At 44.0% G+C, this 144,179-nt stretch overlaps 1 protein-coding gene, 1 non-coding gene and 1 pseudogene across 2 annotated transcripts; 2 read left to right on the top strand and 1 right to left on the bottom strand.

The window, feature by feature from the left end:
* Window positions 1–15,263: 15,263 nt before the first annotated feature.
* LOC126005393 (uncharacterized) lies at window positions 15,264–15,382 on the bottom strand (annotated as a pseudogene).
* Window positions 15,383–27,759: 12,377 nt separating this feature from the next.
* Window positions 27,760–27,892, top strand: LOC126005141 (small nucleolar RNA SNORA51). Its single transcript, XR_007494315.1, has one exon. It is a non-coding gene; the product is annotated as a small nucleolar RNA SNORA51 (small nucleolar RNA).
* Window positions 27,893–77,875: 49,983 nt separating this feature from the next.
* On the top strand, window positions 77,876–139,596 carry SMAD1 (SMAD family member 1). Its single transcript, XM_049770082.1, has 7 exons — window positions 77,876–77,957; window positions 110,957–111,475; window positions 117,041–117,298; window positions 120,152–120,268; window positions 124,715–124,936; window positions 131,570–131,826; window positions 138,170–139,596. The coding sequence occupies exons 2-7, from the start codon at window positions 111,076–111,078 to the stop codon at window positions 138,311–138,313; spliced, it is 1,398 nt and encodes a 465-aa protein (XP_049626039.1). The 5' UTR covers window positions 77,876–77,957; window positions 110,957–111,075; the 3' UTR covers window positions 138,314–139,596.
* Window positions 139,597–144,179: the final 4,583 nt, after the last annotated feature.

Below are 144,179 nucleotides of genomic sequence, written 5' to 3'. Positions count from 1 at the left end.
AATTAAAAAAAAAAACCTGTTGTATATCTCACAATGAAATACAATGCAGCCTTTAGGAAAAAATGAGGTTATGAAATTTGCCTATACATGGATGGACATAGAAACTAATATACTGAATGAAATGAATGTAAAGGAGATAGCCATAAAATAGTCTCACTCATCTGTGAGATATAAGAAAAATACAAGATAGTATGGTAATAATATCAAGAGAACCAGCCAATGATATGAAGCTTATTATCCCAAAGAGCTATGAGTTAACTGCACTGACAACAACCAGGATTAATGTAGTGCGAGAGAAAAGCAGAATGCCTGTCTCAGAGACAGGCAGAAGAAAATGGAGGACATTGGTGGTGGTTAAGTTGCACTGGTGAAGGGTTGTGTACAGTTGATGACTGAAACCCAACTACAAACATTTCTATAACCATGGTGCTTAACTAAAGAAGTTACTTAAAAATAGATTTTAAAAAATAAAGGAATAGAAGTCGAGGAAAGAAAAACAAAGATGTCAGTACTTTTAGACTTATATGAGGAAGTTAATAGAAGAGCATTTCTGATTAATTTTTTTGCCTAGGTATTATCTGGAAAGATTTCTTTAGAGCACATGTGACTCAAATGTAATTCTCTATAACAAGAAATCAATAAAGAGGAATAAATTGAGTCGCCTTATTGCTCTTTATGAAATAAAAGAATTTGGCTTCAATTATTCCTCATCAAAACTAAGATCTTGAAAAACTAGGTTTATTTAACATTTTGTTTGTTGTTGTTTTTGTTTTGGGTCCATACCTAGTGATGCTCAGGGGCTACTCCTGACTTTGCGCTCAGAAATCGCTCCTGACTCGGGGACCATATGGGATGCCAGGGATCGAACCTAAGTTCATCCTGGGCAGCTGTGTGCAAGGCAAATGCCTTACAACTGTGCTATTGCTCCGGCCCCTATTTATTATTGGGGGGGGGGTTGGGCCACACCCAGCAGTGCTCAGGAGCTACTCCTGCCTCTATGCTCAGAAATAATCCCTGGCACGCTCGGGAGACCATATGGAATGCCGGGATTCAAACCACTGTCCTTCTGTATGTAAGGCAAACATCCTGCCACTGTGCTATCTTTCCGGCCCCTATTTAACATTTTTTAATATGAGACTTGTCATGAAAAGAAAAAAAAAAGTGCACAGAACTAGGCATTCTATTCAGTCCCATTCACAAGAAGTGTGTTACACTCTCAGAAATTCTTTGCTTTCCAGGTTGTCAATGCTGTATCATTAAATCACAGATGTGAAATTTTTAGATGGGATTCTAGGAATAAAAACAGCTAGAATAAAGTCAATGCTCCCCCAAATGAGTCCGGGGTAGAAGAGAATCAACTCTATAAGCTTAAGGACTGGGGAGCTTTTGTGAAAGAATTGTCTCTGCCAGCTATACCATCCATGACATTCATTTTGAGCAAGCAAGGAAAACTCGAACAGAACATTCTTGACTTTGATGAAAGGTGATGGGACACAGGGCATTTTTAGGCCACACAGCTGTTCTGGATGGCATATGTTCAGGGAACAGGGAGAGCATGACTATGCTAAATCATTTAAAGTTTTGTTCTTTCCAATGCCAAGAAAGAGTCAGATGTTTTGGGCCCCTTCCAGCCCCTTTTGGTCAGCCCTTTCTCTGGTGGTTGAACTTTCAGCAGTGATGCAAAAAACAAACAAACAAACAAAACAATTGGATGAAGAGTCCTCCAGAAAGGGAGGGGAGTGAGCATACCAGAAGTTCCTCTTTTAGGTGTGGAGGCAAGTGCTGAGTCTCCAAATCAAAACTGAAAGATCCAGAACACGAACAACAACATTGGATCAACTTTCCCCAGCCTTTGCAGATAGCTCATATCTAATTCAGCATCCTTGTATTGCTTCTTCTTAGACTAAATGAAAATTTGTCTTATTCTTCTTGTTTGTTTTAGAGCCACACCAGCCGGTGCTCAGAGCTTACTTGTGGCTCTGTGTTCAGGGATCACTCTTGGCAGGGCTAAGCAGAAATAAACAATGTCAGGGATTGAACTGGGATTAGTTGTGTGCAAGGCAGGTACCTGATCCCTTGTTCTATATCTCAGACTCCTTAATCTTGCATGTGTGTGTTTGGGGAGGCTGGGAGAAGTGTAATGCGCTTAAAGGGGAATTAAACAGGTCTCACAGATGCAAGGCAGGTGCTTTGCTGTTGAGCTACATTGCTGGTTTCAAAATTCTCTTCACTTTTATGTAATTCTTCAAGAGGGGGTTCAAGTTCTAGCTTTCAGATTAATGAAGAAAATAATTTTCTTCCGCTTCCAAACTGTACATATTAAATTTGGGCCTTTAAAGAGCCCAATGAATTAATGTGTAATGCTTCAATCATCAGAACAGTTATGTCACCCTTATTTTTAGTAGTATAGCCTTATTTTGCATACAGACTTTCACAAATCAACAGTGATAAGCTACTGGAAATGTATCTTCATTCTTTCCTAATAGTTTATACAAAGTATAGTTTAAAACAGTGAGCAGAACAATTTTCCTAAACTATACAATGTCTTCTAAATATTTTATTATAAAGGGGCTGAAGTGATAGTACAAGTAGGGCCCTTGCCTTGCAGGTGACTGACTGGGTTCAATCCCCAGCATCCCGCATGGTCCTTCATCCACTGCCAGTAGTAATTCCTCAATGCAGAGCCAGAAGTAAACAAACCAGAAGTAAACAAAGTAAACAAACAAACCCTGAGCATTACCCAGTGTGGCCAAATAAATAAATAAATAAAAATAATATTCTATAAAAATAGTAGAGATCCAACAGGCCTTAGGGCAATACTAACTTCACCTCAGGAGATAGAAGAGATTCAACAGAATCAGAGAATGTAGTGGGGAAGTGTAAGGCTCTTTCGTCTGTGATGCTCAATCTGGGGGACTGTCTCCCCCCCTCCCCCAGATTGCAGGATACCTGGATACTACCTATGCTCATTCTGTTGTTTTCAGTAAGATCGATAATTGTGGAGGCCGGAGATAGCCTGGAGGTAAGGCGTTTGCCTAGAAGGTCATTGGTTCGAATTCCGGCATCCCACATGGTCCCCCCAGCCTGCCAGGAGTGATTTCTGATCGTGGAGTCAGGAGTAACCCCTGAGCGCTGCCGGATGTGACCCAAAAAAAAAAAAAGCCAAACAAACAAACAAAAAAATAATTGTGCAAGTATTTTCAGCTGGAAACGTAATCCGTTGATTTACTAATTCTACCCTTGGCAAGAATAACATAAGCATTGTGTGACATCTTAGTCAAATAGCTCAAAGGAAAAGCAGCATTTTTATTTGTTGTTTGTTTTCTTTGATTTAAGTACCATGATTTGCAAAGTTGTTGACCATAGAGTTTCAGGAATGCAATGTTCCAAATTCAGTCCCAGCATCAATGTCCACATTCTGTTACCAGCATCCCAAGTTCTCTCCCACATCCTAACCTGTCCCCTTGACAGAGACATTTTTTAAATTTGAATGATTGTATTTGGGCCCATGCTGAGAGTAGCATTGTCTCTCATTTTTTAACTATACAGATACTTGGCCTCTAAACCTCAAGTGAGTCCAAGGCCCTGAGTATGCATGTGTTACATTTAGCTGTGACCTCTTTGACCTCTTTTTACTCTCTACCTCCATTTCTCTCCTTCCCTGGCATTTCTGTTTCTGTTATCTATGGTTAAGGGTTTGACCACCTTTTGTTTGTTTGTTTGTTTGTTTGGAGGCATATTTGGACATGCTCAGGAGTTACCGTATTTTTCATACTACAAAACACACTCTTCCCCCCCCCAAAAAAAAAGGTGGGGGGAAATGTTTGTGCATCTTATGGAGCGAATGCCACCTGGAGCTGAAGCCTGAGTGCAGGGGAAAAGAGCATATACTAACCATTTGACTTCCACAGTGTCATGCCCCTTTATTGCGCAGACATGCCATATAATACAAGCAATCAGGTTAACACACTTTCACCATCACATATAAAGCTTTTGTTTAAGACTATTTGATCACTGCTGCGGCTTTTTTATTTTTTTAATATTATTAACAAAAAAGTATTTAACATTTTTTTTATATTTGATGTAAAAAAAAAGTTAGGTAAATGTGTTTAACCAGCTGTGGACCAGCGTATTGTAAATATATTTTGGCCTTGCAGGCTGGTTGTTCTCCTGACAGCATCCTGCTCTGCACCATTTGCTTGCTTTGTTTTGTTTTCCTCATTTAAAAACTATGTGCATACCTATATTCATTGCAGCGCTACTTACAATAGCCAGAATCTGGAAACAACTCAGATGCCTAACAACAAATGAGTAGCTAAACAAACTGTGATACATTTACATAATGGAATACTATGCAGCCATTAGAAAAATGAAGTCATGAAATTTTCCTATACGTGGATGAACATGGAAACTATTATCCTGAGTGAAATAAGTCAGAGGAAAAGAGATAGACACAGAATAGTCTCACTCATCTGTGGCATTTAAGAAAAATGAAAGATATTGTTTTAATAACACCCAGATACAATAGAGATGAGGGCTGGAAGGACGATATGAAGCTTACCACAGAGTGGTGATGGGGCCAAAGAGATAGCATGGAGGTAGGGTGTTTGCCTTGCATACAGAAGGACTGTGGTGCGAATCCTGGCATCCCATATGGTCTTCCGAGCCTGCCAGGAGTGATTTCTGAGCGTAGAGCCAAGAGTAACCCTTGTGCGCTGCCAGGTGTGACCTAAAAACCACAGAGTGGTGAGACCAATTAGAGAAATAACTACACTTACAAGTATTATGACAATGATAGTGAGTAAGAGAAATAGAATGCCTATCTCGAATACAGGCAAAGGGTGGGAGAGAAGGGAATTGGGGGGCATTGATGGTGGGAATGTTGCATTGGTGAAGGAGGGGTGTTCTTTTTTGTAATTAAAATCCAACCACAAACATGGGGCCAGGTATGCCCCCCCCCCAAGGAATTAGAGTACAGGGCTAGAGAGAGGCTAGCAATAGGACACTTGCCTTGCACATGGTCAATCAGGTTCTACCCCTGACTGACCATTTGGTCCCCTGAGCACCACCAGAAGATATTGCTAAGGGCAGAGTCAGGAGTAACCACTGAGTCTGACTGGATCAGCCACAAAACAAAACAAGAGAAAATTAGAGTATAATAAATGTAATCATTTTTCTTAAAAGCAAACTACTTGGGCAGGGGGAAGATATTGGATCTTCAAATGAGAGCATTGTGAGTTCCATATTTTGGTCAAAGAAATTCAGAGGCAATGCTTAAAGACAATGTTGCCAGTGGTAAGATGTGTGTGTGTGGGGCCGGGCGGTGGTGCTAGAGGTAAGGTGCCTGCCTTGCCTGCGCTAGCCTTGGATGGACCGCAGTTCGATCCCCCGGTGTCCCATATGGTCCCCCAAGCCAGAAGCGACTTCTGAGCGCATAGCCAGGAGTAACCCCTGAGCATCACCGGGTGTGGCTCAAAAAAAAACCAAAAAAACAAAACAAAACAAAAAAAAAAGATGTGTGTGTGTGTGTGTGTGTGTGTGTGTGTGTGTGTGTGTGTGTCTCTGGAACTAGAGTTCAAATTCACTCCTCACTAATGATGAGGTGTGTGACCTTGGGTAATACTCTGCATCACTCTGAGGCAGGTGCTCTCCTGTACAGTGAGAGTCATATCTCATCCTTCTGTTTATTAGAGGAGTTTAATGAGATGATAGACACAAAGTGCTTTGGACACCTGAAAAATTGGAAGGACTCAAAAGTGGCTGTTTGATTGCCCTATCATCCTGCTCATTCTTGGGCTTTTAAAAGCTTCCTTTTCAAAGTACCTTTAACTCAAGTCCATCACAGTTCCACAGAAGTGACCCTGAGGACCATAGACTTTTAGTTTCACATGTTACAGTAAGCAGAAGCTCCAGGCAAAGGAGATGTGACTTCCAAAGAAACTCCTGATTATCTCTCTGAAAAAATTCAGTCAGGGATATTCTCTAAGTTGATGCATTTTAGATTGGTTTGTTCTGTTCAGAAGAACACCCACATAATCTCCCTCCTCTGCTGCCCAAATTCCAGGGACGCTTCCTGATGGTTCTTCGCCCATTTGACCCATCCATGGCAGCCAATTGACCTTGTAACTATGTGACACATTCCTTCATTTGTGGGTCATCCGCCTCTTTTGGGAAGACATTTGAGATGAACTCTCCTGCCTCTTTATCTAGTTACACTGCACCCACTGCCAGCATTACCTAATCTGGAGAAGGGTCAGAAGGAGACATTCCTGAAACCAAGCTCTCTGATGCCAAAATGACCGGCACTGACTCTCGAGAGCTGAACCCCAACAGCATCAGCCTGTGAAATCGTTTCCAACCTTTTCACATCTGCACACTATGCAGTTTGACTGGCAGACAGACAGGTTTAATACATGGGGTTCAGTTAGCCAATAGCAGAAATCAGCTAAACAAAACTGTTCAGCATTATTCACAAAGCCCATTAGTGTTTTCCAAATAGAGCTTCAAGAATAAAGACATCAAGCTTTTTGTTTGTTTGTTTTAGTTTGGTGGTCACATCTAGTGCTGATCAAGGCTTACTGGCTTTGCATTCAAAGATCACTTGACATGGTTTAGAAAACCATGTGGGGTGCCATAGATTGATCTCATGTTGACTGCATGCAAGATAAGTGTCCTTCCTACCTGCTGTACTATCCATTTGATCCTCAAGACATCATTCTTAAGAGTTTCATATTAAAGTCCAGTGCCATCCTGGATTTTGACCAGCAGAATATTGTCTCTTAATACAAATTGGTGGGAAGTTCTGATGGGAAGAACTGGTGGCCAAGTAATAGTACAACAAGAAGGGCATTTGCTTTGCATGAGGCCAAACTAGGTTCAATCCTTGGCATCCCATATGGTCCAGAGCCTGCCAGGAGTGATCTATGAGTTCAGAGCCAGAAGTAACCCTTAAATAATGCCAGATGTAGCCTCCAAAAAAAGAATATGAACTGGGGAACCCCAGCTTTTAAGAGGTAGGTTGTACCTCAGTACACTGCCCCCTCCTGCTTGAGAGGTTTCACGCAGAATTTGAGCCAGTTGCACATTTACCTTATGATTTATAGGCATGTTGAGGAGGCGAGGAGACACATCACCAAAACATAACCTTATAATTCAACTGGCAAGAGGCAGAGGAGCATCCAAATGATGTTCCAGTAATGTTTCGAGACCAATGCAAGAGCAGTGGGCATATGTTTGGCTGCACTTTCATCTGCAATATCAAGTGGCCCCTAACCTTCCTTCCTTTCTCCCTCCCTCCTTCCCTCCCTTCCCTTTTTCCTTTCTTCTTTTCTTCCTTATTTCCTTCCTTCTTCCTCTCTCCAATCTATCCTTCTTTTCTCTTTCCTTTCTCCCTTCTACCCTCTCTTTTTTCCTTTTTTCCATTATCCTCCTTCCTCCCTCCTCTTCTTCTTTTCTACCGTTTTTCTTTCTTCATTCCTTCTTCCTCCCTTCTTTCCTTCCTCCCTCCCTTCTTTCTTTCATTTCTTCCTTCCATCCATCCTTCCTTTTCTTCCTCCCTTCCTCCCTTCTTTCTTTCCTTGCTTCATTCCTTCATTTTTTCTTTCTTTCTTCTTTTTTATTTTTTGTGTGTGTTAGTTTTATTTATAAATTTTTATTTAAACAACTTTATTACATACATGATTGTGTTTGGGTTTCAGTCATGTAAAGAACACCACCCATCACCAGTGCAACATTCCCAACACCAATGTCCCAAATCTCCTTCCTCCTCACCCAACCCCCGCCTTTACTCTAGACAGGCTTTCTATTTCTATTTCCTTCGTACATTCGTAGTTCAAAACGTAGTTATTTCTCTAACTAAACTCATCTCTGTTTGTGGTGAGCTTCATGAGATGAGCTGTAACTTTCAGCTCTTTTCTTTATTGTGTCTGAAAGTTATTATTGCAAGAATGCCTTTCAGTTTTCTTAAAACCCATAGATGAGTGAGACCATTCTGCGTCTTTCTCTGTTCTCTGACTTATTTCACTCAGGATAATAGATTCCATGTACATCCATGTATAGGAAAATTTCATGACTTTATCTCTCCTGACAGCTGCATAATACTCCATTGTGTATATGTACTACAGTTTCTTAAACCATTCATCTGTTGAAGGGTATCTTGGCTGTTTCCAGAGTCTTGCTATGGTAAATAGTGCTGCAATGAATATAGGTGTAAGGAAGGGATTTTTGTATTGTATTTTTGTGTTCCTAGGGTATATTACTAGGAGTGGTATATCTGGATCGTATGGGAGCTCGATTTCCAATTTTTGGAGGAATCTCCATATTGCTTTCCATAAAGGTTGAACTAGACGGCATTCCCACCAGCAGTGGATAAGAGTTCCTTTCTCTCCACATCCCTGCCAACACTGCTTGTTCTCATTATTTGTGATGTGTGCCAATCTCTGAGGTGTGAGGTGGTACCTCATAGTTGTTTTGATTTGCATCTTCCTGATGATTAGTGATGTGGAGCATTTTTTCATGTGTCTTTTGGCCATTTGTATTTCTTCTTTGTCAAAGTGTCTGTCCATTTCTTCTCCCCATTTTTTGATGGGACTAGATGTTTTTTTCCTTGTAAATTTCTGTCAGTGCCATGTATATTTTGGAGATTAGCCCCTTGTCTGATGGGTATTGGGTGAATAGTTTCTCCCACTCGGGGGGGGGGGCTCTTGTATCCTGGGCGCTATTTCTTTTGAGGTGCAGAAGCTCTCAGTTGAATATAATCCCTCTGTTAATCTCTGCTTTCACTTGCTTGGAGAGTGCAGTTTCCTCCTTGAAGATGTCTTTAATCACAATGTCCTGGAGTGTTTTACCTACGTGTTGTTCTATATATCTTATGGTTTTGGGTCTGATATCGAGGTCTTTCATCCATTTGGATTTAACCTTCATACATAATGTTAGCTGGAGGTCTAAGTTCAATGTTTTGCAAGTGGCTAGCCAGTTGTGTCAACACCACTTGTTGAAGAGGCTTTCTTTGCTCCATTTAGGATTTCTTGCTTCTTTATCAAAAATTAGGTGATTGTATGTCTGGGGAACATTCTCTGAGTATTCAAGCCTATTCCACTGATCTGAGGTCCTGTCTTTATTCCAATACCATGCTGTTTTGATAACTATTGCTTTGTAGTAAAGTTTAAAGTTGGGGAAAGTAATTCCTCCCATATTCTTTTCCCAATGATTGCTTTAGCTATTCCAGGGTGTTTATTGTTCCAAATGAATTTCAAAAGTGCCTGATCCACTTTTTTGAAGAATGTCATGGGTATCTTTAGAGGGATCGCATTAAATCTGTACAATGCTTTGGGGAGTATTGCCATTTTAATGATGTTAATCCTGCCAATCCATGAGCAGGGTATGTGCTTCCATTTCCACATGTCCTCTCTTATTTCTTGGAGCAGAGTTTTATAGTTTTCTTTGTATAGGTCCTTCACATTTTTAGTCAAGTTGATTCCAAGATATTTGAATTTGTGTGGCACTATTGTGAATTGGGTTGTTTTCTTAATGTCCATTTCTTCCTTATTACTATTGGTGTATAGAAAGACCATTGATTTTTGTGTGTTAATTTTGTAGCCTGCCACCTTGCTATATGAGTTTATTGTTTCTAGAAGCTTTTTCGTAGAGACTTTAGGGTTTTCTAAGGAGTATCATGTCATCTGCAAACAGTGAGAGCTTGACTTCTTCCTTTTCTATCTGGATTCCCTTGATATCTTTTTCTTGCCTAATCGCTATAGCAAGTACTTCCAGTGCTATGTTGAATAGGAGTGGTGAGAGAAGACATCCTTGTCTTGTGCCAGAATCTAGAGGAAAGGCCTTCAGTTTTTCTCCATTGAGGACAATATTTGCCTCTGGCTTGTGGTAGATGGCCTTAACTATATTGAGAAAGGTTCCTTCCATTCCCATCTTGCTGAGAGTTTTGATCAATAATGGGTGTTGGACCTTATCAAATGCTTTCTCTGCGTCTATTGATATGATCATGGGATTTCTATTTTTTCTTGTTGTTGATGTTGTGTATTATGTTGATAGATTTACATATGTTAAACCATCCTTGCATTCCTGGGATGAAACCTACTTGATCGTAGTGGATGATCTTCTTAATGAGGCATTGAATCCTATTTGCCAGGATTTTGTTGAGGATCTTTACATCTGCATTCATCAGATATTGGTCTGTAATTTTCTTTTTTCGCAGCATCTCTGTCTGGTTTAGGTAGCAAGGTGATGTTGGCTTCATAGAAGTATTTGGAAATGTTCCTGTTTTTTCGATTTCATGAAAGAGTCTTGCCAGGATTGGTAGAAGTTCCTCTTGAAAGGTTTGAAAGAATTCATTAGTAAATCCATCTGGGCCTGGACTTTTGGTTTTGGGCAGACATTTGATTACTGTCTTAATTTTCTCAATAGTGATGGGGGTGTTTAGATATGCTACATCGTCTTCATTTAACTGTGGAAGATTATAAGAGTCCAAAAATTTATCCATTTCTTCCAGGTTTTCATTTTTAGTGGCATAGAGTTTCTCAAAGTAGTTTCTGATTACCCTTTGGATCTCTACCACATCAGTAGTGATCTCTCCTTTTTCATTTCTAATATGAGTTATCAAGTTTCTCTCTCTCTCTCTCTTTCTTTGTTAGTTTTGCCAGTGGTCTATCAATCTTGTTTATTTTTTCAAAGAACCAACTTCTGTTTTCGTTGATCTTTTGGATTGTTTTTCGGGTTTCCACTTCATTGATTTCTGCTCTCAGCTTTGTTATTTCCTTCTGTCTCCCTATTTTTGGGTCCTTTTGTTGAGTACTTTCTAATTCTATGAGCTGCATCATTAAGCTATTCAGTTATGCCCCTTCTTCTTTCCTGATGTGTGCTTGCAAAGCTATAAATTTTCCTCTCAGTGCCACTTTTGCTGTGTCCCATAGGTTCTGATAGTTTGTGTCTCCATTGTCATTTGTTTTTAGGAAGGTTTTGATTTCCTCTTTGATTTCATCTCGGACCCACTGATTATTCAGTATTAGGCTGTTTAACTTCCAGGTATTAAAATTTTTCTTCTGTGTCCCTTTGTAGTTCACATATAATTTCAGGGCCTTGTGGTCAGCGAAGGTAGCCTGCAAAATTTCTATCCTCTTGATATTATGGAGGTATTTTTTATGTGCTAGCATGTAGTCTATCCTGGAGAATGTCCCATGTACATTAGAGAAGAATATGTATCCAGGCTTCTGGGGGTGGAGTGTCCTGTATATATCTACTAGGCCTCTTTCTTCCATTTCTCTTTTCAGGCCTAGTATATTCTTGTTGGGTTTCAGCCTGGTTGACCCATCAAGTGTTGACAATGCGTGTTGAGGTCTCCCACAATTATTGTGTTGTTATTGATATTATATTTCAGATTTGTCAACAATTGTATTAAATATTTTGCTGGCCCCTCATTCGGTGCATATATGTTTAGGAGAGTGATTTCTTCCTGCTATACATATCCCTTGATTAATACAAAATGTCCATCTTTGTCCCTTACAACTTTCCTAAGTATAAAGTTTGCATCATCTGATATTAGTATGGCCACTTCCACTTTTTTGTGGGTGTTGTTTGCTTGGATGATTTTCCTCCAACCTTTTATTTTGAGTCTATGTTTGTTCTGATTATTTAGGTGTGTTTCTTGTAGGCAGCAGAAGGTTGGATTGAGTTTTTTGATCCATTTAGCCACTCTGTGTCTCTTATCTGGTGCATTTAGTCCATTGACATTGAGAAAAAGAATTGTCCTGGGATTTAGTGCCATCTTTATATCGAAGTTTGGTGTGTCTGTTGGTCAGTCTTCTCTTAAAATAGGCTATTCAGTTTTTCTTTTAAGAATGGTTTTGAGTCTGTAAAGTTTCTGAGCTGTTGTTTGTCTGTGAAACCATGTATTGTTCCTTCAAACCTGAAAGTGAGTTTTGCTGGGTGCAGTATTCTAGGTGAAGCATTTATTTCATTGAGTTTTGTCACTGTGTCCCACCACTGCCTTCTAGCCTTGAGTGTTTCCGGTGACAGGTCTGCGGTAAATCTCAAGGATGTTCCCTTGAATGAAATTTCTCTTTTCGATCTTGCTGCTTTCAGAATTCTGTCTCTATCTGTGGGATTCGTCATTGTGACTAGGATGTCTCTTGGGGTGTTTTTCTGGGGTCTCTTTTAGTTGGTACTCTTCAGGTATGCAGGATTTGATCGCATATATTTATTAGCTCTGGTAGTTTCTCTTTAATGATGTTCTTGACCATTGATTCTTCCTGGAGATTTTCTTCCTGGGTCTCTGGGACTCAATGATTCTTAAGTTGTTTCTGTTGAGCTTATCATAGACTTCTATTTTCATCTGTTCTCCTTCTTTGAGTAATTTTTCCATTGTTTGATCATTTGCTTTAAGGCTTTTTTCCAATTTCTTCTGCTGTATGGAATTCTTATTCATCTCATCTTCCACTGTACTAATTCTATCCTCAGCTGCTGTTAACCCCTGGGAAAGTTCAACCATGTTTTTTTTCAATTCATCTACTGAGTTTTTCAGACCTGTCATTTGACCTGAAATTTCAGTTTGGAGTTTTCTGATTTCTATCTTCATATTCTCCTGATTCTTATTAGTGTTCTCTTCTATACTTTCTTTGAGTTCTTTGAACATGTTCCATATTGCAACTCTAAACTTCTTATCTGAGAGACTGACTAGTTGGTTGGTCATGTTCAAGTCATCAGTGTTGCCGTCTTCATTCTCTATGGCGCTGGCCTGTGTTGTTTTCCCATTGTCACACTTGTATTGTGGGTTTTTCTATGTGTTGTGGTTGTATTCATTGGCTAAATGATGTGCACGGCCAGGAAGTGAAGCGGAGTAGCCGTGCTCCTCTAGCTCCATCCTTTCTAGGCTTGTAAACTCATCTCCTGGGAAGGCTCCAGGGAAGGCGAGCGGTCCGCAGATGGGCTACATACAGGATGAAATCAGGCCGAAAATGCAGCACAGCACAGAAGACAGGCAGATAGGGGTGCTGACATCTGAGTTCCAGCAGAGTTCTTGGTTATGATATTTTAAAGAAGCATCGAATCACTGCTAACCGTAGGGTTGGCATCACTCATGAACAACCAAAATGGTTTTTCCATAATTAAATCAAAATTAATTTATTGCAAATAGTAACTGTGGTACTAGCCTGATAGAGCCTAGTGCTTCTGAAGTAGTATCTCCGTCGGAGGAGCACGCTGTGCCGGCCCAATTGGGACCTTTCCTGCCTGCCCGCCACTCTCTTGCTCGCTGGGCCACGTCCGGAGTGGCTCGGCCATCCTGGCCTCTGCCTCTTTCTTTCTTCTTTTCTTCCCTTCTTCCTTCTTTCCTTCCATTCTTTCTTTTTCATCCTTCCTTTCTTTTTTCTTTTTCTCCTTCCTTTTATCCTTCCCTCCTTCATTCCATTCCTCCTTCCTTCTTCCTTCTTTTCTTCTGTTCTTTCTTCCCTTCCTTCTTCCTTCTCTCCTTCCTTCCCTTCTTTCTTCCTTTTATTTTTCCTTCCTTTCTTCCTTTCTTTTTTTTCTTTTTTTTTTTTTTTGTTTTTTGGGCCACATCCGGCGGTGCTCAGGGGTGACTCCTGGCTGTCTGCTCAGAAATAGCTCCTGGCAGGCATGGGGGACCATATGGGACACCGGGATTCGAACCAACCACCTTTGGTCCTGGATCAGCTGCTTGCAAGGCAAACACCGCTGTGCTATCTCTCCGGGCACCCCTTTCTTTTATCTTTCCTTCCCTCCTTCCTTTTCTTTCTTCCTCCTTCCTTCTTCCTTCTCTCCCTCCCTTATTCCTTCCTTCCATTCATCCTTCCTTCCCTCCTTCCTTTCTTCTCTTCTTCCTTCCTTCTTTCCTTCCTTCATTCCTTATTTTCTTCCTTCTTTCCTTCCTTCCTTTCTTTCTTCCTTGTTTCCTTCCTTCCTTTCTTTCTCCCTTCCGTTCTTTCTTTCCTCCTTCCTTCCTTTTCTTAGGGAGGCAAGACGACTACATCACGCTGTGCCTCCTGCCTCAGCTGCTGAACTTTGGGGAAGGTTCTGGAGGCCTCAGGAGGATGGCATCCAAAGCATCTCAGATGGGCTTATTTATGCTCCTCTATCTACTCTGCTTAATGAGATATTCTCTACATCTAAGTGTTTTTCAGGCTCAGCCTCTCAGCACAGTGAAGGTCTTCTCTATCCTTGCCTCAATATCTGTTTATCAATGTTCTCAAAAAAAAAAGGTGGTGGCTTTCATGTTGGTCAGCAGAGCCACTCGCCTTCCATCCTAGCTTTATCAGATGGTTGGAATCATCCAACTGTCATGGCAGACATAGGTTGGCTATTCAGTGTGGGGCCTGGAGTCTGGGTCATGCCTCTATTTCCTCAACTGAGAAGTGAGGAGCAATTGGAATGTTTTCTAGGGAGTGGTTCAGACTTGCAGGGATGACTGGAGGCAAATATTACCCTGATGCTGCTGTTCCACCAGGAGATGTGAAAGATTTTATCTGAGCAGGCTCCATTGAGCCCTTGTGGTGAGCCTTCCACTTTGATCCAAAAAAAAAAAATTTTTTTTTGGGAGAGCAAAGGAAAGGAAAGAGTCTTCAAGTTGATAGGTGGGAAATCAGGGACAGGGCTTCCACCTGGGTTCCTTGCAATTGCAGGACTTGGGATGTTTTTGAAGCTATGACTGTTGCCAAAAGAGAGAACATGGTCTTTTTTATTATCTTGCCTAAATATGACAAAAGGGAAAGGTGAAACTTATAAGCTATGAGCAATAACACATCAAAAGAAACCAAATATGCTTAATTTTAGAGTATGAGAGTCAATAAATGATGTCTATTGCAGTATTTCTTTCTAGCTAGTCCCTAATATTATTTTTTTTTCTTTTTTGGGTCAAACCCAGAAGTGCTCAGGGGTTACTTCTGGCTCTATACTCAGAAATTGCTCCTGGCAGGCTCTGGGGACCATATGGGATGCCAGAATTTGAATCACTGTCCTTCTGCATGCAAGGCAAACACCTTACCTCCATGCTATCTCTCCGGCCCTAGTCCCTAATATTCTTATCACTTGCTACTCTAGCAATTTACATCAATAGTGAGATGAATCATGTAAATACACCATATACACTGGCTTTCTGATAAAAGTATTGGTCATTCTACAGATTTTGGGATTGGTAACATTTATTGACAACTAAGGCATCACTCTTAGTTTGTTCATATTGTTTCCAAAAAACAATATCAGTGTCTTTTTCTTTTTCTTCTTTTCTTTTTTTTTTAAGCTTACAGCACCCGGTATTCCCAGATGGTCTCCCATTTAAGTACTAACCAGGCCTGACCCTGCTTAGCTTCTGAGATCAGACTAGATCGGGCACATTCAGGGTGGTATAGCCGTAGATGATATCAGTGTCTTTAATAGCAAAAACACTTTAATAGCAATGAGAAATGACTTTAGAGTCATAGATAAAGTCTCTCTGTCTCCCAAGCCTTTTAAGCATCTTTGAGTTAATGTTCACCTCTTATTCTATGTTTCTTTCTGTATGTAGAGAGATAGTAGGGGAATTAAGGAGCATGCTTGTCCTGCATGTGAAAGACTCCAGGTTGAGACCAGAATAATAGTATAGCAGGAAGGCTGCTTGTCTTGTATGTGGCTGACCAGGATTTAATCCCCAGCATCCATTATGGTCCCTTGACCTCCCCAGGAGTGATTCCTGAGTGCAGAGTCAGGAGTAACCCCTGAGAAACACCAGGTGAAACCCCTGAAAAAAGAAAGTAAGTTAGAAAAATGTTACACTGTATTAAAGACAAAATTTGTAATCCTTAATAAGAAATCAATTACCAGTGTTTACATAAAGATAATTTAATAATAAAAGAAAAAAGAAATCAATTATATTTTCACCTTCACATTTGCACAGTCCAGCACTACCACTGAACTGGCACAGAACCACATGTAAACCCTGAGCGCAGCCAGGTGTGGTGCCTCAACAAACAAAAAGCATTAGATACACAATCACTAATTGTGGTATTAGTCTCAGCACCTTCCAATCATTTTGTACATTGTTTTCATTGCCTTTGATATAATTTATAATATGGAATAAGAAGGTAAGTAATAGATCTGGTAGTACTTGCTTTAAGTTTTAGAATTTTCAATCAAAAAACTATAATAAGTCAAAAGTCAAGAAGAGGTTTTTTTTTTTTTTTTGGAGGGGCCACACACGGTGGACTCAGGGATTACATCTTGGTTCTGAACTCAGGAATCACTCCTAGTGAGTTTGGGAGACCATATGGGATGCCGGGGACCAAACTTGGGTCAGCCACATGCAAGGCAGTGTGCTATCGCTCTGACTCCCAAGAAGAGTTTTAATATGATTTGTGTGTGTTTTCATGCAGTATGACTCACCTATAATGAGATTTAGGTCAGTGTTCTATATACAATGTGGTGAATTTTGACAAAGTATTTCTGTCACTCTCAAAGTTTCCTGATGACCTTTGGCTGTCTTCTGTTCTCCACCTGGAACCAGTAGGAGTAGCCACGGATATCCTATTTATCTCTGAGACTTTTATTCTTTCCTAGAGTTTCAAGAAATGGAATAATCCAGCCTATGGTTATTTGGTTTGGATCCCTTAGAATTTGTTTTCTGTATCTGCCCTAACAACTGATTCCAAGAGCAGCTGAAACAGAACAAAACAAAACACAACAAAAAAGATAACAAACACACCTTGAGGAGCTGGAGCAATGGTGCAGAGGTAAGGCATTTTCTCACTGCTTCTCTGCAGATCAGGCGTCTGAACTCCTCTGGACCATTCTCCAGTTCATCAAACTCTTCATACAGTCGGAATCTTTTGAAACTTCTTCTGATACTACATCTCTGTGAAGGTAACCCAAGAAAGTTTGATGCTTCAAAGAGCAATTAAATATTTAGGATGGTCCCCAGCTCCGTGGCATGGGGATGCAAACATGTGTTACTGTATTGAAGACAAAAATTAGGAATCTCTAACAAATAGTCATTTTGACTTTCTGTTTACACCTTTTATCTTAGCATTTGCAAAATGCAGCATAGCCATTAAATTCCTGCCAAGCCTCATGAAGTTTTCTATACTTGTTCTTCGACTGGGAGATGTTTTCATGGGAGCTGCTATGCTTTCCCTGCAAATGCTTCCCATTGTTTCCCTCCTGAAGCCTCAGGTAGTTCCTGTCTTCAATAAATGTGAAAGACCTGCATGACATCCTTAACTAGATCAGGAAAAGACCCTGGAGAGACAGTGCAGCAGATTAGGCTCTTGACTTGTACCTAGACAACCCCAGTTCCATCTTCTGCATTACATGTGGTGCCCTTAGCACAGCCAAGAGTGATCCCTGAACACAGTTGGGGCTGGTCAGAACAACAACAAAATTTCTCCCTTTGCCTAAAGCTCTAGTTTTGTTTTGTTTTGTAGACAATAGTACTTGCTTATGATTGGTTGTGTGGCGTAACTGGAGCCACAAAGATCAAATATTAAAAACTGTGAAAATTGGAAATCAATGACTAGACTGCTGCTCAGACTCAAAGAAGACCAGAAGTGTTTGAGACATTTATCAACACCTCTCAGGTATATACAACTGTTAATCACTGTATTTTCATCAGAGTATCAAAAAACTTTAAGGCAGTATGTGCTATGCCATGTTTCTTATTTCTTATTTCAAGTCCATGGCGTGTTTTTTGTTTGTTTGTTTTTTTTTGTTTGTTTTTTGTTAGTTTTTTTGTGGTGCTTATAGATATAGCTGGAGTCCTCACTGGATATTTGACACTTCTTTTGGTACTGGTAGAGTGTTTCACCTTCTCTTTCTCCTTCATCTCCCAAATCGATGATGAGAGCCTCTAGAAGGATTCCGCCCATTTTCGGGGTATTAGACTCTTACCCCAGTTTATTACTTTTCTCTTTTTCAGGCAAAACCACGCAACTTGAAATAGCTAGTACTGCCTCCAGTTAGAGGGGGAAATAAGGGAGACATCAAGACCAAACAGGCCCAAGACTACTAAGTAGTAGGTTAGATACAGAGGGGACCATATACTCTAGCCACCCTGGGGGTGAGGGAAGAAGAAACGGGAGGGAAAACAAAAGCGGAGGAATAGGGAGGACAATTTGGTGATGGGAATCCCCCTGATTTTATGTAAATATGTACCTAAAATATTATTGTCAACAATATGTAAGCCATTATGATCAAAATAAAAATTATATTTAAAAAAATTCAAAATACAACCCAGGATATTGGTTTTAACTTATAATACTTGGTCAGGGGGTCAGGGGTCAGGGTTTGTAGTGGCTTATAAAAACCCAGATACAAAACTTAAAAAAAAAAAAAAAAAGACATTGTTGCTGATAGTACAAATCTGAATTCTCAGGTGTGAATGTTCTCTTTAATGAGGAAAATGGGGGCCTGGAGAGATAGCACAGCGGCGTTTGCCTTGCAAGCAGCCGATCCAGGACCAAAGGTGGTTGGTTTGAATCCCGGTGTCCCATATGGTCCCCCATGCCTGCCAGGAGCTATTTCTGAGCAGACAGCCAGGAGTAACCCCTGAGCACTGCCGGGTGTGGCCCAAAAACAACAACAAAAAAAAAAAAAAAAAAAAAGAGGAAAATGGATTCTGGTGACTTGTATGTTTATAAGTTTTAGTGCATCTTAATTTGAATTACACTCCAGAACTGATATCGCTTATACATTTGGTTCTGTAGCTCACAAAAACATTTTCAGAAGGAGAAGGAGCAAGCATGATAGCAAAATCATAAACTGTTTGCTGAACTTTGCTTGTCAGTGGCTGCTCTTTGCTGTGTCTTGTATTCTTTCAAACAAGCCCAAATTTGAAAGAAAATGCAGACGTTCACTTAACTATTGTTCCATGCGTGAATGCATTCATGTGCCTGAGGAATGCCTACCTTTCAAAGACATCAAACATAGACATTTCTTCTTACTGATGGTTGTCGCGTATGGCTTAGGACTAACAGATTGGCAAAAATAAAATAGATTCTACCTGAAGCATTTGGGGAACAAGGAAAAAATCCCAGTCCCGCTGATCATCAGGATCTAGCCCATACTTGACACTGTGCTTTGAATGTCATCAGACTTGAATTGATGTTCTGGATGATTTGGGATCAGGCTAATAGGACTTTCACTTTTGAAAACTTGGTTCCCCTGTATTCCCAAGGGTATAATTACAAAACAATGATAATTTCGGCATTTGACTTATTGCAAAATTTTTATCCATGTATAACAATTTTTATATAAAACTTCATATTTAATAAAGTTGTCTATTTTATTTAGGGTAGATAGTTTATTTTCCTCTTTAGGGTAAATGAAGTTATCTATACAAATCTTTTTATACTCCTTTTGATGATGACTTTTGATTAAGGACAAAATTTCAACTAGATTTTTGTCTCTTTATTTTAGATACTAGGTAAAAGAAAAGCTTTAACATGAAACAACACATTTCATTACTTTCTCAAAGACTCTATGAAAATAGAATTTAAGGCTTAAAAAGGCAGTTAAACCCAGCATCTTATCAACAGGCTTTAAAATGTCAACATCAACAAATCATATGATACAGGCATTCATTTTTGTTAAAGGAAGAGCAGAAGAAATTAGAAAGGTCCCTGATCATAAATACCATGATTGTAATGATACTGTAAATGGCAATAAAACCAGGCATGCTGTCAACCAGGCCTATGAGCAATAAATCTGTAAACCATCATAAAATAAGTTTTCTTTATTAGCCCAGAATCTACAGTTAAATTGATGAGAATAATCATGTAGCAAGTCATTTTTATTTTCAACTTGAGTTGCATTATAAAAAATGCTCTAGTCAAGCAAGCATAACACCTAGATAACAGATTTTCTTCCTGGGTCTCTGGGACGCCAATGATTCTTATGTTGTTTCTGTTGAATTTGTCAAAGACTTCTATCTTCATCTGTTCACATTCTTTGGGTATTTTCCCAGTGTTTGATCATTTGCTTTAAGGTTCTTTCCCAATTTCTTCTGCTGTATTCAATTGTTCTGCATCTCATCTTCCAGCTCGCTGGTTCTGTCCTCAGTGGCTGTTACTCTGTTTGAGAGGCTTTGCATTGAGTTGTTTGTTTGTTTGTTTTTGGGGGGCTTTTGGGTCACACCCGGCAGCGCTCAGGGGTTACTCCTGGCTCCACGCTCAGAAATCGCTCCTGGCAGGCACAGGGGATCATATGGGATGCTGGGATTCGAACCACCAACCTTCTGCATGAAAGGCAAATGCCTTATCTCCATGCTATCTCCCTTTGCATTGAGTTTTTAATTTCATCTACTGGGTTTTTCAGTCCTATTATTTCAGTTTGGAGTTTTCTGGTTGTATTCTCTTCAACTTGATCTATTCTTTCTTTGAGTTCTATGAACTTCCACCATATTAGTACTCTAAACTTTTTTTCTGAGAGGTTAACTATGTGGTTGGTATTCTCTGGGACATCAGAGCTATCACCTTCATTCTCTATGCATGCTGTTGTCTAGCGTTGTTTCCCCCAGTGATAGCACAACTTTTACTACGTGTCCTGGTAGGATTCATGGGCTGGGAGATGTGCATGGCTGCAGAGCAGGAGATGAGATCACCTTTGGGCTGGGGCAGCCTATTTGGTCGATGAACAATGGTGGAATTAAGTTAATAAAGTTCGCTGGGGTCTCGCTCAGCAGTCTTCCGCAGGAATCAGAAAGCCCTAGGTAACAGATTTTCAACTGGGTGTTTTTATTTAGTATCCAAGCAGGATGAACCAGGAAGAAGCTCAAAATACAGTCAGGTGTGAATTGGGTCCAAGTAAAACTGCCCAGGATTTTTCTCCCAGGAACCTTTGTAGAACAGAAGCAGGATAAACACTCTGAAAAATAAATTTGCTACTTCTAGTTTTTGCCCCTTTCAAGCAGATGCCATCAAATGATCCACTTGTTGCATTTACTACAACAGATATTTGGTGAATTCCTGGTATGTTATAGGATGAATATCTATCCAGGTTCGATTTCAAAACTTCAAGGAAAAAAATAAAGGTATTGGTATTTCCACCTTGCTTTTACCCAATATTAATATTGAATAAAAGTATACATTTATTGACTTTTGCTTGGCGTTTGGGCCTGCCACTCCCCTCAGAGACTCCTGAGTGCCGGCTGGGGAGGCGTGAGTGGGTTTCTCTCCTTTTGCTTGGCGTTTGGGCCTGCCATTCCCCTCAGAAACTCCTGAGTGCCGGCTGGGGAGGCGTGAGTGAGGTTCTCTCCTTTTGCTTGGCGTTTGGGCCTGCCATTCCCCTCAGAGACTCCTGAGTGCCGGCTGGGGAGGCGTGAGTGAGGTTCTCTCCTTTTGCTTGGCGTTTGGGCCTGCCACTCCCCTCAGAGACTCCTGAGGGCCGGCTGGGGAGGCGTGAGTGAGTTTCTCTCCTTTTGCTTGGCGTTTGGGCCTGCCACTCCCCTCAGAGACTCCTGAGTGCCGGCTGGGGAGGCGTGAGTGAGTTTCTGACTTTTGCTTGGCGTTTGGGCCTGCCACTCCCCTCAGAGACTCCTGAGTGCCGGCTGGGGAGGCGTGAGTGAGTTTCTCTCCTTTTGCTTGGCGTTTGGGCCTGCCATTCCCCTCAGAGACTCCTGAGGGCCGGCTGGGGAGGCGTGAGTGAGTTTCTGACTTTTTGCTCGGCTTGGTGCCGGACCCTCCCCCCAGGGTGGCGCCTAGAAAGACAAGTTGAGCGACCCGAATAGACGGGGAGATAGGGCCAACCATCTAGACTCGCAGGTGACCTAGAACAGTCCACCCCCCTGGACCCTGGAGCGACCAGGGACTTCCCAAGGGCGTAGATAGAGCCTGCAGAATCGAACTGAGGGAACTCCTTCAAGGGAGGATTGGAGGGGGCGGAGCTCCATTGAATCCCAGAGAAAGGAGGGTGGATTGAGTGCTAGGCTCAACAGCGCCAGTAACCATTGTGGCCAGGAGTGGAATTGCACCGCTGACAGAAATAAGGAGCAGAAAGGGGACAAAACCCACTGCAGGAAGGTTGAACTCTAGGGATCAAAGGGGAGGAGAAAGGGCTAGGTTCAACAAACTCACCCAACAGGCTCCTCTAGAAAAACCTTCAGGAAGGAGACCAAAGCAGACCGAAATTAGAAGCCATAGTACTCCAAAACATACCATTAAATACAAAGTATTATGCGTAAATCAAGGAGATCCCTTATAACTGGAGACAACATGACAAGCCCTATCAAGTTTCCAAGTCCACCAAAGCGCACAGATTCATGGGAAGAAGACCTAAAAGCGGCCATGAGGAAGGAAATGCAAGAATTACTAAACAGAATGAAAGAAACCCTAGCAACCGAGTATAAGAAATTCATGGACGAACGACTAAGCCAAATTAAAGAAGAAATGTTAAAGAACATGAGAGATTCCATACAAAAAGAAGTGAAGGATTTAAAAGACAAAATAACAAGCCTTACGAGTAGAACCACAGAGTTGGAGAAGCACATCGATGAACTCGAAGGAAAACTGCAATATAAAAATGATCAAGAAACCAACAAAGAAAAAAAAGGCAAAGCACTGGAAGGAAAAATCCAATATCTAATGAATAAGGACAAAAGAAAAAATCTAAGAATTGTGGGTATACCAGAAGGGGAAGAAATAGGGAAGGGGGAAGAACAAGTAGTCAGGGAGATAATAACAGAGAACTTTCCCACCCTCTGGAAAGACAATTTAGGACAAATCCAAGAAGTCAAGAGAGTCCCTAATAAAATAGACCCTAATAAACCCACACCAAGACACATAATAATCCAAATGGCGAAAAACAAAGAGAAAGAGGAACTCCTGAAAGCAATAAGGGAGAAAAAAAACCTCAAGTACAAAGGAAAGGACATAAGAATCAAACCAGATCTCCCATTTGAAATAATTCAAGCAAGAAGACAGTGGAATGACGTATTTAAACGACTGAGTGAAAGAAATTTCCAACCCAGGGTCCAATACCCAGCAAAACTATCATTCATATGGGAGGGCAGACTAAAAACATTCACAAATATGAACGAACTTGAACTATTTGTGCAAACTAAGCCAATCCTAAGCGACTTACTCAGAGACGAATTACACAATCCAAACCCCCGATTGTAACAACAACCACGCCACACAATACAACTGCACAACAGTCCTCTCTATCAATAATTTCCCTAAATGTTAATGGACTAAACTCTCCAATTAAAAGACACATAGTAGAGAACTGGGTTAGGAAAAATAAACCGGACTTCTGCTGTCTGCAAGAAACACACCTACAGTTACAGGATAAGCACAGGCTTAGAATTAAAGGATGGAAAGTAATTATTCAGGCCAATGGAAAACAAAAAAAAGCAGGGACAGCCATTCTTATATCAGACCAAATTGTATTCAACCTCAAGAAAGTGATCAGAGACAAAGAGGGGCACTACTTACTGATCAGGGGAACATTAGATCAAGAAGTGCTAACCCTGGTCAATATCTATGCACCTAATGTAAAATCACCAAAATATGTGAGGCAACTACTGACAAACCTGGAGAAACACATGAAGGGAATTGTGATAATAGTAGGGGACCTCAATACTCCACTATCACCACTGGACAGATCCTCCAAACAGAAAAATAGTAAAGAAATAAGAGCTCTAAATGAAAAATTAGAAGAATTAGGGCTAATAGACTTATATAGAGCCCTCCATCCCCAGAAAGTAGAATACACAGTCTTCTCAAACCCACATGGAACCTTCTCCAGAATAGATCATGTCTTAGGATACAAAGCCAACCTATATAAGACCACAAAGGTAAGGATCATTAGAAGTACCCTTTCAGATCACTATGCAACAGAGCTTATAATTGATGTCAAGAAGAAGCAATGGAGGAAAACTAATACCTGGAGATTGAACAACATACTGCTTAACAACAGCTGGATCAAAGAACAACTCAAGGAGGAAATAAAAAGATTCCTTGAGACGAATGACAATGAAGAGACAACATGTCAGAATTTATGGGATACAGCAAAAGCAGTACTTAGGGGGAAACTCATAGCATTACAGGCCTATGTTAAGAAACAGGAAAATAACAAAACCAACAGTTTAAAAGATCACCTCAAAGAATTGGAACAACAGCAACAGAGAAATCCAACCACAACCAGAAGGCAAGAAATCATAAAAACCAGAGCAGAAATAAACAACATAGAGACTAAGAAAACAATACAAAAAATCAATGAGACCAGGAGTTGGTTTTTCGAAAAAATAAATAAGATAGACAAACCATTGGCAAAACTTACCAAAAAAAAGAGGGAAAACACCCAAATCACTAGGATCACGAATGAAAGGGGAGAGATTACAACAGAACCCCAAGAAATACAACATATCATGAGATCATATTATGAACAACTATATTCAACTAGGCTAGAGAACCCACCAGAAATCGACAGATTCTTGGACAAACACCCTCTTCCAAGACTGGAAAAGGAAGACCTAGAAACTCTAAACAGTCCAATCACTTCAGAGGAAATTGAAGACGTAATTAAAAGACTCCCTAAGAACAAATGCCCAGGCCCAGATGGATTTACAGGTGAATTCTATCAAACATTTCAAGAAGACTTATTACCACTGTTCCATAGGCTTTTCAAAACCATAGAAAAAACAGGAATCCTCCCCAACTCCTTTTATGAGGCTAATATCACACTCATTCCTAAAGAAGGCAAAGACACCACCAAAAAAGAAAACTACAGACCAATCTCACTAATGAACATTGATGCAAAGATACTTAACAAAATCTTAGCAAACCGAATCCAACACCTCATCAAAAAGATCATACATCACGATCAAGTGGGATTCATACCAGGAATGCAAGGTTGGTTCAACATACGCAAATCAATAAACATTATACACCACATCAACAACATGAAGGACAAAAACCACATGATCATATCAATCGATGCAGAGAAGGCGTTTGACAAAATCCAACATCCGTTCATGTTAAAGACACTCAGCAAAATAGGGTTAGAAGGCACCTTCCTTAAGATAGTTACAGCTATTTATGAAAAGCCTACAGCCAACATTATACTTAATGGCGAGAAGCTAGAAGCATTCCCACTAAGGTCAGGAACTAGGCAAGGCTGTCCACTCTCTCCACTCTTATTCAATATAACCTTAGAAGTCCTAGCAATAGCAATCCGACAAGAGAAGGGAATCAAAGGAATTCAAGTAGGGAAAGAGGAACACAAGCTAGCTCTATTTGCTGATGATATGATGATATACATCAAAAACCCTAAAGAATCCACAGAAAAACTCCTAGAAACAATCAACCAATACAGTAAAGTGGCTGGATACAAAGTCAATACACAAAAGACAGTAGCGTTTTTATATACAAACAATGAAGTTGAGGAGAGAGAGATTAAAAATACAATTCCATTTAAGATAGTATCAAAAAATATCAAATACCTAGGAATCAACCTTACAAGAGAAGTGAAAGATCTATACCAGGGAAACTTCAAAACACTTCAGAAAGAAATTGAAGATGATCTAAAGAAATGGAAGAACATCCCATCCTCATGGATAGGTAGAATTAACATAGTCAAAATGACTATTTTACCCAAATTGCTATATAGATTTAATGCAATCCCTATCCAAATCCAGACACAATTCTTTAAAGAAATAGAACAATCAATTATAAAATTCATTTGGAACCATAGAAGACCCAGGATAGCTAAACACATTCTGAAAAATGAGAAGTTGGGAGGTATCTCCTTACCTAACTTGAAACTATACTATAAAGCCATAGTAATAAAAACAGCATGGTACTGGAACAGAGACAGGACCTCAGACCAGTGGATTAGAACAGAATTCCCAGACATAAACCCCCAGATATATAGCCAACTAATATTTGATAAAAGAGGCAAGAATATGAAATGGAACAAAGAAAGCCTATTCAACAAATGGTGTTGGTACAACTGGAAACTCATATGCACGAAAGTGAAAATCGACCCATATCTCACTCCTTATACAAAAGTCAACTCAAAATGGATCAAAGATCTGGAAATCAGACCTGAATCTATAAAGTTTATCGAGAATAAAATAGGCAGAACACTCGAAGACCTTTATATTAAAAGGGTCTTTGAGAATGGAGCACCAATGGCAAAAACGTTAGCATCAACTATAAACAAATGGGACTATATCAAACTAAAAAGCTTCTGCATGGCAACCCTACTTAATGCAAGAAGACAGCTAACAGAATGGGAAAAAATCTTTTCACTTGATATATCAGATAAAGGGCTGATATCTAGAACATACAAAGCGCTCAGAAACCTGAGCCCTTCAAAACCAAACGAAGCCATAAAAAAATGGGGAGACGAAATGAATAGACATTTCTCTGAGGAAGAGAGGATGGCCAACAAACACATGAAAACATGCTCACCTTCACTCATCATCAGGGAGATCCAAATCAAGACAACAATGAGATACCACCTCACACCAGTGAGGTTGGCTCACATCAAAAATAATGGGAACAACCTTTGTTGGAGAGGATGTGGTATGAAAGGAACTCTCATTCATTGCTGGTGGGAATGCCCCTTGGTCCAACATCTATGGAGAAGAGTCTGGAGAGTGCTCAAAGAACTTAGAATTGAGCTGCCATTTGACCCAGCAATTGCTCTCCTAGGCATATATCCCCAAGATGGAAGGACATTCATTCCAAAATACATATGCACCCCACTATTTATTGCAGCACTCAGTATAATAGCCAAATCTTGGAACCAACCTCGATGTCCAACAACAGATGAATGGATCATTAAGATGTGGTACATATATACAATGGAATATTACATGGCAGTTAGAAATGATACAATCACAGACTTTGCAGCAACGTGGATGGACCTAGATCATGTTATGTTAAACGAAGTAAGTCAGAAGACAAAAGAAAAACACAGAATGGTAGCACTATTCTGAAACACCTAGAATACATAAAAAACAAAAAAAGGACATTGAAGAAGCATAACTGCTAGAACCACAAAGAAAGACTCCATAAACTCCATTCCCTGATCTGCACAGCCACCAAGATCTCTAGAAACAGGTCTGATTTTACCATCCAAGATAAAGTAGAAGTCTTCCACATACCACGAAAGCAGCAAGAGGAGAATAAATGATCTATTTTTTTGACGTCTTTATTTTGGTGTGGAGATTACGGTTGATGTCTCCAATATTATTTTATTTTATTTTGTTTTGTCTTTCTCTTTCTTTTTGTACTTGAGTATGATTTGATTTCAGAACTGAGATTATTGTGTGGTGCCTGTCTTTATTGTTGTGGTGCTTATCGGTTATTTAATTCGATATTTTTTTTGTGTGTGTGTGTGTGTATTGTTGTGGTATTTTAATTACTTTTTTCACATCCTCTCTCAAACTGAGGTTGGAAGCCTCTAGACAGGACTCTGCCTATTTTCAGTATATTTGATTTTTGATTGAGAAGAGGACATATTAGGTGATGGGTATTCCCCTGATTTAATGTGAATATGTACCCAAAATACTACAGTGAAAGATATGTAAGCCATTATGGAAAAAAAATTGTGTTTTTAATCAGAAACTTTCTTTGACTTACATGTATTATTATTATATTAATTATATTATATGTTATGTTATGTCACTATATTATGTTATATTAGTTTACCTTATTAGGTTAATCAATTTTGTCCTTTAAATGAATTCTTACTTAAAAAAAAAAAAAAACAACTTTAGTTTGCCCTGAAGAAAAAATAAATAAATAAAAGATAAAATAAGGCCTCCCAATTCTTACCACAGGCTGTGTTCTTTACACTGGCTGTATAGAAAGAGGAGGTACAGTAAAGGCACCCCATATACACCTCAACACAGGCCCCTTGCCGGGTATGTATTGTGAATTGGGGGACAAAGAAAAAGTATACATTTATTATATTATATAATTTATTACATAATATATTACCTTACATTGGAAATTTTTTAATTATATCTGTTAATAAAATTATTGTTGTATTTTAACCAATATGTAATTGTCTTGATTAGTCATTCACACTCCTGGGTTTAATGTGTTATTAACTCTATTTGATCATTTCCTTGATCATATCCATCTTCAAAGATTGCTGCCATAGAGCACATTAAAAAGATAAACTGCAGATTCTGAGAAATTTCTATTAAAAATGTTCCAGTGCAGATGACAAATAATTGTTTTCTATAAAGAACCTTTTGGCTGCCGCCCGTATAAACCCCACTTTGGATATTTATGTTTAGTAGCTTTCAAAATCTGATCAGCCAACAAGTATTTATTAGCTATCTTAGAAAAATTATATGGCATAGTGAAAACCATTTGGCCTTTTGACTTAGATTAATCTACTTTGCCAACTAGTCTATTATCTTGATAAATTATTTGAGGTTCATTTCTTAATTTGTAAAATGTGCGTGATAATAGCCCATTTTGCAAAGCTGTCATGAAGATTAATGAAGATGAAGATTCCAAAAGAACCTTGGACTAATGACTGTGTTACCGTATATAGTAATATATAACAAGTAATATAAAAACAAATTAGATGTATAGTCAGTTACTTTAAGAAGCCATTTTGTCATGGAGATGGTACAGGAGATATAGTTAAAGCACTTGCCTTGCAAGTGGCTGACCCCAGTTAAATCCCTGGTACTGCATATGACCCCCCAAGGACTCCCAGGAGGAATCCCTAAATATCTCCCAAAGCCACAGAAAAGGCATTTTATACTAGCCTCAAAACCACAGTCCCAGGCAAGCATTACTTTATCTTATAGATAACGAGACGACCAGAGAAAGCAAGGAACTTGTTCGGGAGTTTCAAGCCATTTATCAGATCGAGGTGCCTTGCAGGACCATCTCCCTCCTGCCCCATGGGAACTAGGTTTATTGATATCACAGATGTGAAAGAGTTGGATTCCTTAGGATGCTTAGAATCTTTAAAACACAATTTCTGAAAATAAAGGCATTAGATTTACAACCAATCCCCTAGTTATCCAAAGTGGTTGTTATCTGATTGTCCCTTGATTTTCTCTCAACTGAACTATTAAATAGTTCTCAACTGAACTATTTTTACATTTTATGTCACTCTTTAGTATCTCTATAAGGATCTAGCAGAGATAAAATTTACTTTTGTGCCTTGTACACAGAGCTGGGTAGAAGAGAAGGAAGATTGCTGAGAATGAGCTGTGCTTAGTCTGCAAACAAAAGTGATTAAGTCATCTTCATCCCACTGGAGTTGATAACTAGATGGGACTTCATATTGAAAGGGGCCCCTGGGACATCTTACCACTGAACAGTTGAGTGAGACAGACACAAAGCAAGTGTCTCTCGCCCATCAATGAATTATGGTAGTTCATAAAATAATGTATAAAGAAACTTCCTTTTTAAGGCCTCATATTTGCTTATTTGGGGGGAATCATTCAGCAGTGTTCAGGGGTTACTCCTGACTCTGTGCTCAGAAAGTACCCCTGGCAGACTTGGGGAATCATATGGGATGCCAGGGATCTAACCCTGGTCAGTCATGTGCAAGGCAAATGCTATCACTCCAGCCCCAGAAGTTTTATAGTTTTATGGTGTTTATTTGTCTATGAAATATTCTGAGCAAATATTTATACATAAATAATGGGTCAACATGCACTTTTTGGGGGGGGTTATTAAACTATCCAGTTGCTTTTTTTTTTAGTTTAAAAAGATTATCAGGAGAGGAGAGATAGTAGGGGGCTTTCGGGACATGCTAAGTTCAGTGTGACTCATTGGTACCAAAGGGTCTTCTGAGCATCACTGGTTGTTGTCCTGAAGGTCTCTGAACATCTCTGGGTAGCCCAGAAAGTTCTGGTACTTCAGGGCACAAGCATACAACATCCCTTTACTCTGACCTTGAAATGTCCACCAGTTCAATGGTGGCAGAAGTGGGACCCTGGCCATTGAGCACTGATGCCCTTGTATGCCCTGTTAGACAGCCAAGTCCATCAGTTCATCAAAATTCTCAAATCAACACTCTAAATAATGACAGTGGAAATTAGGTAATCACTGGAAGAGAAATTCAATTGACTCAAACAATAATTGATTTAGGGTATGCAAGAATCCATACAAATGGAATTGAAGGAACAAAAGAATACAAGAGAGGCCAGAGAGATAGTACAGTGGGGAGGGCGCTGGTCTTGCACACAGCTGACCCAGGTTCAATCCCTAGTATTCAATCTGGTTTCCTGAGCATGACTAGGAGTAATTGCTGAGTGCAGAGCCAGAAGTAACCCTGAGCATCACTGGGTATGATCCCAAAACTAAAAACAAACAAACAAACAAACAAACAAAAAACCCATAAAACAAAATAGCAAGCTAGAATTAGAGAATTTTGTTTGTTTTTGAGAAAATGAATTTACTTTTTTACTTTTTTCCCCCAGAGCTTTAAATATTTTTCTATTTAATGAAAACACTGTGGTTTACAAATTTATTGATAGTTGAGTTTTAGGAATTTAATATTAATATTAATATTTTAATAATATCTTTATTTAAACACTGTGATTACAAACATGACTGTAGTTGGATTTCAGTCACAAAAAGAACACCCCCCCTTCACCAGTGCAACATTCCCACCACCATTGTCCCCCATCTCCCTCCTCCTCCACCCCCTGCCTGTATTTGAGACAGACATTCTACTTCTCTCACTCATTAAGATTGTCATAACAGGGCCCGGAGAGATAGCACAGCGGTGTTTGCCTTGCAAGCAGCCGATCCAGGACCAAAGGTGGTTGGTTCGAATCCCGGTGTCCCATATGGTCCCCCGTGCCTGCCAGCAGCTATTTCTGAGCAGACAGCCAGGATTAACCCCTGAGCACCACCGGGTGTGGCCCCCCCCCAAAAAAAAAAGATTGTCATAATAGTTGTTAGTGTCGTTATTTCCCTAACTGCACCACTACTCTTTGTGGTGAGCTTCATATTGTGAGCCGGTCCTTTCGGCCCTCATCTCTATTGTCTCTGGGGATTATCACAATAATGTCCTTAATTTTTCTTAAAACCCATAGGTCAGTGAGACTATTCTGTGTCTATCTCTCTCCTCTGACTTATTTCACTCAGAATAATAGATTTCATGTACATCCACATATAGGAAAATTTCATGACTTCATCTCTCCTGATGGCTGCATAATATTCCATTGTATATATGTAACACAGTTTCTTTAGTCATTCATCTGTTGAAAGGCATCTTGGTTGTTTTCAGAGTCTGGCTATTGTAAACAGCACTGCAATGAATATAGGTGTGAGGAAGGGATTTTTGAATTGTATTTTTTGTGTTCCTATGGTATAACCTATGAACTATTTCAATATATATAATATTTCATTGATTTTCATTGTATATAATATTTCAATGCCAATTCTACCATCAGTGTCAACTTCCATCACCAGTGCTCCACATCCTCCAATTAACTTCCCCCACCCCTGCCTACAACTTAGGTAGGTATACTCAAGAGGTGGTTGCAGCTTAGGTCTCATGTGTACAGTGTTGTTCAACCCATGCTTTGGATGTAGAGTCATGACACTCTTTTGAATGCAGGGGGACATGTTTTTGGAAGCACCACTTTTTTTGGGGGGGGGAATCACACCCGGCAGTGCTCAGGGGTTACTTCTGGTTCTATGCTCAGAAATCGCCCCTGGCAGACACAGGGGACCATATGGGATGTCAGGATTAGAACCACTGTCTTTGTGCATGCAAGGCAAATACCTTACCTCCATGCTATCTCTCCGGCCCCAGCACCACTTTTTTTTTTTCATGATCTCAACAGTAGATTTTCATTGATAATGATATGTCCATATGGGTTCATTGACTGTCACAAATGAACCACCCTGGTGCACGTGTTGGTGGAGAGCTGTGTTGGTGAGAGAGGGTACAAGTGGGCTGCTCCACTTTTATTTGGTTTTGCTGGGAACCTAGTCTATTCATTTTTTTTTTTTTTGGTGGTTTTTGGGTCACACCCGACAGTGCTCAGGGGTTATTCCTGGCTCCACTCTCAGAAGTTGCTCCTGGCAGGCACAGGGGACCATATGGGATGCTGGCATTCGAACTGATGACCTCCTGCATGAAAGGCAAATGCCTTACCTCCATGCTATCTCTCCGGCCCCTATTCATTTTTACTATTTTATTATTATTTTTTAGTGAAGCAAAGTAGTTTTTATTTAATGAAAGGTTCTTACAAATATCTGAGAGGAGAGAAAGGGGGAAATGTGGTTAAGAGAGAAATAAGCAAAGAAATAAAGAGACAGGCAAGTGAGATAAGTGTTTGAAGGAGAACATCTGCTCTAAGAACAAACCCTTGGCCTTTTTAAGAAACCCAGAAGCAGGGTTTGATCCTCGGCATTCCATACAGTTTCCTGAGTCTGCCAGGAATGATTTCTGAGCCAGGAGTGACCTCTAAGTACCTCTAGGTATGGCCCAAACACATACACCCCAAAAAGAAAGAAACCCAGAAGTACTATGGCCAGCACAAGCCTAACTCATCCAATGAAGAAATGCCTCTGTAGCTTCAGGCTGACTCTTTCCAGCCCTGCTATAAATTTAGATTTACATATTGGGGTTCCAGACAGAGTTCAGTGTCAAAAGTTACCTTAGGGGCCAGAGCAAACAGTAGGGAAGGCACTTGTCTTGTAAGCAGCCAACTTGGTTCGGTCCATATGGTCTCCAGACCCTGCCAAAAGTGATCCCAGAGCACAGAGCCAGGAGTCAATCTTGAACACTGCCAGGTGTGGCCCTGCCCCACCAGAAAAGCTTCATTTAAGTGGAGAATCCTAGCACATTGACTCGAGTCCTTCTCAAGTTAGTAGGTGCATTGCTGTAGCTCTTACAAAGCAAACTGTCCATCTGGTTGGTCAGGCAGGGGAGCAGATCATTGATCTGATTGAACCTCCTCTTGGTGGGAGCTGAGACTTTAAAGTCACTGGTCCCAGGTCAAAAAAACTTCATTCAGGTCAACCGACTTGTTTTCCACTGGCCATCACTGCGCCAGTCCAAGAGGTGCAAGGCTGAATGACAGTGTGTCCCTCTGACAGTGCAGGAACCTGCACCCAAAACCCACCAGGTGGGACTTTGGCACATAAGTCCTTCGTACACACCAGGTAGTACAGAAACCCTCCTTTCAGAGTTACTGGAACACCACTGTTAAGGTTGGGATTCAGATTCCGTTTATACCCACTGGCTCAGTCTACATGTTTTTATAGTCTATTAGGTGCTCAGGGCTGACTCCTAGCTCTGTGCTAAGGAATTCCTCTTAATGATGCTCAGGGGACCCTATGTGGTGATGGAGATTGAACCCAGATTAAGTGCTTTAACTTTACTCTTTCTTGCACTCTCTCTAAAGCATGCTGCTTTTTTACTTGTATTTTCTTTTTCTTTTTTGTCCCCTCCCCCCCCCCAAGGGCTGATGCACTCTTTGCTGTGCTTGGGGAACCATATGGTGTGGAGGATTGATCTGGACTTCCACATACAAAACCTGTGCTTCAGTTCCTATGACCATCTTCCAGGTCCCTTGAATCTCATGTCTGTCCTTCCTCTATCCCCTTCCTTTCTTTTTCTTCCTTCCTTCCTTCCTTCTTGTTTTCCTTCCTTCCTTCTTGTTTTCCTTCCTTCCTTCCTTCCTTCCTTCCTTCCTTCCTTCCTTCCTTCCTTCCTTCCTTCCTTCCTTCCTTCCTTCCTTCCTTCCTTCCTTCCTTCCTTCCTTCCTTCCTTCCTTCCTTCCTCTGGGGTTGTACTCAGGGGTTACTCCTGACTTTGCTCAGGGCTCACTCCTGGGGTTGCTGAGGACTCTATGGGTGTCAGGAATTGAACCCAGTCCCTTACCCTCGTGCTATCACTCCAACCCCCTGGGCTCACTTATTCTAAGACAAAACAACAGCGGTGATCTGAGCAGATCCCCCAGGGTGTGCCAACAGTTATGAGCCTTCGCATCCCTGTGCCTCCTGCCTAACCCCTTGGATCACCTTGAGTCCCTAGCCTTCTGCAGAGCTTATTCATGCAAAATCTGTAGGTATCTGGGAGGCTGCGCTTCTTGTTGCATGGGATGGCAGAAGATCTGAAGGGCTTGTTAGAAGCAGCCGGTAGCAGCTGGTGTCCTTTGGGCCACGACAGGCCTTTCAGGACTATGACACAGGGTCCCAGACAAGAGGGTTCGAGTACCTTTGAAAAGCTCTGCAATCCTCTGGTGACCCCTTGGCCGCACATCAGAGCTTCTGTGATGTAGCTGCCGGTAGCACATGGAGGCCAGCTGGCAGGGCTGGGGAGCAGCCAGGGCCCAGCTTTTAAAATACCTACAGTCCTAAGCAGGACTCGCTTCTGCTTCAGTCGACGGCCTGGATGAGTCCAAATGGAGCCTGATGCATATTCAGGCTGGACTGTGCTCAGGAGTGACTTGGGAGTGTCACTCTTGTTCGCAGCTTTCTTTGGAGTTGGGATTGTCTCCAGAATCTAAGGAGAGGGTTCCCAAACTGGCTCCCAGTAAAGGGCAAGCTAAGTGAAGACCTTTAGCCCTTCCTCCAAGAGTGGTATAAATAGCCTGGAATCCGTGGGGAGGGCCGCTCTCCCCCAAGCACCTATCTTGAAAAGAAATACTGTTCTGTGGTGATTATCCTGGTTGGCAATGAGTGGCTGGCCCTCCTTCAAGGCGCCTGTCCAGGGCCTTTTGGAAAGCAGGGCCCTTTCTCCCTCTTTAGCCTGTGCATGTTTACATGACTCAACTTTCACGCATCACCTCTCCCCATAGAAGGCTCCCTGAAGACAATGAGGCTATTTGTCACTGTGGGGACTCATGGTGGTGGTGGGGCTAGGGGTCCTGGTTGAGGAGTAAAATATCCCCCCAAAAATATTATGCTTTGGTAGAAAACAGTAATGTCAGCGGGCACACTACGAGGAGACACAGAGATCACAGCTGTCTGGAAAAAAGGGAAGAAACATTCCCAGCAGATCAAAACCAAGGCACAAAACAACAGTTCATTTAACACAAAACAACATGTGGTGAAATATTCAGGAAAAGGCCGGGTGACAATCAGAGGTCAGAGGAAAGGAAGAGAGTACAGCATACCAGGCCTGCAGAAACCACTTCTTTCTTTTGTAATTGTATCACAGTGAGATACAGAATTCCAAAGTTGTTTTCTTCTTCTTCTTCTTCTTCTTCTTCTTCTTCTTCTTCTTCTTCTTCTTCTTCTTCTTCTTCTTCTTCTTCTTCTTCTTCTTCTTCTTCTTCTTCTTCTTCTTCTTCTTCTTCTTCTTCTTCTTCCCTATTCTTTTTTCCTTTTAACACTGTTTGCAATATTGTTACTGATGGGGTCTCACGCCTATCACTGTACCTAGTTTTAGCACCCAGTTCTTGTCCAGAATGATTATCTCCAGCTATCATAGTCAGTGTCCTCTTCCTAATGGTCCACACCATCAACTGAAAACATGCTTTCTCCTTCCCTCCCTGGAAGAAATGAAGAGGTAAGGTTATTAAAGCGGCACCTCTCTAATCCCCACTGAGACACTGAGGTGCTAGATTACCTGGAAAGTGAAGGGTGAGCATAATGGGAACTGCATAAAAGGGCTGGAAAGCTGGAGGTGGGCATTATTAGTAGCACTTCTGGGTGCAACCTCAGACATCCAGACATGTTTCTTCTACCAGAAGAAGCCTGAGTCAGAACAAGGTGGAGTCAACATTCTAAAAAAATGACTCTCAGGAATATTCTTTGAGGGGAGGAAGGGAGGTTTGGGCCACACCTAATGATGCTTAGGAACTATTCCTGGCTCTGTGCTAGGAGTGACCCCTGGCCATGCTCGGAGGACCATTTAAGTCCCACAGGTGCTGAAGACCTAAACCAGGGTTTGACACATTGCAAGGCAAGTGCCTTCACCTTGTAACTGTTGCTCTGGCCTCCCAGGAATAGTCTTACTGCTTACTGGGTTTTTTCACCTAGAATTACAAAAAGAAAACTTGGCATTACTTTATAGTCCCTGCAACATTCAGCATCTTATGTTTGTAGATGGGAGAGAAAAAAGAAGGCTTCAGGGGTCAAAAATGGCTCCAGGAATGAAGCTTGGTATGCAGAAGCCTCAGTCTTTGGCACTCCCTGGTCCTCAGAAAACTGCTGGGAGTGGTCCTGTGCAATGTAATGGAAGCAGCACCTGTGCAATATAATGGAAGCAGACTGCATATAAATGCAGTCTAAAACGTGTGAAGCCAGAAACTAATCTGTGGAAAATGTGCCCAATTATCAGGCATGTAAACTTACAAGCACAATCTAGCTATATTGTGTATAGAGTGTAAAGTTGGAGCATCAAGTGCATCAAGCTCTATGAATGCATGTAAATTTAACAGTTAAACTATTTTAAATAGGAGATGTGGTGTCTGTCCAAACCTTGTCAAACCTGAAATTCTTTGGTTGTCAGAAAACACTAATAGAATCTATGCGGTTCAATAGCCCAGAACACATTTTGCTCTTTTTTAGCAGAATCTACATGGTGTGACAGGAAAAATAGACCACACAGACCCATCTTCAGCAGGACAATTGAAGGACAATCCCTTCCAACTCTAAATCTGCCACTACATTCACCAGCTATGGGTTGAGGCTTGGGGTACAGCATTTAGGAATCCTCACACAAGCCCCCTCTGGGCAAAGGCCAGGCCCTTCCCAGGCTGGGAGGCTTAAGGAATGCCCCTCAGTTGGACGAACCTTCCTAGGCACTGAGCTGCCATCCAGGCTTTTTCCTACCACTCCTTCTCCTTCCTCTTTTGGTCTAGTTTGACTTCTTGGAAAGCCTTCTTGCCCTTCTCATCTCATCTAAGCATCTGCTGCTTTGCAGATCTGCTCGAAGGCAAGTGATGGTGGATATGTTTCACAGATGACCCTGAATGCAGGTGGGGAAGTCTGGCTCAAGGTGGCCAAAGTTTTTTTTTAGTGAGGACTTGTGGGGGGCTGTGATTCACACAGGTCTGGGATCCAATGGAGCAGAACATGCTCCAGAGCTGCTCTTGACTGTGCAGAAGGCTGGAGAGCAGCAGAGCTGCAGGCTCCACCCACTTTCACATCCTGCATCCAGAAGTTTCCTACCTCAACAACTCTGGACTTTGTGAAGTTGAAGACTCCAAAAGAGACCATAGGCCATGGAGACAGTATTTGAGGACCATAAGATGGGAAACTCTTGCATGCAAAGCATGCACTTGCTTACTGTGTTATCTCCCTACCCCCTGAGTTGGATGAGAATCATGTTCTTTATGCTTGTAAAATGAACAAACATCACATTCACATGCCCTCACTGGCCCCTCCAATCCCCACTGGCACGTCACGGTGCTTGAACACAACTGTCTTCAATATAGCTGAAACTTGCACATTAGCACTCAGGATCACAGACATCAGAGCTGCTGGGATCATGCTAGTTAATGCCAGAGATCAAATTTGCAGCCTCCCACTTGCAAGATTGGTGCTTTAGCCATTGCCCCCAGAGGTTTTGTTTTGTTTTTTATTTGTTTGTTTGTTTGTTTGGTTTGGTTTGGTTTGGGGTCACACCCGGCAGTGCTCAGGGGTTACTGCTGGCTCTACACTCAGAAATTGCTCCTGGCAGGCTTGGGGGACCATATGGGATGCCGGAATTCAAACCACCACCATCCTGCGTGCAAGGCAAATGCCCTACCTCCATGCTATCTCTCCGGCCCCGCCCCCAGAATTTTAAATAAAATAAAACTCCCAATAATATTTAAAGACACCAAATAAAAACATACAATAGACACAAGAAATGCCTCTCCAAGAGTTTTATATATATATATATATATATATATATATATATATATATATATATATATATATATATATATATATATATATGGTGTAAGTATTTTGAGAACCTAACTTAACTCCAAACTAAAAGTGTCATAATTTTGGAGGTTTTGCCCTCTTCCAATGAAATGGATTTGCTTACAGAAAAGCAGATTTGGGGACTGAGTCTTTTGTTGAGAAGCCTTCAAAAGTCATTTGCTTTCCAAGGAACAAAAGAACACTAGTTACCTCAGATGGCACATTAATCATAGAGATAGAGGGCAGATGGGCAGAGTAGCAAGGACACAGAGTTCAAGCATGGAGAGCAGTTCTGTCCTGTTGGTTTTAGCTGAAAGATATGGATCTCTTGCCCTTGGGGATCCCATAAAACATGGTGAATTCTAAAAAATGGGCCATTTCATAGACTTTATCTGACTAACAGGTGGATTGGATCCTCCACCTCCACTCCTACTTCATGGGCACAAGGAAACATGAGACAACAATACACTCAACCACTCAACGTGACCTATGTATTCAAAACAGTTTATGGAGAATTCATAAAAATGTGAACATATGTACAAAATGAAACAGCAGATGAAATAAGTTAGCCAGAAAAAAATATTTTATTTTGGTAAATTCTGTGCCAGATTTGACAAAAAAAAATATCTGATGGTGATTATTGTGTTATATATTTGTGATGGAAACCCCTAGGAGATTTGTTAATTTTTTTGCCAACTAAAAATGATCTTTTATTGTATTGAAATAAAAAATCTTTCTTTTATTGACTAAAGAGGCATTGTGGACCCTTAGAAGCACCTGTTCAACAGCTGCTGCTGTTAGTCTCTGGACAACATGGTGTCCATTAACATGAGACCAAGGATAGTAAACATCACTTATGCCAACATCATGCATTTTGGGTGAGGGATGCTGCAGTGAAGCCCTAGGTTTTATCCCTGGTATCATATGGCTTGTGAGCACTACAGGATGGAACCCTGGCCACTACTATCATAATAAGAATGACCAAAAAATAAAGACATGAATAAAACAAAAAGCATATTTCTTTAATCTCATTTATCTTTTGCATGCTTACATATCTTTCAAATTAATCTCAGACTCGGGCTATTATGTGGGAGTGGGGCTTCCTCAATAGTACTCTGAGGGACCAGGACCATTCCTGGTTGTACTTGGCCCAACTGTGTGGGTCTGGTGTTTCAACACTTGCGACTATCGATGTGCTGCTTCCCAAACCCTGAAGCATGAGGATTCACAGGGATTGCATCCAGCCATTGAGGGTGGGGGGACCATGAGAAAACAGACTCAAGGTCTTGTACACACACACACACACACACACACACACACACACACACACACACACACACACCACACACACACCCCTGACCTTTGAGCATCTCCCTGGGTTCAGATGGACCATTTCAAATATATAGACTGTTGGGGTCAGGAAGATAGGGTGCTTGACTTACATTTCACTGATCCCAATTCAAATTCCAGCATTGCGCATAGTACCCTGAGCCCTACCAGGAGTGATCCCTGGACACATAGCCAGGAGTAAGCTCTGAGCAATGCCAGATGTAGCCCAGCCCACTTCACCCCTCAGTTTTTTTTTTAAATAAAAATGTGTAGAGATGGGGGCCAGAGAGATAACATGGAGGTAAGGCGTTTGTCTTTCATGCAGAAGGTCATTGGTTTGAATCCTGGCATCCCATATGGTCCCCCGAGCCTGCCAGGAGCGATTTCTGAGCATGGAGCCAGGAGTAACCCCTGAGCACTGCCAGGTGTGACCCAAAAACCAAAAAAAAAAAAAAAAATGTGTAGAGATGGTAAAGTTAAAATGAGCAGTTAAGATGAGCCCTAATTTTATATGATGGGTGTTCTTTCTTTCTTTCTTTCTTTCTTTCTTTCTTTCTTTCTTTCTTTCTTTCTTTCTTTCTTTCTTTCTTTCTTCCTTCCTTCCTTCCTTTCTTTCTTTCTTTCTTCCTCTCTTTCTTTCTCTCTCTTTCTCTCTTTTTTTCTTTCTCTTTCTTTCTCTCTCTTTCTCTTTCTTTCTCTTCCTTCCTTCCTTCCTTCCTTCCTTCCTTCCTTCCTTCCTTCCTTCCTTCCTTCCTTCCTTCCTTCCTTCCTTCCTTCCTTCCTTCCTTCCTTCCTTCCTTCCTTCCTTTCTTTCTTTCTTTCTTTCTTTCTTTCTTTCTTTCTTCCTTCCTTCCTTCCTTCCTTCCATTCTTTGTCACACCCGGCAGTGCTCAGGGGCTAGCCCTGGCCCTACACTCAGAAATCACTCCTGGCAGACTTGGGGGACCATATGGGATGTCGGGATTTGAACCACCGTACTTCTGCATGCAAGGCAAATGCCTTACCTCCATGCTATCTCTCCGGCTCTGATGGATGTTCTTCTAAGCTGAGTTCAAAACACAGGAGACACAGGAATGTGCCCACTATCACATGAGTACCATAAATAAGATGGGCACCAGTATGCCAAGGCACCACACCCAGCTTGCTCAGGGTGTCACTCTAGGCAGTACTCAGTGACTAGATGTAATGTCAGATTCAAACCTGGGTCAGTAATGTGCAAGGAAAGTGCCATACCACATGCTTTTACTCTGGCCTTTTCATATCAGTTTGGATGGTACCTTGGCATACTGGTGGCACAGCCCCATCATGGGTGATCCCTGAGCACAGACAGATGTGGTCCCAAACAAATACAACATAAAGAGAACATCAACACTGCTATGTCTTTCTGTAGATGTGAGAAAGTATGACTCCACTGTTGGCAGTATCTTGTTATGGCTGTCCTGACAGGAGACTATATATGTGACTTGATTTTTGGTTAAAAAATATGTTGATGCTACCTGTGCCTCATTTTTTGTGTCATTAAGCCATATTCATGTGTAATCCACCAGTCTGTTAAAGAAATGTCTTAAGATGGTTTGGTCCACAGAGACTGGCATACATCACAAAGAACAAAACCAATCAGTGCTGGTGGGGATGTAGGGAGAAAGGAACTCTCATTCACTGTTGGTGGGAATGCTATCTAGTCCAGCCTTTATGGAAAAATAATATGGAGATTCCTCAAAAAAACTGGAAATTGAACTCCCATATGATCCAGCTATACCACTCCTAGGGATATACCCTAGGAACACAAAAATGTAATACAAAAAAATCCCTTCCTTACATCTATATTCATTGCAGCTCTATTTACAATAGCCAGACTCTAGAAACAACCAAGATGCCCTTCAAGAGATGAATGGCTAAAAAAACTGTGGTACATATAAACAATGGAATATTATGTAGCTGTCAGAAGAGAGGAAGTCATGAAATTATATGAAAAATATGTACATCCTATAGATGGTTGTACATGAAATCTATTATGCTGAGTGAAATAACTCAGAGAGACACGCACAGAATAGTCTCACTCAACTATAGGTTTTTAAGAAAAATAAAAGACATAATTGAAATAGCTCCCAGAGATGAGGGCCAAAAGGATCCACTCATGATATGAAGCTCACCACAAAGAGTGGTGAGTGCAGTTAGAGAAATAACTACACTGAGAAACTATCATAACAATGTCAATGAGTTAGGGAAGTAGAAAGCCTGTCTCAAATACAAGTGGGGGGGCCATTGGTGATAGGGCATTGGTGATGGGAATGTTGCACTGGTGAAGGGGGTGTTCTTTTTATGACTGAAAACCAACTATAATCATGTTTGTAATAATGGTGTTTAAAGATATTTGGGGGGAACCGGGAAGGTGGCGCTAGAGATAAGGTGTCTGCCTTGTAAGCTCTACCAAGGAATGGACCGCGGTTCGATCCCCCCGGCGTCCCATATGGTCCCCCCAAGCCAGGGGCGATTTCTGAGCACATAGCCATGAGTAACCCCTGAGCGTCAAACGGGTGTGGCCCAAAAACAAAAAACAAACAAACAAAAAAAAAGATATTTGGGGGCCACACCCATTTGATGCTCAGGGGTTACTCCTGGCTATGTGCTCAGAAATTGCCCCTAGCTAGAGGAGACTATATGGGATGGGGAGAGGGGAATCGAACCTCGGTCTGTCCTAGGCTAGAGCTTGCAAGGCAGATGCCTTACCTCTAGTGCCACCTCTCCGGCCTCAAGATATTATGTTTTAATAAAATATGTTTTGGTCCCTGTAAGGCTGTTCATCATGCCTTTTCCAAGTAACCTGTATTTTTCACATTTTTTCATTTTTTTGGACATGGGTTTATTTATCAAATTGATATATATGCTTTCATGCAATTTTAACTGCAATTTTAAATTTCATGCAATTTGGAATGTTAAAAGTAAACATATATGTGAATAGTATTTTCTTTTGCTGCCTGTAAGTTTGTATGTCCAACCATAGAAGGAAACCTCAGTTAGAAAGACTAGGATGTGAAAGTGTTAAAGGTGAGTGGGAAAATCAATAGGTATTATCTTGACATAAAAGTAAATGGTCAGAAAGAAATGTTCAGGTCATATCAAAAGCCATAATTCAGTTTGAAAAATGAACTCACTTCAAACGGAAATAATGATTATGTTCTTTTTTGGTAATGCAATTAATAAAGAGGTTGAAGCATACAAATAAGGTGAGGGGGAATTCATTCCTACTTTTTATTGAATTATAATATTATTCACTATAACATAAAATGCATAATGTTGTGTAAGCAAGTCCATCAGTCTTCCATGACAAACTGTTGAGTATTATTTAGTCTATTATAAATTCTTGCACTAGAAAACTGGAGATGTTTAGAAATCAGTCATCTCATTTAGCAAAGTCTTTAGTGAAAGTTGAACAAACCGAATTGCAGCTTCGCGTATAGGAGGCTTAGGTTTGAACCCAGCACTTCAAGGTCCCCTGAGTACTGTTGTGAGGAAACTTCAAGCACAGAACAAGGAGTACTCTCTGAGCACTGACATGAGTGATCCCAAAATAAACAAATAAATTAACACGAACATGCAGGCTGGAGCAATAGTAAAAAAGTTAAGACCCTTTCCCTTGCATTCTGACAGCCCCAGTTTGAATCCCAGCATTATATATGGTTCTCTGAACACTGCCAGAGATCATACTTTTTATGTATTTATTTATTTATTTTGGTTTTTCGGGCCACACCCGTTTGATGCTCAGGGGTTACTCCTGGCTAAGAGCTCAGAAATTGCCCCTGGCTTGGGAGGACCATATGGGATGCCGGGGGATCGAACCTCGGTCCTTCCTTAGCTAGCATTGCAAGGCAGATACCTTACCTCTAGCGCCACCTCGCCATTCCCAAGAGATCATTCTTGAACATAGAGTCAGTAACAATCATCCTTGAGCACCACTCGGTATGACTTGAACCTCCCTCCTCCACCAAAAATAAAGATAATTAAATAAGTGAAATTTGTAGATTCCAAACCTAGAAAAATGAGGTAAAAATGTTACTTCAATATTGTTAACAAAATTAAGAATAAAAATTCATTTATTAAATGGCGAACTAATCCATTAGAGGAAAAAGAAAACAGTTAAAAGCCTGCAGAAAGGAGATGTTAAAAATGAGAATAGAAATGACGAAATTCAAAAGCAACTAGGAAAGAGAAAACCAATAAAACCAAAGCTGATTAGTTGAAAATACTTAACTGTAGGTCAATCTCTCCTAAAAATGATTAAGAAAGAGACCCCCAAGAGATGAAAAAAAAATCAATGATGGGCAGAATGAGGAAACATGCCATTGAGCCCTAGACATGGTGAAAATATTGAGCTGAATGAACAAGTGCATCGCAATAGAAACTTGAGATAGAGAGAAAAGAAAGATAGGCAAAGAAAGAAAAGATGGAGGAAAGAAAAAAGAAAGAAGGAAGGCTAGAAGAAAAGAAGGAAGAACAAAGGAAAAAGAATGAAGTGAGGGAGAAGGGAGGAAGAAGGAAGACAGAAACAAAATTCAATTTATTGTGGCAGCAATAACAATAAAGTTATTTAAGAATAAAACCCACCCAAATGTGCAAGGCCTTTATGGGTAAGCTATAAAATATTACTGCAAGATACTCACAGAGAGCACAGCAAAGTCCCACATCCAAGAACAAGTTGATTCTAAACTCCAAGTATGTCAATACTCCCACATGAATTAACTGTTTCAATATAGCCCCATTAAAATTCCTAAGGGGCTCCTGTGGAACCCAGGTGAACTGATTCTCAAATGCCTAAAGAAGCAGCACTAAGTGCTGGAAATTATCGATATTCCTGATTAAGAAGAATAAGGCACTTACCCCAGCAGCCTTTAAAACATTTGAAAACTCTAGTGATTCAGGTCTGCTGTGCAGGAATAGACACGCCGGCTGGTAGAACGGAATGAACTAGTCAGAAAAGAAGCCTGCCAGATGGTGCTACAGTGGAGAAGAAACCACCTTGTCCTAGACCTACTGGTTTTCGACAAGCACAGTTCAATTCCTGCTGTGTCTGTCTACTAAAGCAGCCAGAACACAGTCCCACAGCTTAAACAGCAGAAATACTTTTCATTCTGGTTTTGGTGGTTGTAGCCTAAGATGCCGGGGACTGGCTGTCTGGGTTCTGCTGCCCTCGGTGGCTTGCAGACCGTGTCCTCATGTGGCCCCTTCTGGCAGATTCTCCTCCGGTCTCTTCCTTGTCTGAAGGCAAGTCCTTTTGGGTCTGGGCTCTACCTTTTCTTATTGTTCAGCATCACCTTGTCTCCCAGGCGAACCACATTGGAGGGTGAGGGCTTCCAAATATACATCTGGAGGAGGACACAGTTCAGCCCATCTGTAGAAAGAAAAGTAGAGAAATGGAACCCAAATTTATTCATGTGAAGACAAAACTTTTAAAATGCATGAAGGTGAAACAAGAGATAGGAAACAATAATTTCCCACTACTGGCCACCAGGCCTTGGAATCCAGCAGTCTGGAGAGAAGACAAACTAATCCAATTAGCCAATTTAGGGCTTCTAGAGGTGTCTAAGCTGCAGTGTGAGAAGGCAAAAGGAACCCAAACAAAGCTCAGTGGTCTCTCAGAGTTAAGGAGACTGGGAGATTCAGAGAGGCCAGGTGTGCTGGAATGTGAATCTGAAAAACTCACTGTGAAGAGAGGAGAAACCTATAGAGAGAGAAATCAGAAATTTACAAGGTTCCCCCAAAACTAGGACTAACTAGTTATCACGAATCCTGAACAACTTGTGCAGGGCTTCCCAAGAACTCGGGAAAGGGCACCAGGAAGAAGTTGTAAGAGCTATCCTTAGAGATCAGTCTAGTCTAATACAGCCAGAATAGAAAAGCGCTGTTGTGCTCTGCAATGTAAGAGAATACTCTGAAATGTATTGCTTCAGGAAGGGGGCCAAGTTGGGGCAAAGGGTATTCTGGTACCACCTAAACAAGCTCCAAAGCAAGCTTTGAAAATATCCAGCTGTTTCCAAGTAGCTTAGCTGCCTCGCAGAACAAAGTTCTAAAAGACTTAGAAGAATAAAGACAATATTCAGCTTGGAACAATATACAATTCACAATATCTGGCATCCAATAGAAATGTTTAGGCCTGCAATAAAGAAAAGCAGGACCAAAAAGAAGGAAAGTATGACCACTAATGAGGAGAAAAATCAATCAGAAACATACACAATGAAATGAATTGGGTAATTAGTGGGTGAGGAAACAATTATCATAAACATAAATGATATGTTCAAGGAGGTAGAAGAAAACTGGAGTTGGCCAAAACATAAAAAAGATTTATTTTTTTTGTTTTTGTTTTATTTGGGGGGGGGGGGGTTAGGCCACACAAGGTGATGCTTAGGGGTTACTCCTGGCTATGCACTCCTGGCTTGGGGAACCATATGGGACGCCAGGGGATCGAACCACTGTCCGTCCTAGGCTAGCGCTGGCAAGGCAGACACCTTACCTCTAGCACCACCGCACCAGCCCCAAAAGAGATTTCTTAAAGACCCAAATGAAAATTAAAACATGAAAAGAAAACAAAATCACTGACTTGGAAGATAAACCTGATGGCATTAACTGCCAAGTTGACACTGAGAAAAAGATGAGTAGATTTGAAGACAAAGCAATAGAAACTATGCAAAAGGAAACAAGAGCAGAGGGGAAAAAAATAACCAAAGAATAGATCATTTGAGGGGTGTGATGGTATTGGAGTCATAAGAGCAAAAAGAGAAAGTGAGACTATAAAAGGAATAGAAAGTTTTTATACATGAATGAATATGAAGAATATTATACTTAGTGAGATGAATCAGAAGAAGTCAGAATGATCACACTTATTTGTGAGATATAAAAAAAAGATAGTATGGTAATAATATCCAGAAAGGATAGAGATAGAGCCAGGGACTAGTCCATGGTAGAAAGCTTGCCACAAAGAGTGGTGAGTGCAGTTAGAGCAGAGAAGGGACCACTATGACAATGAAAGTTGGAAATGGTCACTCAGTCAAGAACTGGATGCTGAAAGGAGATAAAGTGATAGTCATGATAACCTTTCAGTAACAATATTGCATACTACAGTACCTAAAAAGGGGAGGAAAAAAAATAGAGAGAGAGAGGGATGTCTGCCCTAGAAAGAGGGCAGGAGAGAAATTGGGAACATTGGTGGTATGAATTGTGCACTGGTGAAGGGTGTTGTGCATTGTATGACTGAATGAACAACTTTGATTCTGTGAGAAAAAAACTAACTGTATTATTAACAACCTTGTAACAATGGCATTTAAATAAAGTAAAAAAGGGCCCGGAGAGATAGCACAGCTGCGTTTGCCTTGCAAGCAGCCGATCCAGGACCAAAGGTGGTTGGTTCAAATCCCGGTGTCCCATATGGTCCCCCGTGCCTGCCAGGAGCTATTTCTGAGCAGACAGCCAGGAGTAACCCCTGAGCACCGCCGGGTGTGGCCCAAAAACCAAAAAAAAAGAAAAGTTAAATAAAGTAAAAAAAAAAATCAATAAAAGAAATAGAAATGATGGACACAATTGTTCCAAATTTTGTGAAACTTGTTAGAAATTTAAGCCAATTATTCAAGAAATTCAACAAGGTCCAGTGAGAACTTTATTTAAATTTATTTTTACTTAAATGACACTGTAGGGCCAGAGAGATAGTAGAGGGGAGACAACACCTGCCTTGCTTGTTCTTGACTTCAGGTGAATCTCAGGAATCAATCACCTGAGCTTGGTCAGGTGTGGCACCAAATAAAAAAATGACATTGCATTCTAATATTATATAGGTCCCACAGGTATCATCTCCTTGTGAAAATTATAAGTGGAAAAGTTTAGGATTGGCACTGAGCTAGCTCATTGGACAGTGGGGCATATTTTACCTGTGTGGTATCCCAGTTTGATCCCAGGCACTGTGTGGTACCTGAACAATACTGGGTGTAGCTCTGAGGGCCCCTGAACATGGCTGAATATGTGTCTAGTGACACACACAGGCCCTGAGCAGTGTCATATCATATTATTGGCCTCATCACTGAATTGTCTAGTTCAACTGGTCAAACTGACTCAGACCCGCCTTCCCCCAAAGACTCTAAACTGTGTTCTGAGGAATATAAAATAAGATCATTTGAAGAGGAGATGTGCTCCTACTCTTCTGGGCAGCATTACTCACCATTGCCAGAATATGAAAACAACCAGAATGGCCCACTTGAGATGAATGGATAAGATATTGTATCAATACAATGGAACACTACACACTGTGCATGTAACGTAGCTTACACGCTCAACCCTCGTAGGCCACTCAGGTTATTTCCATATTTTGGCCACTGTGTGTAAGAGATGAAATCTGAATTTCAATTTGTTGCAATTTGGATGAAACTGGGGATATTATATTCAGTGAAATATGTCAGAAAGAGATGGACAATTCCAGGTGATTTCACTCATCTGTGAAACTCACAACTCAACAGGGGAATATACACTATCAAACAAGAGCAAACCCTTGGTTTTGAATTACAAAACTCAAATTACCAAGGAATGGGGTATGAAGGGGTGTGAGTGAAGACATGGACTAGAAATGACAAAGGGACAGTGGTGGAGGATCATTGGAAATGAGGTAGCTTTGTACCTTAACACCATACACTTTAATCTTTTTCTTAACATGTCACCTAAACTATGACAATGAATAAAACAATTCCTTTTTAAGAAGAAGATATGGTAGATGGAGAGGAATGGCACTCTATTAAAAAAGGAAAGATAAATAAAATAAAATAGTCTTGTCATTTGCAAGAACAAAGGTTTGCTTTTAGGGAATTCTGCTGCTACATGAAATAAATCAAACACAAACATAATATGGTTTTACTCATTGGAGAAGATAAAAAAAAAAACCCAAACAAATGAAAAACCAAAACCAAGCAAGCAAGCAAATAAATTCCTAATTTATAATCAGTTCCAAAATTCTGACAAGAGAATGATGGTTACAAGAAGCAAAGGCGGATGGGAAACAGGTGAAAAGAGGAGACTAGTTGCTGGTGGTATATGGAAACTAGAACTTTGATGGCACACTCTGTGAGGGACCAAGACATAAACCTAAAGTTAGTTTGAACTAAATGTTACCTCAGCTAAATTATAGTTGAGAAGCAGTGAAAGAGGGACTTAAGAGTGGGGAAAGAAGGTGAGGAGAGAAGTAGAATTCAGGGGAGAGACAATAGATGCTCAAGGGGTATAAAAAGTGTAAATGATGGCATGTTCCCTAGCTGCCCAGTCAGTGGTGGTATCATGGAAGTCAGGGAGAGGACTTCCACGTAGGTGCTGTCATTAGGGAATCTAGGTGATGTGACTAAACTTTGACATGTTCCCCCTGAGGTAAAATGATGGCTCCAATCAGGTGGACATGTGGAACAGGATTTTGAGAGAGATTAGTTGTGTTGAACCTATGAAGCTGAGTGATGTCCAAGATTGTGGGAGGTGATGGAATTTTCCAGAGAGATACAAAAGATTCCCCCGAGCAGACTCAATCTTACAGGCTTAGGAAGAATTGTGGTTTCGCAATGTCTCAGAAGCCCAGAGAAGGGCACTTCAAAAAGGATAGTAAACAGCACCATGAAGACAAAAGGGTGGGAGGTTAAAGAGAATTTTTGGATTAAGAGATATCTCAGAAGTCAACAAATGCAATTTTATGTGTTGGCAGATGTGACTTTGCATACAGGAGCCTGAGTGTGGACGGAGAAAGTCCAAAAGATCAGAGCCCAGTCCAAGGTGACCGAATGGGGAAACGTGTTTGTTTACTTCCTCATACAATCATAGAAAAACTTGGCGTGACCTACTCAGAGACCAATCTGTAACCTCAATAAACAAAGTGTTCACAGCACAGGACAAAAAAGAGAGGCGCCAAATGGATCAGAGACAGCTGGACACCCTCATCAAGAAAGAAATTATGGGGCCGAAGAGATAGCATGTAGGTAGGGCATTTGCCTTGCATACAAAAGGACAGTAGTTTGAATCCCGGCATCCCATTTGGTTCCCCGAGCCTGCGGAGGGGAAGGGGGCTATTTCTGAGCAGAGAGCCAAAAATAGCTCCTGAGCGTCACAGGGCGTGGCCCAAAAATAAAAAATTAAAAAAAAAAAGGGAGAGAAATTATACCACATATCAACAAGTTACACCCGGGCAAATTCTCACAGAGTGGGATTTTATCCTGGGGATGGAGTGCTACAACCCAATCCTATAATCCTATTATTCCTACAATGGCAAGGGAAGAAAGAAGTTATCAGGTATAAATAGAGAGGTTGGGGGAGGGTGATCAACAGGCACCATCTTGGTGATCCTCAAGAGAAACAACAATCACAGTTTAAGACTTCGAAAAGGAGGAGAGAGAAAGTGGTAGAATTCTTGTGTGAAGATAAGAGGTTAAGTCTTGGGGCTGGAGAGATAGCATGGAGGTAAGGCATTTATTTGCTTTTCATGCAGAAGGATGGTGGTTCAAATCCCGGCATTCCATAGGGTTCCCCAATCCTGCCAGGAGTGATTTCTGAGTGAAGAGCTTAACCTGAGGGCTTCTGGGTGTAACCAAAAACCAAAAAAAAAAAAAAAAAAAGAGGTTAAGACTGCTCCCAAGTTAAGAAACTGTATACCCAAAGAGTTCTAAGTAAAATAATCCCAAACTGACACACACATTATAATCAAAGTGCCCCCCTCAAATCAAAGGTAGAGAATACTAAAAGCAGTATGAGTAAAGGAATGAGTTATTTATATGGGAATTCTATAAGGGGCCAGAGAGATAGTACAGTGAACTAGGTTCTATCCCTGACATCTCATAAGGTCACTCTCTGAGCCTACCATGAGTAATTCCTGACTGCAAAACCAGGAGTAACCTCTGAGCACTGCTGAATGTGATTCATGCCCCCCCCCAAACACACACACACACACACACACACACACACACACAAACACACACACACACACACAAAAGGGAACTCTATAATTAACTGTAAATTTCTCCATAGATACTCCATAGTCTTGGGCACTAGTGACAGTTCAACTATAGAATGCTTGCTTTTCCCAGAGCCAACCCACATTTAATTCCCACACTACCTATAATACTGTAAGCCTCAGCAGGAGTGATCACTGCCAGGTATAACCCCTAAACAAAAACAAACAAAAAGAATCCAACAAAAAAACTTCACAGGCCTGAGGGAGTGGCATAATATCAACAAAGTGCTGAGTTTAAGCACCCACTCCTGGGAAATGACAAGAAAAAGAAATTATCATATATTCATTGCTTTATTCATTTATTTTTCTAGCACTTCTTAATTGCATGAATTATTTTTTGCAATTAAAATTTGAAGGCCTTCAAAATATTAGCACCAAGGAAAAAGATTTCCAAGCCAGACCACTCTACCCAGTTAGATTATCATTCAGATTTAAGGAAGGAATATAGAGTATCTAGACAAGTAACAATTGAGCAAATCAGGTCTCTGAAGATGAAGATCTACGAAGAGTAAATTTCCAGATAAAGTTACTAGAGTCAGAAAAAAAAATCCTGGAAACAAAAACAACAATAACAACAAAACAAATAAAAAGAAAAAGGGAAAGAATGGGTTAGAATCTAGAACGTAGAAGTGGCTAGAATGTGTGTATCTGAATAGGGTTGCATCCAGTACAGCCACATTTGGACAGCAGCTGACTGAATCATGGGGCATGCAGAGTTCTCTCCTGTTTGCAGTACCAAACCCGGGAAGCTTATGTGCAGAGAAATCCCTGAAGGTCTTGCAACAATAAGGTTCATAATAGTGCATTTTTCAGGGCCATTTCTTCCACAAGTGGAACTCTATTTTTTGTATTTCCTTTTCTGAATGACTAGAAAGTTTTCTTCTAACTTTTTAAAATCCAAAGTTTGTACTTCTTTGATTATTAGCTGTTAAAAGTTTAAGCACCCACTCCTAGGGAATGGCAAGGAAAAGAAATTATCACATATTCATTGCTTTAGACTCTAGCACTTCTTAATTGCATGAATTATTTTTGCAATTAAAATTTGAAGGCTTTCAAAATATTAGCACCAAGGAAAAAAAACCGCATTTGGTGTTATTCCAAGTTTAGTGATATTCAAAGTTTAATACAGGGCCTGAGGAGACAAAGTTCTTCAGGGAGGGCTGAAGAGATAGTTCAATGGCCTGAGCACTTGCCTTACATGTGGGAGGCCCAGGCTTCATTCCCAATACCACGTGGTCTCCTCAGTAGTGCTGAAAGCAAGAATCAAGCCTGGATTTGAGTACAATAGTGTGACCTTCAAATCAAACCAAGCAAAAATATTACAAAATTTTTCAGAAAACAAAAGTGAGGACATAATTCAAAATAGCATAGATGGCCCAACCCAAGGTACAAATAGAAAAATCATAAAAAGTTTATATGATAAAGCTATTGGAATTTAGAAAAATAAAAGAATGGTGGGAAGGCTTTGAGTTGTTTCCAGGGGCTGGACTGAATTTTCTCCAGTTAAACTCTACTGGGCACTGTGCAAAACAGAGTGTGATCTGGGGTTCATGAAATTTGTCCTCTCAGAGCTGGAGGAGAACAGATATTTGAGAACAGCCCCAGGATCACATTTTTTGACATCAGAATAGTCAGGACACAGCTGGCACTGAATGTACTGGAGACCCGAGCCACAGTGGGGGTGGACTAACCCAACTTCCCCATTTTTTTCTCTCCCAGGTTTTTTGGCAGAAGAACCAATGTCCTTGGAGTCAAAGAGCCCCTCTCCTTTCTCCCTGAAAAGGCTGCAGGGCCTTGGAAGAGAGTGACTTCCTGTCATTGAAGGCAGGTGGGTGCCCCAACAATACACTGAAGAGATAAAAGGGAGGTCATTGTGTTGCATTTGAGCCAGGCAGGGGCACTCCACGCCAACGCCAACGCACTGTTGACATGAATTTCGGCCAAGGGCATCCTCTTTCTAAAGCCTTTCTTAGTCTCTTTCTTGGACAGGCACTCCCACAACACCTGCACTCTGTGTTTCCAGGAATAGAAGAAGAAAAGCACACAGTTCCTTTAGAAGAAAATTGGACCCTAGGAATAATAGTGAGAACTCCTAGAACAGGAAGCCTGCATGCACCAGTCTGATGCCTAGTGTTGCTTTGACGGTGCCAACATGCCACCTGGCCCAGTGTCTCTCAGGACACAAACAGGACCCTCTCTTATTGTCCTTCATCTCTTAAAAGCAGGACTACTGCTAAAGGTCTACATATATGTAAGATGCTCTGGATCTTTATTTAAATATTCATCAGATGATGACTACAGTTAACTCACAGACATGTGGACATCTCAATGACACTGTCTGGTGAGGAAGGCTCTCTTTTGTTCACTGAAAACTCTTCTTAGGAGGAGAAGGTGGTCTGTAGAGAGGATGAGAGAGAGAGAGAGAGAGAGAGAGAGAGAGAGAGAGAGAGAGAGAGAGAGAGAGAGAGAGAGAGAGAGAGAGAGAGAGAGAGAGAGAGAGAGGCTAAGAATACTAACTTGTAGGTGGGTGGGTACAGAGAGGAAAGAGTGAATTTTCAAGTCAGGGAAGTAGATGGAGATGAAGGTTTTCTGGGCATAATGCCCCAGAGCCCACACATCAAAGATGAAGAGGAAACAAATATCTTTCAACTGTTTCACATTGAGTATTGGCGCTAGGGTTTACTCCTAGCTATAAGCTCAGAAATCGCTCCTGTCTTGGGGGGACCATATGGGATGCCAGGGGATCAAACCATGGTCCGTCCTAGGCTAGCACTTGCAAGGCAGACCCCTTACCTCTATCGCCACCACTCCAGCTTCCTGCTTATTTGTTTCATTGTTTGTTTATTTTGGCCACACCTGGCTGTGCTCAGTGGTTACTCCTGGCTCTTCACTCAGAAATTACTCTTGGCAAGCTCAGAGAACCACATGGGATGCAGGGAATCGAATCTGGGTTGGCCACATGTAAGGCAAATATCTTCCCCTCTGTGCAATCACTCTGGCCTAGTTGTGAGATTTTTTAGCACAATTATCATTACTTCCCAAACTAAAATAGAGCCCATTCCCACTTTCACAACTCCTGAAAGTCCCACGGTATTTCAGTTGGTCAAGTGCCTGCCTTGCAATCCTGAGGTCAAGAGTTCAATCCCAGGCACCTCCTTAGAGATTCCAAAGCATGATGGCAGCAGCACAGCATCTTGGGACCTTGGGGACACAGCAAAGTGTGTGTGATCTCTAACCACATCCAAAGGAGAAGAGGAAGCATGATGTCTTTGTAAAAACATACCTAGAATAGAGTCAGCTCAGTGGCATATACTTTTCAGTTTGAATCAGTGCATTACTATAGAAATGTCCTTCATTATTTGGTGTTTAAATAAAGTAATTATAAAAAAAAAAGAACAAAAAAGAACAGTCCTCCTCCTCTTCCACTTTCTCCTCCTCCTCCTCTTCTGCTACTTCCTTCTCCTTTTCCTCCTCTTCCTCTTCTTCTTCTTCTTCCTCCTCTTTTATTTTTTTATGGATTCTTTTTCTGTTTCTCTGTCTTTGGGCCACATCCAGCAAATATTACTCCTGGTGGTGCTCAGGGAACCATATGGATGCTAGAGATTGGGTCAGTTGCATGCAAGGCAAATGCCCTCCCTGCTATGCTGTCACCCCAGCCCGTGATGGATTTTTTTATAAAACGTAATTGGGGGGGGAGAGATATCACAGTATTTGCCTTGCACAAGGCCAACCAGAGTTCAGTTGCCAGCAACACATATGGTCCCCTGAGCATCACCAGGAGTAATTTCTTTCTTTCTTTTTTTTTTTTTTTTTTGGTTTTTGTGTCACACCCAGTAGCACTCAGGGATTACTCCTGGCTCTCAGAAATCACTGCTGGCAGGCTCAGGGACCATATGGGACATCGGGATTCGAACCAATGATCTTCTGCATGAAAGTCAAACGCCTTACCTCCATGCTATCTCTCTGGCTCCAGGAGTAATTTCTTAACACAGAACAACACAGAACCAGGAATAACCCTGAGCACTGCCAGATGTAGCCCAAAAACAACAACAACAAATTATCAGGGCTGGAGAGATAGCATGGAGGTAAGGCATTTGCCTTGCATGCAGAAGGTCGGTGGTTCGAATCCTGGCATCCCATATAGTCCCCTGAGCCTGCCAGGAGCGATTTCTGAGCGTAGAGTCAGGAGTATCCCCTGAGCACTGCCGGGTGTGACCCAAAAACCAAAACAAACAAAATATTATTTTTAATATTATCGTTATTTAAACACCTTGATTACAAACATGATTGTAGTTGGGTTTCAGTCATAAAAAGAACACCCCCCCCCTTCACCAATGCAACATTCCCATCACCAATGTCCCCAATCTCCCTCCTCTCTCCACCCGCCTATAGAGACAGGCATTCTCTCATTCATTAACATTGTCACCATAGTTGTCAGTGTAGTTATTTCTCTAACTGCACTCACCACTCTTTGTAGTGAGCTTCATTTCATGAGCCAGTCCTTCCAGCCCTCATCTCTGTTGTCTCTGGACATTATTACAATAATGTCTTTTATTTTTCTTAAAACCCATAGATGAGTGAGACTTTTTTTGTCTCTATCTCTCTTCCTCTGACTTATTTCACTCAGCATAATAGATTCCATGCACATCCATATATAGGAAAATTTCATGACTTCATCTCTCCTGATGGCTGCATAATATTCCATTGTGTATATGTACCACAGTTTTTTAGCCATTCATCTCTTGAAGGGCATCTTGGTTGTTTCCAGAGTCTGGCTATTATAAACCTCATTGCAATGAATATAAGTGTGAGGAAGGGATTTTTGAATTGTATTTTTGTGTTCCTAGGGTATATCCCTAGAAGTGGTATAGCTGGATCATATGGGAGCTCAATTTCCAGTTTTTGGAGGAATCTCCATATTGTTTTCCATAAAGGCTTGACTAGATGGCATTTCCACCAGCAGTGAATGAGAGTTTCTTTCTCCCTACATCCCCTCCAGCACTGATTGTTCTTGTTTTATGTGATGTGTGCCAGTCTTTGTGGTGTGAGATGGTACCTCATAGTTGTTTTGATTTGCATTTCTCTGATGATTAATGATTTGGAGCATATTTTCATATTTCTTTTGCCATTTGTATTTCTTCTTTGAGGAAGTCTCTGTTCATTTCTTCTCCCCATTTTTTGATGGGGTTAGATTTTTTTCTTGTTAAGTTCTGTCAGTACCTTGTATATCTTAGCTATTAGCCCCTTATCTGATGGGTATTGGATGAATAGTTTCTCCCATTCTGCGGGTGACTTTTGTATCCTAGGCACTATTTCCTCTGAGGTGCAGAAGCTTCTCAGCTTAATATCGCCCCATTTGTTTATCTCTGCTTCCACTTGTTTGGAGAGTGTTGTTTCTTCCTCGAAGATGCCTTTAGTCTCAATATCATGGAGTGTTTTACCTAGTTGTTGTTGTTGTTTATATACATATAAAAATACCTTATGGTTTCGGGTCTTGTATCAAGGTTTTTAATCCATTTGGATTTGACCTTTGTGCATGGTGTTAGATGGAGGTCTGAGCTTGCTTCTTTGCAAGTGACTGATCAGTTGTGCCAATACCACTTATTGAAGAGGCTTTTCTTGCTCCATTTTGAATTTATTGCCCCTTTATCAAAAATTAATTGATTATATGTCTGGGGAACATTCTCTGACTACTCAGGTCTATTCCACTGATCTCAGGGTCTGTCTTTATTTTTATTTTTATTTTGGTTTTTGGGTCACACCCGGCAGCGCTCAGGGGTTACTCCTGGCTCTATGCTTAGAAATCACCCCTGTCAGGCACAGGGGACCATATGGGATGCCAGGACTCGAACCACCGTCCTTCTGCATGAAAGGCAAATGCCTTACCTCCATGCTATTTCTCTGGCCCCGGGTCTGTCTTTATTACAATACCATGTTGTTTTAATGACTATAGCTTTGTAATACAATTTTAAGTTGGGGAAAGTGATGCCTCTCATATTCCTTTTCCCAAGGGTTGCTGTAGCTATTCACAGGTTTTGGATTTCATGAGTGTTTGATCCACTTCTTTGAAGAATGTCATGGTATCCTTAGAGGGACTGCATTAAATCTGTACAATGCTTTGAGGAGAATTGACATTTTAATGATGTTAATCCTTCCAATCCATGAGCAGTGAATGTGTCTCCATTTCCTTGTGTTCTCTTTTATTTCTTGAAGCAGTGTTTTGTAGTTTTCTTGTATATGTCTTTCACCTTTTTTTTTCTTTTTCCCCCCATATCTTCCCTCTTCTACCCCCCTGCCTGAATTCGACACAGGATTTCTACATCCCTCATTCAATAACATGTTATGATAGTTCTTGGCATAGTTATTTCTCTAACTGCACTCACCACTCTTTGTGGTGGACTTCATATCATGAGCCGGTCTTTAGGCCCTCATCTCTGGAAATTATTTCAATGTCTTTAGTTTTTCTTAAAACACGTAAATGAGTGAGACTATTTTGTGTGTCTCTCTATCTCTCTGACTAATATCACTCAGCATAATAGATTCCATGTACATCCAATATAGGGAAATTTCATGACTTCATCTCTCCTGATGGCTGCACAATATTTCATTGTGTATATGTATCACAGTTTCTTTAGCCATTCATCTGTTGAAAGGTATCTTGGTTGTTTCCAGAGTCTGGCTATTAAAAATAGCGCTGCAATGAATATAGGTGTAAAGAAGGATTTTTTTTTTTTTTTTTTTGGTTTTTGGGTCACACACAGCAGTGCTCAGGGCTCACTCCTGGCTCTATGCTCAGAAATCGCTCCTGGCAGGCTTGGGGGACCATATGGGATGCTGGAATTTGAACTACCGGCCTTCTGCTCGCAAGGCAAATGTCCTACCTCCATGCTATCTCTCTGGTCCCTGAAGAAGGGATTTTGAATTGTATTTTTGTGTTCCTAGAGTATATCCCTAGGAGTGGTATAGCTGGATCATATGGGAGTTCAATTTCCAGTTTTTGGAGGAATCTCCATATCGCTTTCCATAAAGGCTGGACTAGATGACATTCCCACCAGCAGTGAATGAGAGTTCTTTCTCCCCACATCCTCGCCAGCACTGATTGTTCTTGTTCTTTGTGATGTGTGCCAGTCTCTGTGGTAGTCTTTCACCTTTTAGTTAAGCTGACTCCAAGATATTTGAGTTTGTGTGACACTAATGTGAATGGGATTGTTTTTTTAATGTCCATTTCTTCTCTATCAATAATGGTGTATAAGAAGGCCATTGATATTTGCATATTAATTTTGTAGCCTGCCACTTTGCTATATGAATCTATTGTTTCTAGAAGCTTTTTGGTAGAGTCTTTAGGGTTTTTTAAATATAGTATCATGTCATCTGCAAACGTGAGAGCTTGATTTCTTCCTTTCATATCTGGATGCCCTTCATATCTTTTTCTTGCCTAATTGCTATGGCAGGAACTTCCAGCACTATGTTGAATAGAAGTGATGAGGGGGCTGGCAAGGTGGCGCTAGAGGTGAGGTGTCTGCCTTGCAAGCCTTAGCCAAGGAAATATCGAGACCGCGGTTCGATCTCGATCTCGATCTCCCGGTGTCCCATATGGTCCCCCTAAGCCAGGGGCAATTTCTGAGTGCTTAGCCAGGAGTAACCCCTGAGCATCAAATGGGTGTGGCTGGAAAAAACAAACAAACAAACAAACAAAGGAGTGATGAGAGAGGACAGCCTTGTCTTGTACCAGATTTTAGAGCAAAGGCTTTTTACTTTATCTCCATTGAGAATAACATTTGCCATTGGCTTGTGGTAGATGGCCTTGACTATACTGAGAAAAGTTCCTTCCATTCCTATATTGATGAGAGTTTTTTTTTATCGAGAGCAATGCCCAGAATAGTCCTAGAACACAGCCAGGGTGCCCTCCCCTGAAAAATTTAAAATTACTGTTGCTGGGGCTGGAGAGATAAGCCAGTGAAGTTGCTTGTCTGACCTGGTACCACAGAAAGTTCTAAGAACCCAAGGAGGAGAATGAATCTCTGAGCACCACCAGGTGTGACCCCAAACCAAAAAATAAACAAACAAATAAAAGACATCCAAACTATTTTTGCTTGGGACTGGAGCAGTGGCACAGCAGTAGGGCATTTGTTTTGCATGCAGCTGACCTAGGTAGGACCACATCTGGTCACCCAAGCCAGGATCAATTTCTGAGCACAGAGCCAGGAGTAACCCCTGAGGGTCACAGGGTGTGGCCCAAAAAGCAAAATAAATAAAATAAAACAAAACATACTTTTTGGACCAGTTCAAAAGCACAGTAGGTAGGATATTTGCCTTTCACATGGGTTTGAACCCCCGCATCCCATTTGGTCCCCCAAGTACCGCCAGGAATGAGTAATCCCTTAACCCTACCTAGTGTGACCCAAAGACAGACAAACAGAAAATAAACCAAAAATAACCACAACAAAAATCGAACTTTAAAAAAAATATATTTTATGAGCCAGCACTATATAGCACAACAGGTAGGGTATTTGCCTTGCATGTGGCCTACTCAGATTCGATTCCTGGTTCCCTCAGCCTGCCAGAAATAATATCTGAGTGCAGAACCAGGAGTAACCCCTGAGCTCTGCCAGGTGTGGCTTAAAAATCAAAAGAAAAGGAAAAAAATATATGTTTTGGTTTACCTTTCCATTATTGATTTAAAAGGGTGAGCATATTTATAGAATTATATCCTATTCAGTCACATTCAGCAACTGGTGTGAACATTGTCACCACACCTTTCCCTACTTCCCTTCAGCCTGTTAATCTATCCTGGCAATTCCACTGGAGAGAAAATAGTCCCGAGTCTTCTAAGCAGCATCAAAGTACTCCATTCCATCAATCAGCTAATTCCAGGAATAAACCGTTGGGTTGTCTCCAATTTCTGTCAATGCTGACATCTGCTATTGTTAGGAAACATTGGTCAAAATTGAGAAAATAGCATTACTGGGTTAATGCCAGCAGAATCCCAATTTGGTAACAGCTGGGTTTGCCCCCTGAAGGCCTTCCAGAATCCCCGCCCTGGCCCTCACCACTGTCTTCCCATGTTTCCAGCCTGGTCGACTCAGGATTGACTCACTTGCGGTGATTCTCAATCCCCAGCCATTCACCCGGTTCTACAGAGAAGCCGGAAAAGGTGTCTCAAAGCCTCTCACCCCCTCCGGTCTAGACTCTCAGAAGCTTCCTTCTTACAGCCACTCACCAGCTGCATGCTCAGTGGCTCCCGGCTGGGGTGGAGCCCTGCAGGCTTGGGAGTGGTTCCTGGGTGGGGCCTTCCCAAAGCAAAGAAAGCTAGGAAGAGAAAATGAAGTCCAAAGTCCTCACCAGGCTCTGCCCTGGATGATTTGGCTTCTTCAGGCACTTCACACAGTTGCCTTCATTTCACAGGAGCCTTCCTGGGTGGGGTGGGAAGCTATTGAGAGGCAGGCCAGGGGTTGCGTCTGATGCATGCCCTGCTTCCAGACAGAGCTGGGTAAGAATTGCACGGAGAGCCGGAACCATAGTACAGTGGGTAGGGCGCTTGCCTTGAATGCCGTTGACCTGGGTTTGGTCTCCAGATCCTGCATGGTCCCCCTGAGCTCAGCCAGGACTAATTCCTGAGTACAGAGCCAGGAATAAGTCTGAGTGCCACTGACTGTGGCCCAAACACCACCCTCCCCACCCCACAAAGAGAATTGCAAGGAAGGTCTTTCCAGCCTCTTGAACACTATTTGGGAGGACATACACAACTTACTTCCCTAGTGCACACACACACACACACACACACACACACACACACGAAGAGGCTTGGGAGGACATACACAACTTACTTCCCTAGTGCACACACACACACACACACACACACACACACAAAGAGGCTTGGGAGGACATACACAACTTACTTCCCTAGTGCACACACACACACACACACACACACACACACACACACACACACACACGAAGAGGCCTCTCAGGTCATCTGGTGTCCTAAGTCGGTCTCTATCCTGAGGCCTTGTTTTATGGTCTCAGAGCTGGAATCACACTTGATCTGATAACGGAGCCAGGCTTGATTCTTCATCCTTTGTTTCACCAGCTGAGATCAGTATCAACCAAAGGCCCAAGACTCGCTGGCTCCCTGTAAAACCCAGTCCCAGATCAAGGACTGTGCTGCACATTTGCTGACTGAGTGAAAATGGTCCTTTGGTTATTATTATTATTATTATTATTATTTATTTTTTTGGTTTTTGGGTCACACTCGGCAGTGCTCAGGGGTTACTCCTGGCTCTATGCTCAGAAATCGTTCCTGGCAGGCTCAGGGGACCATATGGGATACCGGGATTCGAACCACCGACCTTCTACATGCAAGGCAAACATCCTACCTCCATGCTATCTCTTCGGCCCTGGTCCTTTGATTTTTACCAGAACCTTCTATTTGGTCACCCCCTCCCCCATCTTTTATTTAACCTATTGTTTCCTAGACTTCAGTTTCACCAGGTATATTTCAACTTAACATGATGGGAGATGCAGGTGGTGATAAAGCAAGAACTTTGAAGTGGGCAAAATTTGAGTTTGAGTTCCTGAAAACACTAAAGCTACACAATTTGAATGTCTTTTTTTTTTAATTGCTGATACTATATCAAATGTATTCCGCAAACATCTCTAGAATGACTTGGGGGGGGGGCAGAATGATAGCATAGTGGGTAGGGCATTTGCTTTGTACATAGCTAACCCAGGTAAGATCCCATATAGTCCCCTGAACCTATCAGGAGTAATTTCTGAGAACAGAGCCAGGAATAACACCTGGGCACTGCTGAGTGTGTCCCAAATACCACCAGCCCCCAAAAGAATGATTTTGGTTTCTCTTCAGAAAGTCAGAGCACATTTTTTCTGAGAAACAGAAAATCATAACATACACATAATATTCATACAATGTAACCAAATAAAATTTTTGACTTGTCTCCCAAGGAATGTGTTTCAAGTACTTTTGTATTTGCACATGGCATCTTTGCATTTGATTCAGTGAAAGAAAAGATGAAGAGTCGAAGGCTGAGACCCTGAGAGGCTTTAACAGGTTGTTAAAGTGGTGCACTCTTTGTGTACTCTGACTTTTTTTGTCCCCACTGCACATTTTTATTTTAAAAAACTTGAATTTCGATGAGATACAGAGTTACAAAGTTGTTCGTGATATTTTTGTTTATTTGTTTGTTTTAGGGCCATACCCAGTGATACTTAGGGGTTACTCCTGGCTATGCGCTCAGAAATCACTCCTGGCTTGGGGGCCATAGGGGATGCTGGGGGATCAAACTTTGGTCCATCCTAGATCAGACGCATGCCAGGCAAACACCCTACCGCTGTGCCACCACTCCAGCCCCTGTTCATGATTGAGTTTCAGTCATACAATGTGCTATACCCTTCACTAGTGCACATTTCCCACCACCAAGGTCCCCAGTTCACTTCCTGTCCTCTTCCCTGCCTGCCTTTATGGTAGACATCGTCTCTGTCTATTTGTCTCTCATTCCTCCCTCCCTCCCTCCCCCCAAAAACCCCCCTTCCGTCTTTTTTTGTTTTTTGGGCAGCGCTTAGGGGTTACTCCTAGATCTACACTCAGAAATCGCTCCTGGCAGGCTCCGGGGACCATAGAGGGACCATATGGGATGCCGGGATTCAAACCACTGTCCTGCGTCTAAGGCAAATGCCCTACCACTGTGCTATCTCCCTGCCCCCCCAGCCCCCTTTTAAAAACGTGGTTACGGAAGGGATATTATGCATCTCACTTTCTTTGAGGTTTTCTTTAGGCAAGTGGTGGAACATCCTTGAGTTAACCAGAGAGAAACCTGGCTGCCTCATGTCCAATGGAAAAGTGCTTTGCAACATTAGCTTTTCCTTGGGAAGATGAGCTCACCCTGGGACTGGCTGACTCAGGGCCAATGAATCCTTCTGGAAACAGAAGAAGGGCTTTCTCACCAAGCCACCACACAAGGTTGGATAAGTCACTTCAGCCTGTACCTATGACATCCTCACTGGAAGTAAAAGTAAAGAAAGTGAATGATATCAGATCTGTGGCCAATCTCTGAGCCTACCTCCTGGATACTCAGATCCTATTTTTATGGCCTTTTTATGACTGCACTCTTACCTCTCTCCATATTCCAGAGAAGAAGCACACATTCATCAACCATTCTCAGGAAAGCCTAAATAGGCAATTGCTCAAATGAGTATGACTCCATGTGTTTAAAGATTAATTGCTCTGGCTGATCTCTTCAACTAAAGATATCCGCACATCTGCTCTTGTTGGACAATAGAAGCTTAAGTCAGTCATATGGAGCAAGACTTGAAAAGGAGTCCAAGGAATATTCTATTTTCATTCATAAATGTCTCTTTTATGGAACATAGTTTAAATAACATAAAATATGTTTGGGAAGCAAAACTCCTTAGGGTGACACTTGCTATCACAAAACTCTTGAAATGGAAGATTCAGTTTCTGGCTCAATCCTGAAATCATTCAAACTGCTTTCTTTTAGATCAGGGGTCTCAAACTCGCGGCCCGCAGGCCGTTTGCAGCCCTCCGTACAATATTTTGTGGCCCGCGGCCGGCCTTCAAATATGGCAGTATTCGCGATTATTTGCTTACCGAATAATCGCAATAAAAATCGCATTAGTAAGAAAAAAAATCACATTAAACATTCGCACACCCCGAGCAGTTCCGTTCAAGGTATGCAAATGTGTAATGCGATTTTTTTTTTGCGATTTTTTTCTTACTAATGCGATTTTTTATTGTGAATATTCGGTAAGCAAATAATCGTGAATACTTTGCGCCTAGTGCAGATGTCATTTCCGCTGCTCCTGCCCGCTGTCCCTTGCATTATCAGAGGCCAAAGGGAGAGAAGTTTATTACAGAATTATATTTTGTCATACCTTCATCATGACTTCATGCAGTGAAGAAAAAGATTGATGACGAGCACAGACAGTTTCAGGAAAAGTGGGAGACACTGTGTTGCTTTGTTGAGCACAGGGGCATCCCCACATGTCTTATTTGCTCAGAGAAAGTTGCAGTGCAGAAGGAATACTACTTGAAACACCATTATTCAACTAAACATGCTGAGGAATGTGCAAAATATCAAGGAAATGAGAGAACCAAGCGGGTTGCCAGTCTTAAAGCATGTCCAATGAGGCAACAAGATTTCTTCAAGAAAGCAACCAAAGAGAATGTTGCATCAGTCGAAGCTAGTTACATGGTTAGTGAGATGATTGCTAAGGCAGGGAAACCATTCACAGAAGGAGAATTTGTTAAAAAAAAATGCATGTTACAGGCTGCAAGTATTATCTATCCAGAAAAGAAAGGTCAGTTTAGCAAAATCAGCCTTTCTGCCAACACTGTGGCAGAGTGCATTTCTGACATGTCAAGTGACATTTATCATCAACAGTGTGAGAAAGCCAAATGATTTGATGCATACTCAGTTGCTCTGGACAAGGGCACAGATATAACAGACACTGCGCAGCTCACAATTTATGTCTGTGGTGTTGATTGTGATTTGAATTGACAGAGGAGCTGCTCACAATAATTCCAATACATGGCCAGATCACCGCTAATGAGATATTTCGGCATCTGTGTGATGCCATTAAGAATGCAAGTTTGCCATGGAAGAGGTTTGTTGGGATAATAACCGATGGAGCGCCATTGATGACAGGGAGGAAAAATGGACTGGTGGCACTTGTTCAAAAAAAACTTGAAGAGGCGGGTGTAGAGAAGGCCATTGCTCTTCACTGCATTATCCATCAGCAGGCCCTTTGCAGTAAATGCCTGCCGTGTGACAATGTGATGTCTGTTGTTGTGAAATGCATCAACCAAATCAGATCCAGGGGCTTAAAGCACAGGAGGTTCTGTGCTTTTTTAGAGGAAATGGAGTCATAATATGGAGATGTGCTTTATGTCACCGAGGTACATTGGCTCAGCAGGGGAAATGTCCTGAAAAGATTTTTTGAGTTGAGAGAAAAAGTGAAAGCCTTCATGGAGAAGGATGGGAATGCTGTTTCTGAGTTGAGTGATCACAATGGCTCATGGACTTAGCTTTTCTTGTTGACATCACACATAAGCTGAATGTACTAAACAAGATGTTACAAGGCCCGGGGCAGCTTATCAGTGCTGCCTATGACAACTGAGAGCATACTCCACAAAACTTGTGTTATGGAAATCCCAGCTCTCTCAGACAAACCTTTGCCATTTCCCAGCATGCAAGGAACTTGTGGATGCAGACATACCATTCAGTGGTGAGAAATATGTTGATGCTATTTTTCAGCTAGAGAAGGAATTTGATCACAGATATATGCAGACTTCAAAAAGCACAGAGCCACTTTCCAAATTTTTGTGGACCCCTTTTCCTTTGATATTCAAGATGTCCCTCCTGTGCTTCAAATGAAGCTCATTGACCTGCAATGCAACTCTGATCTCAAAGCCAAGTTCAGGGAGATTAGTGGAAAAGCAGACATGCATGGGCAATTTTTGAGAGAATAGCCCCCCAGCTTCCCTGAGCTTTCCCGAATGTTCAAGCGCACCATGTGCCTTTTTGGAGCACATATTTGTGTGTAAACTTATTCTCCACATTGAACTTCAATAAGTCAAAGTACAGGTTTAGACTTAATGATGATCATCTTCAAGCCATACTGAGGGTCTAAACTGCTTCCTCTCTAAAGCCAAATGTGGTTCATATTTATGAGAAGAAGCACTGTCAAGTCTCTGGCAGCAAGGAATAGGCAAAAAATGCCATGTTCAGAAGAACTGTTCATGATCTTCACTCAATGTTCTATTCATGTACAGAAGAAATAATTAAAACTGTTAATAATGACGTTTGAGGACTTTTTTTGTGTGTGAAATCCCTTATGCGGCCCTGCCTCACCCCGACTTTGCCTCCTGTGGCCCCCAGGTAAATTGAGTTTGAGACCCCTGTTTTAGATAAATAGGATGCCCGGGAACAAACCCAGGCAGTCCCATGCCAAGGCAAGCACCCTACCTGCTGTCCTGTGTCTCCAGCCCTAGACCAATTTTATTTTGATCCCCACCACTAAATATGTCCACCAGGGATCATTCTGGAGCATAGAGCCAGGAATAGCCTCCTAAACCTAGTGGTTAATGCCCAATATTTTCCATCCCTGAAAAAAACTAAGACCTCCCTCCCCCGAGGCTCAGAAAGATATGCTGAAGAGGGGCCAGTGAGGTGGCGCTAGAGGTAAGGTGTCTGCCTTGCAAGCGCTAGCCAAGGAAGGACCCCAGTTCGATCCCCCGGCGTCCCATATGGTCCCCTCAAGCCAGGAGCAATTTCTGAGCACTTAGCCAGGAGTAACCCCTGAGCATCAAACGGGTGTGGACCGAAAAACCAAAAAAAAAAAAAAAAAAAAAGAAAGAAAAAAAAGAAAAAAAAAAAAGATATGCTGAAGATAGGACTTTGCCCCTTGGTTTAATCCCCAGTTCTCCAGAATCAAAACAAAAACAAAACTTTTGTCTTCTTTCTGTAACAGGAGAGTATTTCACTTTACAGCGTTACTGTTGCAAAAACACAATATTCGAAATGTGTGTATGTGTGTGTGTGTTTGTGTGTGTGTATACACATACATTTATATATTTAAGAAGCTGGTCTGTTTTCAAATAGTCCAGATTCCAAAATGGCTATTTCTGTCCACAAAAAAGGCTTTTGCAGCAAAACTTTCTCAAGTTTTTGAAGAGAAATTTACAACTGTTTCATGACAGCTTAGCTTCCTACCAGAAACCAATTTGTACTTTCCCTGGAGAACAATTAAAACCCAATATAAATATGCATATGCTTAATGTCGCTGTGGGATAAAGGGAGTGGGATTATTAATAGGTTAAGTATTTCAAAAAAAAAAAAAACGCTAAGAAATAGCTGGCTTCAGGTTCCCAAGTCTCACATGTGAGTCAGCGATAAAAAAAAAAGGTAATAAATAAGGCAAAATGAAAGCCTTCTCTGCAGAGGGAGTCCAGGCTCTCTGGTAAAATCTAGAGGTGTCTTGGTCAATGTCTCACAAGTGGCTCTCGGGAAAATAGCTCCAGCACATGGGTTCACCCATTTCTCCAGTGTCAATGTTTGAACTGTGTTTACCAAGAACCTTATAAAAAGTTGACATTTTAACCATTATATCCCAAAGTTAAAACCAATCACTCCAACTCCTCACTGCTTTTATCCTCCAGTTCTTCATCACTGAAAAGATTCCATTTGTATTGCCCTGGCAATTTTCTTTATTTTTAATAATATCTTTATTTAAACACCATGATTACAAACATGTTTGTAATTGGGTTTTAGTCATAAAAAGTATACCCCCCGTCACCAGTGCAACCCTCCCACCACCAATGTCCCCATCTCCCTCCTCCCCCACCCCTTACTGTATTTGAGACAGGCATTCTATTTCTCTCGCTCACTACCATTGTCATAATAGTTGTTAGTGTAGTTATTTCTCTAACTGCACTCATCACTCTTTGTGATAAGCTTTATATTGTTAGCCAGTCCTTCCAGCCTTCATCTTTATCATCTCTGGGTATTATTGCTGTTGTGTATGTAAATATTTTAGGGATTATTATGTTACTGACCCTACCCTGATCGGGTTATTAGCATTAAGGGAAGCAGTGGCTATCACATGACATAAATTTACCACATACAAAGAATCAGAAACTATATTCATGGCTTCAGATACATTTTCTAATAGGTAAATTAACGTTGCTAATTCAACTTTCTGTGCAGATTTATATTTGGTATCTATGGTCATATTAATGTTGTCTAACTGGAGACAATTCCCCCTGGGAATTGTTGTGTATGTAAATATTTTAGGGGATTATTATGTTACTGACCCTACCCTGATCAGTGATTGTGCCCTACCCTAGGGTATGACCTGGCATTCTGCCCCCACCCTAGGGTGGTACCTGATTCTGCTTCCACCATTGGGTGGTATCTGATCCCATCATTGGGTGGTACCTGATTCTGGGGGATAAAAACAAGGGTCTGTGGAAGGTGAGAGGCTTTTTGCTGGAACTCATGCTGAGTCTTTGGACTTCAGTCTTGTCCACCAAATAAAGCTAATATTTCCACAAGCCCGACTGTCTACGAGCTGTTTACCCGCCATTTCACCTCAGAACCATTGGCTGGACAGGGTGGCAGAGGCGTGCTCCGAGCTGGAGGGGAAAGACCTCATCCTCCATCCCTCCATCAGTCAACCTTTTTAGGGGCTGATTTGCAACATAATGGCACCCGAACAGGGTGTGTTTACATAACAAACAGCCTCACTCAGTTGTCCCCTACTTGCAACTGATTTCAGAGATTATTATCAAGGCAAGACTCATCTATATCTTTACTAGGTTTTGACCCATATATAATAGTTTTGCCAATACCAAAAAAGGAAATTGAGTCAATATTGCCTCTTAATGAATCTCTACAAAGGGCCCTCTCAGATTTCACAGGAGAAATATCCTCCCATTATCCAGCAGGAAAAACTTGGGACTTTTTAAAGAAAACTCAGTTTGTTATTTCTTCAATTGTTCGGGATTCCCCTATTCCCAATGCCAAGGTTTTTTATATCAATGGATCCCAAAATGGAAAAGGAGGAATAACCGGAGACAACGTTAATATGACCATAGATACCAAATATAAATCTGCACAGAAAGTTGAATTAGCAATGTTAATTTACCTATTAGAAAATGTATCTGAAGCCATGAATATAATTTCTGATTCTTTGTATGTGGTAAATTTATGTCATGTGATAGCCACTGCTTCCCTTAATGCTAATAACCCGATCAGGGTAGGGTCAGTAACATAATAATCCCCTAAAATATTTACATACACAACAATTGCCATGCTGTCTTTTATGTTTCTTAAATGCCACAGATGAGTGAGACTATTCTGTGTCTATCTCTCTCCCTCTGACTCATTTCACTCAGCATAATAGTTTTCATGTCCATCCATGTATAGGAAAATTTTATAACTTCATTTTTCCTGATGGCTGCATAGTATTCCATTGTGTAAATGAGCCAGTTTCTTTAGCCACTCATCTGTTGTCAGGCACCTGGGTTGTTTCCAGATTCTGGCTATTGTAAATAGTGCTGTGCACTATTTAGGGGTGCAGAGAGCATTTTTGTAATGTGTTCCTAGGGTAATCCCTAGGAGTGATATTACTGAATCATATGAGAGCTCAAGTTCCAGTTTTTTGAGAAATATCTATATTGTTTTCCGTGAAAGTCTGGACTAGATGGCACTCCCACCAAGTGAATAAGAGTTCCTTTCTCGGGCCCGGAGATATAGCACAGCGGCGTTTGCCTTGCAAGCAGCCGATCCAGAACCAAAGGTGATTGGTTCGAATCCCGGTGTCCCATATGGTCCCCTGTGCCTGCCAGGAGCTATTTTTGAGCAGACAGCCAGGAGTAACCCCTGAGCACCGCCGGGTGTGACCCAAAAACCAAAAAAAAAAAAAAAAAAAAAAGAGAGAGAGTTCCTTTCTCCCCACCTTTCCCTGCTAGCACTGATTGTTCTTTTTCTTTGTGATGTGTGGTCCTGGAAATTTTCTAAGATTAAAAACTAATAGTGGACATTTTCTAGTCATCCTGGCAAATGGTGGTATGGGGAAGGCAGATATGATGATATCTGCTGGAGAAAGGGAGGCATGTAGTATGTATTGATATGTTCCTAAAGTTAGTAGCTGTTCATCCTTTTGTCTTTATCCTTTTCTTCTTGGTTTTCTGCCTGGAGCACAGATATGATGACCAGAGTGGCAGTAGCCACATTATAATGAACAATGAGAGCGAGGCCAAGGAAACCATCATCCTGGCTTCTGACATGTTTATGTGGCCTCACTGGTCCTATAGCTGGTCTTTTCTTTCTTTTTAAATTTATTTATTTATTGATTGATTGATTGGTTTTTGGGCCACACCCAGAGGTGCTCAGGGGTCACGCCTGGCTCTGCATTTAGAAATCGCCCCTAGCAGGCTCTGGGGACCACATGGGATGCCGGGAATTGAACCAGGTCCCTCCAGGGTCAGCTGCATGCAAGGCAAACGCCTTACCGCTGTGTTATTTATCTCTCCAGCCCCTATAGCTGGTCTTTTCATTGCAAAAAAGAACTTCCTGTCTTGCTTAAGTTATTCTCAGTTCGGATTTGTATTCAAGGCAGCCAAAACCAATCTTTCAACTTGGGAAAATTTGTCAGTATGCCCATGCCTAATGAGGAGAAAAAGCTATCTGAAGCCAAATGGTTTAAGCTTCTCCCCCTCTGCATGTCATATAAATGTTAAAACATTTTAAAATTTTTTACAAAAAGGGCTAGAGAGCTAGCACAAGTGATAAGGCCTTACACATGGTCAATCCCAATTTTCTCCCCAGCAATGCATATGCTTGGTCCCACAAGCTCTGCCAGAAGTGATGCCTGAGCACAGAGCTAGGAGAAATCCCCAAGTACATAGGAGTGTGACTCAAAACCACCCCTAGTGGCTCCCTGACAGGAACTAAAAAATAGTCACACAGCTTACGAAGCTACAGACATTTTTGGTTTTTAGCCACATCTTGTAGGTGCTTAGGAGTTACTCCTGGCTCTGTTTTCAGCAATCACTCCTGTTGGGTTCTGGGAACCATATGGGATGTTGGGGATCAAACAACAGGTTGGCTGCATGCAAGGCAAATGACCTCTCCACTGTGCTATGGCTCAGGCCCCCACACTCTGCTAGTATGTATCGACCTAAAACACTTAATTGACTCAGACATGCCTTCTCTGCACAGCACCTGGACTGTGAGATATTCTCAGTCACCTCTCTCAAGCACACAGAATGTGCCTAGGACCATGGGAAGCAGGATACAGGCATAGGTCTTCTTTCCAGGTGCCCCAGATTCCTCGTCTGTGACAGAGTTATGGCATCATAGCTGTGTCCCTGTGTATCTGGGCCGGGTAAATCAGCTGCCACTCAAACCCACCCAGCTAGAGGCCTCTTACCACACCTCCCAGGCAGTGGCTGGCATTTTCAGGCAACCAGACTCAGGGCAGTTCACAGATTAGCAGGCAAGGTATCTCCCAAGGGTGTGGCATGGTGCCACACAGAATCAGTCAACTCTAGCTATTATGAATTGACTCAAGAGGGCAGGAGTGATAGAACAGAGTGGAGGGTCTTTGCCCTGCAAGCAGCTGAGCCCAGTTCAGCCTTCGGCAGCATCACATACGGTCCCCGAGCACTTCTAGGAGTGATCCCTGAACACAGAGCCAGGAGGAAGCCCCAAACCTCCCTGATTGTGAACTCAACCAAATAAAAATACAAATAATGGCACTAGAAGGAGGTTCCAGAAATTTATGCCAGAAAATTGTCTCAGTGCAGCATAAATACTATCTATGTGTGTGAGAAAGAGAGAGAGACAAAGACAGAGAGACAGAGAGAGACAGAGACTAGTCATGATTGTTACATTTCTATCACAATTGACAATGAATATAGCCAAGAAGAGTGTGAGTTGACATGTCACGGTGAGAAACAGAGAGTGAGGCAGGTGGAGGAGGCCGGGCCAAAGTTCTGGCACCCGGAAGGGATAACTGTACTTGAGAGGCCTGCCTGGGGCTGGCTGTGACCACCAGTGTGTCTCTGGCGCTGGGCAAACCATCACCCTGTCCTGGGCTCCATTGCCCTCGTTCACATGAATTTAAATCGAACAAACCACCACTCCCACCCCACATTTCAAAGTGTTCGGATTGGGTTACCAGCCAGGAGAGGCTGTTGAACCTTAAACAATAGCTAGAACTTTGCACAATGAGTTTTCCTGGATCATAAACCAAGTCCAAAGGAAGAGAGTTGTAAATGTGCTAGTGCGTGAGCACACGTGTGTGGATGTATTTGTGGATGTGGATGTGCATGCACGCACGTGCACAGCGCGTGTATGTGTATATATAAGGATGAAGGACAAAACAGGCTAATGAGAAATGCCATTGGGGGTGACATGTACGTGTTTGTGAATACATGTGTATGTAGGTATGTGTAAGGGTAAAGGACAAAGCAATCCATGAGAAATGCCAATGGGGGTGATGCTTCCAGTTAGGTATATTGAGGTACCTAGACAGGACTTGCCTGTTGCGGGGACCCACGTATAGCAGTCTCCCCTTTCGGGCATTGACTGTGTGGCATTTTGACATGAGCACCAGTGGCCCGGAGGAGCATGGGACCACTGTCTCTTGAGAGTAGGCAGGAGATCAAAGCTGCTGGGGGCCTGGGAAAGGAAGGACCTGGGGAGCTGGATGGGGGAAATGAGTAACTTTGGAAGGAATCAACCCATGGAAACTTCGCCCCCTGTGATCTCGATGCAAGGCAGAGTGGTGGCAAGTCAGCAGTGGGGTGCTGGGCCGTCCTTGGCACACATCATTACTCTTGGGTGAAGGGGGAAAGAACAACTTGAACAATAGGTAGCAAACTCATAAATTAATGGTGTCAGCCTTTCCTCTGAAGAGTTGGCTTGGACCCAGGAGATGATGCTGGGTAAGGAGCTCGCCTTGCATATGGGCCGACTCTGGTTCAAATCTCTGCCAGAGATTTGAAAATCAAACATTTTCCCTCTGTCTTACTCTCTTTCCTCTCTCTTTCTCTGTATCTGTTTCTCTCTCTTCCCTTTTAGACACTGCTTTGCAATATTGTTACTGAGGAGTATCATGTCTATCCCTTTCTCTCCTTCCAGCATCCAATTCTTGTCCCAAGTGAACACTTCTCACTATCATTGTCATAATGGTCCCTTCTCTGCCCTAATTTCACTCTCCCGCTATTTGTGACAAGCTCCCTACCATTGACCTGTCCTCCTGGTTTTTATCTCTATTGTTTCTGAATATTAATACCATATTGTTTTTCTTTATATCCACAAATGAGTGTGAAATTTTCATATAGAGAATTTTTTTTAGAAGATAGCAAAGTTTAGGGGCTGGAGTGGTAGCACAGCAGTAGGGCATTTTTCTTGTGACCCAGGATGAACTTTGGTTCGATCCATGGTATCCCATATGGTCCCTCAAGCCGGGAGCGATTTCTGAACACATAGCCAGAAGTAACCTCTGAGCGTCACCCATGTGGTCCAAAAACAAAACAAACAAAAAAAGGAAGGTAACAAAGTTTATTGGAAAGGAGAAAGAGAAGGAACTCCCTAGGTGGAGTCTGAAACTTATTCTTTAGGTCAATATTCATATTTCCTATGGTCAATCTGGACAAGAGACTCATCAGGTTTGACCTTTTCCCCAGAGCCCTGAGCCAGCAGATGGGGACCTCCCCGTAACCCCCAGAGCAACTACGAGCTTCAAAGCATTTATCAGCACAAATCACTCCAAGTTCTCTGGCAGTGGGAGGATGATGAGAAAATAAGGGCATTTCAACATCAAAAATTTATACTTTGCACCTTCTCCTTTACCACAGTTATTGCTGGAACATTCCTTTTTAATGAGGAGATGCCACACCAGTGATGGTTGGCAAGGGTCAGGCAGGGAACCAGATCACTTGATTCAAAGAAGAGACAGTACACAGACTCAACTTTCTCTTTTCAGAGAATCATCTTCTTAAAAACGTTGTTCAATGTTCTTTAGTTGAAATGTGCCATTGGCATGGAATATTCCTTTCAGGTACAGAACACAATAATTTAATGCTAGGATCTATCCCCAAATGAGAACAGCAGTAAATTGAGTTAAGAGGTTGCTCTTAAAGTAGCTATCGGGGAGGTGTTGTATGTTGCATATATTAAAATTGCAGTCAATGGGGCCAGAGCGATAACACAGTGGTGAGGGTGTTTGCCTTGCATGTGGCTAACCCAGGTTTGATACCTGCCATCCCACATGGTCCCCCTGAGCCTGCCAGGAGTGATTTCTGAGCACAGAGCCAGTGCCAAAAAACCAAACCAAATAAAATAAAATTAAAATTTTTTTTTTCAATGTTAAGGGCTCATTCTACTATATATGATAAACAGTTGTCTGTTTGAAGAACTTGAGTAGAGCAGTTTTCTTCACTTCAGCTGTCCCTCCATTTCTGAGGTGTCGTATCTTCCTTCTTATCCAGGCCTCCCTTCCCCAATTACCCGGCTGCTCAACTCCATCCTGGCATTTCCCCAATTGTCCTAGCTCCATTTCCACTCCAAGCATCCCCTTTTCAGACTATCTCAGCTTTGGGGTGTCATTCCCAATTCCAGGAAGTTCTGATCTTCACCAAGGAACCTTCGATCCATTCTCTTTCCTGCTCAGAGTTCCCCTTATCAGCCCCCCTACCCCACCATGCTTTCTTGGATCCACTTTCCCTCTATCTCACCCGCCTGCACACCCTCAGCTCTCTCCTTAGGTTGACCAAGACTGGAAAAAAATCCAGAGCCATGTTGGCTGTTGCAGCATTTTTAAATTCAGGGCCACAACCTTAGCAATCAATGTTCAGGGCATTAGTCTGCTTCCTGTTCTGTTGCTCCCTAGATCTTGAGATTTCTGAGGAAATAACATTGTGTCTTTCCTCTTCTCTTTAGAGCCACCATCTCCACTCCCTGGAGAGGAGTCCTTGGTCCCGCTTCCACATAAACAAGCAAAGAGAACATTTGAACATTTCTGCTGCCACCAGCCTTGTTCATCTAGCCCAACTCCTTTCCTTGTTCCCTGCTTGGGCAGTCAGCTTCAGGGCAATGTTAGCTCTTCACTCTATTCAGTCCTGGGGATCCCCAATTCCCACATTATAAGCTCTGCCTCCACTTCCTGCAGAACCCCTTCACCAACCCAGGGGTCACGCTAAGGAATTTTTTAGCACGTCTTTCTCGAGGAGCCAGAAAGCTTCTCAGTGTTATCAGCCATTCAACAACACCCTTGAGTAGGCCAGATTTTGTTTCTTCATTCATTTATTTAGGAACGATGTTTTGGGGTGTCTTTTTTTCGTTTGCTTGTTTGTTTGTAGGCCACGCTCTGAAGCTCTCAGGGGCTACTCTTGGCTCTTTGCTCAGAAATAGCTCCTGGCAGGCTGGGGGGGGGGGCGTATGGAATGGCGGAGATCGAACTTGGGTCAGCCGCATGCAAAGTAAACACCCTCCCTTCTATGCTATGCTATCTCTCTGACCCTGGGATCTGTGGTTTTGTTTTTCCACCTGAATTCAGCTTCCTTTAAAACTTTTTATTTCAGGGCCGGGCGGTGGCGCTAAAGGTAAGGTGCCTGCCTTGCCTGCGCTAACCTTGGACGGACCGCGGTTCGATCCCCCGGTGTCCCATATGGTCCCCCAAGCCAGGAGCAACTTCTGAGCACATAGCCAGGAGTAACCCCTGAGCATTCCCGGGTGTGGCCCAAAAACCAAAAAAAAAAAAAAAACTTTTTATTTCTGCATTTATGTGTTTGGGTCACTTAACTGCTCAGGGCTGACTCCAGGTTCTGTGCTCAGGGATCCCTCCTGTGGTGCTCAGAAGGTCCTTATGTGGTGTTACAGATCAAACCTGGGTCCACCTCATACAGAGCAAGAGTCACTGTGCTAATCTCTCCAGCCACTCAACTTACTTTCAAGAACAGTGACATTGTTGATGCTGGTCCCTCACTTCCAGGTAGGCATGTAAAATCAACAAGGGTCTGATGAGCTCAGACATGCTCAGGGCACTCTAGAGAGCAGAAAGAACCAGAAATACTGCTCTGGTGCAAACACTGGGAAGGCTCAATGGGATGAGGACACACACTGCATGAGAGGGGCAAAATTGTAGACTGGGGCAGTCTTGGTGAGGAGGGGGATGTGTGCAAGCAGATGAGGGGCCAGGACAGGCCTTCCCTTGAGGAAGCAGCTGTCTTAGAGCAGCAGGCCTGAGGGGGTATCCCAGGGAGAGAGAAGGAGGCACAGAGCGCAGACAGGGCCCACACATATTGTGGCAACTTCCACTTGCATGCTGGGGTCTTGGGGGTGAAGGAGCACTTGTTGGTGATAGTATGAAAGCCCCATTACCTCCCATTTCACCACTTGTCCTAACAACCTTAAAAAAAGATGATCATTACTATTACATAATAATAATTATTGGTTTTTGAGACCACACAGAGATGCTCAGGGGTACTCATGATTGCACTCAGAAATTATTCCTGTCAGGCTCAGGGGACCGACCATATGAGATGCTGGGGATCAAACCTGGGTTGACCATGTGCAAGACAAATGAAGGCAAATGCCCTCCAACTGTGCAATCGTTCCAGCCCCAAGATGATCCATTTTTATGATCATGCAAGGACATGATTTTGCCCAAGAGGTAAAAGAAAATTTCAGAGCATCCAGGGGCCAGAGTGATAGCACAGCAGGAAGAGCATTTGTCTTGCATGCAGCTGACCTGGGTTTGATCTCCGGTGTCCCATAGGGCCCTCTGAACATATCAAGAGAGGTGATTTCTGAGCACAAAGCAAACCCTGAGCCCTACTGGGTGTGGCCCCCCAATTTTTTTCTTTAGAGCATCCAGTTCACATTTTTTTTTTTTTTGGTTTTTGGGCCACACCCACTATCACTCAGGGGTTACTCCTGGCTATGCACTTAGCTCAGAAATCACTCCTGGCTTGGGGGACCAATTCACATTTTATAGTCAGCAACCCAGGGGGGCTTCAGGAATGGTAATGATCAAAGGATAGTTAAGTAAAGATGCAAATGGCATGTGGGTGGTAGGGTGGGACTGGAACACTGGGAGTGGGTGCAGTGAGCAGCAACCAAAGTGGGCAACCCCCTAAAACAAACAACAACAAAATTAACAGTTGTAAATGTCATCGTTAGGAAGGGCCACTCCTGGAGGGGTTTTGGGAGTCATGCAATGCGGAGAAAAGTATTCTTGAGGTGCTGGGGACCATATGGTGCCGGACATGAAACCCAGAGTTCTGTGTTCTGGGCCACTGAACCAGCTCCCGCTCCACACCTCTAGTTTAATAGATGTTTCCCTCTAGCTGAATCAGGATCTGACAGGTGCTGATATGCTGATGACATCTTTAGAAAAATCCAACTCTATTAAAAATAAAATCCACACATGGTATATTAATATTCTATTGTGCTAATTTGTTTAGGGTCTCCCATTTGGTGCTCAGAGCAGGCTAGTAGTTCAATACCAGGATTCAAGGATGCAGGGGTGCTTACCCACCACTCCGTGGTGCTGAGGACCCTAGTGACCTTGGGGACGGGACAGAGTTGTCCATCCAGTTGGCACATGCGCCTTAACCATCTCCCCATTCCTTACAATTCAACCACTTAAAATGTGCAGCCTTCAGAGGTTTATAATATTCACAGAGTTGTGTGACTCTCTAATATAACTGTTTTTTAGGACATTTTCATCGTTCCATGGAAAAACACACACAACACCCTAATAACCTTTCACTGTCAGTGCCCAGGTCCCTCCACCCCATCCACCAGACACAGGTAAGCGCACCAGAGAACCAGCCTGGGTCTGCACCTCGAATGGCGCCTTCTGCACATTTCGGCGCTTGGGACCCAACACCATGTGGTCTTTTTGCTTCTTTTTTTCACTTAGCACAATGCTTTCAAGCTTCATGGACTCGTCAGTCCTTTTTATGACTGAATAATGCTCCATTGTATAACTAGAGCCTACCCAGGGAGGGATTGAAACTGGGGGTGACACCATCTGGCTGGCATGTAACAAAAGCCTACTCCAGCTGTCTGCTCAGCAGAGAGCAAGGAACAGGGTCCAAGACTGCTTTCAGAGAAAACAAGGGAACCCCAGAATTGACCAAGCAGTCAGGGCCTGGGCAGTTTAAAGAAATGAGCAAAACACTCTGATCTATAATTTACAAGCGGGATTGTATGTGTTTTATGTGATTTGCTGCCTTGCCTTTGAATAATTAAATACGCAATGCAGAAATACCCCCCCCCCCCAATGGTCCTTGAATAAGAATCTACAATGGAATGTAGACAGGCCATTTTCTTGATATTGGCGGCGACATCTTTCTTGGTTCATGGGAAATTTAGTCCTCAGAATAATTATTCGCCTCTAAACATAATGTTAATTATGTACCATTTCTTGCCAGCTTCCAGAGAGCTGGCCAAGAGGGGGAAAAAAGTAAACTCGCATAAAAAGAAATCAGTATTTCTATAGATCAGGTAGACCAGAGTGAGTTTGTCTCTACCTGGGGAAAGGAGACGAGCATGGAGGTGGTGGTATGTGTTGGCTACAAGGCTGTAAAAATCAGATGGTAAAACCAAATAAATAAAATCGGAGCTCCATCGTGGCAATGACTCTAATTCAAAGCAACAACATTCCCTCTTGTAGGGAATCTCGAATTGGCACCAAACAACGCCGAGTGAGTGCTTCCAGGTCTGCTGGAAGAAGAAACAGGTCAGAGTCGCGCTGGGCTTTCCAAACCTGGCCCATAAGCAACTTGTAGGGTTTGTCAAGGGGGTGTGGATTCGGGGGGCGGGGTGGGGGAGGGGAGAGAGAGCGAGCGAGCGAGCGAGAGAGAGAGAGAGAGCTGTCCCCAAATGCACTGCTGGTTGCGCGGCAGCGAGCGAGCGATCACGGAACTTGGCCGCGGCCGAGGCGGGCAGGCAAGACAGGCAGGCAGGCAGGCGAGTGCAGCCGTGCGGGTGGGAATGAATGGGGGCGCGGGGCCGGGAATTTGGAGAGGATCCCTGGGGGTGCGGGTGCGCGTGTGAGCGAGCCGGCTGCCGAGCGCGCCGGGTATTGGCAGCGGCGGCCGGGTGGAGGCTGGGCGGCTCCGACTCCCTGACGCCAGCGCGCCCAGATCCATCCAGGCTCCGCGAGCGAGGGAACGAGCGGGCGGGCGGCCGAACCGGGCCGGCCGCGCCCGGGGGGCCTGCGGGACTCCTTTACGCACGGCCGCGCCGGTAATCCACGAACCGGGACGCGACCCCAACTTTCTCCTCCGTCCGTCCGCGTCTCCACCCCGGCCTTTCGGGGGACCCCGCCGGCCCCGATCCTCACCGCGAGGGCGCCTCCTGGCCGCTCGGAGGAGCGAAGCCACTTGGGGCGCCTCGTCCACTGCGCTCCGGGCCGGCCCCGCACGCAGCCAAGGTGCCGGTTGCTGCGTCTTTGTTGGGGCACCCCTCCTTCCTGCGCCGTCCGCTCCCTGCTTTTTCTCTTTCCCCTTTCCCCGGGCGCGCGGCCCTCGCGGGCTCCCCGTTGTGTCCGGCAGCCGGGCCCGGGCGGCTTGTTTTTGTTTTTGTTCTTTTTTTGGGGGGGTGCGCGCGCCTTGGAGCGGGTCCTGAACTAGGGAGACACCCTTGGAGGGCAGAGGGGAGAAAAGAAGGGAGCGTGGAGCGGCCCTGAGGGTGGTGGTAGTGCCTTCCCAAGGACTCGATCTCTTGATCTCTTCTCCCCCACCCACCCCATCCGCGCGCCTCCACCAACGAGCCTCTTGGGGAGTTCGAGGTCAAGGAAAGTTCGCCCCGAAATTCCCTTCTCGTTGATTCCAAAGGTTTGGCTGCTGCTGCTGCTGCTGCTGTTGCTGCAGCGGCGGCGCGTAAACCTATCCACCCCCCCCCCTTTCCCCCCGTCCCCTTCCCCTTCCGCCTACACCCGCAGCGCCTCCGAGTGTCGGCTCATTCCTTTCCCTTGACCGGATTCGATTGCTTCACGGCGGGTGCATTTGGTGCCACAACTGCTCATTGACTCGGCCGCGGGCCTGGGTGGGTGTTTGTGGGGCTCGTGTCTGCAGGGGGTGTCGGTGCGGCTGGTGGGCGTGGGAGAGGCCGAGCCCGGCTTGTTTTCTGTTCTGTTTTGTGTGTTTGTTTTGACTTGCTTCATCTCGAGGTACCGGTTTTACCCAGCGAGCGTTTGCGGGGCGCACTTGGTGAGGGGAGGTTGGGTTGGGGTGCGGAGGGAGGCGAGGCCGGCAGCTGCGGCCCCCGGGGATCTCTTCCTTTGTCGTTTCTTTCTTTGGTGGGGTGCCGAGGCGGGTGGGGTGGGGTGTGGGAGGTGGGGAGGAGGCCCGAGTCCGTTGGGAAACGCACCCACAGACACGCCGGGCCCGGAGCCCCGCAGAGCGGGAAGGCGCGTCCTTTGCTTTGCGGGAAGCCGGGGAGCGTTTCGGCACCCGCACCCCAGGACGCGCATGTTCGTGAGTCCAGGCCTTCCTCCCCACCCCACTCCGATCCCCAACACCCCAAGTTGTAGAGCGTGTGGAAGGAGACGCCAGGGCACGCCTTTCTGCCTTGCCCTGCCTTCGCGGGAAGCCACTCCGCAGCCCGTTTCGCAGTGGTAGGCGTGTTTGTGTGTGTGTGTGTGTGTGTTTGCCTCGATTGTGGACCCTGTGGGGTTGTGCATGTGTGTGCATTGCCCTTATCACGGACCCTTTCTCGTGCTAATTTGCCCGTCTGGTGGGAGCATCAGGAGAAAAACTGTTCTCCATGTGGAGTTTTTCTTCCTGTGTCTAATATTACCATTTGGGTTTTGACAGAAGGGGGGACAGGCGAGGTGTGCTGGCCCCACTCTTAGGAGAGGAAACAAGGTTCCAGCGGAGCCTGAACCCCATTTTCTGCTGTTCCTCGTGCACTGGGCGAGCCGGCTGGAGCAGCTAGGCCTGGCCAGGCGCTCAGTGCTTGAGGGCAAGGGTTTGCCCTTCTTGGCGCCCACTTGGAGCTGGTTGGCATTTCTGTGCAGGTGTGGGCATTTGGTGTTAATGTTGCGATTCGTGGGAAAATCCATCCTCAAGGTCGGCGGCTGAGGTTGGGAGCCTCTGAAGAGGTCAGGCCGCATCAGATTTCTTCTGGGGTATGATTTGCTCTTCATTTTCTTTTGACTCCTCCACCCCAGGTATGTAACTAAATAACATCCCCCTCCCAGTATTCTTGGATTTTATACTCTCGAAGATCTGATGGATGGTCTTTGCCTGTTAGAGAAATGACCAATTTTTAGGCACCGAAAAAATAAATAAATTAAAAGCCTAAAAAATTATTAGCTTCTTAAGCTAACTGGAATTTTTTTTTCTCCTACCATTAAGTCATTACCTCCCCCTCTTTGGACTAAGCTTATGAAAGCATTAAGGGGAAAGCTTCTTTCTCTTAAATGCTCGTGTTGGAAAAAAAAAAAACCTACATCATTCTTGTGGGCCATTCTGATAAGTTAGTCATGCGAGGGTTTGAGATAAATTTGATCAACTCGGTAGATGGAGGGGGAAAAATCCGGAGTGTAATTAGACGAGTGTATTTAAGCGTTAGCCGCCTCTACAATCAAGGCCAAGTTGTGTGTGTATAAAAGATTCTCATTTGTGTCATCTTACAAGGCTAATGGAGGCATCACAGAGGCTTATAAATAATGTAAGTTTGTGTATAATATCGAGTCTCCGGAGACGGCTGAGAAAGCATCATTACCAGCCTCTCCAACCTCCTGGAGATCTGAAATTGATTTACAGCACTGATCTGGTGCACAATGATACATCAGGATGACACGGGGTCAGCCTGTAAAAGTCTATGATGTCAGCCTGTTAGTTCAGGCATCATAATTAAACTGTAGTCCAGGGACGGCCCTGGGGGGCTCTGGCATTGGACTTCAGATATGGGTGGTGTCAGGATTTTGTTGACGTGGAGAGGCCAAGCCGCTGGCCCCGCTGCTGATTCTGGGAGAGAGAGAGAGAGGAGGGAAAGGCTTGTTGAACTCAGAGTTTCTGGGGGACGGAGGTTATGAGGGTAACAGATTTAGAGGCCTTCCATCTGCACGAAGGAGCTTTTGGTAGAAACAGATGTTGGGTGGTGGTGGTGGGGTGGTGCTGCTACTAAGTTCACATCTGTCTCCTGAATCCTCTTTGCATGAACTGGGGTTTAATGAAAGCCTTGGGGCCTCTCCAAGGAGCAAATCCTTCTGACTTGGATCCCTTTATTAGCTCCGATGGGCACAGTAGGGAAGCAAGCACCTACTGGCTGATATGTTACAGCTTTAACTAGCCACAACTCCCAGGTCTCCATGGAAAACCAAGAGTTGATAGGAACGTACAGGCAATCTAGGGGAAAGAAGGCTCTTGGCTTTTGTTGAAGTCTCTGGCAATCCTTAGCCTGTGGTTGAACTCATGCAGAAAGATTGTGTAGAAAAAATTGCAATGTAAGTAGCAGAAATGGAGGAGCTGGAGTTATAGCATAATGGCAGGGTGTTTGTCTTACGTGGCTGATCTGGGACAGATTGGGGTTCAATCTCCAGCATCCCATGTAGTCCCCTGAGCCTGCCAGGAGTGGTTTCTTAGTGCAGAGCCAGGAGTAACCCCTGAGTGCTACCTGGTGTGGCCCCAAAACAAAACAAATAATAAAAGGAAGTTAATCTTGCAGGTGCTTCTTGGATCTAGAGTGGTTCATTGCACTTTCCTCTCAGAGTTTCAGCACTGCTTCAGAACCTTCTCCTTGGGCTTTTCCTTCCTTTCTACTCCACGCGTTTCTGCCTGTTATCCCGATTTTGTTACCAGAGAAAGAAAGGCCTGTAGATACACAGTAGCTGCTTCAGTTAAAGGAACTGTGGAGAGACTCTTGTAAGCTGCTATATAGACCAGAATGACTATTCTCTGATGGTCTTTTCTCCCTGGGGTGCTGGATCATAATCTGATTGAGAGCTTTGGGCAGGAGGAATGATTGTAGCTCATTTTTTCCTGCTGTTTCAAGCTGGGCACTTCTTTGTTTTTGTTTTTGTGTCACACCTGGCATTGCTCAGGGGTTACTCCTGATTTTACGCTCAGAAATCGTTCCTGGCAGGCTCGGGGGACCATATGGGATGCCGGGATTCAAACCACCATCCTTTGGCATGCAAGGCAAACAAACGCCCAGCCTCCATGCTATCTCTCCAGCCCTTGGGCTCTCTCTCTCTCTCTCTCTCTCTCTCTCTCTCTCTCTCTCTCTCTCTCTCTCTCTCTCTCTCTCTCTCTCTCTCTCTCTCTCTCTCTCTCGTTTTTTGAGTCACACCCTGCAATACTCATTCTCAGGGGCTACTCCTGGCTCTACGCTCAGAAATTGCCCCCGGCAGGCTCAGAGGACCATATGGAATGCTGGGATTCAAACCACTGTCCTTCTGCATGCAATGCAAATGCCCTACCGCTGTGCTATCTCTCCGGCCCCTGGGCACTTCTTTTTTAAGGCTCATGTATTATTACTAGTGTTGAAGCCTCCAAATGCACACACCCTATTACCTTGTGTAGGTGAAGAAACTTGAATTCGGAATGATTCAATGTCTTGCCCTGGACTTTCTCACGAGCTAGTGGTTTGGATTGATAATCTTAGCTGGATTAGGGACAAGACAGTCTAACTCTGGACTCTTATTCATAATATGTGTGTGTGTGTGTGTGTGTTGGTTTTGAGTCACATCTTGTGGCCCTCGGTTTACTCCTGGCTCTGCGCTCAGAAATCATTCCTGGCAGGAGGCCGTGGACCATATGGGATGCCGGGATCAAACCCGGGTCATCTTCTCGCAATGCAAACACGCTGTATATTTGTTTGTTTGTTTTCTCTTTTGGTTTAGAATACCCAATGAATGAATCATTCTTTTGAACTTTACTATTCTGTAAAGAAATGACCTTGCTCTTGTTTAGGCCTTTCTGACAAATGTATTTTCTATTGTGTGTGTTTTTTTTCTGGACAATCTTTGGATGCTTAAGAAAGGAAATACTTTCTGTTAAATATTAAATATGAATTAAATATTGTTAGTACTTAATATCTCAGTAGAACATACCCAGGAGCAGCTGACATCCCATTTTTCGGCTAAATGAGTATGATCTCTGTATTTCTGGATAATGCCTGCCACTTACCCTGGTGATTTTTTTCTTATACTGCTTAAGTTCTACTTTTTGGGTATCTTCTTTTGATTTTTGAGGGTGAAGGGGTGCCACCCCAGGTGGTGCTGTGGTGCTTAGGGCTTATTCCTGGCTCTACAGTTAGGGATCATGGCTGTTGGGGTTCTGGGGACCTTATGGGGTCCACACGTGCACGGCAGGAGTCCTCCCCACTGTACTATTTCTTCCGTCCCTGGTTTCTTTTTCATGTGCATGCACTGTACCCTGGGTCTGGGTGGAGAGGAGTTTTTCGGGTCTAACAGGACTTTCTTTACCTGAAGTCATTGGAGTTGGGTAGAAATCTCAGCTGTCAACCCCAGAGAAATTGTTTTTTCTATGGAGGGACATTTACTTTTTTTTTTCCTTTTTTATTTTTTAAATAATATATTTAAACACCGTGATTACAAACATGACTATAGTTGGATTTCAGTCACAAAAAGAACACCCTCCTTCACCAGTGCAACATTCCCACCACCAATGCCCCCCCTCCCTCCTCCTACAACCCCTGCCTGTATTTGAGACAGGCATTCTATTTCTCTCACTTATTAAGATTGTCATGATTCCTTTTTCATTTTAAAGGTGGGAAAGAAAGGCCCAATGTCTTAGGTAATGAGCTGGACCTTGCAAGAAGCTGGACAGCTGAGGTGATAACAATAGTCAGTCAGTCAGGCGGCTCTGTTGTGCCACTCCATTTGGCCTGTAAACATGGATGGTTGCTCTTTACCAGAAGTGAAAGTTGGGGGGATTTGGGGAAGGAGCCAGGGATCTTTGGGAAAGGATTAGAAAGGTCTGTGAAAGAAAGGGATAATTTACCTTTCAAAAGGTCAAAACTGATTATTTGATATCATAAAATGAAGTAGATGTCTCATTCTCTACATCTTTTTTCCTGTTTGAATTTTGGATCACATCTGGCAGTGCACAGGGCTGGCTCTGACCTCAAGGATCGATTCTGGCACAGCAAGGTTAGAACTTTGGTCAGAGCCATGGTTGGCCACCTGCAAGGCATGAGCCTTAAACCCTATTTTCTTTTTTTTTTTTGTTTTTTGTTTTTTTTTTTTTTTTTTTGGGTCACACCTGATGATGCATAGGAGTTACTCCTGGCTATGCGCTCAGAAATCACTCCTGGCTTGGGGGACCATTTGGGACGCCGGGGGATGGAACTAAGGTCTGTCCTAGGCTACCGTGCATAAAGTATATGCCTTACCGCTGTGCCACCACTCTGGCCCCCTTAACCCCTATTTTCTCTCTAGCCTTTTGGTAGATTTTCAATGCAGGTCTGTATATGACTTTCTTTTTTGTTTCTTTGGGGTCACACCTGGCGGTGCTCAGGAGTTACTTCTAGCTCTGTGCTCCTGACAGGCTTCAGAGACAATATGGGATACCTGGGACCCAGGATGGTTCTAGGTCAGCCCCACCTGCAAGGCAAATGCTCTACCCCAGTGCTTCCCAAATAGTGGGGCGCGCCCCCCAAGGGGGGTGCATTTGACCTCAGCAAACACTGTCATAACAAGCTAAGCCCCGTGTTTATGTCTCTGTATGTCTCTGGAGCTGAGAGTTGTGTCCTGCTTCAAACCCCACTTCAAAAAGCTATGCATTGCAAAACGTGCTCATTGTAGCCATTAATCTAGACATCACCTTTGATTAAAAAAATCAGCTCAAATTATTTTATATATTTTTGTTTTGCAGGTTAAAAATTTTTTTTTTTTTAATAAAGATACTACTTACAATTGCGCGGGGGGTGATTGGTGCAAAAAGTGTTTTCTTCTTCCTAGAGTGCATGATAGAAAATTGAGAAGCACTGCTCTACCACTGTGCTAGCACTCCAGCCATCTTAGTTTCTTTTCTTTTTAAGGATCGGATTCATGAAGTTGCACTTCTAGGAGAGACTGATGGTGGAGGCACAGAGTCTGGGAGAGGGATGAGTGTGTGTGGAGGTTGTCCAGAGACTCCCGGGGACCTACTTCCCAGGCTCTGCCCTGTTCACTCACCTACAGGTTCTGGTTTGAGTGTTTGTTCCAAGATGATTACCAGGTGGGCTTTGCTGACAAGTCGAAACATTTTCTCTGGGCCCCAAACCAAAATTCCTAACTTCGTTTGTGTTTTGTTTTGTTTTGGGGCCACATCTGGTGGTGCTCAGGGGTTACTCCTGGCTCTGTGCTTAGGAATTACTCCTGACGATGCTTAGGGACCAGGTGGGATGCTGGGGATCAAATCCAGGTTGACTGTGTGCAAGGAAAGCGCCCTGCTCATTGTACTGTCACTCCAGCCCTGTCTTTCTGTCTCTTTCCACTCTTAACTGCTGGTACAAATGTTCAGTGCAGTTTGATGATTGGCTGGGGTGCAGCAGAAATACCTAAAGTTTTTTTATTTTTTATTTTGGGTCACACCCAGGAATGCTCAGGGGTTACTCCTGGCTCTACACTCAGAAATTGCTCCTGGCAGGCTCAGGGGACTATATGGGATGCCGGGATTTGAGCCACCATCCTTCTGCATGCAAGGCAAAATGCCTTCCCTCCATGCTATCTCTCCACCCCCCCCCCCCAAGTATATTTAACATGTATTCTTGAGTAGCTTCCTTTCAAAAAAAAAAACAAAAAAAACAAAAAAACGCAGAGCAAGATAATAGTGTGTATGCAAGTCACTTCAACTCTAAATTAAAATCCTCATTTAGATGTGCATTGTTTACCTAGGATCAATTCAAAGAGGTGTAGCTAGTTCATTTACAGCTCTCGCTGGTGCAGGAAAACATTTGTTTGTATAATGGAAAAACTGCCAGCTTCCAGGGAGAAGAGCCCAAACATTGATCCTCCCAGTTCAATCTAAGGAACTACTAGTATCAGAGGAACTGCCATTCTTCTGGAAACTGCGGTATTAAACATCTGAGCATCTTTATCTTCTCAGTTTCTGAGTAGAAACCCAGAGTCAGGGATGACCTTATCTTCAGAATAAAGTATTGGCCTCTGTAAGATTTGTGGGAGCTCTCACTTAATGATTCTTGGAAGTCTCTCTTCTCCCTACCTGCTGTTCAGATGAGTCTTATTTTCCTGGAAGAACAGGAGGTTGGCTTCTTAACTAATGTTTTAGGACAGCAAGCTGGAGTTGAAAGAAGGAACAAGTACAGTGGCTACTGTTAAACATGCACTTATTTGCTTTTCAGCCCAAATTGTAAAAAGAATACTATATAATGGCTTGGGAAGGGGGGATGTGTCAGATTGTTGACTCAGACGTTATTTACATGCATAGTTGTTGGTATGTTATTTGTTGTTTTCTCTTAATTATAGGGCAGCTGTGTATTAGATGTTTATATTGTCTATTGCTGTTTCACATAGTTAAGCGATAGCTAGGAAGAGTCTTCATTTTCTTCTTGTCTAACTTTTGTGGTTTCTTGGTTATGAATGACTTATGTAAAGTGGAAGTCTTTCAGATCTTTATAACTTTTTCCCCCTTTCAGTTTCAAGTACCACAGGGGGGGAAAAGAGGAACTAATTATCTTTAAAGTATTATAATTAGGCATTGATTTAAGTCATTATTTTGTTAGATAAATGCAAGCTCTTTTTTGTTCACATGGAAAGAAAACATTTTAATGGAGGGAGGATTATTAATCCACCTGTTCGATTTGATGCAACATCCTAATAAGCGCATGCATGGTGGGTCCCATGCAAACATAGTTGTTCTGAGGGCTTAGTAATTTAGTGGGAAGACATGTGAAATGTCAAAGGTAGCATGGTCATTGTGAATTACAAGTCTTTCACAGTTGTATGTCAGGTGTTTAGTGATAGTGAATTAGGGCCATTCCCACCACCAGTGTTGACCTCCCTCCACCATTCTCTCCCTCTCCCCCACCCCCCATGCATCCCCATTCCTCCACCCTTAGCTCCCTGGACAAGCTAGTAATATAACAGTTCCCTTTTATGGATAGCTTGTTGTAGTTTGAGTCTCTTGATTCTGTTGTCATTGACTTTGGCTTGGTTATTTAGATCTGATCTTTTTTTTTTCTCTCCCACTCAATGTTCCTGAGACCACTTAGCTCCTGGACCCCATCACTTTTTTTTTCTCAATTTGTAAAAAGATATATAAATATGAGACAGAACAAAGTGATTCAAGCTCTGTGGTTCTATGGAAAAGCAGGAACCCCTATCTAGACTATAAGTAAAATTAAAAGAAGAAAAGTAAAAAGGGGAAGGGGCAGGTGTGGCTTTTTTTTCCTTTCTTTTCTTTGCCATAGGAACATCAAACTTTGGGGAAATTAGAAAGAAAATTTCTTTGGCCTAAGAGATGCAGGGTGTCTCTGCCCATGAAGCATACGGTCAGAAGACCAACTACAGGCTCCGGCCATGTTGGTTGTCCAACCCCTATGTGTCTCTTTATGGTCCCAGAAAAAATTCTGCTTAGTCACGGTTGACAAAGTCAGTCTTCTGTAGTTAGAGATAGGAATGATCTCTAAGCGGAGAGCTAGGAGTAACCCCTGAGCATCACCAGGTGTGGTCCCAAAACCAAAAGAATTCTCAGGTATAAAGATGTTGTGACTGGACATCCCTCCTTGCATGAGTTTGGGGTAATAGCACAGCAGAGAGGGCAGCTGACGTGGGTTCTATCCCTGGCATCCCATAATGTCCCCCAGGCACCACCAGGAATGACCCCTAAGCACAGAACCAGGAGTAACTCCTGAGCACCACTGGATGTGATTCAAAAACCAAAACTAAAAGAACAAATAAAAACCCCTTTGGAACTTTTTCGTAGTGACTTTACCCTATACCACCAGCCTTGAAACCATTAGCCAGGGGTGGTGGCTGTCAGGTACTTAACATGTAGTTCCAGTAACTTAGAGCCCTGACTTTCATTATTGATTTTGGGGTGGGGGGTCCTCACCCAGTGGTGCTCAGGGGCATCTGGCTCTGTGCTCAGGGATCACTCTTGGCAGGGCTCCGGAACCATATATAGGTCAAACACAAACCCTGGGTCAGAGGGTGGCTGGCTAAGCACCTTAACACTTGTGCTGTCTCTCTCCAGCCCCAGAACTGTGCTCTGAGCTTAAGTCATTGGGGCACAAGTGGGATGATGAGATGTGGAGTCTTGGGAGCTGCTGTGACTGACAGCTTTGATGCTCCCAAGGGGGGCTGGAAGGGCAGACAAGAGAAGATGGGTGATGAGAGGTTGAACCTAGGATATGCAGAGAAGGGAGCTTTTTTTGGAGGGATCACGCGATGTTGAGCCAGGTAGATGAAGAGACGCTGGAGTTGTCTGCTGCAGAACTGCTCGCTGTGGCCAAGGAGGAAGGAGGCAGGGTGGGTGAGCAGAACCATCTTTTGTGCTGACTTGGCTGTAGGGTACTGGGTGGAAAGGTCAACACAAAGGTCTACTGGGAGAGGGGGCCTGGAAAATTGGTGGAACCGTTAGGTACACGAATTGGACACAGCTCTTTGTAGATGTGGTGGCTTTTGTACAAGTGAATTTACTGATTTGAAGTGCATTTGAGGGGAGGTGCTCTTCAGGCCAGCTGGGGAAAAGTAGCTGCAGTTTGGGAGAAAGCCGCTAAGGACTGAGTGCGATGAGTGATGGGAATTCTGGGGGTTGGTGTGCTTAGACTTCCCACTGACTTTCTCTTCTTGGAATTCATCTTTGGGGGAGGTGTGTTTGAAGGAGTTAGACCTCTTTTGGAAAAGGGTGATGAAAATGGATCATGGAGCAGGATGATAGAGAAAAGTGATGGAGTCGGATCATGGAAAAGGGTAGTAGAGCCAGGTCATGGAGCAGGATGATGTAGAAAGGTGATGGAACCAGATCATGGAGAAGAATGATGGAGCAGGTGATAGAGAAGGGTGATGGAACTGGATTATGGAGAAGGGTGGTGGAGCTGCGTCATGGAGCAGGATAATAGAGAAGCCCAGTGGAGCTTGATCATGAAGCAAGATGATGGCGAAAGATGATGGGGCCAGATCATGGAGAAGGATGTTGGAGAAGGATGAAACTGGATTATTGAACTTGATAATGGATCAGGATGATAGAGAAGGGTGATGGAGCTGGATCATGGAGCAGGATAATAGAGAAGCCCAATGGAGCTTGATCATGAAGCAAGATGATGGAGAAAGATGATGAGGCCAGACCATGGAGCAGGATGATGGAGGAGGATGAGGGAACTGGAGTGAGTCTGGGAGAGCAGAAAGGACATAAATGCAGGTAGCAGAGTTTCTGCCAACCTTACATGGGTTTTCCAGGGCAGAGGCAGGTGTCCACAAAGGGGAGGCAAGGTGGTGTGGAGGAGGTTGTTGAACAAACTCTGAGAACAGCAGAGAAGCCTGTGAAGACCAGGCAAGAAGTGGAGGCATCAGTATCTGCCACACAGGGGGAGTCTGAGTGACTTCTGTGCCCAATGCCTGTGATCTTCATAGTTGCTGATAGAATTCAGCTACTGATTGCAGAGAAATGCTGGGAAAGTGTCTCTGGGCTGAGTCAGTATTGAGGGTCTAAATTCATGAAGAGAAAAGGGCCTGGGATTCCATTAACCATAACTCCAACACTGTACACATGGATTTGCTTTTTGGTCTGTTTCTGTTTTTTGTCTTTGGGAAGCTCTGCCATTTTCAGGGCTCAGTTCTTTTTGTTTGTTTGTTTTTGGTTTGTTTTTTGGGTCACATCCAGCAGCACTCAGGGGTTACTCCTGGCTCTACACTCAGAAATAGCTCCTGGCAGGCTCAGGGGACCGACCATATGGGATGCCAGGATTTGAACCACTGACTTTCTGCATGCAAGGTAAACACCTTACCTCCATGCGATCTCTTTGGCCCCCTTCAGAGCTCACCTCTTTTGTTTGTTTTTTGGTTTTTGGGTCACACCCGGCAGCACTCAGGGGTTACTCCTGGCTCTATACTCAGAAATTGCTTCTGGCAGGCTCAGGGGACCATATGGGATGCTGGGATTCGAACCACTGACCTGCAAGTAAGGCAGACGTCTTACCTCCATGCTATCTCTCTGGCCCCAGGGCTCACTTCTAACTCTTATGTTCTAGAATCACTCCTGGTGGTACTATGTAGTGCCAGGGTTCTAACCCTGGTTGCTGCATGCCAGGCAAGCACCTTAACCAATTGTACTATCCTTCTGGGTCCATGTACTGACCTTTTCTGTTGATTTTGATGATGGGAACCCACCTTTAGCATTCACATCACTTTCCCTCTACTTAAAAGAAACTATATCTACCTTCTACAGTTATAAACTTGAGTTTTTAAAGTCTCTATTTCTTTGAGTCAAGGATGCTACTTGAGATTTTATTCCAGGTATTGATAAGGAAAAAAGGGGAGTCAGGAGATAGGTACAGTATTTAGGGCACAGACCAGAAATGTGCCTGACCCTAGTTCAATTAACAGCACCACTGTGAACCCCTCCCCTCCCTGTCCCACATTTCCAGACCTGGACTCCCCATCACTATGGGGGTGACCCTGGGAACCCAGCAGCATCACTTCCTGGGGTTATTATGCTGAAGCCATGAGCCTAGAACCACTGGTAGGCCAAGACTTCCTGGACACTGATTGAGGTTCCCTATCTCTCACCCCAGCAAAATACCCACATAGTCCTAAAAGATATCAGTACTATTGCTTAATCATTTGCTGACTTCAGAGGTGATAAAAGTGTGTATGGGGGGAGGCATATGACAGTCTTGAGACTTTCCAACTAACTTTGCACATTACGTATGAGCAATTAGAATATGTTGGCTATTTATCAGAATCAATGTGATTTTAGAATCTCAAATGTTGGTGAGAGTCACATCGAATCTATCCCAGAGAAGGGTCACAGGTTAGAAGGAGTTTAATAGACTCCAGGAATTGAGCAATGGGAATTCTGAGAAGCAGTAGATGAAACACTGTGTTTGGGAATTTGTGGACACAACATTTCCCCTGACAACCCTAGATAAAAGATTGGAAAAAGAAGGAAAGAACTGAGAAGAGGGCCCGTTAGTGACTCCAAGGCACTACTTAAATTGCCCAGAGCTTTAAAAAAAATACCTGGGTTTATCAGCAGTGTGTTTTATAGCATTTATTAGTATTACTTTGGTTTCCCCCACCCCTCAGTTTTGTTTCAGAAAGATCCTGGAGACTCAGAAGAAAAGGGAGTTGAGTTCTCGGTTGATCCCTCCACATCCTCAAGAGTTGTGGGGTGGAAGATGGGTGTTAGGTCAGTTCCAGAATTCTTCTAAAACTGACTTGAAAGGAGAAATCATCTCTGTTGGGGTTTAGCAGTAGAACACTGGCCATATGTGCATGTGAGAGGCCCTGGGCTCAATCCTAGCAACCCAAGGAAACAAACAAAAACAAAAGGCAAACATGTTAAAGGGAGTTGGTAGCAAATCTGTGATTGATCTCTAAGTCACAGATTGTCCGAGGCCTACAACCTTTCATGCAGCCAGTTTCTAGCAACCTATTCATGGGCAGCTACATGGGCAGCTACTGGTGGTGCTGGAGGGAAGTTGTGTGTTAATAGTTCCATTGCCAAGGATGGAATCCGGGAATCCCACTTGATGGACCATATGCACCTCAGACCTTTTTTTAGTTCACACTTGGCAATGCACAGGGCTTACTCCTGGCTCTGTGTTCAGGAATTACTCCTAGAGGTGCTTGGGGGACCATATGGGAAGCCTGGAATCAAACCTGGGTGTGCAAGGCAAACATCTTCCCTGTTGTATGATCTCTCTGCCCCTCCCCCCTGCAGCTCTTCTTTCGAGCTGTTTCCTGACCTTCTTTGTAGGAAGTTTAGGGTCCATAGGAAAGACATTTCTAACTCATTCCCTAGAGACACAATCAAAATGTTCACCATCCAATGGAAAATGCGAACTGTTAAAAAACAAAGGTTTGGGGCCCGGAGAGATAGCATAGCAGCGTTTGCCTTGCAAACAGCCGATCCAGGACCTAAGGTGGTTGGTTCGAATCCCAGTGTCCCATATGGTCCCCCGTGCCTGCCAGGAGCTGTTTCTGAGCAGACAGCCAGGAGTAACCCCTGAGCACCGCCGGGTGTGGCCCAAAAACCAAACCAAACAAAACAACAAAACCCCCCCCAAAAAAACAACAACAAAGGTTTGTACCCTTTTTTGATTCCCCATCCTCAGTGACCTGGGAGTGATGGCCTTTTACTCTGGGATTGGGGACTGGGAAGTCATGTCTGCCTACTGGGCTTTTCTCATTGAAGGGGAAGGAAGCCACGCTTTCCCAGTTTCGCTGAAGAACCTGGAGTGTCTCTGGCATGGCTCAGCTGCCTTTGAATCCAGAATTGGAGGGGGCAGGCCATCCCCTACCCCTGCCTTCTCTTTCCACACTGCCACATGCCACTGCCACGCTGTTCACACTAGCGCTGTGTGGGGCTGGTAGAAACGTGCCTCATGCCACCTTCCAAGTCACAATATTTGATTTTCTCTCTACTGGTGTTTCTTTACTCCAAGGAGATGCAGTGATAATTGTAGGATCATGGCTTTTTCATTAAGCAAAATAATGAGAGGAAAGTCCTTAGAAAGTTAAATGTAAAGGATTCGGTAAAGACAGTGGCCCCAGATATGCGCCTTTTATAAGGAGTGATCAGGTATTGTTGGGTGCCCACCTAACGGCCCTGTTCACTCTCATTTCCAGTGAGTCAGGGCGGAACAGAGTGTGTCCGGGTTTTCAGCCTCATCACTTCCTTTCTTTGAAGTGATCCACGTGGGTGAAGGGCATTAAATTTTAGTGGTGAGCTTTAGATGTGGTTTTGGCATACATATGTGGGTTTGTGAAGATGTACCCCGAAATTTTGGCGCCGTGACAGTGCAGTTTGTGCAATTCATAAAAAGAAATGAAGAGGGGCCAGAGCGATGGCATAGCAGTAGAGTGTTTGCCTTGCACGTGGCTCGATCCCCCGGTTTCCCATATGGTCCCCCAAGCCAGGAGCGACTTCTGAGCACATAGCCAGGAGTAACCCCAGAGTGTCACTGGGTGTGGCCCAAAACAGAAGAAAAATAAAACAAACAAAAACAGAGAAATGAAGAATGGTCTGCAATGACCTTCAAGTTGGTGAGGCATGGGGGGCGGTTGTAGACCCCTCACCTCCCATCTTGGATTCTTTCTTGAGTAACCAGTGACTGAGATCAGGAAGCCTGAACTTCCTGACCGTCAGGCTCTGAGTTGGAGCGGGAAGGGAACAGGCAGGAGATGAGTCTGAACGCAATCAAAGGCAAAGTCTTTCCTGAAAGGGGTCACAGTGATGCGCTGTTACTTTGAAAATTGTAGAGGGGGTGGGCCTGGAAGCCATAGTACAGCGAGTCTTGACCTGGGATTGAACCCTAGCATCACTAGTAGGTACCCTCCTGAGCACTAGTAGGTACCCTCCCCCCAAAAAGAAGAAATTGTAGATGGGCTGGGAGAATGCACAGGGAACAAGGTGGCCCTGATGCTCCCTTGCACCACAGGGCCCGAGTACCCCACATCACTACATCTAACAGTTACCTGTCCGCCAAGTGTTGTTCCCTAAAGTGCTCAGAGCTCTGAGACCCGTACGCTGATTGGCTCTTGCACCTGCCTGTCACCTCGACCTTCCGGCTTCTGTTTGGCAGCTGCTGACTTTGCTCCCTGCCTACCAACCCCAGTGTGCTTGTGGGTGTGTTTGGGACTTTGCTTTCCTGGGTTTAAGCTTGAGAAGGAGCTGAATTGGTCAGAAATATATATATGTCTATCTGTCTGTCTGTCTATCTATCATTTTCTTTTTTTCTCTCTCTTGGCTGGGAGGGAAATGAACGTGCAGATGGGCTCGGGGGTTGCACCTTGCTGCGTCCATCCGCACCTCTTTGCCTTGAACTGAGGCGAGTTTGGTCTTGCCCTGCGCACATGGGCTGTGTGCTGATGCATCTTCCAGGAAAGCGCCTTGTACACACTGCTGCACTGGCCAGGACAGTGGGCAGATCCTGTCTGTCTGTCTGTCTGTCTGTCTCTGTCTGGTGCATTCCCACCCGGGAGCAGAGCTATGTATGGGAAACATGCAAACTATGTTCGCTTAGGTTTCGGCACCTTACTGCAGCAAGGGGCTGAGTGCTGTACCACTGAGTTTCTGGAGGGTCCCTGGGAGGTACCAGGCCCCTCCTAGGCTGTCCCTGTAATCGGTTTTTATTACGGTGCCTGAGCTGATAGGTGGATGATTTTTGCACATGCCCAAACCTATTGTGGGGAAGACACCCCAGCTTGACGCCATAGTTACAGTGGAGGGACTATATGTGGGAATCTTCTTTGGGTGCTCCTGGACCCTCGCAGGAAGTCTGCTGCTTCTTTCTTCTCAAGAAGTTCCATGGTCTGCTGTGCAGGATTGGTGTGGGTAGGCTGGTTTACCATGACTCTTACCTCTTTCTCCTCTTTCCAGTATGCATGGAGGACAGAAGCCAGAGTGTAGATCTGGGGCTTCTGCCTGATCCCCTCTTGAGGTGGCGGCAGATCCTGGTGATGGTTGGTGATGGGCATGTTCTCTATACAGTTTCCCCACCTGAATGTCCTGCATGTTTCTCAAGGCTGTTTTCTCACCTTTGGTCTGAATTTGGAGAGAAGAGAGTGAGTGATATGGCCCATGTAGGAATTTCATTATAGATTCATATATATATATATATATATATATATATATATATATATATATATATATATAGATGTATGTGTGTGTGTGTATATATATATATATGTATATATATGTATGTATGTATGTATCCTTTTTTTTGGGGGGGGGGATGTTTGGACCATACCTGGCAGTGCTCAGGGTTTACTCCTGGCTATCTGCTCAGAAATAGCTCCTGGCAGGCACGGGAGACCACATGGGATGCCGGGATTCAAACCAACCACCTTAGGTCCTGGATTGGCTGCTTGCAAGGCAAACACCGCTGTGCTATCTCTCTGGCCCCATACACATATGTTTGTTATTAATCTACCCCCTAACATATTTTTCACAGCAATATTTTGAACCTTGAGTGGATATTTTTCCTTTTTTTATTATTTTTTTATTTGGGGCCATACCTGGTGGCACTCGGGTTATTCCTCGCTTTGTGCTCAGAAATCACTCCTGGTAGACTCAGGGGACTATATGGGATGCCAAGAACCAAACCCGGGTTGGGTGTTTGCAAGGCAAACACTGTGCTATCACTCCTGCCCTATTGAGTAGGTATTTCTTTAGAATTTACTGTGTTTTGGGGCTTTTTAATAGCTCTCGTTAAGGTGCAAAGAAAATGCCATGATGACCTCAAGCATCTTTTGGTCAAGCATTAATACAGCTAAAAAAACACATAGCAGTAAGGCGCCTGCTAGCTTAGGACTGACCGCAGTTTGATCCCTCCTTGTCCCATATGGTCCCCCAAGCCAGGAGTGATTTCTGAACTCGTAGCCAGGAGTAACCCCTGAGCATCACTGGGTGTGGCCCCAAAACAAAAAAAATCAAAACAAAAAAGCAGTGGCCTATTTGGGGATTGCCATAGTGGACTGTCCATTGTCCACCCTATGGCAGTTGGACTCTTGGATTTTCCTTGCAGCTCACCCGAGACCTGGTGACACATTGGTGCAAATAGATGCAGGGGTCTCAAACTTGCGGCCCGCGGGCCATTTGCAGCCCTCCGTACAACATTTTGTGGTCCTGTCCTAGAGGAATCTTTTTTTGTTTTGTTTTATTTTAGTTGTTTGGGTCACACCCCCCAATGTTCAAGGCCTACTACTGACTTTGCAATCAAAGATCACCCCGACTTTGCTTCCTGCGGCCCCCAGGTAAATTGAGTTTGAGACCCCTGAAATAGAGGGACACAGATTGCTGGCCACTTGCCCTCCTTTAAATGCCCAGCCTGAACCTGTCATGGGGCTCAGCCCAGCCTCCTAGCGAGGCACACTTTGGAGATTTTTTTTTTTTTTTTTTTTTTTGTGGTTTTTGGGTCCACCCGGCAGTGCTCAGGGGTTATTCCTGGCTCCATGCTCAGAAATTGCTCCTGGCAGGCACAGGGGACCATATGGGACGCCGGGATTCGAACCGATGACCTTCTGCATGAAAGGCAAATGCCTTACCTCCATGCTATCTCTCCGGCCCCACACTTTGGAGATTTTGCGCGCTCCTCTGGACATCAATAAAGCGATGTGGCCATAAAATGAATCACATGCATATTTTGGTTTCCCCTTGTGTATAGAGCATGTTTACATTGTACTGTTGTCTGCTAAGTGTGCAGTAGCAGTATGTGTAAAACAAAACAAGCAAAAATCAGTGTGCCTGCCTGAATGAATATGAGCCCACATACAACTAGAAAAGTGGCAGATTGTTGAGCACAAGGTCTCTCGAATGAACCTTCCAGCTGGTACTCAGTAGCTCAGTAGCTGTGCAGTAAGACAAGGTGCTTCTCCTGTCTCTAGCCTCCCTGGTCAACTGGTTGGTGCTAGGAATGGATTCAGGCCTATTTACTTTCTGCTGTGAACTCTGGATGGCCCTAAGTAAACACATCGAGAATTGACCCCTGTTCTCGGCATATTAGTGAGTTAGTAGATTGAAAACTGATTTAAAACAGTGTACAAAAGAGAACAGGAGTCTGGTGTCTTCTCGGCATTTGATCGCTTGTTGGTTGGTTGGTTTTGGTCTTGCTTAGTTTGGGGACAACACTTGGGACAACTCTTGCTTAGTTTGGGGACAACACTTGGCTGTACTCAGGGCTTCCTTTAGGCTCTGTGCTCAGGGGTCACTCCTAGAATTGCTGTAGGGACCACCGATACTGCTGGGGATTGAGCTCAGACCTGCTGCATGCAAGGCCAGTGCCCTGCCCACATAATAGCTCTTGGTTCATGCATTCAGACTGGGGGAATTTAAATGAACTAGGACTAAGCGGAATGAACCATTGGCTCAGGTCTGGCTGCTCTCAGTTCTGTTGGGCCTCTGAGGTGCCTCTGTATGTGTTGGTTAAGACTGTTCCTTTTTCTGGCAGATTGAAACAGGTAGCTATTGACAGTGCCGAGGAGGAGTATGTGGAATCCAGTCCCTCAGTGTTTACTTTTTTAGTAATGTAAACTTCTCTGTTTTTGTTTTGTTTTGTTTTGTTTTTTGGCCATACCCAGTGATGCTCAAGGGTTACTCCTGGCTATGCACACAGAAATCGCTTTGCTCCTGGCTTGGGGGACCATCTGGGATGCCGTTGGATCAAACTTTGATTCGTCCTAGGCTAGCGCAGACAAGGTAGCATCTTACCGCTTTCGCTACCACTCTGGGCCCCTCTCCCTGATTTTTATGGAGAAAGAGAATAGGAGCAAATTGCTCTTAAAGCGATATGAGTAATATGAAATATTTAGGGGGATGGGTAAGAAATTCAAGCAATGATAAAAATGGAAGGAGATTCAGATTGTTTATGGAAAGAGGTTTAGAAGGGGAAGGAAACTCAATTTTTGCTATCAAATGCTGTTTTGTAAAATTGAATGTTTAGCTTGTGCCTGAATCAGTTTTACAAAAGAAGGTTCCTGCTCATGTCAAATTGCCTATGGTTGATCTGCTTCTACTCAGCTCCTTGGAATTCAGTCTGTGCAGACATGCTTTCCTTTACAATTACTTTTTCCATTGGTAAAAAAAAAAAAAAAAAAAAAAGACTTCTGGAGTCTGGTCAAAGAGTCTCTTACATTTATTATTTATTTAGATTTTTGGGGTTTTTAATGGAAAACGGGCTGGATAGATAGTACAGCAGCTAAGGTGTTTGCCTTGCACATGACCAACCTGGGTTTGATCCCCAGCAATCTCATCTGGTCCACCAAGCATGAACAGGAGTGATTTATTCCTGAATATCGAGCCAGAAGTAACCCCTAGGCACCACCGGGCGTGGCTCCAAAATAAAACAAGCAAAAAAGTAAAATAAAATGGAAAGCAGGGATCGGTTGTAAGTAAAACTGGCTTCCTCTCCTCCCAGCGCAATCCTAAAGATGAACATTTGTTTATTTCTTCCCAGACCTTTAAATAAACACGAGTACAGTTTGGATTTTGGGAGCATTTAAAGTGGGAACAATTCCTTAGCTATGTTAAAATCTACTTTTTAAAAAAGTGGTTGGTTAGAAAACTCTACTGGTTAATCATGCAATTTTCAGATTGTCCATGATAATCTTTTTCTAGTCCCAGCCTTGTCAGCCATGTGGTCATTTATTTGACCATGTTCTTGTTTGACTCTGTAGTCCTTTAGACCAGTGTTTCTCTGCCTGTTTCAACCTGGTTTCCTTTTTGTGGCCCCCAGCCTTACTGGATGGACCCCTAGTTTTGTGCCATGCTCCCCACCTTGACATGACTTTTCACCTGTGACCTCTTGAGAATTATCTTGGAGACCCACAGTAGGGTCGTAGGGTGCCAGTGAGAAACGCTATTTTAAAACAGGTCGAAATCCCCTCTACAAAACATGGTGCTTAAATCAGGGTATTATTTAAAAAATAATAAAAAAAAATAAAACAGGAAGACCCTGATGCTCGTGGCCATCATCTCTAGTAACCATCATGCCATGTGGCCTGGAGTAGGAGGGGTTCTCTCCAGTGCTATCCCTGTACACGCTTTCCCTTCTTGTTCTCACGCCTTTACAGCCACTCTCCCATCTTCAGCCTGTCTACTTCCACTACTGCTCTGTTCTCACCCTTAATCTGCCTTACTTCCTGGACAACCTCTCCTCTGACCTTTAACCCCACTCTGCCAGCTCCCTCCCAACTCCCAGTATGCAGAATTTTTGTACTTAGAACAATTTAACAATTAAAAATTCAATTTTATAGTTATTATTTTTTCTTTCTCTTTTATTATTCTTTTTTTTGGGGGGGGTGGGGGTTCATCTAGCAGTGTTCAAGGCCTTATTCCTGGCACTGTGCTCAGGAATTACTTCTGGTGGCACTCGGGACCACATGGGATGCCAGATATGCCAGGTTGGCCATGTGTGCAGCAAGTACCCCCCTCACTGTGCTATGCGGCCCCTGTGATTCTTTGTGGCTTCTGTAGTGAGCTAGATTGGTGCCATCTCTTTGGGAGATGCCACCTCTGGAATATCTGACCATCTCTGGGGTCCTGAGATTTGGTTTCCTGCTATTTGACTACTTTGGCCATGACTGCAGCCATAGCCAGCCTGCTCATCCTTAACTTACCTCCTGCTTCTTTGCTTCCCTAGTTCCCATCTCAGCCCATGGGGACATGGTGATGAGTGGGAGGTGTGTAGCTCTAAAGGTATTCCCACCTCCTCCCCTCTCCTCTTGTGCTGGCTCTTCTGTCCCTCTCCCATGTGCCTCCCCAGGGGTCCACATTCTGCAGTTCCCACCTTCCTGCTGGTGCCTCCTCTTGAGTCCTGGATTTTCTGAATAATCTGGCCTTTGTCCTTTTAGTGCCCTGCCCTGTCCCTGCCTTGTCCTGGTGTTTGCACCAAGTCAGAACTTCCCCCCAAAAGACGCAAACATGCCACTGAGCATGTTTTCCGTGTGTTCATGTGAGGACAGGCCTCTTATCTGTGAGACTGCTGTGTCCAGGAACCAAGTCCCATTTCTCAAATACGTAGGGCCCCCTTGTATTATGCCCCCCCCAACAGTCCAGCAGGGTGGGTGGCGCCCCTTCTTGTGGAAAAGCACTCTGAGATGTGTTTGTGCAAAGAACTGCTTGGCAGAGAGCCGCCCTGCAAACCTGCCTCTTTCCTGGCCAAGGGAAGGACGCTTGTTTTGTCATCTAGAAACATCCTTTCCGTGACCCCCCAAACTTAGAGGGGGCTGATCTGCAAACCTGGACATGGGCCCTGTTTTATTTTTTTTCCTTCAACCCCAGGCCTGCCTTTGGTTTCCGCTTTTGCAAAAGGCCCCCACGCTACAGTTCACTTTCAGACTCTTGACAATCACACAGCGACAAGTTTTATTTCTCTCACCTGTGCAGGAAGTGACCGCCACCCAGTTTCACTGAATTAGGAGGGAAGTGATTTTTTCAAGTGATAAAAAGAAATAAAATTCCATGCGCTTCCCAGAGGAGGGGTCCAACAATTGGGAGACTGCCGGCTGACCAGATGTTGCTTTGTAAGAGGATATAACTTGTAAAGACGTTTCCTTTGATGCCTGGGATGAATATGGATGTGTTTCCCTTCAAGAGGGTCCTGATTAAATTATTCAATTAGGAGCTGAGCCAAAGGATCTAAATATAGGGAGAGGGCTCAGGCTGTCCTGCCTTGCCGAGAAAGCTCACCTCTGCAGATGTGCGTGTTTATTGTCTGTCATAAACAGCACCTGGGAGCTTGGTGAAGCGAGAAAAACATGTTCCAGGAAAAACAGAAACCAAAAAGAAATGCAACAGGTTATCTTTTTTTTTTTTTTTTTAACAAAAGGGGATAATGTTTCCCTTGTTTAATCAATTCCATTTTTATCTATGAATTTGGCTTTGGAGTCACCTGCCTTTTTTTTTTTTTTTTTAACCTGCTTAATAAACAGGTTTCAATTCCATTCAGGTTTCAAATGCAAACTCTTGGCTGGCTCTATCTGCTCTGCTGAGAAAGTTGCTGAACCTCTAGGCTCAAGTTGATTAGTCAAGTTGAGATAATGATACAGACCTTGAAGGATTACGACCAGGGAGTCAATAAGATAATGTTTGTAAAAACAGCCAATGGAAGGTAATAGCTCAATTAAAATAATTTCATTCCTTTGTCAGCCCTGACTCATTCCTAACTGGCCACTTATGGAAATTTACTGCGTTTAGCGTCTTTGTCATCTGTAAAATTGCTCTTTCTTTCATAACTGACTCAAAGAGAATAGTTTTTTTTCTAAGAGGCAACACCGTAGACTTTTTTTCCTCTTTCAGGCAGTCAGATGAAATGTTAAAAATGCTTCCGACGTTTCCCATGTTAGTGAAGTGGACTCTGGCAAGACAAATGCCTTGAGAGCTTCTCAGTTGAGTGGACACCCATAGAAGTTACCAGGGCCTGTGAATTCGGAGCTGTAGATCCTTAAAAAAGCTGCTGCCCTGTCCATCCGGGTGATAATTGGCCATTCCCGGCATGAATTAGGGAAGGGGAATTTCATGGAATTCAGGAACAAGATCTCTTAGAGGAAGTGACAGATAGAGAAATCAGCCAAGTTTGTTTTTTGTTGAGGGCTATAAGAAAACTTAAGTGCCTAAATAAGGAATTGTGTAAGAATCACAAAACTTGCTTTTTGCTCTAGGGAATCAGTGAGAAAAGGGGGCCCAAGGCTCTTTAAGCCCCAACCTTGTGGGGGTGGTGCGGTGTCTGAACCAGAAAGGGATTTTTGCCTTGAAGATGTTTCCATCATACTGTGGATTGATCACTAGCAAACTGGCTGCACCCAAATCTCAAAACTGACATCAGGAACTCATCCATCCTCACTGACATCCCTCCTTTCCTGGCTGCATTTTCAGCAAGAGGGACTTTTCCCTTTGAAATCCCTGGGCTGACACAGCACAGCTTGCAATGAATTTACAAGTGCTAAGTGGTAGGCGGGAAAAGCAGTGAAGCTGTGAGACCTTGATATTTTGATTTCCGGAGAGTCTCACCTTTGAGAGCTGCAGAAGGCTGCTCTGACTTCCCCTCATTCTTAGATGCTTTCTTGTCCAGGACTTTTGTTTCAACTTGTTTTCTTCCAGGGATTCCAGAGAGCAAAGTCCCTTTTTAGCCCAGCTTCTGAGAACCATGAAATTTTGTCATTTGAAGCTAAGAGACAAATCTGAGAAGTAACATTTTCTTCCTCTTCCCTCTTTCTGGGCTTGTCTTTCCACCTTGATTTTTTTTGGGTTCATGGTCAGTTTTGCTCCCTTGAAATTGAGAGGCGTCAATGGTTCTGAGCAGCTGGAAACCAGGAGAAAGAAAAGCAAAAGAATTTACCTGCTTTTCTCCTACGAGACACAGATCTCAAAACTAAGTGATGTGTCTGGGAGAAGAAAAGAAGCATTTCAATAATTCATTTGTTGAAACTAGCCCCTGGAGCATTTGGGTATTTTCTGAGAAGGAAATAACTAGAGAAGACCCATTTCTGTTTCCCTCTTCCTATACTGACGTGTACACTTTCACTTTGTTCTCTGCCTAAACAGTGAAGTTGTCTCACTTTCCTTAAGCCGTGCATTAAATGATCTTTTCTGGGTGGAGGCAGGAGTGAGTCCAAGTGAGGCTCTGTTGATTCTTAGCTAACCAGCAGTTCAAAGCAAGGGCCTAAGTATGCAGTGCTCTTTGGGCCTTGCTATTTTGGGGATATGCAAACCATCCCTGCAGTCCCTCCAGGGATTCCCAGGAACCATGTGGTGGTACTAGGTATCGAATCTGGTCAGGTGCTTGCTGGCCATGTGGCTTAGTCACTGTACCATCTCTTGCTTAGTAAATGATTTTTGACTCTTGGACGAGGAACTGTTTGGAGTTGCCCCACTCTGGTTGTCTGGCAACTCCTTACTTAACTGCCCATAAGTCCTTGGACACTGCACTTTTCTCTACAATACAGTAAAGAAATCAGGTCCTCTGAGAATTCTTTTTTCATCAATAGTCTATGGACTCTACATTGAACTAATTGAATGACTTGCTAAACCAGGCATATGTAGGGACCTCTGGTGCATAAATTGTATTTGAGTTTACTGATGAAGCTTAAATTAACTGATTGCATTGATGATGAGAAATTTGTGATTTCTCCGCCTCTCAACTGTTAAGCTCACCCACTGTGGCTCTTGGCTTCATGGCAGAGTGATCTATTCTTTGTGCTTTTCAATATTTCAATATCAGTTTCAGTATTCAGTATTTCACTGGCAGGAAATCTCTGGCACTGTTTCCTTTGCAGCTTTCATCTTGAAAAGTTATTTGTGACCTTCTTATGTGGTGCCTAGTCTCCTGTTATTCTCTAAATTCTAATAAGTGTCAGGAATTTTAGGTGTCTTTGTTTCATCCTTCTACCATCCCCATTGGCTTCAACAATTCTGCCTTTGCTTGAAGAACATCGTTTACTCGGTGCCTGAATGAAATCAAGCAGGTGATGGTATTCTGTTTTTTTGAATGATTGATTCTGGAGTAATGAAAGTTACATTAAAGATCTCCAGGCATGTTCCCTTTTTGACCCTTTGGGTTGTTTTAATTTAGTGCAGGCAAATATTCTCATTAAGTCTTGAATTCTGTCTAAAATTGAATGTCGGCATAGATGAGGCATCTCTCCAGTGCTCACTGATGGAGGCCCCAGACGTTACACACAGCATGTCTCGGCAGGGAGAGGGGTTCTACAGACCCATGGGCGATGGAGAAGTGCTTCTTAAACTGGGAAATCATACTGGTCTCTTCTGTTTCTGGTTGCCTCACTGGAGGTCTTTGGAAGCCAAGTGTCACTCTCTGTTCTGTTGTGGATGAGAGCTTGTTAGGGTCTATCAGGTAACCAATACAGAGTTTGAAAGTACTCTTCCAAAGTGGGTCAAACTTGGGTTGTTTGTTTTGGAGCCACACCTAGCAATGCTCAAGGCTTATTGCTGGCTTTGCTCTCAGGGCTCCCTCCAGGCAGGGCTCAGAGATGCTGGGGATCTAACTGGGGTTAGCCATGTGTGAGACCAATTCTTGTATCTTTATTTCACCCTCATAGATAAACATTCTTTTATCTATTTCCATCAAGTTTTTATTTTTCCTTAAATATATTATCTAACTGTTAAACAGTCTCTTTTTGGGGGAGTTTTTTTTTTCTTTGTGGGATCCCACACATGGCTATGCTTAGGCCTCACTTTGGGCAGGCACAGGGGACCATTAGGGGTGTCAGAGATCGAACCTGATGAACCAGGCGCGTGCAAGGCCAGTGCCCAACCCACTGTACTATCTCTCCAGCACCACGGGACAGTTTTAAAAGTGAAGTTAATTAATAATCCAGGCTCTGAGTTCTTTGACTCTTGGCTTCTCATGTCCAGTTTGTTTTATCACTAGAGTGAAACCTTCAATGGACCAGAAAACAAGAAGTTAAAAACCAAGTGACCAAGTGACTCACTTGGGCCACAGACAATGGACCTTTTCTCTTCAGCCACGTTTTAACAGGTCACCAATAGTCTTGGCTATGTCTTTGCCTTGTCACTGTTTTAGAGTGATATTTTCTGTTTGTGAAATACCCCAATCATTATTTATTCTTGTTGAATTCACTCAGTTCCTGGAAACAGAACCAGTGTAGGTCTGAGCTCTGATTCCAACCTGCTGCCTGCCCTCCAGTGAAGACATTTAATTTGTAATTCTTGTAATTCTTGGCCTGGGCTCCCCCCAATTCCATTTATTGCGTCTGAAGGTACCTACTCATTTCTTTGCCAGCATTTCTGTGGGAATCTGGGGGTGCTAAGGGGCAGAGCAGGAGTTCTGCTGACATTCACACAGAGAAACTGTACATTTTCTTACCAAGAGGCCCAGATGAAGAAAATGTTTGCTGTTGAGCAATAGAATCATTAGATATTTTTTCTTTTCTTTTCTTTGTTCTTTTTTTTTTTTTTTTTTTTTTTTTAACTCTAAAGCTAGTTACCCAGCAGTTAAAGGGATTTTTTGGGGGGGTTGGTCTTGCTTTTTCTCTTTCACAGCAATGAATATCGTATAAGTTGTACAATTATATTGCCAGCAAAAGGAGTATTTTTTTTCTTACTGGGTTCTGGATGTGCTAACAGAACTCCTTTTCCAGAGTGAGACCCATTCATTGGGAAAGTTTCTGAAGTTTAGAACCTGGTTTTATGACTTTTAAAATCTGATCACACTGTCAGTCTGGCCGGGCTTATAATTAGAGTTTTTATGTGATTTGAACTCCTGAATTTATTTTGGTGCTTTTGTAATTAGCAAAATTTACATAGATATAAGAAACTGTATTTGGGAGATAGGTGGGATCACACCCCACAGTTTTCAGGGTATATTTCTCCTGTTTCTGTGCTCAGGGGTCACTCCTGGAAGTACTCAAGGAACCATAGAGGGTGTTGGGAATTGAGTCCGATCACCTGCATGCAGGGCAAGGAAGTTAGCTACTGTTTTTTCTGTAGTCTGAGAGACTTTTTAAACATCCTAAAGCTTATTTTTCAGCAAAGAATATTTGAGAGACCAGAGAAGTAGCTCAGTGGGCAGAGGTGTGTGTGTGTGTGTGTGTGTGTGTGTGTGTGTGTGTGTATGTGTGTGTGTGTGTGTATGTGTGTGTGTGTATGTGTATGTGTGTGTATGTATGGGTGGTATCTGTTGCATGTTGCGTATAGGAGGCCTGGATTCTGCTTCTGGCTATACATTGTCTTCAGAGCACCTTTGGGTTTGACCCCCAAAATCAGAAAGAACATTTTAAAACATTTAGAAAAGTCAGAGTTATTCACCAGCATTCCAAATTTGGTTACTTTTAAGAATTTGACATCTTTACCTCGTTGTTGATGTGATCTATATTGCTTTATGTTCTGCTTAACATTTTTCCAAGTAACTGCATGATTCTGTAAGTGCAAATGTATTTTGCCATTCCAGACAGATAAATACTCTGATGTAAAAAGTCATTTTTAGTAATAGTTTTCTGTAAGACTTGCAGATTGTCCTATTTCATGCCTTGTACTATGGCTTGCCTCCATTCCAATTATTAGATACTTCTGCTTTGTACTGTCATGAATAGCGTTGAAAGTCTGCATAAAACTGTCATTACTTTTATAGTTCAGCTCGTTTCCTTAGAGTAAAATTCTAAAAGTGACGTGACTAGAACAAAGATCTTGCTATTTTTAAGGCTTCTGGGGGCTTCTGTCTTAAGCAAATGTGTTTTCTTTTCTCTCAGTGTGAGATGTTTGTGTTTGGAGAGGAGGGAAGGAAATCTCTGTTTGCTGACTCATGTTTTTATTTTGCACTTTAAACTGATAAGGCCACTTAGCTTTTGACATGAACTCAAACAGGAAGTACAAAAAGGTGCAGGGGGAAAAAAGTGCCTTGTCTGGTCTGGTCAAGGCCATAATATCAAAGGCTCATTGGCATTCATGAAGGGATTGACAATCCTTGTTGAATTTGAATGTTAAAAAAAAGCCTAACTCAAAAGTAGCAGAAATTCATCATCCTATACATTAAATATGCAGTTGTGACCTTGTTCCAGTTAGTGGCATCAAGACACGCAACACACGCAGATCACATGTACATTATGTACACACACACACACACACACACATATATCCAACCCCAGTCCATGCTGGTGTCTGAAAGCTGCCAGTTGAAAGGGAAGTTCTCTATGAGGGCATCTAACTATTCAAATCAGCTATTTGGTAGCAAAATTGAGAGGGGAAAAAAGTCTCTGGAGACACTCAGGGTTCCACTATGGACAACCACTCTTGGGACTTGGCCAAAGTGAGTGCACTTTTCTAGATGACCCTGTTGTTGCCTGCAAAATGGAGGAAAATGAACAAGTCTTTCCTGCAGGGTTTGTGGAAGAGAATCCGCCTGCTTTGCCTGCCTAGTGCTTGGAATGGCCGTGTCTGGAGTGCTCAGAACATTTGCCCAAACGTTTTTGCAAACTTCTGCTCATCCTTTATGGCTTGTCCGCTATTTCCTCTTGGGTCGACTTCCTGGCATTCATTGTTCTCCATTTCTCTGCTTTTATATTTTATGGTCTGTATCTCAGTGCTTGCATCACACAACATTCCAGTTCATGGTGGGCCACATGGCCTATGCCCAGGCCACCCCCCCAGCTCACCTCAGCCTCCCCACCCACCCACCCCCGCCTCCTGTCCTGCTTCAACCTCCTGAATAAGCCTACAGTGAAGCCAGAGTTAGTTGCTGACTCGCCAGCTCTGGCCACAGATACGTCCGGACATAAGTCCTTTCCGCCACTCTGTGCCCTGACCCCAGACCAGGCTCTCTGCTTGGCTTTGTTGAATGATGCTAACCGAATCGCTCTAATGAACCCTGATGTGGTGCCACGTTATATTTACACCCCACCTGATCCACACTTGCTGGACACTCAAAACCCTTTGGTGACAGGGTCTGGAAGGTCCCAAGCGATGTTTGGGGGGAAAAGGGCAGGAGGTTGGGGGCCACACCTGGTAGTGCTCAGGGATCACTCCTGACAGTACTCAGGTGGGGACCATATGCAGTGTCGGGGATTGAACCTGGGTTGTGGCAGCAGGTAAGGCAAATGCCTCAACCTCTGCGAGTTCATCACTTCTGTCGAGTGATTCTGGAAGAAATTTAGCTTTTTCCCTTGAAAATATAGAGAAGCAGTGTGGAAGTAGGAGGAAAAAAAAAGAGCGGGAAGGTTTGATGCAGGGGGCCAAGAATGCTCTGGGCCACCCCAGTGGTGCTCTGGGGGCCTTCAGGAATGTCTGAGGAGAGGGCCCTATTGAGCCACATGTATATCAAGCTTCTTAGTCCAGGGCAATTTCTGCAGCCCTGGCACTTCTTCATCACAAATGGTTCACAAAGAATGGCAAACCTGGCTGTCCTGTTTTTTTTTTTCCTTTCTTTCTCTCCCCCCCTACCCCCCACCCCCCACCCCCCACAAAACTTGTCTTTAGTAAAAGTGCATATAACCTTCCAAATAGGCTTGTAGCCAGGGTGGCTAGGAAAGAGCAACAATGGTGAGTGTTTTCTGGCTTTTTCTCTGGGATGAAGAGGTTCTGGCCCCAAAATGGGTCTGTGCAGGGGCAATAGTTTTCTTTTGCAAAAGTAGTGCTGGGTTCTCTGCAGCTTGCTGCGTGGCATTGGGACTTTCTGATTCCTCAGGGAGTTCATTCAAAGCGCACCCCTCCTCTCCCCACCGTCGGTCAGAGCTGCTGCCTGTCAGGCCCCACACACAGGAAGGCTGAGATGGACCTGCCAGCCGCCTTGGAAACAGACCCGGACAAGGGGGAGGCGGCTGCAGGTTGCTGTCCTCATCATCTTTTGCTTTTTGGGGGATCACTGACTATTTTCTCCTTTTGTTTCTGTCACCGGTGATTTGGGCTTTTTATGCATCCACTTTGCAAGAGGTTTACCTAACTTGACTAATGTTTTCTGTTTCAAAGAAGAAACCATTTTTCTTTCGGAATCTTGGGTCGCATGAGGCTAGGGGTGTGTAGTTGGATTCCGGAGTAAACACGGTCTTCTCCCTAGGGGATAATACCAAGGGAGCCCCATGAACTCACATCGCATCACAGGTGGAGATGTGGGTGCTTTCAGAATGGCTGTATTTTCAAGAAAAAGTTTGATTTTTAAATTTTTATAGGTTTTTCTCTACTATGCTTGTAAGTCTATTTTGAAATTAGAGTCACCCCTGATTTCAGGGGGAGACATGTAGTGTTGGCGCTCAAATTCAGAACTTGCCTGTCACCTGCAGAGCTCCTATCCAACATCTGGATAGAAACCTTTGCTTTTGTTTTCTTCTGCTTTGTAGTGGATACATAAAACATTTGTTTTCTACTTCCTTTCTCTTTAAAGATTTGGGCCAAACTCAGCGGTTCTCAGGGGTTACTCCCAGCTCTGCTCTCGGGAATTACTTCTGGACAGTGCTCAGGGGACCAACTGGGATGCTGGGGACAAACCTGGGTCAAATGCGTTCAAGGAAAGCGTCCTATTTGCTCTGCTATGGCTCCCATCTCTTGTTTTCTGCTCTTTTCTGACTTGTGTTAAAATGTATTAATTTTTCCTCTAGCACATCCTTCACGTTTTGTTGTATCCTTGGTTTTCTTTGATTTTGTTTGTTTACAACCATTATTCAGCAGAAAATACTTTCTCACTGTCCCTGTGTTTTCTGTCATGACCCGGCTGTTACTCCAGAAGAATGGGTCTTGTTGTGGACCCTGGGCACACATTCTTAGTGATTCTTCCTTCGATGGTGTGAGGTTAGCTAGTGGCTCAGTCAGTGTATTTCTGAGTCACGCTCGTGGGTGGCTGCATAGTGAGACCTCTGGTGTGAACTGGATCATTTCTGAGCACGTGATTCATCTGCCTTCTCGGGTCTGCTTGCTGCCTATGGCCATTACTATGTCAGTTTCCCACACAGTGAGTGACTTGACTTGGTTATTTTGTCCCTTTCTGCTTGATGTCACTGGAGAGGGCCATCACTTGAGTTGCCCTCTGGGGCTGATAATTGAGTCAAAGTGGATCAAAATGACCTGCCCTTCTTAAATCTCATTTCTCTCAAGTAAGAAGTGGTGTATTTGAGAAACTCTTGCGTTTGGCTGATTAACACTGTCAGCTTCAGGCGTGAGAACATGGACAAGATAGCTGCTTTCTTCCTTTTCCTTTCAAATGTTTTTTTTTTCGTTTTTATATCTGATGTGTCTCTTTTGAGCCCTAGATAGTTAAGCAATTCGTAAACCCCTCATACCCCATCTTTAACATGCTGTATTTAGTTTTGGGTTTGTTGGATCACACCTAGCTGTGCTCAGAGTTTACTCTTGACTCAGGTCATTCCTGGCAGGGGTCGGGCAACCATAATGCCAGGTGGGGATCAAACCTGGGCCAGCCACATGCAAGGTAAGCATTCTGCCCACTGCACCATCACTACAGCCCCCTATATTCGCTCTGTTTTGGTTTGGTTTTTGGCCCACACCCTGTGACACTCAGGGTTTACTCCTGGCTATGTGCTCAGAAATTGCTCATGGCTTGGGGGACCATATGGGACACTGGAGATCAAACCGAGGTCCGTCCATCCTGGGTCAGCTGCACAAGGCAAATGCCGTATGCTGTGCTACTGCTCTGGCCCAGAGTACATTTTTTTAATCTTGATGGTTGTAGTTCTGTCCCTTTATTTTCCCCCCACCTTTCTCTCCAGTACCTTGTCCCCTTACCTCCTGACACCCTCATCTGCCCTTGAGGAGAAGACGAACAAAAAAAACCTATGTGATCTCTCTGTTGGCTGTTGGGCTTGTGTTCATTTTCTCTGCTTTTCTTAGTGACGTTTGGCCAGAGCTAGGCTAAGCCGAGCTACTGTGCTTCTCTCTTTCATCTTGTTCACCTTTTGTGTTTCTACTGCCTGAAGGGAACTCCACAATTTTAATGAATTCTCTCAGGGATAGTGATTCCATTTGCCTTGGTGTGTACTTCCTGCTTCTCCCACATGTGGAAAGCGTGCCTGATTGGCCCTGGGAGCTCAAAGGCCAGGTGGATGGGCTGGCACATGGCAAACCCTGAACGATGCTTTGGGTGTTTGCACGTCATTGCCTTCTTCTCCGCATGTTGAAACTGAGTGGGGACCCAGACCCAGACCCAGACCCAGAGGAGATGCAAAGACTATTGTGTTTTTATTGTTTCCTGTTGCTTTCAGGTTTTGCGGCTCGGGGTGTGCTTTGAAAGGCTAAAAATAGAAGCATGACGGCATCTGTGGGGTGTGGAGGGGTAGGGTCACTCAGGGCCTCTGCACACCGCTGTGGTCGCCCTTATCTCACATCTTCTGTCTGTCCAGCCGGGTGGGTGCTGTGAGCACCTCCGGCCTTTGGGCCTTTCAGGAGGGAAGTGGCTGTGGTGTGTCCCCAAGCTCAGGAAAGCTGGTAGGAGGAAGCACTTGGGCCGCTTGAACAGACCAGCAGAGCCTGGGTGTGTTGACCTTCAGACTGTTCTAGAGGCCTGAGATCTGGCATCAGATGGCAGTGGCCACGTTGCTGTCTGCTGAGGGCTCTGCCCTTGGGGCCCTTCCCTGGAGCCTCTTCCCAGTGAGGGTCAGTGCTGTACCTCGTCCCTCTTTCTAGGAAGTTTCCAGCCTCCTCCTCACCCTGGGGAGCCCACTGGAAGTTCTACTCTCTTTTTAGACACAGCTCATCTCCAGATATGCTCATCTTTTCTTTGGGTTGGCTTGAGTGGTTGGTCACACCGGCAGTGCTCAGGGCTGAGTCCTGCTTCTGTGGAGTCTGGGGGACCCTGATCTGATCAGGGGATCGATCTGGTGTAGCCGCCTGTACGGAAAGCACCTTTCTCCTGTGCTGTCTCTTTGGCCCACTTCAGTATGAGTTTTGTTTTCACCACAACCAGTGATACTTAGGGCTTCCTCCCAATTCTACATTCAGGCATCACTCCTGGAGGTGCTCGGGGGAACAAATGGGATGCCAGGAAACCCAAGAGGTGTAGTATCGAACCCAACTTGTTGCCAACTATAATTCTAACAGCACTTCATGAAGTCAAGGGTACCGAGTTGTGATTTAATAAATCATGGCTTTGTACTTAACTTGTCTCCATCCTGTTTTCCTCTCCAGGAACTTGACCTGCATGTGTTGGGGACAGACCCCCGGCATGGTCTTCTCCACATCCCTCCCGGCATTGGTCCCCTGGATCCACCAATCTGAGTGAAGGGCCCGTCCCACCCAGTGTCACCATGAACGTGACCAGCCTGTTCTCCTTCACGAGCCCAGCTGTGAAGAGGCTGCTAGGGTGGAAGCAGGGCGATGAGGAAGAGAAATGGGCCGAGAAGGCAGTGGACGCCCTGGTGAAGAAGCTAAAGAAGAAGAAGGGTGCCATGGAGGAGCTGGAGAAGGCACTGAGCTGCCCTGGCCAGCCTAGCAGCTGCGTCACCATCCCGCGCTCTCTGGATGGCCGCCTGCAGGTGTCTCACCGCAAGGGGCTGCCACACGTCATCTACTGTCGTGTGTGGCGCTGGCCTGACCTGCAGAGCCACCATGAGCTCAAGCCACTTGAGTGTTGTGAGTTCCCTTTTGGCTCCAAGCAGAAGGAGGTGTGCATCAATCCCTACCACTACAAGCGCGTGGAGAGCCCTGGTGAGTGCCAGCGCCATGCCATGCCAGCCCTGTATCCCTAGTAGCCATCACGCCCCCCCCAGTCCATCTTTCTGTGTTTTCCACAATGCCTGGCCCAGCCCTGTGTCCCTGTACCTGCCCAGTCCAGTCCTGTGTCCCTCACACCTGTCCCTCACATTCTCCATGCATGCCCATCCCATCCCCCCACTGTACCTTCCAGCCTCAAGGGACCCCCTTGCACCATTGCAGCTGGCACTTGAGGGTGTGAGGGGCCTCAGGCCACTGCCCCACCCTGGTGTATTCCCTTGTCATCAGTGAAGGCCTCTCTGGTCAGTGCTCCCTGTAGGTTCAGGACACATTGTCCAATGCCTGGTGTGGGTCCTAAGGCATTTGATGGCCTGTGCTTGGTTTTCTTTCTAAATATGGCTCTTCTGATTCCCATCAGCTCTGCATGTTTCTCCAACTATCATTTCTCAACTCCTTAAGTCCAAGAGGGGAACCATAGCTGGAGATTGGGGGATTAACTAGTAACAGGAAAGGACCAAGGCAGAAAAATGGTCAAAAGACACCTGCCCAACACCTTTGCTTCATTTTTGTTTGTTTTTGGGACCCCATTCAGCAGTGTTAAGGGTTTAGTCTTGGCTTGATGCTCAGAAATCAATTCCGATGGGACTTGGGGAACCAAATGGAATGTTGGGGATTGAACCCAGGTTGACCACTTGCAAGGCAAGAGTCCTCCCTTCTATATTATCTCTCTAGCCCATCACTTCTGAAATTGTGGCAGTGACCTCATAGAGGGTGGCGTGACTAATCTTAGGGGCTGAGGGGGCCATGACAAATTTCTTTAAAAATGATAGATTCATTTATTATCTGTAGATTATTAGTTTTATGTAGCTAAATTATATGTTTGGAATTTCTCGACAAAATGAGCCATGTGTGGGAAGAGTTGAAGAAGTCTGCTCTAGGTCAGAGGTTCTTATTCAGGAGGGAAAATCACCCAGTTCCCTCTCAATTTGTCTTCTTTTAGTGAATAAGCAGAGAGCACCCCAATAGGCACCCAAGGCTGCTACTGCTTCCCCTGTTCTGTCTTGCTTGCTTAGTATCACCTAAACTAGAGTGATTTGAGTGGGGCATGGGATTTGCTGTGTCTGAAGAAGGTGCTTGTGATATGTCAAACTTTGTTCTACGAAGTTCACTGATGCGAACTATATAAACACCACTACTGAGAAAAGAGGCTTGTTCTGCCTGGATCATGGCTTCCTGCTACCATTCATCAGAACATTCTAGATCACCTCAGACAGAACCCAGGAGTGAAGGCGCTCACCTAGTGAACAGCTGACCCGGGTTCTAGCCCTGATAATACATTCTCCACCTGGGCCCAAATAGTCTAAGATCAGCTCTGATAAGATGGCCCATCTCGGGCCCGGAGAGATAACACAGCGGAGAGATAACACAGCGGCGTTTGCCTTGCAAGCAGCCGATCCAGGACCAAAGGGGTTGGTTTGAATCTCGGTGTCCCATATGGTCCCCCGTGCCTGCCAGGAGCTATTTCTGAGCAGACAGCCAGGAGTAACCCCTGAGCATCACCCGTCTCTTGGGAGGATCTCTCTCTCTGTCTCTGTCTCTCTCTCTCTCTCTCTGTCTCTCTGTCTCTCTCTCTCTCTCCTACCCTCTCTTTTCCCCTCTCCTCCCCTCCCCTCCCCACTCAAATAATCATCATGTTTTATTCATGGTAGTTTTTCTTGAACCTAGCTATTTAATTTATTTCAAAGACAAGAAAAGAAAAATCTTCCTGGAGAAGGAAAGGAATTTCCAGGAACCCATGGCAGCCCTGCTGGAGGGGGCTGGAGAAGGAGAAAGGATCCTATTCTGGTCCAAAGGCCCCTTTGGGAAAGTAGAACCTGGGACAATGGGATGGGTTTGTTTTGTTTCTCCTGCAAGTTGTGGACAGTGGTGGAAAGTGAAAGCTGGCAGGGCTGGCCGGCGCAGGCCCTGGGCTGATGTAACAGGTGCCTGTTTACTTGGACTTGGGGTAGCCCAGAGACCGGACTGCTGATTAGTGGTCTGCTTAAGTGTGGGTTTTCTGTGGCAGAGCAGAGTCAGCGGCCCTGTCTGCAGTGCTCAGGGGAGGCCACCCCACTGTTCCCTGTTACCCCGCCTGCCCCTGCTGGCTCCTATCTGGGCTGCTTCTCAGGGTTCTTGACCGTGACCATGTCCTTTGAGCCTTGTCAGTCAGCAGAGTTTTTCACACCAAGGCTTGAGTCTGCATGTCCCCCAGCAGTGACATCCCATATCTGGCTCTGTGGCTCACCTGGTCTGGTCACTGATAAGTGTGGTGTGGTGACTCTTCAGACCTGAGCCCCTGCCATCAGAAAGGCACCACTGACCAGGTGTCTCCAGAATCAACTTCCAGATTCTTGCCTCTCCGAACCCCCGTGTCCTCCAGTTCCCCAACGTGCTGGAATGGACTGTGATTTTTCTCTCAAACTGGGTGGTCATCCTGCCATGGAGTGTTGGTGAGGGGGAGGATGGTGATGGCTCATGCACAATTGGGAACACTTTGTTTACTTAAAGGAGATACTTGGGGGGGGGGGAGCACTGAATGACCTCCTTAGCTAAGGGGCTCATCGGCCAGGTCGGCCTGGGGAGCTCCAGATTGGAGTCTTCACCCCTGCAGAATGTTCGCAGGTAGCTGGACCCAGTGTGCATCGTTGCGGTGGCAGCTTCACCATTTCCAGGAGCTGCTCACAGAGGGATGAGCACCTTTGGGCCAGGCTCAGCCCCAGCACTCCAGGTGGTGCCTTAAACACTGACTTCCTGGAGTCACTCCCAATCCCAGGGCCCGTTGTAGGCCCAACCCCACCTCCCGCCCAGCAGGAAACAAAACCTTTCTTGCCCCACCTCCGGCATGGTACGGATGTAGACTGCGCCCCCATCTGGAGCACTGTGTCACTGTGCCCTGAGCCTCCCACTTTTCCTCCCCTTGTGCCTGGAGACTAAGGCCTGGGGCAGATCCCAGGTGTTCCCCCAAGAGAAATGTTTGGTTTCCTGCTGACCTGGAAAAGGGGATGTTTTTCTTGTTACTTCCCTATCCTTGGCTGATGGCCCCAGGTGATGGTGTCTGTCCGACACACACCACTTCGTTCTCACACACTTGGTCACTGTGCTCACTCACTGGCATCCTCCTCTGGGCCACACATGCCCATCTCCTGTGATGCTCATGGTTCATTTCAGTAACCTTGGCTTTTTGGTTTGGCTTGCTTCAGATTTTAGGGCCAAAACTGCCAGTGCTCAAGGGTTAACTCTTAGCTCTATATGTAGAATTACTCCTGGTGGGCAAATGGAACCAAATTGGATTCAGGGGACTGAATCCAGGTTGGCTTTGTGCAAGGCAAACACCCTACCCTCTTTGCGATCACTCTGGCCCAGTCATCATGATTTTAAGGTTTGTCTTTTTGTGTATATTCCTGTTCTGTTCATTTTTTCCAGGCCATTTTTATTGCGGAACCATGATTTACTATATATCATTATCTCTAGCATTATGAACCAAGGTTCCAATACCATACCCATAAGGATTGTCCTTGTATGGGGTGAAAAGTTCATTCAGATCTTCTGCCTCATTTTCTATTGAATTGGTGATTTATCATTCATGAGTTTTAGAATTCTTGATATGTTTGGGACATGGAGCGGTGTCTGAGGACTGAGATAGAAAGTTGATTCAAGTTGCTATCTAGTGCACTTAGATTATTTTTAAATAGGGGCCACACCCAGCAGTGCTACTTAGAGTAGCACTCTAAGGGGGTGAGACACGTATGTTGCCAGGTATTGAACCAGGAGCCTTGTGTATCTAAGCATGTATGTATTCTATCACTTGAGCCAGCTCTCCTGCCCGAATTTACCACATTTGATGGAAGGGTCTCAGGACCCACATATGCCCCTGTTAATGGTACGAGTCAGTCCTGCGCAGATGGCTCAGGAGTCTGGGTGCTCGCTTTGACTCTGGTTTGCTCCCTGGCACTTGCATGGTCCCCGAGTACTACCACAAGTGACCCCTAAGCACCACTGGGTATGAACTGGAAACAAAAACACTTTCCAGGGCCAGGGAGATAATATCGTAGGAGTTAAGGTCCTTTGCCCAGGTATGGCCAACCCCAGCTCAGTCTCCAGCACTTTATGGTTCCAGAGCACATAACCAGGAGTAACCTCCATGCATTACTGGGTCTGCCCCCACTCCCAATATGTTAACACATGTGTGGGGAATGATTCTTGCTATTCATGAATATGATGAGCTCATTAAGATCCAGTCATACTCACGCCCACACAGTGATCTCTGGTCTTCATTGCCTTTTGGTTTTTTGGGAATGAAATAAATTAAGGTTTCAAGAATGGGGAGACCTTAACTTCTTTTGCCTGAAAGATTTTCCTAGGGCAGTTTTTGGTTCCACAGGGCTCAGCATAAACTCAGCAGCAATTTTATTTTATTTTATTTTTATTATTTTTGCTTTTGTGTCCACACCCGGTTACACTCAGAGGTTATTCCTGGCTATGCGCTCAGAAATCGCTCCTCGCTTGGGGGATCATATGGGACGCTGGAGATCGAACCATGGTTCATCCTAGGTTAGCGTGTACAAGGCAAATGCCTTACCACTTGTGCCACTGCTCAGGCCCCAGCAATTTTATTTTATTTTTTTGGAGGAGGCACATGTTGAGTGTTCAAGGTTGATTCCTGGTGGTTCTGTGGAGTGATCCTGGGCAGTGCTCGGGAACCAAACAAAGAGATAAACCTTAGAAACATGATCCCTGGGATCTGGAGTGATATTACAGCAGGTAGGGCATTTGCCTTGCACACAGCTGACCTGGGTTCAATCCCAGCATCTCATATGGTCCCCCATGCTTGCCAGGAGTGATTTCTGGGCACAGAGCCAGGAGTAACCCCTGAGCGTCACTAGTGTATGGTCTCAAAACGAAAGAAAATGAAAAATCATGATCCCTAGGTCAGCTCCATAAAGCATTTTAAGCCATGTTATATTTCTCCATCTTATTCACCAACAGTTACATTTTGTTTTTGTGTGGGGGGCTCACACCTGGCTGTGCTCAGAGCTTACTCCTGACTCTGTGCTCATGGGTCAATCCTGGTGGGCCTCAGGGAACTATATGGAGTTGTGGGGATCAAACCTGGGTCAGCTCCATGCAAGACAAATGACATACTTAACATCCATCTCTGCAGTGCATCCATCAGCAATTTTAAAGAGATTCCTGGTACATGCCTGGCAGTGCTCAGGGGTGGTGACCCTTGACTCTGCACTCAGGAATTACTCCTGGCGATGCTCAAAGGGCCCTATGGGATGCTTAGGATCAAATTCTGGTTGGCTGTGTCCAAGGCCAATGCCTTGCTTGCTGTACTGTCGCTTGGACCCTAGTTCCTGCATTTTGTAGATGAGTTGTTTCATGAGTGGGGCCTTGGGTTCAATTGCTGGGCATGGCTCAGGTGTCAGCTCACCGTTAAAGACATTCCTGCTTGGCCAGGATGACACTAATTGCGCACTCACCCTTCACTATTGTCTCTTGCTCTTCTCTTCCTTGTAGTGCTCCCTCCAGTGCTGGTCCCAAGACACAGTGAGTACAACCCACAGCACAGCCTCTTAGCCCAGTTCCGGAACTTGGGCCAGAATGAGCCACACATGCCCCTCAACGCCACCTTCCCGGACTCCTTCCCACAGCCCAACAGTCACCCGTTCCCGCATTCCCCCAGCAGCAGCTACCCCAACTCCCCTGGGAGCAGCAGCAGCACCTTCCCGCACTCGCCTACCAGCTCCGACCCCGGCAGCCCCTTCCAGATGCCAGGTAAGCATGCCAGTGCCTGCCGAGGAAAATTGATTTTCGCACTTCATCTGGGAAGCCAGGTGCCAGCAGGTCCTCAAGTGAGGCATCGAAAGGGAACTGAGAAGCCAGAAAGGTGGTGCCTCTCAGGAAGGAGGGCTAACCTGGTGCAGTCCTGGGTATCTCTTGTGATCTGAGCACTGCTCCTGAGCACAGAGCCATGAGTAACTCTTGAGCATTGCTGGGTGTGGTCCCCAAACCAAAAACTAAACAACTTGATTAAATTAATAAATTTAACTGAATTAAGTAAAAAGTTTAATTTAAAATAATTACAAATAAGCAGTTAAGATAGCACTTATACAGTGGGAAGGGTGTTTGTTTGCCTTGCACATGACTGATCTGAGTTCAGTCTGGCATTCTATAGGGTCCCCTGAGCCTGGTAGGAGTAATTTCTGAGTACAGGAATAACCTTTGAGCACAACCAGGTGTGGCTTAAAATCCAAAAAATAAAATTAAACTAATTTTAAAATAGTTAAGTGGGACATGATTTGTCAGATTATAGGTAAACTACCAAATGTCTTCAGAGGAGAGGATGAGTAGTGTCTAGTTGCTTGCCATAGACCTCAGAGAGAACATTCTAGACCAAGAAATGCTTGACTAGTGTCAGTAATTCAAGAGAAGCAAATGCCAGGACAGGTGTGATTAATGGGTACTTACTGTTGCTGTCATCATTTTGGGCTGGACCCTGTAGAGCTGGAAGGCTGCTTGGTACCTGAGTCCAGGGAGCCCTGGACCCTCCCGTGTGCCACTGGCTTCATATCTCTGTCCCAGCCATGTGGGATGCCCAGTGGTGCTCAGGGATAACTCATGGCTCTGAGCTTACTGGGATCGGGGATCACTCCTGGCAGTATTTGGTGGGTTGTGTGCAAGACAAATGGCTCTTCACTGTACAATCACTCCAGCCTCCTGTGAGATGTTTTTCTGTACACAGGTTCTCCGTGGGCATTCTGCTGTGCCCCCCATCGTGAAAAAAATAGGCTACACAACCTTTCTTCCACACATCCCCATCTTTATTGCTGTGTTTACCATATTTTGAACCAGATTAGCTGTTTACCTGGTAATGTGAAGCCATTTAGGATAAGGATGGGAGGCTGAGGCTTAAAGATGACACTAGTGTTCTCTGGCAACTCTGCCTTCCTCCCTTGGCCGCCCTTTGTCAACTGTGGAACTGGGAGGGTGTCCCCCAAGTATGAGCAAAGGGATTGACACGTCCTGGGCTTAATGTATGGACAGAGAAAAGAGTATTGGAGGTGCAGGAGGTACTACAGGGCTGGTACAGGGGTGCATCCCAAACTCATCAGCTTGTGTTCAGAACTGGGTGGCACTGAACTGGGTCTGAAGAACCGACGCCCAACCGACGCCCTCCCCTTCTCTCCTGGTAGCTGGTTAGAGCCAGGATGGAGACAGGACTGAAGGCAGAAGTGGGAACTAGAGCACAAGGACATGGGGAGCGATGCCGTGACCATGTCTGCTCTCGGGGCCTGCTCCTTAGCTGCTGGGCAGTTTATGGGCCCTACTGAGGTGGCCACTGAGGGTCCCCAGTTCCCAGAGGGGACTCACAAGGACAGGCCTGAGTCATTCAGGACCTCTGCCTAACAGACCCCCACTAACCACTAAGGAGCTTGTTTCTTCAGCCTCAGGATTGTTGGAAAAAATACAGGGTTGTTGTTTTTATTTAATGCAACAAGCTAGAACAACACTTTGCATGCAGGAGTCCAGGGTTCCATTCCAACATTGCAAGGTTCCCCCAAGCATTACCAGCACAGAGCTGGAGGTAGCCCCTGAGCAACATCAGGTGTGGCCTCAAACCACAGCAGAACACAGCCCTGTGTTGTGCGTTTTGTAAGTCTGTGTGCTGTTAGCAACGGATGTGATTTGGCCTTGAGAACAGAGATGGCTTCTGAGGCCAAGTCAGCCATGAGGAGCAGATCGAGGGCTTCCAGGATGGGCATCATTTAAGGGGGTAGGAAGGGTAGGAAGCTCAGAGAGAGCTGGGCCCAGGGCAGCTCCACTGCTGTCCACACATTGGCCATAGGACACTGAGCTGGCAGAGCCACGAGCCCCCTAGGCAGGTCCAGGAGGCTTTTCAGTACCTGAGTCAGTCCTCCTCCCACTTTCGGGACTCAAGGAAACAAGAATCTGTCTTCATAGTGACAGTGTGCAAAGATAGGTGGTGTGAAAGGGCAGTTGGCTGGTGTGAAGGGATAGTCAGGAGATGTGAAACAGCAGTTGGATGGTGTAAAAGACCCCATGTTGGTGTCACTTGCCAGGGTTCGGGGACTGCTTTCTCCTCCTGAGTCGTCTTCACACATCACCCTGGGTTTGGGGGTTTATTCTGTTCAGGAAGTGACATTCAGCTCTGACATCTGTAGTATCCTTTCTTCCAACAGGGGAGCTCAATGGGTGTGTAATGTATAGCACATGTATGTGATATAGTGATTATGTGCTGTGTATAGATTGTATGTGTTGTGCCATGTGTGCATTATATGTAGTGGATGGTGTGTGTGCTGGGTCTGTGTAGATCGTATGTATGTGTATGATATTTAATGTGTGTGTTGTATGGTGGATGGTATGTGTGTTTGTGTTTTGTATATGTGGTATGTGGCATATGCATGTGTGTGTTCTCTGTAACGTGTGTGTTCATGTGTTGCTTGCGTTCAGACCCAGACCCCAGAGCTAAGCCGAGGCTGTCATGGAGCCACAACTCAGCTTAGAATCTCAGTTGATGGCCTTGAGCCTTCTGGGGTGGGGAGAACCTTGGGAGCCTTTGGTGTGGATCTCCCTACACCAAGGGTCACTTCTGTTTTCGCTTTGTAGCAGATACGCCACCACCTGCTTACCTGCCCCCTGAAGATCCCATGAGCCAGGACAGCTCACAACCCATGGACACTACCCTGATGGGGCCCGCACTGCCATCAGAGATCAGCAGAGGAGGTAAGTAACCTCGCCTCACTAAGAAGCCCACGTGCCTAAGCCCAGTGCTGCCTCCTCAGACCTTATGGGGCAGATAAGGGGCAGAGGTGCCCTGGAAGTGGAATCCTGGAAAGGGACACATGGTTGGAGTGTTTTCCGAGAAGAACCAATGGAGGCAGGGATCTGGCATCTCTTTCGCAGAGGCCTGGGGATCTCTGTCAGATGTGTTGGAGTTTCAGCTTATGAGCCTCTAGATTGGGGCTGAAATCCGAGTTCTGTGAAGGACAGATATGAGGAATCTGTGCACCATTGTTATGTGAAGCTTTATTGGCTGGTCCAGCATTAATGGCAGGCCCGGAATGCTTTTTAAGGTTTCTAGGAAGGATGTGCAGAAACCCCACCTACTTTCTGGCCCCTCCTTCTAGATGCAGTGGTTGGGACAAATGGATGATGGTGTTGCTTCTGTTCTCACAGTGGTGACTGGTTTCCAGTCTTACAGAAAGGGACAGAAGCCAGAGTCTTTTCTGTTCAAAGAGCGGCATGTTTTTTCCTCACTTGTAGAGCATGGTCTCTTTCCTCCATCACCCCTGGCAGTAAACTGTGGAGGCCTTATATTTTGGAAGGTGGGAACTGTGTAGTTTTGAGTGGGTGATCCCTGAGCATCCAGAGGAGTCACCTGCTCAGCTAGTCATAATAGAGAGGGGTGCTGTCTCCAGGTGACTGTCTTGAGGAACAAACAGGAGCCCGGAATGCACTTGGCATATGGTCTGGATCTTTAGGTCTCTTTCTGGGCATTCTATGAAAATTGAAGTTAAATGCCTTTTGCGGGGCCAAAAAGATAGTACAGTGTGCAGGGCCCTTGCCTTGTATGCAGCTGACCCAGGGTAAATCCCCAGCAACCCCATATGGTCTTGCAAGCCCCTCGAGGAGTGATTTCTGAGCAAAGAGGCCAGATTATGCACCAAAGACCACTGGGTATTGCCCCCCAAAAAAACAAAAACAAAATAAAATGCCTTTTGCCTACTCTGTATGTCTAATTTTTAAAAGATTGAATAAAAAAGTTTCAGAGGCAGAAGAAAAATAAGTGATGGGGCTAGAGCGATAACACAGCAGGTATGCCATTTGTTTGCCTTGTATATGGCTGACTCAGGCTGATTTCTAGCATCCCATATGTTCGCCTGAGTCTGCCAGTAATTATTTATTTATTTGTTTTTTGGCCACACCCACACACACACACTCAGGGGTTATTCCTAGCTATGTGCTCAGAAATCGCTCCTGGCTTGGGGGACCATATAGGACACCGGGGTCCATCCTAGGCTAGTGCATATAAGGCAGACCCTTTACTGCTTGTGCCATTGCTCCGGCCCAATGCCAGGACTAATTTCTGAGCGAAGAGCAAGGAGTAACTCCTAAATGCCTCTGGGTGTAGCCCCCACCCAAAAAAAATATTATGGGGGGATAAAGCAGATAGCGCAACAGGTAGTGTATTTGCCTGGCATGCAGCCTACCCCATGTTTGATCTTCTCAGAGCCTGCCAGGATTAATTTCTGAACATTACTCCTGAGCACTGCTAGGATGGCCCCCAAATTGAAACATACGTATGCTTATATGATTATTGTATCACAAGAGGTTCTGATAGGGAGTAGAAAGACAGTGCATGGGATTAGGCACTTGCCTTGCATGTGGCTCACTCGGGTCTGATATACACCACTACATATGGTTCCCTGAGCTCTGCCGGTAACCCTCCTCCTTCCAAAATAAAAGATATTCTGGGATATTTTATCATGAAACAGATCTGAGTTGTCTTGGTTGATTCATAAAAAAAATCAAGTTGTGAATGCCTTTTAATTGAAACAATAAAATAGCATGGTGATGCCTCAGATTCCCAAGTTGCTTATATATGTATTTATACAGAGTTTAGAATTTGATGAACTCAAGGAACCCCTGATTGACATGCAGCGTAATAAATTGGAACACTACCTGTTTAACTGGAAACTGTATTTTCTGTCTCTTACTGGCTCCATGTGTTATGGTTCCTGCTGATCTCAAGATTGCCTGCTCAGCCCCATCATTATGAGCCAACAAATAAAGAACCAGATTCCATTTGGAGACAAGGTCCCCGATTGATCACATCTTTGGGGAGGGACCTCAGTGGAAGGCAGGAGTGAATAGTTAGGAGCAGGAAGGCCTGGTGGCTGTTGTTCTGCCTAAATGCCTGGTGTTAGGAGACAGAGAGTTGTATTGCTTCAAAGTGTTTCTTCAAGGAACTTCAACCTTAACTCCATTAGAGTCAGCTTGCAGTCAGTTCATATTTTTCTGAGGAAGAAATGTTGGCCTTTCTGTTCCTGTTTCTGTCTTTCCTTTGGTAGATTTGCTCCTGTAGTGGTTAGCAAACGGGCCCAGCCAAGGCTTGTTTTTGTCAATAAAGCTTTATTGGAACAAGGCCCTCTTATTACATATTGTCTGTAGCTGCTTTTGCATTGTGAGAGCTTAGTTGAAGAGCTACACAACGGATCATGCAACCTTTGTGATCTTGACCGAAGCTCACCAGTGTTCGACCAGGCGTCCAACCCAAATGAACAGAATTTTCAATAATCCTGAAACCGAGAAGAACATTCACTGATGAAGTTGCTGCCTTCTTGATGGGCTGCTTGCAATTCTGAAACTTTGTTTTTGGAAATAAAGCAAATTGACATGGAGATCATTATTTTTGCAAAAATGAAAAATAACATTGTCTTTATTTTGGTCTGCCTGCTTAAACACAGAAAGTAGATAATACCTGTGTGGATTTCTGATGTGATCATTTTTTTCTTGAATTCTCTACCAAATTCACCTTAGAGCACTCTCTTTCTTTCATTTTTGAGCCATACCTGATAGAGCTTAGGACTTACTCCTGGCTCTCTGCTCAGGGATCATTCCTGGCATTGTCCTGGGAAGCCTATAGGGTGCCTTGGGATCAAACCCATTGGAATGAGAGAGAGAGAAAGGGAGAGGGAGATCAAACCCATTGGAATGAGAGAGAGAGGGAGAGGGAGAGGGAGAGGGAGGTGAGTAGGGCACTTAACTTGCACATGGCTGACTGATCCAGGTTCGATCTTTGACATCCCATATAGTTTCTCTAGCACCCACAGGAGTGACTCCAGAGATCAGAGCTGGGAGTAACCCGAGCATTGACAGCTGTGGCCCCCCACCAAAATAATGTAGGACAGCTGTGAGCCATCCCCCCCAAAATAACATAGGTCAGCTGTGTACAAGGCAAGCCCTTTAACTCTTAACTCACTGTACTATCTCCCCAGTCCCAAGGGAGTCCATCTGAATCCTTTGTGAAGACTTTTGTTAAGAACAAAAATCTACTTTCCCCTTTACAATGAGAATTATTTTCTAGCACGAATTTTTTTACTTTCCTAAGCATTTCCCAAATGCTGGCTTCTCTGTCAATGTTCTGCACTTTTACGCTATGGCTTCCCACCACCTTCAAGGCAGCAGTGGCAGAAATGTCACTATAGAAGAAACATTGCTTTCAAAACTTTTCAGTTGCAAACATTAGGCGGGCGTTCTGTTTGGAGATTTGTTGGTCTTAAGAGATTTGACTTAACAAGCTGCATCCTGTCGGTGAGGTTGGGTAATTTCCATTGTTGGCCCATTCTGGGAGCGAGAGACAGACAAAGCGCACCTGCTCTGCGGGACGTAAAGCAAATAGAAGGAAGTTCGCGTGAAATCTGGACTCGAGAGATATGAGTCATCCCGGAGGAAGGGCCAGCTGGCAACCTCTCTTCTGAGTGTGGCCGGGCAGGAGCAAAGCCCTCGCTCTCTCGCTCTCTCACCCACCGGGATGGTCGTTGGCAGCTCGTGAAACAAAGCTGCATCTCATTGATAATTGGGATCTGGTCCTCATTGCTTGGAGACTGCTTGGCCATGCTCAGAGCTTTGTGAGGGGCACAAAGCTCCTCTTCTCTTCCCATTTCCCCTCATTTTAGAGCATGGGTTTCTAGACTTACTCTATCCTTTCAGAAGAAACTTAGTGTCTCTCCATCACTCTGGATGTCTGCCTTCTTTGAATGACCAAATAGAAAGCGACTCCCCAACTGAATCCAGGCTTATGTTCCTCAGCCCCATCATTCTAACATCTCCCCAATGGAAAACTGTGCTCTATGAGCAGGTCCCCCCCATGGGACAAATGTTTGGCCAGTGCTGTTGTGCTGTCTGCTTTGCTGTCATCTGGGATGGTCGGGAATCACTCTAGATAGTTATTTTCCATCCCAGGGCCACATCACACTCGCCCATGCTGCAGGCTTCGGAGGTCAGCTCTGTCCAGAGGACAGCTGCTTCCTGTCCCATAGCATAGCCTGTGACCCTGCACACACATACACACACAGACAGACGCACGCATGCACACACACATTTTCCATCACGGGGATTCCTGACCACTCCCCGCAGTGACTCTGAGCTCTCTTTTTTCTCCTGTAGACGTCCAAGCCGTGGCCTATGAGGAGCCCAAACACTGGTGCTCTATTGTCTACTATGAGCTCAACAACCGCGTGGGGGAAGCGTTTCATGCCTCCTCCACCAGTGTCCTTGTGGACGGCTTCACTGACCCATCCAACAACAAGAACCGCTTCTGCCTGGGCTTGCTCTCCAACGTCAACCGGAACTCCACCATCGAAAACACCAGGCGGCATATCGGAAAAGGCAAGTCTTCCCCTTTGGCCCTCTTTCCGGTGTTGACCTGCTGGATCCCCGCTCTCCAGTCCCCCGCTACAGCCCCCCTCATGCCCCACCCCACTCTGTCTTCCTGTGACCGATTCGTGTGGCCAACACCCGGCTCAGACGCTGTCTTTGGTCTGTAACAACTGTTCTGGTTGGCATTCTCAGCAAGTTCTTCCCTTTCCAGAGATTTTTGCGGCCTGCCAGGTCTCGGGAGTCAACAGCAGTTAGCCAGCCAGCAATTTGTCAGCTTTCTCTTGGATTCCATGAAAAATTTACTTCCAGGGGCCAGAAAGAGAGTGGAGCAGGTTTTAGGTGTTTGCCGTATACTCGGGAATCCTGGGTTTGATTCCTCAGCATCCCATTGGATCCCCTGAGTACCACCAGGAGTGATTCCTGAGTGCAGAGTCGAGTAAGCCCTGAGCATAGCCAGGTGTTTGCTCCAACCCTCCAACCCCTCAAATTGTTACTTATAAGGGCTAGAAAACTGTATAAGTCAGTGGAGGAAGCATATGCCTTGCATGTAGCTGGCCCTGGATTCAACTCCCAGCACCATTGACCACCATCTCCCCAAAATAAAAATAACTCAGAACCTAAAACCCAAAGGAAATTCAAAAAAAAGAAAATCTAACATTTATAGCCCAGGCAAGAGACATAACCACAAGAGTGAGCTGAGCCCAGGTAATTGATGGGAACAGATTTGCCATGGATCCTGGGTATGGGCCAGGAAGGTTTTAGCCCTTGCCGCCAATCCTGGTCTCTCGACTTGGACAAAGAGCAGATAGGCAATGTGGGCAGATGAACACTGTAGTGTGGGCTCTGTCAAGAACCCAACTTTTCACTGGGGAGTCAGAGACATGTCAGTGTGGATAAGGACAAGAATGACATGCTGTGATGTGTGTGTGCATCTGTGCATTTTTGTGTATGTATCTCCATGATTGTAGTTATGTTTGTGCTTGGACTTTCTAGCCTGTGTGCTGACAGGACTTGGGACACACGAATCCCATTGCAGCGAGCATAGGAGGCACTCAGATTTCCCATTAGGAGGGACCAGGAGGGCGCTGGCAGCATTGTTCCTTGGAGAAAAAGGAAGTACACATGGTCACGTGGCTCCAGAGGGGGATCCACCTGCCAGCTCAGGTCAAGGGTGAGCCCCAAACTAATTAGATGCAGGTGTGACCTTTGAACCCCTGAAAACACCCTTCCATTTCCTGCATCATAAGATGTTCCCAGGACCTAAGAGACTGTAGCACTGATGGAACAGGCAGAGGGAGGGAAAAATCAGGAGACAGCCATCAGCCGAGATCTGAATCAACTCAGAATTGAGGCATAATTTCTTAGAATTGGGACTTCTGTGTAGTCTTAAACTGTCTCCATATTAACTGCCTACTGTTAGGGATCATGAAAATCAGTGATGGATGGAAGAGTTGGACAGGTTCCTAGTAGGAGATACAGGTGATACCAGGGAGATGGGAGAGATTCTGTCTCCAGCCCCAAGTGAGGAACAGACTGAGAAGGGAGAAGGGTATCTGTTCTTCCAGGGGTTCAGGGCTCCAAGTGGGTGAGGAGCTTGGATGAAAAGATATGTCATGGACTAAGAAGTCTATGTTAGTGCTGGCTGGGAAAATGGCTCAAAGATGTTGGGGTCTACATACAATCCCTGCGTTTCCTTGGTTCCCACCAAAACACTCCACTAGTCCCCAGAATGGCTGAATGTGGTCTGAGAACAAATAAACAAAAAGAACCCCATGTCAAACCTGACCTAGCCCTGGCTCCTGACCAGATAGGACTAACTCCAGAGCAGATGATTAGATCATGAGTCAGCAGATAGATCAGAATATGGATGGCAGATAGGGAGAAAGGTTGCATCTTTGTCAAACGTTCCAATTGCCTACACTCTGCTCATAATGCTGAAATGGCATAAATGGAAGAAGCAATTATTATTCATTTCTAAGGGGGATGTTCAATGTTCCCCGATGCAGAACTGACCTTCCCAGGACCAGAGCATGAAGACAGCAGGGAGGGCACTCCCTTTGTACACAGCTCACCCAGGTTCCATCTCCCGAGCATCACTATAAGTGATCCCTGAGCACAGCCAGGTGTGACCTAAACACAGTCCACAAAATAATTAGTCTACCTAGTGCTAAGTAACAGAATCCCCAAAACCACCATACCGAGAGCCACAGTGAGAATGACATAAAGAAACACACAGCCCAGCCTGTGCAACATCAGCCGCAGGCCAGCCCCCAGAGGTCCCTCTGTCCACTGATGCCCCTGTACCTACTCTGTTTTGGGAGGTCCCCTGCCCTCCAGTGCACATCCATAGCCACACAGAGAGCCTGGGGATCCAGTCCTTGCACACAGACAAACCACATTTTGTTTCTGGCTCTGTATATGGACATCCAAGCACAGGGCTAGGAAGTAACCTCAAAAGCTTCGGTGTATCCTGAGGCATTCAGAGAACGGGGGGTGTCTGAGCATCATTGTGCCTCTGCTGGCTGTGCTGTGAGTGTGGAAGAGAAACTCCGGATTTAAAGGAAACCAACTTGGTTTGGGGTCCAGGGGGCCAGTGAGATGGTTCAGAAGGTGGTGCATGCCTCTGTGTGTGTGTATGTATGCATGCCTCTGTTTGTGCATGTATGCCTGTGTGCGTAGGTATGTGTATACTACGTGCGTGCATCCTTTTAAAGCAATCCTGAAACTGATTATGCAAGTATATGTGTTTGTATGGATGTTCTTCATTCAGTTTTTCTTTGTTCTATTTTAAACTATCCTGCAAATTTTTTTTCTCCAGAGTAAACATTTCTGTAAATGACCCACTATAAAGTTTAAGAACAGTAGGACCTCAGATTTTAAAGCTTATTTAATAGCTCCTTCAAAGGCATTGGAGATGATCTTGAAGATTTACAAAATCTTGAAAAAATAAAAACAAACAATTCCTAACATAGGAATTTCTGGTGCATTTTCCCTTACTATGACTAAGGAGGAAGAAGCACATTTTAATAAAGGAATGCTGAAACTCAGGCTCATGACCTACAGTGACCTGTGATCTGTGCTGCTCTTGACTTTGTATATCCGTTATTTTGGATATTTTTGGCTTTGCAGGACATTTTTCATTACATTCTCAAGATGCTCATTACCCCCTCAATAATAAATTTTTAAAAACTGGACTCTGAAACACCCCTAATGAAAATTTAGGGAAATTAGTGATTCCTGAACTGTTGTAATTCAAACTATTGCTTCGTCTGGGATTATAGTTGGGGGAAATAAGAAAAAACATCATTATTTTTAGATGATATGGTAGAATATTCTTGGGATTAGATTCTTGAATTGAAATGGTAGCTCATGGCATATCTTGGCCAAATTACTTTCAAGAAAGCTTTTCATTAATTTCCACCTATCCAGAAATCTTCCCCTATGTCACTATTTCATATGGTTGTTGAATGTCTATTCAGATAATTTGATTGATTTTTTAGAAGCCTTGAATCTATTTTTTGGGAATCATATATCAGTGTCCTTTGATATGATAGTAAAAGTTTGAAAGTATGATGTGGAGCAAATAATGTTCCTAGTAGCAATAGAGAACATAAATTTTTTGAAATCAATCAGAAGAAGCAGTATGTGAGAATCAATGTAAAGAAAGTCATATTTTTGGAGAGAGAACATTTGAATAGGTAAATAGGCAGTCTACATCTTAAAGAGATGGTTTAATAGTGTAAGACCACTTTAAAGCCATTACTCCTTTCTAATTTAATTTATAGTTTAAAACTTTCCATGTCAGAATAACAATGTGATGATTTCTGAAAGCTAGAAAGCGTTTTCTGAATCTTACTTGGAAGGGTAATACTCAGAATAACAAGGGGTAAACAAGCCCAGATATGTGAAAATAGTTTCATTTTAAAATGAAGGAGTAAAGAAAAGAGTTTTGATATGAGACTTAATAAAACATTTGCAAGTACAGTTAAGTCTATGAGTAAACAAAGCCACAGACTAACATCCCAGCCATCCTGTGCATAAGATTTTAATATATGTTAAGTGAGATTTCATCTAATGGTTTTATAACAACAAAGTTGGTTTTGGATGAGGTTGAGGGGAGATGTCTGGCTTCTCTGGATAGATGCAGATAGGCTTATGGATGAGTTTCTTTTAAAAGGCCAGCTGAAAAGCTGGAAGAAAATAGATTTGATTATTGGCGTAAGGCACATCCTTAGCATCTAAAGTTATATGAAAGATCATAATCGATTTGACTAAAAGATTTCCAACTTCTTTAAGCTAAAAAATGGTAATAGCATTGGGTTCAGAGAGCTAGTCCACTAGGCACACAGCCAATAAGGGGCTTGGTCCATCTCCCAGCACCGACCTCATCTGGTCCCCAAATATTCTCAGGAGTGACCTCTGAGCCTAGAGCCCTGAAGGTAAGCGCTGAGCATCACCAAATCTGAAAAATATATATACAAATACTGAAATATACTAGGAACTAAATTAAAAACTGGGAAGAAAATGCAGGAATAAATTGTGGGGCCAGAGAGGTAGGACAGCAGGGAAGGCACTTGCCTGCCTTGCATTGTAGCCAACCCACATTTCATCCCTGACACCACATAGAGTCCCTCTAGCATCACCAACAGTGACCCATGTCTATAGAGCTGGGAGCCCCTAAGCACTGCTGAATGTAGCCTAATTTTCCTCTGCCTCCCAATTAGTCCTTTTATTAAAAATAATAAAAATACTATAACCCCAATGAAATAAATAGGAATGACGAACTTCTCAGAAGCAGCACAGAGGACTGTAAATATACCAAACAAAGCCAGCCTCCCAAGCAAATTAAAACAGTATTGTTTTTCAGAGATCAGTTAAGGAAAATTTTATTTTTATTTTAATCTGTCTCAAGACTGGCCTGGATGAAATAAGAGAAGCATTCAGACATCTCTGGCAAGAATGTAAATTGAGACAAGCATTCTGAAAGCGGTTTGGCCAAAGTGAATCAAGGGCCTTCGATCCAATGATTTACCTTCCAGGAATCTCTCCTAAAGATATTATCAAAAACGAAGCAGACATGAATCATGGCATTGTTATCACAGTAGCAAAGCAATATCCACACAGTGGTTTAAGGCAGAGGAGAATGGGTAAATACATTGGTTTCTAGCCAGCCAATCAGATATTTCAGTTTATTTATTTTGGAGCTGTGGGGTCATAGCCGATGATGCCCAACACCTATTCCTAGCTTGGTGCTTGGGGATTGTTGTGGCCTTAGGATTTGAATCTGGAACTTTTGCAAAGCATGCTGTAGCCTGACTGTTTAAATGAAATTTCTTCATGTTACACTTCAAGCAGAAAACAAAAAACAAAAAGATCAACAAAGCACTCATATTAATTGTCTCTGTGGCAGGTAGAAAAATAGGCTTCTAGCCCAGCAGCTATTTAATTTTGTAGGAACCATAGCCAGTGTGTATATACTAATACAGTAGACACTGTTTTGTGTACAGCAATCTCTTCAGCACTGACTTTGCCAGGCCAGAGTTCTCTGAGAGATAGACAGACCGCTCAAAGCCATGGGCAGCTGGTTGCCTGTAATGACCACCCTGAATGCCTGGGACTGGGCCAGAATGATTCTCATTCATTTCCTGCCCTCCTGGCACCTTTCAGTTCCCAGGGAGAAGTTGGGAGCAGATGGTAGTTGGGTTGGATCAGATTCCACTCAGGGAAATGTTTTTCTAGTTGTGTGTGGGTTTTTCCCCTGGATCTCAGCTCTTAGTAATACTTCTTTTACCTGTGGCTTTCTAATTCACTTCTTCCCTCTCATGCCAAATGTATGGGGTTTTTTTATTTATTTATTTATTTATTTATTTGTTTATTTATTTATGTTGGTTTGTTTAGAGGAGGCACACTAGCAGTTCCAGAACTTACTCCTGGTTTTGCATGCAGGTATCATTCCTAAGGGACTCGGGACTATATAGGATACTGGGGATCGAAGCCAGGTGGGCCACATGCAAAGCAAATGCACTACCCTACACTACCTAACATTTTGAGTTGCCAAGTTAAAATAAGAGAGCATAATGTTTAGGATTCATGGTAAAGTTCAGCCTTCTTATGCTGCTTCTTGTGCTACTCTATTTTGAAAGATCAAGATAGCTTTCAATCCACAGCCAAATAAGGCATGAAAATGCTCTCAAGGGATGGGGACATAGAGCCAAGGTTAAGGGGCCACCTTGCATGCAATAGACCCTGGTTCAGTCTTCAGCACCTCAAATTGTCCCTTGAGCGCCTCTCTCTTTCCCCCAAATATACAATCAAAAATGAACTCACTGCACTTGGTTACTGACTTTTTTTGCAAAGAGTCCATGTGTTGTTCTTTCCTAGAAAGCTCCTCCTCAACTCACACAGGCTAACATATGGATATTGTATCAGCTAATCCAGTTCACTCAGATTTTATCTTAGTTGTGCAAGATTTTGAGAGCGTTTATTTAATTAGTTACCTACCCTTGAAGTCCATGCACATTTATAAAGTGAAGCCACCCAGAAGCAGTCGTGCTGTGTTTTTGCTTCTTGGCAGACAGCACGCTAAAGTGCGACCGCAACCTTCACCGTGACTGCCGCAGTAAACACTGTCTTCTCCTGCAGGAGTTCACCTCTACTACGTGGGTGGGGAGGTCTACGCCGAGTGCCTGAGTGACAGTAGCATCTTTGTGCAAAGTCGGAACTGCAATTACCACCACGGCTTTCACCCCACGACAGTCTGCAAGATCCCAAGTGGGTGTAGCTTGAAAATTTTCAACAACCAGGAGTTTGCGCAGCTCCTGGCACAGTCAGTGAACCATGGCTTCGAGACGGTCTACGAGCTTACGAAAATGTGCACCATCCGCATGAGCTTTGTGAAGGTGAGTGGGCTGTGATGTTGCTTGCTTTGCAGTGTCCCGTCCCCTGTCCCTGTGTCCTCTTACTGTATACCCAAGGATCATTCTTATCACCAGGCTGGCAATTCTTCGGAGACTCTATAGTCTTAAATACCCATTGTGGCAGGCTTTGGTAACTTTTCCTTATGCAAATACTTTTTAAATTTATTTTATTTTTAAAAAATTTTAGTTAAAGCATTGTGATTTACAAACTTACCTTAGTTGAGTTTTAGACATGCCGTATTTCAGCACCAATCCCACCACTAGTGTCAACCATCGTACACCATGTTCCCAGAGTCCATCCCATGTCACCAACCCCTACCCAGTCTGCCATTGTCACAGGCACATTTTTTAAGTTCGGTGGTTAACGTTTTGATTTCTTGGCTTGAATATTTAGTTCTGTCCTTTCTTAACACCACCAGTGCACCTGAGTTCCCCTTGGCCCCTGTCCCCAGTTTTTTCACATCTGACCTTCTCCTCTTCCACTCAGTTTCTTTACTTCTCCTCAGTATACTCTGGAGCCATAAATTTCTTTGTTTCAGAGACTGTGGGTTATAGGTGGTTCATAATAACAGTTATTTCTGGCATTTAATATTCCACCATAAAATTTCCTCCAACCTGGTCATCAGTTTCCCAACCTCCCTGAAGCCTTAATACTTTGGTAACTGAGAGATCAGAGTTAAAATGATGGGATTTCATGCAGCCACTTATGTGGCCACATTGTACACAAATTTGAGGAGCTACATCTCGGGACTGATGGGCTCAAATGGTGACAGCTGTGGAACATAGGAGTCCTCAGAAGGGCCCCAGTGTGATCAGCTGCGAGCCAGTATTGGTATGAGTTTTTCCTGCTAGTTGTGCCTCTCTAGAGTTAGATGAGTCTATGATGTTGGCTGCTTGCACAGACCTGATGGAAGGCTCTGGATCATGGGCGTGGCTGCCTGTGTGTGGAACTGGAAGTACTAGGGTATGAGGACAGGCTGGCTCCAGATCTCCCTGGAAATGTCAGCCATAGAACAAGGCATCCCTGGAGTGTTTGATGGCTGGAGAGTCTCTGCAGGATGCTTGGAGAATCAGTGAAACTAGATCATTGGTGTTGAGGCAGTTGTAGGGTGGATCTATGTATGTGTGAGACCCCAGGGTTTCAGGGTTTCAGCAGGACTATGGACTTGCTCCAGTGTTATGCAAATAATTTAGTCCTTGTTAGTCTGTGTACATTCTGGTCTGTATTTAACAGATAGGAGTGGAGCAGTAGCACAGTGGGTAGGGCTGCCTTATATGCAGCTGACCCGAGCCAGACATGTGTTTGAATCCCGGCATCCCAAATGGTCTCCGAGCCTGCCAGGAGTGATTGCTGAGCATAGAGTCAGGAGTAACCCCTGAGTCGCAGGGTGTGTCCAAAAAGCAAAACCAAAACCAAAATAAATAGACATTTCTGTGCATGGGTGCCCTACCAGATTGGTTAGTTGGCAGTTTCCCCTTTCCTTTTCATTCCACTTTTTTTTTTGTTTTGGTTTTTGGGCCACACCCGGTGATGCTCAGGGATTACTCCTGGCTATGCGGTCAGAAATCGCTCCTGGCTTGGGGGACCATACGGGATGCCGGGGGATTAAACCATAGTATGTCCTAGGTTAGCATGTGCAAAGCAGGTGCCCTACTGCTTGCACTATGGCTCCTGCCCCTAAAGTACTTTTCTGATAGCAGTACTTAGGTTTCACCAGTAAATAAATGACAGGTTAAAAATAAATGTTCATGTTGCTGAACTTCAATTTTGATCAGTCTGGTTTTTTTTTTTTTTAAATTTCAGGTAATTAGAGTTTATTTTAATTTGAATTAATAAGGGGCTGGAGTAATAGTATAGTGGGATAGAGTTGTATGTTTAGCTAACCTGGGGTTTGATCCATGGCACCCATTATGGTCCCCTGAGCCTAGACTGAGGGAATCCTGAGCACAGATCATATGCCCTGAGCACCACCCAATGTGGTCTGAAAAGAAAAAAAGCAAAAATGCAAAAACAGTTGAGTGAATCAGCCCATTCCAAAGAAAACCAGAGGCTTAAGATTCTATGGGGGAGGGGGCGGAGAGATAGCATGGAGGTAAGGCATTTGCCTTGCATACAGAAGGCTGGTGGTTGGAATCCCGGTATCCCATATGGTCTCCTGAACCTGCCAGGAGCGATTTCTGAGTGTGGAGCCAGGAGTAACTCCTGAGTACTGCCGGGTGTGACCCAAAAAAAAAAAAAAAAAGATTCCATGGGAGAGTTTGAGGAGAGGGAAGGAAGTTGAACTGGATTCTTCCAGTAAAGAGCCTTTGCTTTGCTGCATCCATTTCTGACAAATAGGGATGTTGAAGATGCCACTGAAATGGGCACAGACTTCGTTTTTTTTTTTAAATTAAACATCTGATTAGATTTAATGAATCAGTCCTATATTCCCGTGGCCAAGGGCCTTGTCTGAGTTCTCACAGAGGAACTAGCCAGCACTGTTACCTGTAGAACAGAACTAATTATACATCGGGTGAGGCAATTGCCTTTCATGTCCTCTCCTTAGAAGCTCAGCTAACTTGTTGCTAAACCTGTTTTGGGAAGCATTTATTACAGAGGGCCATTTTGGAACCTTCCTTTGTTCATCTTCTTTTATATCAAAGACATCTTTGCAATATATATAAACATTTTCCTCCCACTTTGTGGAGTCTCCTTAGCAGGCTTTCAGCATATTCTCTTCATGCTTGTTCGCTACCGATTGACTTCCAAGTAGACAGACCCTTGTCACTGAACCTGGTGCTTTTTCCTGTAGTATTAAAGGCACCTTTTAAAGCAGGTGACCAGCAGGCTGTGCTCTGGGAATTTATTAAGATTGTCTCATCCTTTTGTTAGTTTGTTTTTGTTTTTGGGTCACACCTGTCGGTGCTCAGGGGTTACTTCTTGCTCTATGCTCAGAAATCGCCCCTGGCAGGCATAGAGGACCACATGGGATGCTAAAAATCGAACCATCATGTGTCCTGGATTGGTTGCCTGCAAGGCAAATGCCCTACCGCTGTGCTATCTTTCTGGCCCACCCGTCTCGTTTATTTTTAACAGTCATCGTTAAATTTTGAGGTCGCCTGTTCACCAGAGGCATCCTAACATAATGATGATGACCTGCAAGCCACAGTTTGGTTTGTTTTCTTTAGTATGGAGGAAGAAAGAGGGCCAGGTCTGCCTTATTAATTGATAGGAAGACCCAGTTGTCATCCTCAGAGTAGGTGGGTGGATGAATTGAGAACTGAGGTTACTCAGGCCCCTTGAAAGTCCATTGTTTCCGAGGGACCACACTAGATAAATTTATGGCCTGGAAGCTCCAACGGGTGCTCTCATGTCTCACACTCATTTCATATTGATGACTCAGGCAGTTCTAGTGATCATTCTTGGCCAAGTCAAGAGAATCTGGATGCCAACCAAGTGCTCCCATGACTGAAAAGTTGATGTATTTCATTTATTTGCATATATGCCTTGAGAAGGTTTAGAAAAGCCAACAGCACGATGCAGTCTTTGGCTTTGAGAGCATTCTCATCTCTAGGTCCCATTTGACCCCAAAGCTGACAATGACAAGACTGGATGGAGGGAGGCGCAGACACCATCTCTTGCATGTGACTTGAGAATTTGTTTTTGCAGACTTGGACCAATGCATCGAAGAGAAACATTCTCATCAGCCTAATAATTAGCAACTGCTTAGCAGATAAAATAAAAATCTTTGTGCTGTTTCTAGGATGCTTATTCTCACAGCACTGTCTCACTTAGCATCTATGGGAAATAATAGAGAGTCCTTTAGGATAGCAATAGCTTTTCTTTTTTTTTTTTTGGTTTTTGGGCCACACCGGCAGTGCTCAGGGGTTACTCCTGGCTGTCTCCTCAGAAATAGCTCCTGGCAGGCACGGGGGACCATATGGGACACCGGGATTCGAACCAACCACCTTTGGTCCTGGCTCGGCTGCTTGCAAGGCAAATGCCGCTGTGCTATCTCTCCGGGCCCAGCAATAGCTTTTCTAAGACAGGTGTCTGTTTTATAAATTATTTGCACAGTGAAGTCTCCTGGGAAAAATGCGGGTCAGATTAAGCAAACTGTATTTCAATTACTTTTGCTAGATATTGGTAATCAGCTTATTTGGTCTGATCCCTGCCTTCAAAAATTCACTTTCTACAGGGAGAATCTAGCACATTCAGAAATGTATAGATTCAGGGAGGGGCAGAGCAATAATATAGCAGGTAGGGCATTTGCCTTGCATGCATCTGACCCGGGTTTAATTTCAAGCTTTCTATATAAACCTCTGAGCAAAGCCAGGAGTGATTCCTGATTGCAGAGCCAGTAGTTACCCCTGTGCAGAACAGTGAAAATACAACTCTGGAGGTGGACCGATAGCACAGTGGGAGGCTTTGCATGTAGCTGACTCAGGTTTGATTTCTGGCATCCCATATGGTCCCCAAAGCCTGCCAGAAGTAATTTCTGAACACAGAGTAACCCCTGAGCACTGCTGGGTGTGACCCGAAAACCAAAATAATAATAGTAAATAAAACAAATCAAAACAAAAAAGATGTAAAGATTAAGTTAAAAGTGGGCTGAGAGAATATACAAGGATTAAGCTGTTCAACTAACCTTGATTTGAATCACTACCTTATCGGGAGTCACTCCTGAGCAGAGCTGGGAATCTGGGAATGGTCCTTGAGCACCGCTGGGTGTAGCCTCCGAAGCAAAACAGAAGTTAAACTCAGCAATTTATTGATCTGTGTACAGGTGTATGACCATATGGAGATGTGTCACTCATCTCATAATTCTCTCCTTAAAGCTCCCGTATTTAGGGCTACATAGAACCCTGCCCTCTGTTATTCCACAGGAAGCAAGGGTTTGCCCGAACACCAGTGCCAAAGAGTTCTCAAGCTTTTGCAATAGCTAAATTGCTTTTCTGCATAGTGACTTCTACAGAATTTACTCTTAATTTCATAATCCCGAAGGTGTATGGCGAGATGCCTTCTCACATACATAGGTACGTGGATGAGGCAGCTGTGAGCCACTGTACTAATGCTACTGGATGATTCCAGACTCTGGTTGGTCTTGCTTAACGACTGAGAAATCAAGAGTTGTGTGTGGACAGTAAGATCTTCCAGGCCTCGAAGGGGAGAAATAAACAGATTAGAAATTTGTCCTGACTTATTTCCTTGATGATAACGTGATCATCTCGTCATAAGTGTGACAAGTCTATCATTTTTAATGTGGTGGGCACAGAAAATGCAAGAATCTTTTTTTCTCTCTTTTCTTTTTTTTGGTTTTTGGTTTTTGGTTTTTGGGACACACCTGTTAGTGCTCAGAGGTAACTCCTGGCTCTATGCTCAGAAATCGCTCCTGGCAGGCTCAGGGGACCATATGGGATGCCGGGATTCGAACCAATGACCTGCATGCAAGGCAAATGCCTTACCTCCACACTATCTCTCCAGCCCAGGAATCTTTCTTAAAACTATCCTTCTATTGTCTTTTCAAAGTGCCCTTTCCTATGACCAGAGCTTCTGGTTCTGTTTTTGTTTTGTTTTGTTTTGTGCGGCAGGGGGGGGGGGTGGGGGGGTGGGGGGTGGGGGGGGGGACACCATGCCTGAATCACAGGAACACAGAAACAGGGGTTCCATATGCAAAGCCACTTCAGCCCACTGGGCCATCTCCTGACCACAGTCCCAGTATTTTTTTTTTAATTCTTTTTTTTTTTCTTGCTTCAATTTATTCTTGTGAACATTGGTTGGGACTAGCTTGGCTTCAGCAGGACAGGACTTGTGGAATCCAGAACCTCGAATGCACTTGGGCAGTCCATGAGAAACCCCCCAATTCACACACACTCTCTCTCTCTCTCTCTCTCTCTCTCTCTCTCTCTCTCTCTCTCTCTCTCTCTCTCTCTCTCCTCTCTCTCTCTCTCCTCTCTCTCTCTCTCTCTCTCTCTCTCTCTCTCTCCACCACTCCTGAATCTACCTGGCTAACTGCTTTCTGTGCCTGGGTGCTGGTCAGGTAAAAAGCAGGCCCAGCTTTCTTCAGAGTGTTTGAGAGGAGGCGAACCCCCTTTTCCCCAATCCCGTGGCCATACTAAGTTCAGCCCCTTTATTTGGGGGGGGGTCACACCTGGCAGCGCTCAGGGGTTACTCCTGGCTCTATGCTCAGAAGTGGCTCCTGGCAAGATCGGGGGGACCATATGGGATTTGCCGGGATCCGAACCACCGTCCTTCTGCATGCAAGGCAAATGCCTTATCTCCATGCTATCTCTCTGGTCCCTAAATTCAGCTCCTTTGGGTGACCTCCCAATCTGTTGCTTCTAGGGTTGGGGTGCCGAGTACCACCGCCAGGATGTCACAAGCACCCCCTGCTGGATTGAGATCCATCTGCATGGACCCCTGCAGTGGCTGGATAAAGTCCTCACCCAGATGGGCTCGCCGCATAATCCCATTTCCTCTGTGTCCTAACTGGCCAGTGGCTGCTACCCCTGGTGGAACTCTTGAGCCTTGCACGTACTTGAAGGATGGACGCATCAGGCACCGGACAGACGGACGGACACACAGATGGATAGAGAACCAACAAGGAGCCTTGGTGTTCCTGGACCTCTGACCAGCTGTTGGATTCCAAAATTTTTCCAAGAGTGGTAACTTAACTGTCCATCTCAAGAAACTTGTTTAGTTTACATGGAACATTCTATGGTAAAATCAACTTCAAAAGCAAATAACAAATGCAGACTTCCAGCGGACTTGGCTTCTAAGTGAAAAAGGGAGAAATGGCTAAGCCAAGGACAAATCAGATGATCAGAAAACCCGTTCTAAGATTAGTTGCTTCCCTACCCCTAACACCCCACATTTGGCACTTTAAGGTCATCTTTTGGCAAAAGTCCCTGGAGTGTGTTTTTATCAGGTTTAGGGCCCATGCCAAGTCTTTTTTTTTATTTCATGGGTTTTCATGATACTTAAAAATTTTTTTGGTTAGTCATGGGTTTCTTTTTTTTTTTTTTTTTTTTTACGTAAGGGATAATCTTGATACAATACATAGTAATCTTTCTAAAAATGGTATGCTAATAGTACTGCAGTCAAAATAATGTTAGGCCTATGCTCTTTGCAAAATATGTATGTACAGAATATTTGGAAATTAAGAGTTGATTAGCTAGTGGATTTAGAAGTATTGGAGGGGTGGGGGAGGGAATTGAGAGCGCAAATGTAGAATATACTGTAAAAAGTCAGTTTGTTGCTTTAAAGAAACTAACTGATGTCTGAGGTGGGTTTTTTTGTTTTTTTTTTTTGCTGTGTTTCCATTTTTTTTTTTTAAAGAGATTTTATCCTATACCTCCACCCCATATCTTCCATTCTCTTCTGCAGCTGGTTATTTTAATTATGAAAAAAGTGAATAATTCCTGCTATTCTAAATTGTACTGCCCCCTGCATTTCAATACCAATTGTACAGAGGGCTGGAATTTAATAAGCAGTTCTTTTTTAATATAGCATTTACAGTCCAGGAATAGGCTTTAATGTTCAAATCAGTGGTTTGCCAGACCTAGTAACACTTTTAAATATTTGGAGGGTTTAAAGACCATCTCTGCTTAAACCCACTTCCAATTTCTTTGGTTGGCTTTATTTTTCTTCTGCTAATCTTTTATATTTACTTCACGCTCTTGCCCATTGAATACCTTTATTCCCAAACTGGTGGGTTTTCTCTAATGGAGATTTTGAATAAACCTATCATTATTGCTTCCTTTGATTAAAAATGTGTTGTTTCCTTTTGTTACTTACACACAAGATTTTAAGGTGATGGAGAATGGCTCTCCATTAGATGAATTTTTCTTGTTTTTCCCAAGTTTCTTTTGACAAACATCACTAACTCAATTATCACCCCAGAGCCAGGGAGACCTGAATCCCAAGGTATACAGGAGGATCCCTTGAAATCAGAAAAGTAGTAACACATAGAACTTAAAAATATAAAGACATTAATTTTGGAACTCTGGATTTCAGTGTATATACTTGGCTGTGTGGAGAATCACAGCAGCATTAGTCATTGGGGATGCCACATGGTCACCAATAGTAACCCTTTCCAGCCTTTACAGGAGAATGCCAGTGGCTGGGGAGGGAGACTTGTTGGAGAACTGAAAACCAGCCAGATAATATGGTGCCTCTCCCAGTCTTGGGATGAGACTGGCTTGAGCCCCACCAAATGTTGCCACAACTTTTTATATACAGACTCCATCTGAGGAGATTTAGGTTCCTCCTTGGCCAAATCCCTGTCCCTCTTTCACCTTCATATTTCATTATTGTTTGTCTTTCAGGGCCATATCCAGGGTTGACTCTTGGCTCTGTGCTCAGGAATTACTCCTTATATGTGCTGCCTGGGTTGACCCAGCTTATCTGCCAGGCAAGTGACCCTTTCTTCACATTTTAGATATTCCCTAGACTGAGTTATTGTAATTCCTGGATGAAAATGGATGTTACATCACAGACTCCCTAGCTCATCTTTATTGGGTCACTTCCTAAGAACCATGAAGAACCGCTATTTTTCATGACTCAAGTAATGAAGAAGGTCCACTGGTTCTTGAATCGGCCCTCCCCCTGCACCTATCTTTTCCTCTGTTGAACAAGGCCAGAAAACCCTTGTCATCATGAGTGGCCCCTGAGATTCAGTTGGTACATGCACGGCACTTTGAAGTTCTATACAACAGCAATACTGCTAATTAACTCCAGTTGGGAAGGCCATCAGAAAGAACTTAAACTCAGCATAGCTTTGATAAAGAATTCCTTAGCTCTACATCAACCTAGAAAGTGCTGGAGCAGGAGAGAGAGTACCATGGGTTGCTTTGCACCTGGGTTTGATCCCCAGCCCCAGCACCATAGAGGGTTTTCTGAGCCAGAAAACTGGGGTAAACCTGAGCAAACCAGTTGTGACTTAGAGATCACTCCTGGTGGTGCTCTGGAAACTGTGAATGCCAAGAACTGAACCGGGCCTGGCTACATGCAAGCAAGTACCCTACCTGCTATACTGTCTCTCCTGCCCCTCTGGCCTGAAGAATCTTAAGGAAACTGTATGGCAAGTGTTGTCCTATTGACTAATGGTGCTCTCTTCCCAGCATTGCGGCTTTTCTTTTCACTTGCCTGATGCCAGCCCCAAGGTTCCCAAATGGAAGCTGGCACCCCTTCCCCTTGTTATTTCCAGGGCCAAGTGGATTTGATTCCCAGCCTAGGTTGTTCTAGCCTGCTCTGGCCATATGGCCTGAGGTCCATAACCTTCCATCCATCTGCCCTAGAGCACTGCAGCCCCATGACTCTTTCCCTCTTTACAACCCTTCCCTCTCTTCACTTCCACTCCATGCTCCAGAAGGATGAGCCTTGAGTCACAAAAGCATCCTAGTGGCCTCTTGAGCACCCCTGCAGCCATCCCTTTCAGAGATACCAAATTTTTTATTGTTGTTCCTTTTTTTTTTTTTTTAAGGCCTTACCTGGTGATGCTCAGGGTTTATTCCTGGCTCTGCATTCAGGAATCACTCATGGCAAGCTCAAGGGACCATGTAGGATGCCAATTCAGTCCTATATAGGCTAAATGCCCTTCCTGCTGTGTTGTCGCTCCAGCCCTGAGATCCCAAATACTTGTTGTAGAAAGGATTTCCTTGGGTTGTGAAGTTGTTTTTTAGATTGGTTTTACTTGGTTTGGACCCACACCCAGCTGTCATCAGTAGTCACTCCTGATGAGCTAGCTCAACCACCTGGGAAGCCTAGCACCGAACCAGCTGTGTAAGGAGTTAGCACCTACCCACTGTCTACTACCTCTGTCTCCTTGGTGAAGTTGTTTCTGCTCAGGACAGGACATCAGAGGCTTCTGTTCTGTTCTCTTCTGTGCAGATGGTTCTGAGCAGGGTGAACTGGCAGTCACACCACCTTGGGTACCTGCCTAAGTACACAGAGTGTCCCTTTACTAGTCACCGGATATTAATAACTCACATGAATGCCAGAGGATAGGATCTGATAACTTCCCAGCTCCACTCCACGAAATCCTATGAGAAATGTCAGGGTGCCCGTCCTTGGAAAGGGAGGAGGCAAGATTAACCTGTGTTTGTTTTGGTAATTATACTCGGGCCTTGCCCTGTGGTGCTCAGTGCTTATTCCTGGCTCTGTGCTCATGATCTCTCTGGGCAGTGCTCAGAAAATCCTCTGCAGTGCCGGGATGGAGCTGGTGTCGGTCACATGCACTCAAGTACCTTGACCCCTTTTTTATCTCTAGTCAATGGAGCCTTTCTAGGGCATGTCACTCTAGTGACGCACAAGACCTGAAACGGGACCCAGTTAAATGACTCAGCTGATTCCTCTAGGACAATCAAACACCTTCACATTTGAATCTTCAAGACTCAGATCCCATGAGGGACAGAGAGAATAGACCAAAAATGAGGCACTTCCATGGCCTGTAGTAAATGCTGTTCAATTCCCAGCACCACATAGGGTCCCCCGAGCACCACTAGGAGTGACCCCTAATCACAGTAAGTAAGCCTTGAGCCCTGCTGGTTATAGCCACAAAACAAAATTGTTTTTGTTCCTTTAATTTATTTGAGGGGGGTAGAGAAACTACAGCCAACAATGCTGGGAATCAAACCCAGATCTCCTAAAGTCAAAGCATCTGCTAGAACGCTGCATTCTCTAATCCCTTTAGAGCACTGTTGGCTTTTCCCATTGGAGTCACTCGCTCTCAGTCAAGATGCCAATCCACATTTCTTTCCCAATGAATTATGTTCTGCCTTTTCAGACTTTTCAGATATTCAGAATTCAGAACCTGTGACTAGTAACCTATATGAAATTCAGCAAACTTGTGGGAAATGTTTGTGTTTGTGCCCCGCCCCCCACTGTTGGGGAGGTTTCAAGAGGGAGACTGGCCCTACTAGCTAAGGCCAGGCTAGGAGAAAGGGATTGGAGAGGCTGGGACACCAGGTAATTCAAACCCCCAGAGTCCTGTGGGATATGAGGATATAGATAGGACCCCAGAAATTGCTAGTTCAGTATTTGGTGTAAGTACTCTGGAGCATGGCAGGAGTTGGGGAACAACCCCAGGCAGTGGGAAATGTTAACATCTACAATTTTGACTCTCCCCAAACTTAACTAAATGCTTCTATTGGCCAGAAACTATGGCCCGTTCCCCTGCACCCATTCAAGTTGTATGTCTCAGACCCTATTCTCTGGTTGTCCTAGAATGCACAAAACTGGTTGAAACCAACCCAGGCACCTATGGGGGGTTTCATTAGGTCAGAGCTTGTGAAATAGATGATAAGAAAGCATTACAGTGTGTGCCCTCATTTATCAGACTTGGGGCCACTTTCGGGTGCAGAGCAAGGGAGGTGTTGAGTTCACACTTAGTCCATATATGCAAATTAAATTTTCAGCCAATGTCACTTCAGTACAAAGTCCATCCCGCAGTGAAGGAAAAACAGTAAATGGGGCTTTGCCTGGTGTTTGGGGTTGCAAGATGGATACTAGACTCCCGATTATGTTCTAGTTACTCAGACTCTAGTGATTCTAAATGCTTTTTCCTGTTCACAGTCACTAGTGATTAGCAGAGTCCCAGGACAGGGTGAAGGTGCTTGCTTCACGTGAGGCCTGCCAAGGTTCAGTCTCTGACACTGTGGTTCACTTCAGCCCTGTCTGGAATAAACTATGCACAGAGCACAGGAATAGTTCTGAGCACTGTCTGGTGTGGCTCCAAGTCCTGGTAAATGACTAGATAAAGAAGCCAGAGGAAAGGAAATGACAAGATAGCAAATACATTTACCAGATTGTAAATCGGGAGGTCTGTCTGTTCTTAGGAAAAGCCATGTAATAGTAGGTCTGTACGGCTCAAACTTGTATTATTTGATGGGTAACAAATTGTATTTTCCCTCCAGGTGAAGAGTCCCAAGAATTTCATCCCTTCAAAATTCTTTTTTGTGGTTGTTTATTGGAGGGGGCACACCCATAGTGCTCAGGGGTTACTTCTAGCACTGCACTCAAGAATCATTCCTGACAGGCTTCGGGGACTATATAGGATGCCAGGAATTGAACCCAGGTTGGCTGCATGCAAGCAAATGCCCTCCCCGCTGTGGTATAGCTCCAGCCCTCCATCCGTTCAATTTTTAGACCCTTTGTAACCAAGACAAGGTAAGGCCTAGTCCAGTAGCCCAGTAGTTGTGGGGCATGTGTTCTCTGCACACTGTGTCTGGCTGACTGTGCCTACCATCCAGGCACTGTGGCTCTACCTTTCTTGGCCATCAGAGAAGCAGAGACTGGTTCCTTAGAAGGGATTCCATGCACCCTAAGTGAAATGGGACGACAACAGGAAGCACTT

This window comes from Suncus etruscus, chromosome 3 (assembly GCF_024139225.1).
Source record: "Suncus etruscus isolate mSunEtr1 chromosome 3, mSunEtr1.pri.cur, whole genome shotgun sequence".
Lineage (NCBI taxonomy): Eukaryota > Metazoa > Chordata > Mammalia > Eulipotyphla > Soricidae > Suncus > Suncus etruscus.
Note: the sequence above shows the minus strand (reverse complement) of the source record. Positions and strands in the feature narration are given on the sequence as shown.

Coding starts and splice junctions, on each gene's coding strand:
- SMAD1 (XM_049770082.1), top strand. CDS start 111,076: ATGAACGTGACCAGCCTGTTCTCCTTCACGAGCCCAGCTGTGAAGAGG. Junction 117,299..120,151: donor CAGCCCCTTCCAGATGCCAG/GTAAGCATGCCA, acceptor TTCGCTTTGTAG/CAGATACGCCACCACCTGCT. Junction 120,269..124,714: donor ATCAGAGATCAGCAGAGGAG/GTAAGTAACCTC, acceptor TTTCTCCTGTAG/ACGTCCAAGCCGTGGCCTAT.